The 106,991-nt window shown below is 40.3% G+C and overlaps 3 protein-coding genes and 1 long non-coding RNA gene across 8 annotated transcripts in view; 2 read left to right on the top strand and 2 right to left on the bottom strand.

Annotated features, from left to right (window-relative positions):
• Window positions 1-1,667: 1,667 nt before the first annotated feature.
• Window positions 1,668-41,059, bottom strand: NUP58 (nucleoporin 58). Of its 3 annotated transcripts, none has more exons than XM_042023992.1 (16): window positions 40,950-41,059; window positions 36,999-37,138; window positions 35,642-35,680; window positions 34,057-34,209; window positions 32,911-33,045; window positions 32,316-32,426; window positions 29,578-29,602; window positions 29,069-29,134; window positions 28,122-28,296; window positions 26,765-26,844; window positions 26,004-26,122; window positions 23,812-23,894; window positions 20,643-20,844; window positions 14,688-14,786; window positions 11,790-11,885; window positions 1,668-1,772 (listed from the first exon to the last, which is right to left on the bottom strand). In XM_042023992.1, the coding sequence occupies exons 1-16, from the start codon at window positions 41,057-41,059 to the stop codon at window positions 1,687-1,689; spliced, it is 1,719 nt and encodes a 572-aa protein (XP_041879926.1). In that variant the 3' UTR covers window positions 1,668-1,686. The 3 variants fall into 3 exon arrangements, with proteins under 3 accessions (XP_041879926.1, XP_041879923.1, XP_041879925.1); XM_042023989.1 differs by lacking the exon at window positions 1,668-1,772 and adding an exon at window positions 5,316-7,290; XM_042023991.1 differs by lacking the exon at window positions 1,668-1,772 and adding an exon at window positions 5,316-7,290 and having other exon boundaries at window positions 35,642-35,677.
• A 107-nt stretch (window positions 41,060-41,166) lies between these two features.
• On the top strand, window positions 41,167-70,925 carry MTMR6 (myotubularin related protein 6). Of its 2 annotated transcripts, XR_006015344.1 has the most exons (15): window positions 41,167-41,385; window positions 47,797-47,913; window positions 49,861-50,023; window positions 50,954-51,111; window positions 51,818-51,946; window positions 53,001-53,135; window positions 54,208-54,340; window positions 58,978-59,087; window positions 60,141-60,266; window positions 61,481-61,530; window positions 62,326-62,526; window positions 63,093-63,227; window positions 63,307-63,433; window positions 64,257-64,569; window positions 65,257-70,925. XR_006015344.1 is itself a non-coding variant. In XM_042023988.1 (14 exons), exons 1-14 carry the CDS (start codon window positions 43,869-43,871, stop codon window positions 65,515-65,517), a joined length of 1,869 nt encoding a protein of 622 aa, XP_041879922.1. In that variant the 5' UTR covers window positions 43,779-43,868; the 3' UTR covers window positions 65,518-70,925. The 2 variants fall into 2 exon arrangements, 1 of the variants encoding a protein (XP_041879922.1); XM_042023988.1 differs by lacking the exons at window positions 41,167-41,385; window positions 64,257-64,569 and adding an exon at window positions 43,779-43,892.
• Window positions 70,926-93,522: 22,597 nt separating this feature from the next.
• On the bottom strand, window positions 93,523-100,087 carry LOC121662619. The gene is made up of 2 exons (XR_006015343.1): window positions 99,765-100,087; window positions 93,523-97,467 (listed from the first exon to the last, which is right to left on the bottom strand). It is a non-coding gene; the product is annotated as an uncharacterized LOC121662619 (long non-coding RNA).
• A 150-nt stretch (window positions 100,088-100,237) lies between these two features.
• AMER2 (APC membrane recruitment protein 2) overlaps window positions 100,238-106,991 on the top strand; it is a 17,062-nt gene continuing 10,308 nt past the window's right edge. The window contains exons 1-2 of one of the 2 annotated variants that reach the window (XM_042023987.1): window positions 100,238-101,132; window positions 101,307-106,136. In XM_042023987.1, the coding sequence (XP_041879921.1) occupies window positions 100,328-101,132; window positions 101,307-102,184 (1,683 nt within the window). In that variant the 5' untranslated portion in view covers window positions 100,238-100,327 and the 3' untranslated portion in view covers window positions 102,185-106,136. Of the gene's footprint in view, window positions 106,137-106,991 lie in introns of those variants that run through there. The other variant, XR_006015342.1, reaches the window with a different exon arrangement.

Genomic DNA, 106,991 nt, shown 5'->3' with positions numbered 1-106,991 from the left:
TATCTCTTCTGTCCCTGTATTTCCCAGCAGCTCCAAAGCTTGGCAAGCTCTGATGCCACCCCAATACGGATATCACTGTGACACAGCAACAAGCACCAGGTACTGCAGCATTAGAAACAAGTCATTGGGAGAGGTGATGATGAAGGTGGTAATTCTCAAGTGTAAAATGGCAAATTATTCAGAGTATTTCTAGCTAAATATTGTTACTAAAAAAGTATAAATTTAAGCTAAATATACCTTTGTATTTGACCTGCCTCTCCACTACAGAAATTAAATTTGTACAAGCTGCCACAGTTCCAGCCTCTTTTTCACTTGCCCGATAGAAACAGGAGGTTGCTATTGGCACTGACAGCATCATCATGCCAGAAGCCAATACAAGCAATGTTAAAAGCCTTCCCTCTTTGGTCTCAGAGCAGTGCTCAGCATCAACTTCTCCTTGCCACCACAGGATCAGGTAGGAGCTTTGCCCTGTGGGCTGTACCACATAAGCTTAGTTAGCAGCCAAAGGTCTCCCCCTCCCCGGGAATAAGACTTGTTCTGGTTTGGCTGCTGGAGGTATGTGAACCTCTGCCTGCTCCTTGAAAGTTGTTCCTGTAGTTTAAGCATGAAATTGCTACTGTGGGGGCAAGCAATGGCCATGTCAGGTGCAGGGAGTTCCTTCAGACAGCCACCAGTTCCCTTAGTCAGCAACTAAATAAAATAAGATAGAAGACAATTCCTATTTGAAACAGATGTAATGTGCATTACAAAGACTCATTTCCATGGCATTAAGGCTGACACCTTAATGATATGATTCCTTCATATCACTTCTGTCCATTCACTTTGTCTGACCCGACGTTAAATTGGAAGCCCCATAGTTGTTAAAGGAGGCAACACCCTGGAGAGCTGTGCCACGCACAGGTGCACCAAACAAAGGCAGCACAGTGGTAAGATACAGGTATGCTCACCATCACTCCTCCACGCATTGTCACAAAAGGAGTGGTCTCTGGCAGAGACGGAGAGATGTCCCCACACTACTGAGGACTAACTGCTCACTGACATTGCTTCCATTAAGCATTTGGGCCCACTCATTCCAAACTTTGTTTTGAAAGATGGACTTTTTTTTTTCAGTAAGGACACCTTTATCACATCTATCTTACCTTACCCCTGGATAGAACCACAGCGAAAGTGTTTATGCTCAAAGGTTACATTCCTATATGTGTATGTTAATAAAGAAATAAAGGTGGCCCAAACAGCCAAGGTATGCTAACACTGTCAACAGAACAAGAAGGTTAGGGTGTTTTTCCACTTCAGGGTAGCTTCTACTTAGGTACTTAACCACGGAGTTAATAGACTACCCAACTGTACACAGCTTGTGCATACATTTTTCCCCAAGGTTTCACTCCACTGAAAGTCTACTCAAGCTGCCCATCACTTTTTTCCCCACATGAGAACTTATCCCTTTCTCCTCTTAATAAGTATTTTTCAAATAAAATTTGATTTTGAATTCTTGACTTTGCATATTCATCGAGTCCGTGTTTCTTTCCCTTTTTACTACAGCACAGTGACTGATCAAAACCTCATCCTCCTAGCTTGCTTTTGTGACCAGCATCATCATTTCCCCAGAAGCATATCCTGTTGCCACAAAGTGCCACATTAAATGCACAGAGGGACTTTTTTTCCCAGGAGCTATATACCAGCCTCTAATCAGAACTTTATTTTGGAAGCAATTACCCGACATTCTAATAAACTGCTGTCCTGCTGGTACCCAAGCACATGCCGTAGAGTGATCCCTGCATTAAAGAGAAAAGAAAAAAAGAGAAATCCATCAGTCTGTGAAACATTACTTGAACAAACAAGTATCTTTTCCCTCTTCAGCTATTGACCTATTTAGGACAGAAGTATGTATTTCAAGTTTTCCATACAACTGTGCAACAGAAATGACCTGATATCCTGGTGGGGCCTGATCTGTACTCAAACAAATGTAAGCTCAAACTTGTAGTTTGTAGAAGGTTCTAAACTTAATCATAACCTGTTGATAATAAGCTAGAATTGCCTTATCCCTAAAAGGTGAGAAAACAGAAAACAAAGCTAATGAAACATGTAGCCTACTCACCTCCTCACTGTGGCATTTAACTGCAGCCATGGGTTATAAAGATTAAATTCCTGAGGTGGAGTGAAAAAAGCATTAAGTAATAAACCTCTTAGCAACAGGATTCAAATGGCTCAAAAGGATTGTTCAAATGTTGAGTTCACCAAAATTCTACCACCTTAAAAAAAAGAACATGTTTATGACATGGAGACAAAAGGTGACATACCTTGTCATAGAATTGTTTAGATTGAAAGATCAAGTCCAACCATTAACCTAGCATGGCCATGTTCACCACTAACCCACGTCCCTAAACACCAAGTCCTCATTGTTTTTGAACACTTCCAGGGACAGTGGCTCAACTACTTTTCTGGACAGGCTGTTCCAGTGAAGAATTTTTCCCTAACATCCAAACTAAACCTCCCCTGGCACAACCTGAGGACATTTCCTCTTGTCATGTCACTTGTTACCTGGGAGACTGACACACACCTGGCTACACCCTCCTTTCAGGCAGTTGTAGACAACGATAAGAGCTCAGGGCTCCCCCCCGAGCCTCCTTTTCTCCAGGCTAACACCCCCAGCCGCTCCTCACAGGACTTGTGCTCTGGACCCTTCCCCTCTTCCGCTGACCTTCTCTGGACACACTCCAGCCCCTCAATGTCCTTGTAGTGAGGGGCCCAAAACTGAACACATGACTGGAGGAGTGGCCTCACCAGTGCCAACTACAGGGGGATGATCACTGCCCTGGTCTTGCTGGCCACACCATTGCTGACAGAAGTGCACCTGTCCAAGCCATGAATAGCCAGTTTATCCAGGAGAACTCTGTGGGAGAACGTGTCAAAGGCTTTACAACAGTCCAGGTAGAAAACATACACAACCTTTCCCTCATCCACTGAGCTTGTCACCTTGTCACAGAAGGAGATCAGGTTGCTCAAGCAGGACCTGCCCTTCACAACCCCCCCTGCTGGCTGGGCTTGATCCCTTGGTTCTCCTGCACGTGCCACATGATGGCTCCATGACCTTCCCCAACACTGAGGTCAAGCTGACAGAGCTGTAGTTCCTTGGGTCTTCCTTTTGACCCTTCTTGCAGACAGGTGTCACATTTGCTGACCTCCAGTCAACCAGGACCTCTCTGGTTAGCCAGGACTGCTGGTAAATGATTCAAAGTAGCTCGGCCAGTTCTTCCACCAGCTCCTTCAGCATCCTTGGGTGGATCCCATCCAGCCCCACAGACTTGGGGCTAGGGGGCATGGCAGGTCACTGACCATTTCCCTGTATTTGCTGCATGTCAGCTACTCCTGCAAGGGCCCTGTGATGGCAGTATGTAACTGGCAGCCTCCTGCCACCTGGTGAACATTCAACACTGAGCTCAGAAGAAATGATCCTGAACTGAATTAAAACGAGTTGTCCCATTCACAGCAGAAAGCCTTGTGCCTTACATCCCCTCACCTCTCCCCACACTTTATCCCCATCACACCTCCATTCTCCTTTTAAGGAACCCATGAGCCTGGTTGAGTGGAGATGGCACATCACAGCTGTGCTGGAGCTCCATGGACACTTGCAGTGGGTACATAGTCTTCCAAAGATGCTGCAGGCATCAACTCCATGTCACGCCCCTCCCCAAACCCAGGTGCCCATTTCCAATAGAATCCATACCAGTCAATGACTGTGATACTTTAACTGTCCATCGGTGTCTGGAGACAGCAGCCACAGTGCTGAAAGGTACTTCATGAGAGGGATGAGAGGAACAGCCTGACAGCACAAGCCCAGCAGTTAGTTCCAAAACTACATAATTTGTTGCTGGAAATTTTTGCACATAGACAGTTCTTTGCTCTTAGAAACTTGCAAAAGAGTTTTAGGGGAACAAACTTTTTACAGAGCATAAGGCATTTATGCTCTAGGGTACTGATAGATACTCTTAATTTCTCATCAAGAATCTACAAGGCATTTCTTCTGCTGAGACATTCCAAGTATAACCAGTAACATAACTGAGCTGACATCATTTCTGGATTATTTCTACTGTTCTCATGAGTAGCAGAGTGGAAATAACTAAAGAATTGCCACTGACATTAAAGAGGGAGGAAAAGGCCACTAAAGCTGTATTCCCGAACCTTAATTTTAAAAAATGATGCTATAAATACAATCAAGATGCAAAATGCAGTTATGTTAGGAATATGTAGATGGAGTGTAGCTGAATTTGGATTTTTTGTGGTGAGGAAGATGCATAAACTCTGTCCCACTCCACCTCATTTCAATCTCCTCCCTCACAATTCACAAGAAAGAAGCAGGTGTATCTACCAAACTGATCTGACAGGAACAAAGACAAATGTGAGTGCAAAGAAGTTCTGGATCAGAAAGAGGTTCCTGAACCAACCAATCTAAGGCATACCTCTTTCCCTTCTCCTGCTGTCTTCATCGTAGTGAAAACGCTGAAGGAAAAACAAGTTAATTCTACTAAAAGAAAGAGGTCACACATCTAAGTTTATCCCACAGCTGTACAACAAAGTACAAACTAATAGAAAACCTTGTCTTACATGTCCCTTGAACCTTCTTCCAGTACAGACTTTTCTTTCTTCACAGAACAAGTAATCCAGACTTGATTTAATTTCATGGTGTTTAAATATAGGTCAGCTTCTTAACCGGCTTTGTAGAAAACCAAGCCACACCTTGAATACATTTGTATTTTACACTCTAATCATATTAAAATGTCCTTAAATTGGGGGAGGGGGAATAATTTGAAACAGTGTCTACAGTGCTGATCCCTGAAAACCATGGCTAAATTCAACCACCCATAGTAATATTCAGGGAATATAATCATTTAAAATCCCGTTTTGACTTTAGTTTGTACTACAATATGTGATTATTCTATTATATAATCACTTTTTCACTTGGGCCAAATTAAGGACATAACTGGTTTTTAATGTGAAAAGAAACAGAGCACAGGTACCCAGGAGGCTCAGACTGTTTCCCAGTTTACAAAGCCATTCCTAGTGCTGTGTTATATTACACCATGATCCAGGTTTATATCATGCACTGTGAAGAAATTCTAGACAACCCCACACAATACAGTACCTCCCTTTACCCCCCTCCCTCTGCACTTTCAATCCAGGATCAAGGCCCTAATTTCAGCAAGAACAATTCTGTACTATATGAATTCTAGGAAAAACAGTTCTACATATTAGCCAATGAGGTTTTTGTTTCTCCTATAAAGTAGGAGAACATCAGAAAATGATCTCTCAGGCAAATATGTATTACAAGGATCACAGCATTATTGTTTTATTGTTTGCACAATGGTAAGTTGCACATATGGACAAACAGTACACATTTAGAATTAGTTTCACAAATTAATACATTATAAGAGTCCAGTGGTTTAACATATTAACTATTAAAAAAAGCAGTAACAAAGGAATACAAACATTACAGTTTTGACTGCAGCCCAATAAAAGTTTAAAAACAGATTGAAATCAAAATAAACCGTAAGCTTTATTTTTCTGTGACATTAAAAAAACACATATCCCTTCCTCAGAGACTGCTCACAAAGATGCAATAACATACAAGTACAAAAGTGAAGAATTCTGTGCTCAGTTTCCCTTAATTTTATCAGATTAAGTGACATACCAAACATTTGTCAAAGAGCAATCACTGCTGTAGGCAGACACTTCCAAACCATACAAAATGGTAGTAACACTTTAACAATAGAAAGCAAAAGACAAAACCTATACATAAAATCAACTTGGCTCCAAAGTTTCATGCTCACACATCAACTGGTATCATTATTTGCAAAGAATCGATCTATTATTTCCTTCTTAAGATATTTTCCCAGATATTCTTTGTGCACACCCAATTGGAGATGCAGAACAACAAGCTATGATGTTGCGGTATGTAAGATTCATAAACTACTGCTGCAATAGCTTTAACCTTCAAATTACATAATTTTCCTCCTCTGTTCTTGAGCAGCAAGCTACTGTACTACACCTTGTTTGAAAGCAGATGCCCAACTGCTTTTAAGGCAGTGCTGACAAGAAGCTCATGAATCAACTTGGGTTTGTAACACCTAACTCGGGTTTTCAGTAGGACAGCACATCCTCTCTCCCTCAACTGCAGGGGAAAGCTTATCCAGCCTGACAACTCCTGCTTGCAACGCAGACCTTGTGGCATCCTCAGCTTTCAGCTGAAATCCTGCAGAGCCCTACTCTTCAGCTCAGGAGAATAAAAACCAAAATCAAACAGTTTGGGAACATCATCTATGAAATGTCTCTGTTGAAATCTCAGATTCTTCTTCAGAGTTGGCTGCTAAATGGGTCAAGAAAAAGGTTAAAAAAAACCAAACCAAAAACAAAACAGCTGCTAACCACTATCTACCAAACTCTATGAAACAGTAAACATTGTATTTCAGCTGGTTTTAAACAACAAAACACAGAAGCAATGATGACATAACCTGGGACCCACTACTTGAAATTCCTAGGAACATCAAGATATGGGACCACAGGGCAACATGGAGAAACAGAACACACAAAGAAAAGGAGATCTGTCTACGGGGTAAGGTATGCACATCTGTGTTTTATACATATATATATACACATACATACACACAGACGTGTGCACTGTACTGTATATATTTACATCCATATAAACAAAAACACCCTGAAGTAGATTTAAAGGCCATATCCAGGAACAGAAGATATGAACTCTAGTATTTGTACTAGAATATATTTTATCTGTACAAAAAAAACAAATATGCATATATTCATATGGTATAAAGCTTATTAACAAAAAATATTCTGCTACTAACATTAGGTTAAATAGATGATTTTACAAGAATCTTTAATAATAATGCAGTATAGAACATTTCTAAAACTAGGGCCCAAAATAAGAATACATAAACGAGTTTCTATTCACAAGAAAATAGCTGTTCATTATGATTTCACTAGGGAAAAGTAGCAAAATTTTTATAAATCTCCTGGGATGCAATTTAATTAACATATCAATCTAGAAAAATAGACTTTTCAGATGAACAAAGTTGATGCACTTCCCCCTCCCTAAAAGGGGGGCCTATCTTTTCCCTCGCTTGTTTCCAGCTGGAGGTTTCTTCAGCTGAAGAAGTTGCCCTCCTGTCCCAAAGCCTGCAGATGCAGGATTAGACACCCCGAATGTCAGGCCAGCTGATGCTGTGATGCCAGGATTGCTGAAGTTAAACCCAGATGTAGTCGAGCTCCCAAAGCCTTATGGGGGAGGGAAAAATATTTTAAAAATATAAGTTATATCAGGATTGTAAATTTTTTCTCCTTGAAGTTTTGAACACCAGCCACTTTATTACCAGCAGTTGAAACACCTTCTACCAACATGGATCAACAATGGTAAATCACTCTGCTAGAGCACTTGGACTTGCCATGACAACTTGGATATTGCAGCACTAACACAGACTACCTCAGTGAGTGCAATTACATCCTAAATCACAAGTCTGTTATACCATTATCCATACAAGAGTAGCACACTGAAGTCTCACTGAAACTGTACAACAGAAGAACCATAATTCCTCAGGTTCTCAGCATAAACATGCAATGCACTCCCTAAGGTGGGAGGGAAGGCAGAAGATACAGGTGGACCATGGACCACTCACTTCACTCACAGCAGAGAAATGGCAAAGCTGGAGTTGGAGTGCTCAGCCTTCTTCCTACTGACTTGGCTACCTCTGCCAGCCTTTGTAACATACGTGGCACAGACAACACCTTAAATGTGAGGCAGAAAAGGTTCAAAATCCTTGCCAAATTGCTTATATTTAAAAACACCCTTTTATGACAGACCAAAAAACAGCACTAGAAACAAAGCTTTGGAAAAACTGAGCGACTAGCTGAGCAAATTGTGCTGTTTTAACTCCTCCACCCCCTTCTATCAAGGTAAACAAACTGAACATGTGGTTCACCTATGAAACAACATCTGTTTAAGAAAGTCTTCCTACAGTTTCCAGCAACACTAACTTATTTGACTTTCTTTTATAAATTTATATCAGTTATGCACAACCAACTTGGATAATAATTGGATAGTATTAGAGAATGCTAGAAATTTCTCAAAGATTACTTAAAAAGAAGCAGAACTTCGTAACTTCACTTTTTGTTGTCTCAAGAGACCACAAACTAATAAGTATGACATGAGCCAAGTTCAGATTTTAATAAAGAGCTTTATACAAGCTGTACCTGAAAACCTGCAAACAATTAAGATAACAAAAAAAATAGGACTGGTTCACAATCAAGAAAGAGTATATTCTCAATATGCATTACTTTATATTGCTTCATTAACTGTCTCTAGGAGACACTTAAAGCAATTCTTTGGTCACATCAGTATCTTCAACTCAATGCTTAAAATATTTTTGGCGGACAGAAATAAAAGCCCAAGTGGTTGTCTCATCAGAATCCTAAAGTAGCCCTTACAAGCCTGATGTTTTCTATTCTCTCATTTGCTACTGACACTCTGCATTAAGAACTACCTCAAAACATAACACGAAACTCTTCTTCCTGCAATGTCTGGACTTGGGTTACACACATCATATTGTTAAAAAAATTCATCATTAACATTCCAGTAACTCTCAGTCCTCTGGCATGCAGTGGCCTGCATGGAACTCATTGTCAGTGTAATGGCTGTGCACATCTAGAGTGTGACTGATGATAGTGACTGATAGTGTTCATTTGGGTCTTGTCTAAATTTTGTGGGTTAATTTGTCTCTCATCCTAGGATGTAAGGGGTGAAACACATGCAGGTGTTCTTCCATTTCCCTGACAACTCTGAATCCCAGCCAAGATGTATCAGGGAGTCTCAGGAATGACAAAAAGTTATCTTTTTACTTCAGGTATGCGAGGTAACAGGCAAGCATTGCTTCCCATAGAAAACATCATGAATGCCATTCATAATAAAGCCATGTCAGGGGCACAGCAGGCAAGAGCACAGTGCTCATAAATTACCTCCACCTTGCTGCTTCCAGATGCAGGGATTATTTTCAAGTATGCAGAGAAGGCAGTCTATGCTTTATTTGAGTAATATTACAGTAAGAGATGCATAAACTATGTGATAGAAGACTGAGAATTGTTAATTTAGATACAGCTTGGAAAGTAATAGCTGTTAGAAGTGACATTAAGGGCAGCCATAAAAGTATAAAAAGGCAGATGTGAAATTCATCTAAATGATTTTCTCCTGTCATGGCAGCATAACAAGGCCAAGGTACCAAGTTTTGTTAGAAGTAAACCAAACACTAAAGCTGAACATTCAAATGAAAAATTTTCAAGATAAAAAACTTGAACAAAGTATATATTGAGTCTTATTCCTGTTGCAAGAAAAGATAATCAGTCAAAGAATAGCTCAGTTTAGAGGGAAGACTCACAAAGTCTCAAACCATAGGTACAATGTGATCAACAATGTCCTTGCTGAAATTAGAATTATTTAATGTGCAAACAGTGATTTTTCAGGAAGTAAACGACAACCTGCCCTTCGAGGACACAGCCTTCACATCTCCCTGAAGGGTGTTATGATCACACTTTATTCACTGGGCTTGTGCATCTCTGCTTCTGTCAGTAAGCCAAAGATGAGTACACAACTCCCCATAACAGTATATTTTTGGTAGTTTTAATACTACAGGGAAAAACAGCAGTTGATCACATGGCAACCTATTCCTGCTTTCATCTTACATACCACAATGGGTGCTCTAGGTCAAAAAGTATTTCAAGAACAGCTTTGACTGATTTGTTAGCCTCTCTATCTAAAAGTTGCTCATGGATTATATTAAGGTCTGTTTTTCAGCAGTATGAGTGCATCCAGTCATGATCCCACTTGATTATCTCTTATGTCATTTACCGAGGCTGCAATTCTTCAATAAAAATAAGTCTCCAACAAGAATTTTCAACTCAGATCTTCAAAGTATATTCAGCATGTTTGCACAAAAATTGCATTTATACACTCCCCCTCCTCTTAACGTTTTATGAAATTGTTAGGGAAATTCAATGGTGATTTTTCCCTTTTCCTGTTACTTTAAGAGTCTTAATGCCCTTTACAACAGCCCACTCACATTAGCCTTTCTGGTTGCCATTAAATGAATAAGAGTAGGAATTAAATGGGACTTCTTTTGGAGTCAGCTTTCCACAATGTCTCTGTGTTTCAGAGGGAAGCCTGACACACTTCCATCTCACATCTGTGTGCACTAAAGGAACTCAAGGACTATCAGAGGACTCAATTTTCTCCTCAAACACACAACTTGAAACTGAGAAGAGCAGTAATACCACTAGAAACATTTTCACATCTTTTAAAGCAATTAAATCTAACTCAAAAAAAATAAACATCTGACAGAACCAATTTGGGGATCTTTAATTTTAATTGTAAGATAAGGTCAAACCAATGGAAAACCTGTGGAGGAGACCTGGGGCAGCCTAACAGCCTGGAACAGTGTGTGTTGGAACACACACTTAACTAGTATTCCCATACACATTAGTCTGGGAAAATACTTGAGTGCTCATATCTAAACCCAAGCAGCAACAGTGAATTCCAGAACCCAGATTCAGAAATAAGATGCAACCATTACACAGTAATATAAACCAGTATACGCTTTCAGAATCCTGTAAATGATATCTAAGAAAGAGGACACAATAGATTAAAAAAAAGTATATATAACCTGGCTAGCCTCAGATATCATTCAAACCCATTTATACACCCTCAATAAAATTAAAAATCCTATGCAATCCAGATGCTATGTGACAATGTTTTGGATATAAAACGTAAAAGTTAGTGTGCTTCTGGGCTACCAAATTTTTAATAGTGGTTTCTATTCCATAATCCCAGTCTAGATAAGGATTTCATGACCACTTGATTTTCTAAGCACAAAATGACAGAAATTACATTTCAACTGTTTTTATTCCTGGTTACCACTTTCTGTAGCTGAGACTCTTGAGATAGTTGAAAATCTTTATTTTATTTGATGCAACCTTCTCACTTGCAAAAGAGACACTGACAGCACTGGCTCCATGACAAAGCCTGGTCTGAGGGAAATGGTATTTAAATTGCCTCTGCACACCACCACCACCACAGCTAAGACAGACTTGCTATTTACTTTGGCTTGATACTCCTGTAGTGACGGACAACTGAGCCATACAAGTAGTTTTCTAATTCTATTTAATATATTAAAACTAAATTTTTAACTTTGTAATTCAGCAGCTTGAAACGCTGCAATGTTATTTATATACAATGGCTAATTTAATATAGGATTAGGAACAATAAGCTGCAGGGGAAAACCTTAAGCAGTGTAAGTCTTCCAGTTGTTTCTCATATTAAGAGCTAAGTAAAAGAAGGTTGATGCTTGGACACCAGATACTGTAAAGAGAGTTCCATCAAGAACTTACTAGGCTGTTAACATTCGTGAATGTTACACAGCCAGCTTAGTGAGTGATTTCTACCTTATAATACAAAGCTTAAAGTATTTTACAGGCCTAACAACTCATCACTAACCAAGGAGAATCCAGAACAAAAATCAGTGCTTCCTAGTAAACACCAGCAAAATTCTCTTTTCTTTTAATAGCAGTTGAACAAACATTTTTCTTTAGACATGATCCTCCTTCAATGTGCCACTGAAAAAAGATTGTAAAACAGACTATAGAAGCTATTTGATTGGTAATAGCTTAGCAAACTATTATTCCGATTTAAAAGGTAAATAGAGATGCCATGAATTCAAAAGAAACAAACCAACCTGCACTTAGACTTCCTGATGGTTTACTTGTAGTTCCAAACCCAAATGATGATGCTCCTGTGGCACTACTTCCAAAGGCAGAGCTACTTCCAAATCCTAGTAGGATAATAGTAAAGACATACAACAAAAAAAATTACAGACACAGCAATTAAAGACACATAGGTTTTAGCTGAGTATTCTAAACCCAAACATAATTCTAAGCATTATTTGGTAAACAAATATTCCTAAGATTATTGCCTGAAGAGTATTTTATTCTCGACACAGCAGTGTTAAGAAAACAGTGCAAACTGGAAAGCATTGAGAAAAATACTACCTTCAAAATCCAAAACTGAGTAAAGGAAAAGTTATAAAAACAGGCATTGTAAACTACCAGAGTTTAAGAAACTTCAATTGAATTGCTGTTAAATTGGCAGGAAATGGTAACAAAATGAGCTAAAACTAAGAAATTTCAGATACAAGTTGCATGACTTTTATTACAGAAAGACACAGTCTTCATCTATAACTCTAGAGAAAAAAAATATGCTTAAAACAGAGTAAGCATTTTCTTCAGTTTACACTTAGCTCATTTTAGAGCCGCTCCCCTTCCAGTTTATTTGGGATCAGCTTTATCTAGGAAACTACAGAATAGGGTAAACAGAGAATAGAAACAAATTTCACAATATTTAATGTGAAAAATCATCATAAAAGGGCAGCCATAGACATATAGCTGTCATAAAATTTAATGCTGTTGATTTTGTAATTGACATTCATAATTCTATAATATAAATTTGTTAAGGTTTCAAATTGTGTTATTAATAGGAGGTCACTTAGAAGGAAAAGTAAGTTGATATTTGCAGCTTGAAATAGAGGCCAGACAATAGGAACTGTAAGAAAACTGTATATTCTGCTATCGGCTATCTTAGATTTTCAAAGAGAACAGTATTTGTATTTGAGGAAATCATGCTCCCATCTTACGTTTCAAGTATCAGGAAAAATCCTTTTATTTACTGCAAACTGAGCCGTTAGCATTCCTTTACAGAAATATTTTTGAGATTTTAAAACCAGTAAGGACTGAACACACTATCTGAAGCAGTGTTCTCCAGTTTCCTGAAAATTTCAAATCAAAGGGGTATTAAGGGTAGATAATGGCAAGTATCATTTCAGTGTAGGACAGTTTGTTTAAATGATACAATCTTTTGCCCTATCCAGGCTGAAATTCATAACCAACGATCAGGCAAGGCTTCTGTAAATATTTAACAAAGCATAGGATCTATGCTAATAATATATACACTTACATGCAAAAGCCTCTGTTTATCACTGACAAAGTATGCAGACCATTAATCAAGGAAAGAGCAAATTTCCCCAATTAAAATGGCACTTCCAGAGCATACACTAGAATTTGTCCTGTTCAAAAACCTAAATCCCTAAGATTAAAAAAACCCAAACAAACTTAAGTAATCAATCTGCTAATTTGTTTCCAAGAACACACCTACAGGCTATTTTGCAGGTATTTATTCTTCTACACTTGCTTCCATCTGATACTCTTACGGATTTTTTAAAAGACATTTTGCAAATTAATAATGCAAGCAAATACCTTCCTAAGTAGACAGCTAGGAAAAAAAAAGAGAATACAGGTAAGAGAAGTCAGGTTTTTTTGCCAAAACTAGAAGCAGTTTACTTAGCATTTATTTACTTGGTAAGACTGGTGAACAATCTTTAGTCTACAACCTTTTCAGCAGAAATGGAAGAATTTTATGGGGTTTTTTTTAAGGCATTTAAAACATGGTGAGGAAAAAGTGGTAATTCCAAAGTAATTTCCTTTTCGCCCATTATTTTCACTTTTTTTCTTGTTTAGATATACAGATTTTCTTTCACCTGAAACAGCTTAAAAATCTGATGAGAAGGGACATTGGTAGATTTAAAGATAATTTCAAGATGATTATTTAAGGTAAAACTCATGTAATATTCAAGTTACATCACCTTCCCAATACTGAGGGACATTTAATTATTTTAAATGCATTACAACACTGACTCATATGTTCAGCTCATAGGTAAAATGTAGGAATGTGGACTGAGGCTGCAGAGAAGGGAGGATGTAACAAGAAAAACCACATTATGTTTGTGGTCAGCAGAGGTAACAATTTTCTTTGCAGATCTTCTAAAAGCTTCAGAAGACATTAGTGTCTGCAGGAACGCCAACCTATATAGACAGGAAATTTATATGCCGATTAGATTCTACTAACCACTTAAATGCTATCTGTAGTTCTAGTACTGAGAACACACTACACTTAAAAGAAAAGGTCTACTCTTTCACAGTCATGTGTCCTCCTGGAACATATTCCCCACCAGCACTATTAACATTTTCGTAAGTATTTTTCCCCTCACTTTCACATGTTGCTTTTTCAGCCTGGAGAAAGATTTTTTTTTTTTTTCCACCTCACCACTGAGGCACAGAGTGACTGCTAAAGCAAACAAATTTGAGCAAACAGGATTCCAGAACAGCAGTAACTTTTTTAACATTTATTCTTAATACAAGCAGAAATGGGTCCCTACAGTTAAAAGGTGAAAAACTTCTGAGGATTACCTAGAGCGTGATCTAATGTCTCAGGTGCCCAACTTTCATATACGTAAAATTCAGTCAAATTTAGTTCCAAATGGAAGTACTTGATGTCTTTCCCTAGCTTTTAGAGCACAACTTCTATGTTATTACCTCATCCTGTTCATCTTGGGGTTTCACTACAATGGCTTAGTCCTAGCAATTCCTTCTGCAAGGCAGGAAGAAGCCTGGAAAGCACAGACCTGCCAAATTGTAAGGTTTTCCCTGAAACAGATCATCCTCTTAGTGGAGTTAAAGGTTTGCAAGAGATTCAGTTGTGCGGTATAATAATTCAATGAAAGATTAGAAAAGTTAAAGTGTACCTCCAAGGCTTGAAGAACCTAAGCCACTTGATTGCAAGCCAGTGCCAATACCTGAACCGAATGGCGTTCCAAAACTAACTCCCAGAGATGGCTGTGGCCCTGGTACAAAAAAAATGAGAACAAACTTGCCTTACTCTTTTCATAGTAACGAGGTCCTTTATTTACTTATTCAAGTATCTGATAATGTGAACATCATTGCTTTCAACAAATCCCATTAAGACCCCAGATTTTACCTCAAAATTTCTCACTTAACTGTCTGCCTCTACATTGGCAAAAATCTAAGAAAATACTGATTGTAATAAGGTGAAACTAACCAAAACTAATAACATAAAACCATAATTTAGTATTTTTAAAAGTTAACCAGTCTCACCTTAAACTGTAAAACGTTAATGAAAACCTTGAGAGAACTCATAGATAACAACATTTTGCCACCTGTATATTAATGGAATCAGAGTAAGGGAACACTTTCAAATTAAAAACTAAGAACTGACACTAATGTACCTAAAACTGTATTACCTGAAGTTAATTTAATAAATATGTTTCTTCAAAACTACTCAAGTATTCCATCCAAATTTAAACAGAACATTAAGATAAAAAACAAGACAATGACTTTATTTTATTAAATTTATTGTTCATTTTTAAGCAAGTCAATTACACAGTAACATGACAATTCATTTTTTTCCACACAAGTGATAACTGAGTTCTGTTAAGCTCTGCTACATAACACCATTCAATAAGGTAAACTAGTCAAACCACCTGTTTAAATAACCATTTACAGAAGGCACAGTTCCGTGTACCTTAATGAATTAGATACATTCAAAATTTCAGAGTCAGAGTTTGTTCCATAATTTAAAAAAGCTAACAGTACTCTCCCTGCATATTCACATTAAGATGCAGGACTGCCAAAAAACAATTTCAGTCTGCAAGATGAAATTTACAGTCTCAGTTCCTTTTTTTTTTTTACCTTAACCATGGGGAATAAAGAATCAACTTGCTAGCCCATTACTAACACATTTTAAAATAATTAATTCTGATAAATAATTAATATATTTTGACAGTTTTCACAGTACCATACTCTATTCCTGTCTTTTTCCAACAGTTTTCAGTGCACTATTATAGAAGTGTAACCATTAAAGATAAAATACAGTGCCAAACTCTTAATCCACAGACATCTGCACCTCTGCTCAAGATGGCCTTCTCCATCTTTGAACATACTTGACATCCTAATATCTGTGAAAGTGATTATTTATTCAAATATTACGATAAAGCTCAGATGATTTTGGCCTTTTTCCTAAACCATTATCACATCTGGGCTATTTTCATTCAAAATTTCCCATTATTAATATTTATATAGAGTTTTAAAATGTATTTGAAGCTCTTAAAATCATTTCAGTATTTGAAGATTTAAATGGAAAATCATTTTGAATCAAGTGAAAGGCACTGTATATTGAAAATTAACATCTTTCACTAGGAACACAAAATTCTTGTGATCCAAGCTGAATGACATCTGTATACTCCAAGTAGTGTTAAAACTAAATTTTAAGGGCAACTAAAGTTGTTAGCCTTCAGTCTCTGCTTAGCAGGGAATAGTTGGGAAACCCAAGCTATTTCTTCCACTTAAAAAAAAAGTATATCAGATGTCACAATTACAAATTTCAACAGATTTCAAACTAAAGTTGTTTACATCCAGTTTAAATACTGATACATCTACCTAGCAGCTCTTAAAAAATAAGAAAAAAGATTGACAATAAAAAAAACCAAAACCCCCTACAAGTCAGTAAGCTAATAAACTAAAAGAACCCAAAACCACATATCCAGTTCCTTCTCAAGTACACAGGTTTCTATCTCAGTAGGAGGCACTGTTAGTGGAAGACCTTATAAACAAAACACTACAGTCCTCCAGGCCAAGCTTTTTACCAAATGCAATATGCTTTTTTTAGCGCCAGTATAAAACATGATACTAAAACACCTCAGATAATATAAAACAGGATCTTATGCCTTAGACTAACAAGCTTTTTATTGAGCAACAGCATATGGTATTTGTTGATTTTGTATCATAATGTTCTGAAGGTATCATCACTGCTTATATTCTTGTAAGTAAACATCATCTTCAATAGCAAAAAACTAGTAAGACTCTTTGATGCCTAGAGTATTAGCAAGAAAAAAATGGCACTTCTGGCTATTACAGGTATGAGACAAATTCTTTGTAACAAGTACTTTAACATTTTAAAACTTGATGTATTTGCCCTGTAGAGCTCTTCAGTTTAATGAACAGGACCCATTACAGAGAGCCCAGACAGGTCAGACAGATTTCCTATTGATGTTCTACAATTTTTTAAATCACAGCTGCTCCAACAGTGAGCAAATTTAGCGTCACAATTTAGATCTGATTCTGACAAAGTAATACACCAGTTAATTTTAACCAAGGTCAATATCAAACCACACAATAAAAATTTTAAGTGCTATAAAGATTTCAGTATCCTTTCCCATTACAACTTCAATCTCATACTGAGTCAAGTCATAATGCTTTGACTAACTTTGTACTTCACCAGTTAAGGAGAGAGTGAGTTGGTGGGGGGTTCTTTATAGAGGAGAAAAGGTGAGCTCAAAGAAAAGCATTTTTTTAGGAATTTAGTCTTACCCGAAAAAGATCAGTTGCAGCCTCATGCATTTACAGGTCTCACTGCACTAGGCTTTCACTTCCTTTGAAATATTTTACTGTAATCCCATTAATCATAATAGATTAGTCACCACCACTTTAACTTCCATGCTGCTCAAGATTGCTCAGGGAGGGTGCAGGTGAGGCAGTGTTTAAAACTCCAGCTGCTACTACAGGAAGGCATGATCAGCCTCGCTGCTACCAATAAAGCTGTGCTCAGAATCAAAGTGCCAAACTAGAGAGAAAAGTTGTGTACAGACAAAATTTAAGCATAATTTCAATAATTCTAGCTCCAAAAAACTGCACAAAAATTGTGCTTTAATGTGCACACCACAGTCCCGATTATCCATCCCAGGCAAGCAGTGGAGTGCATTTTTGCTCCCTTTCCTCCATACGGCCACGACTCACTGGCTTTATTTCAGTAGCCAGAAATGTCTTGGCATACAGAGAGAACACAGGGTGCATATCTACACCCAGGAACTGGGGAAACATTCCCTGATCCCACATCTTAGATGTAGCTACTAAACTTTTGGCTTCTAAAAATAAATGTAAAATAAATTATTATCTTTTTCAGAGAAAGAACAGTAACTAACTCTAAGTTAATCTTATGAAATACTTAACCCTGTAAACATTGAACACTTTTAAAAAGAGACTAAGCATCCTGATCCAATACTAGAGTATTATATATTACATTTTTCATCAAAAACTTTGAAGGCCAGATTGATTCTCTTGTTTTATTCTCATCTTCAAAAACAGCAACAGCATATCAGGTAGTACACAGACATTCCTTGCCCCTCCCTTTACATGTACCTCTTTTCATAGCCTTTTTTCTCAGAACCTTTTACCAACCCTCATCTAGCCCACCCTTCAGGATCTAGATCTTGCGAAGAAATATGTGCGCTTTTAACTTCTAGCAGATAGTATTTCCAATTCATAACAACATAATACAAAGCTAGAACATGCAGCATTTGCAGTTCTACTACAGCAAATGGCCATCAGAAAACTCAAATAACGAAATGAAGAGGAGGCAGTCCTTAAAGATTCCTGCAAAGTTGAAAAAACAGATTCTTCTCCTTTTCCAAAACAAAAAGTGGCAGCCTTAATCTGAAACTAGGAAAAAGTCAAGCACTGAAATCAGTAATTTAGGAAAGCTACAAAATGTTCCCATCTAACAAGCCTTTAGGACCTCAAGATATCTTTGAAATAGTTTAGGCCTGACTAACTGTAGTTTTGATCTAGAGGGAACTCAAAGTACCTTTTTTTGTTCATCTAACCCTAAAGAGTTTTAAGTATTCTTGAAGTGCCACTCAGAACATCGATCTATTTCTCTTTCTTCAGCTCCTCAAGTGAGTTGCACAGAGGGCAAAAGTATTACAACTGAATAAGCAGTAAAAAGATTGATGCCTATTTCTGTTGGCATGTTTGATACAAATTAATGGCTTTGTTCTATCTGCATCACTCTTGTAGCTGACATATTGTTGGGGTTTAAAATACTCTGTCAAAACAACCACGAAAAAAGAGACAAACCCCAAACCAACCTTCACAAATTCCAATTTGTTCCTTTCACTATAAAATGTTACAAAGTATCTCACAGTATAGAGTCACATTACCTCAGTTGTGTTGGTACAGGCCAATTCTGCCATTTGTTTTGGGTTTTTTTTTCCCCCCTCCTCTCTTCATTCCTATTACTAAGAGTATTCACAAAGTCATGCCATAAGTGGCATAAGTTTACTGAAGTCATTAGCAGTTCCCTTGAATCTGGACTAAGAAGTTCAGGAACTTCAAATCCCTCACCTCGATTCATGAAAATGCAGGAATGACTAAGTGTGACTACCCAGCAGTATGACTTCCATAAACAACTAATCCTGTAATGACCACTGAGAGTCTTTAAAAAAAACAAATGTAAGAAAAGGAAAAAAATGAAGAGTAAATTACTTTGGCAACATTAGGCTGCACAAGCAGTGTGCAACAATACTACTATCTGTATTAAAACCACTAAAGCATGACATTACATTAACTCATGTTTTCTGTTTAAAACCAAACTCTTTTCAAGATGCCACTTCAACAAAATTTCCATGGATTAACATAGCAGCAACAGAAAGACTGTGGTCTATGACTGAAATTCCAAAAAGAAGTATTTCATAAAGATTTTGGGTTTTGTTCTGTTCAAAGTAGTTTGGCATACTTGTAATTTAAACCCATCTCCCTGCTGTTCAGAAGGGCAAGGGCTGGAAGCACATTGTATTTCTCTTATGAAAAGGCAACGACAGTCTAATAATGTGTCAAACTTCAGGTGGTTGCTGCATATGTCTCTAATTACATCATTCAAAATATCACTGCTGTTACAACACCAGAGAAAGCACTATGATTTTCAGTACACCTACGTAAATAACATTTTAGAAAATTAAAGGTAGAATGAAGCTACCTATACTTTTCATAATTTGCTGACATAGATATATATCCATGAACAGGGGTTCAAGTAAAATTAAATGGAATTGACCTTATTTCTGTTCAATGATGACATATAAATTCAGTTGTCCGTATTCTGAAATCCCTCTCAGAGAGGGTTGCTTAGTATAACAATGTCAATTAAGGTGCCTTAAGTTATTTCCTTTGCCGTATGCATCCATTCTTTATTAGGAGTGGGTCATGCATTTCCTCTATTTTGGCCTTCCTCTTACTCACACGCCTAGGCAGAACCACTGACCCACTCTACTTTCTCTATTAATTATGCACAATAGCAGAATGGCTAGCAAAAACTGCTCCAACATCATACTGACAAAGCAGTTGGCTACAAAATAAGCCAGGCATCTGACTTCCTATTCTACAGAGGTTTGCTTCACTATCTTTCCTGTTCTACAGCCTTTTTCATTTTACAGTTCCAAAGTGCTATATAAAAATGAATTACTAATTTTACATAAGGAAAAGATACTATGCATTTAGGTATTCTCTCCTCTCCAATTTAAAATAATTTACTGCAATGATACAATTTCTGGAAAGAGACTATACTACATGTATTCAGAGATGTTACTTAAGAGTGAAGACTCACATTCTGAGGGCTAAGTCAGAACAATACAGTAAATATCACTAATACAAGTAAATTCACAAGATTAAGTATCTGTTGTATAATTATTGCTAAGTCTACCCTGCATTTTTCTATTGGCTATGTATCAGTAACTTCGCTCATCACAACGTTCAGATTTTTAGTCTAACACAAAGGAAGACTTCATAGAAAATATTACACGAATTTACTATTGTTGTAACACTAATAATCTATAACTTGAATGCACTCAGACCTGTAGCAGGCTGTTGCTGCTGAGTAAGTGTTGCAGCCATTGCAACGGCTGCTGCATTTGGTATGTTGCTGAAAGGGGTCGGTCCAGTGGTAACACGTGGCGCGCTTTGCCACTTCTTAGCTTCTGTTCGTCTTGCCTCAAACACATCCATGGCATCTCCCAGAAAGCTTTTCCTGTAGCCAAGGTATTGGTCTTTGAGCATCTGAAGGGGATGTGAGGAAGCCATTTTAGTTCCATGTATTGGACATGAACCCTTAACTTAATAAGGAAAGAGAAATTGTAAATAACATTTCCTAAAAGGACAAAAAATCCCACAAAAAACCAAACCAACAAACACCACCACCAAAACAAACTAGAAGCTCCCTCCAAAACCCAAAAAACCTTGTCAGGCTATGAGCTAGAAAGAACTGGTTTGCAACAGCTACAGCCAGAACAGGTTCCATACTTTAATTCTGCAAAGCTGTTAGCGTAACTGATACCATTCAGTATGTTAACCTAAGTCTTTCAATGTTGGTGCAAATCACCACAATTCAGTTTGTATCACTGTACTTAGCTGATCCAAGAGGCAAAATAAAGCCACATTACTAGCTTATAAAATAACACACTTTTCTTAAGTGTTACCCTTTCTCCATGGAGTCTCCTTTTGCTCCCCCATCACCTTCACCTGTGTTTCTTTCCTTCCTTTCACTCTTGCATTTCTTCTAACCACAAAGAAGCTACCAGAATTTTAGAACTCACTCTTGTTTCTGATGCATTTCATTAGCAGTGTAACACAGTCCAAATGCAACACATCATTCTGCCTTAGGGTAACAAATCTGCTGTGCCATGTCCCACCTTCCCTTGCCCCTGTCCTTTCCACCCTCAAAACTCCACCACCTTCTGTGGCAACAGCCCAGCTTGGCTTGTTCATCATGAGCAATTTCTGTCACAGATGAGGAAACTACAGATATCCTGCGTAACAAAAAAAGAATAAATAGCTTTAACTAGATAACTGATAGAATTATTTCCATCTTATAACAGAAAATCTTTAAATGCAATAGATTTATTAAAGGACAACAGTTTCCAGTTTATGGAAGGCATACTATGTCCTGTGTTCCTGGCTAAATATATGCTTGTTTCCTCAAAGAGGAGTTTACAGTCCAAAAATTCTGACTTGGGATTTGAACAGCTATAATCCCAAATCTATCAGCAACAGAAAGAAACACACAAAGAATGACCTCATTATCACATCAGAAGTGCTGTCTTTGGAGAGAAAAGACATTTGTAGAATTCTGATGGGATTTAACACAGTGCCACACTGACTGCCCTAAGAGTTGACAAATGGCATTCGATATCATGGAGCAATTCTTAAGGCTAAACTACACTGAATGATTTAATGACATTACCTACTCCAACTGCACCCAAGCGAATTCTCACTTTTCACTGACCTGAGGTACAGAATGCAGCTCTATGTTCATACAAGATAGGGATATATTCAGCAACTAACCCCAATTACAGTACAAAGATCTTTAAGGCCAAAATTTTTCTTTTTTACAACTTCAAACCACTGAATCAAAGTGTATGTGCAAACCAGAAAGCCTACTTCAGGAAAAGAAATTAACTGTGATCACGGCTCTGCCTTTCACAAACTGTATCACATCCATCTGATAAGGCAGAGACCACGGTTCCAAAAGTGCTCTCCTCTTCTAGCGTCTTGTAGCTGATAAACTAAAACAGATGGTTATAATGACAGATTCACTTGAGCAGTACATTCATCTGTTTTTTGAAGCTTTATTTATAAAATGCCTTCCAAAAATATCAGCATCCATGTGCACCCACTAGATTAAATATCAAAAAATTTCCCAGAAGAAAAATCCTCAAACCACCCCCTTAATTTCAGGCAATAAAATTCTACGCTAAACTGAAGAAAGTCTTTCCTATTCAGTCATGCTGACAAGGTACTGAAGATACCATTGCTTATACCTGCATACTAATCCAGCTGTTCATACTTAAGAACAACAAAAACATCATCATCACAAAGACCACTGCACAAATTTAGGCTACACTCAGATCTCAGAAGCCACAAGGCCTGAAGACATTTGGGATACTTTTTGGGTAATTCTGCTGAAAATATGGAGGAGCTGATATATTCCATACCTGGCAGCAAAACTGATTTAATTAAGAGCAGCACAAATATCTGATGGCAGGTATTTGTAAACCAGTGAGTATCTATGCTGACAGAAGCAACGCAATGCAAGGAATCAAGATCATACAAGATCCTCAGTATTCCTGAGCTCTATTCAGAAAAAGTAAAAAGTTTCAGGAGTTTAGAGAACTAGTAATGCTGTGCAGAAGAAGCTTAGAGAAGGAAGCAGAAGATTTAAGAGCTATTTCCATTAAGTAAGTCACTCAGCAGAAACAATTTCAAACACTTGTACTCTTCATGTTGGTTTGTTTTGGTTTGGTTTTTTGTAGCCAAGAAGGATTCTGATGTTTTCAAGAAAAATCATGTATTGCAGGACAGTGACATTTTGTCAACATATCCAGAACTGTATGGAAATGGAATGAGCCATAGTCTGTGATGGAAAAAACAGACCTAATTAGGACCTTGGATACATAAGCTTTGATACATAATCTTTTCTTTTTCCTTCTACAAATACGACTTACCATGAAAACCAGATTTAAAAACAATAAAATAGACGGAACAACTTTAACCAACATTCCTTGATACGCTGAAAAATCTTACATATGGAAACTCACTTTTTTTTTCTCCTGTTACCTATTTGAGCAAGAGCAGATTTAAATCATCTTTGCTTGAGATCAAAAGGTCATTGGGCAAAAATCAAAATATACAAGCATGAGCTCAAAAACAGACATTTTAAAAACTGATCAACAATTAGAAGGAAAAGAGTTAGATGAAAAACATTTTGTAACTCAAATGACTGGTCAGTTGCTGTCATCCCTATTAGTAAATACTTTAAATGCAACTTCAGTTGAACAAAAGCTACTTTTTTAATCAAAGCACTTCTCCAGGACAGTTTGAAAATTTTTAAAAGCAGTCAATTTAATTAGAAGGATAAAAAAAAAAAAAAACCAAACCAACAAAAAGACAATCTGAAGACATAGTTTCAAAAAAATGACTCTTTACAGTCATACAGGAAATACACAGGAACACATCAAAGCAACATACCTTTACATTTTCATGTATTGACTGAAGTTGTGCAGCTAAAGCTACAAATGTTTGATAGATTTTCTGCATAGCCATAGACAAATCTGTAAGAGGCACATAAAACACTGGTAAGTGACAATCTCATCATCAGAAGATTTAGTGTTTATACCAAAGTAGGAAGTTCACCCAAAGCCCATACAGCACACAAAACACAAAAACCCCCAAAAATCATCCAAGGACTACTTTTTAACTTCTTAAGGGCTTCAAACTATTTCATAAGGTACTGTTTTCTCAGATTTATTTTTATATATGTGGTAAAGAAAGTTTCCTATGATTCTATTATTTAGCAAAGGCAAAAAGTAATATTTAAACTAATTTTACCTAGTTACATAGGAACATTTTTTACCTCATTGGCTTTTACCTAGATACAGTTAAATCAGATTTGCTTGCATTTGTGTGTATTTTCCACTCTTTCTGACTTAAAGCACAGTTAAGTGTTCAGTTGATTTTTGGTCAAAGATAGCAGTAGAATGGAAGCTTTATTTACATTTTAAAGACATAATTAACAAGCATCACAGGATCTCTGTATCTGGCTCTACCCACAAGCATATCATAATCAGAGAAACACAACAGGGAGCTTCTTGCCTACAAATCTTGTATTTAGGATATCCTATTTCCCACACAGATATAAAAGTATTTTCAGGGCATTGACCCAACACTAAGGCAAAACCTTAGTACCAAAGGGAAAATTTCAAAGGTTTTGGCAGAATGAGGCATCTGCTCAAAAAAAATGCTCTTCTCATAGAAGCACTGAAACAATGTATCAAAGTGGAGGACAGAAAAGTGCTGAAGTGGGTCTTTCATTGTGACAAGATCAGCTTCTGTATTTCCTCTGAACGATGCACACAGTCTGAATGCAAATATATGTATCTATATATCTATATACACACACACACGCTGAAATGCATATAGTAGCTATCAAGTTCTTGAAGATGCATAGGTCTAGCAATGATTCTCAAACTGAAAACGTTTGCATTTCCATAGGGGAATTTCACCCTTGTAAAACAGAAAAGCTGTAGAATCAATCTCATGCCAACCCGCAGGGTTGCAGAGGCAGTAGTATCTAGGAAGACTGGACACAAGTATCCAAATAGTTTGGAGGCAATTTATTGATACTGACTACTAGGTATTTCAAAATTTTCAGGACATTCTGAGTCATGGAAACCTGCATGGCAAAGGAAGCTTTTCTGAATGATAAAGGCTACACATGCAATGGAGTGTTAACTACATCATTAGATCATTGCTGACAATATGCTCATATTGGCACAACAGATTGAGCCTTGCTTACACAAGCAAGGAATCTTTCCATTATAGCAGAAACTGCTGAAAATCTTACAAAAAAATCTGTGAAGGCATCCTTCTCATACTCTTGATGGACAAGAAGGTCACACAAAGATAGAGGACCCTCAAGATTCAGCAGATCTTTCATTATGGCAGCTAGGTCTAGACAGTCCTCTTGCTTTTTGACATACAACGTCCAAAGTCTGTGCACCATCCTCTGATGGCAAGATGTTTGAGTACGATTTAGCAGAAAAAGACAAGGACTTGAAATCACTGCTTATTGCAGGACCCGTACCTAAAATGGCCCAAAAGATAAAACTCTCTATAACCACAGGAATGAGAACCAACCAGAAGACTATTGTCCAGAGGTCAGCATTCTTTGACCAGAGAGATTTTCTCAAGATTGAATGATGTGGCAGCAAACAAGACTAAATTTTCTCAGTTGGTCAGAGCTGAAGGCAACACTAACAGGCTCCAAACTACAGACGAGTTCTCATTTTGATCTGGTGCTGACAGAGCAGGCACCATATTTGCCTGGCCAGAAAGCCCAGCGCAAGACAGAAGGTGCCAGACATCAGCTAGAGGCGGAAGGGAAGGAGATGTGGATGTCAAAAGCAAACCAGGCTTAAAAATCACAACTCGGAAAATTGATCCATCTTAAATAGCTCAAGAACCCTTATGAATAGAACCTTTAATTGCAAATCTTTGCACCGAACAACTGCAGAATTTATCTGAACACTAATTTGTTCAGTACATTAAATGAGAAAACCCAACAATAACAAAAGAGAAGAGAGATTAATGACTCAGTTTTCATTATAGGTATAAGTTTACTAAATTCTTCATGTACAAAAGATTAGAACTGAAACATTTACCTTGCGGAGTTATGTGTGAATTATTTGCTTGAGTAGCAAGATGGTTTTCCAGTTCTTCTATTTGTTGCCTGTACTGCTGCAGCTGTACTTCGAACTGTTCAACCAGGATTCTGAAGTAGCTAGATGAGTAATACAGTGAAATTGTATAATTAAACTTTACTAATTTGTCAGAACTTTTTTACCTGATCTCTATTAGCTGCCAATTTTCATTCAGTTAATGGCACGGTTAGGTTGTATGACATTCCTGATGTCACTCTACCACCGGAACAAGTGTGAAGACTATTTCTGATGTCTAAGACATAAAGATAATTTAAGTAAAGAAATAAAATACTGATTCTATGAAGCACTCCATATAAATGTTACAAGAAGCAGGGGGAAAAAACCTGTATTATGAAGTTAATAGAATCTTTAAACAGTTGGATTGGACTAGATTACCTTGAAAGGTCCATTCCAAATCCTCTGCCATAAGCAGGGACATCCTGGCCTTGAATATTTACAGACATGGGGCATCCAACATGTCACTGGGCAACTTCTTCCACTTTCACCATGCTCACTGAAAAAGTTTTTTCCTTGTATCTACTTTGAATCTGCCCTCTTCAGTTTAAAATCATCTCCCCTGTCATAACAGGCCCTACTGAAAACTCTGTCCCTGCCTTTTTTACAAGCCCCTGTTAAGTACTGAAAGGCTGCAATGAGGTCTCCTCAGTTTCTCTTCTCCAAGTCATATTATTGACTATTTTTTATGACTAACAGCAACTTACTCTGCTGGGGCTGTATTTTCATGCTGAAGACCAGGAGGAGTTTTCTGTGTTCGCAATGCTATTTCTGCATTCTTTAGCTCCTAAATAAACAGAGAAAATTAATAAAATATAAGGTTCTGCATGAACTGTTCAAAAATAAAAATGCTAGGACTCTACTCTTCATTCACATAAAATATTTTCTCTGTGTATTTAACACTGTGATAGAATTTGATCAGAATTGCTCCAAAGAATACACTACCAGAAAGTTGGAGAACTGCAAATACCAACAGAAGTCTGGGGACAGAACGAAAGATAGCACATACTGAAAGCACATTAAGTGCTCAGAAGTTGAGAAAATACTGCACCTAACCCTCAGAGACAAAATTTTTCTATTGTACTTCAGAAATATAATAATTATTGAGAACTAGAGGGAAAAAAAGCAGCCAAGTACAAGGAAGTAACACACCTAAAAGAGAAAAAATAGGACAAAAAAGATTATTTTGACTTTTAAAAAAAATATAAACTAGTTTAGAAAAATGCCTCTATAGAAATGATCAAGCTGTACATGATAATTACAGCATAAGCTTCTGCTTAATACTTCCTAACGACTTAACCATTAAGAATTTCTCAGTGCCTGGGTCTGTGATTACACTCAACCCATGTACAGAAATGAGAATATCATTAACAAGCTTTTGTTTTCACAGAAAACTGCTGGCAAGGTGCAACTATAGAGTAAAATAAAGAAAACCATTGAATTTTTGACTTGAGAATAAATTATCACTTATTTATATAGCAAGCAGCCTTGACATGCTAGATGAAATAAAAGGTGCTACAGAACTTAACTTGAAAAGCATCTGCATCAAAACTTGAGCTCAAACTGTCTGCACAGTTAAGACATACACTGGTGGAGGGAGATGTGACTCAGGTTCCCTAAATGAATACTAGAGTGCTAATCAAGAAATTTTGGTCTTGAAACATTATGGGATTTTTTTTCCTCCAAAGTTACCAGAAGAACATGTATTTGTATTTTTGCTGCTCCAGAGTCCATCATGCTGTTACAAATGTGTTCACTAGCAGCTGAATATATTACTGAAACTGAACTAAAGTGGACATACATTCCCTTCCACTGCCTTTGATATGTAGGAATGGTTTCCTGAATAGAAGTCTTTTTACTGCTGTTGTATTTATCTGAAAATACTGACATCACAGATTTCATTTTCCCCCAGAAACTTCAAATAGATCAGAAGCGATTAAATTTTTCATCCTGTTTACAACTGCTTAGCTGGGACACGTGTTAACTTGACTAATAAAGAAGGCTAGCTATCCTATATGAAATAATCAACATACAAACTCTACATAAAAGTTATATTCACTATACCTGTGCAGTTTCAACTTTCAGCTTGTCAATATTAAGAATGTTTCTCTGTAATCCACTGGCAACTACAGAGAGAAGTTGTTTCAAAGCTTTAATGTCTTCTTGTACTTTAAGCATTGCTTTAGAGGACATTCTACTAATTTCTTCCTGAACTTGTTTTTGTTCTTTCACAAATTTCCTGGGGAACGTAAAAAAAAAAATGGGGGTGGGGAGGAAAGAAACATAACAAAATGAACCTGAAGTACCCAAGTGTTTAGCTCTTGGTCACATTATTTTAAGAGCTATTACATTTATTTTTCCAAAACAAAGTACTGAACAGTAAAATTACAGTATGGCATAGTACGATCTTAACTCCTAGCATGTTAATACTGTAAAAAACCAAACCAAAATAAAAACAATCCCCCTCCCCCAAATTCCTCAACTTTAAATAGCAAGTGTTTAAAAATGTTATGCTGACCCCTGACAAACTAAGATATATAGAACATTTTATATATATATACATCTATGTAAAAGCAATTACCACTTTGAACTCACAAATACAATGCATGCAGCCTAGCCTACAAACCATTTCCCTCCTGCCCGAGGGAAAACTCTTTTACAATTCTCTATTCCATAGAAGATCCACGATGCACATGCAATACAGACATAAGGTTCGATACTTACTATACACGTGCAACAGGCTTAATACTCCGAGAGAGATGGTTAAGAGTGTATTGTTGGGCAGGCCCATTTGCATAAATGCATGTAAAAGTGAGACTGAAAAAAACCAGACTAAGATTTCAGCTACTGGAATTATCCATCCATTCTGTTCCCAAGGCTGACCTGCTGAAGGGCCTCTGGCTAATAACTTATCCTTCATGCAGCCTGCAGGAACGTGTTCTTGTCACAGAGCATCAACAGTATACAATACTTCAGCTAAACAACTATCATAAATAAAAACCACTACTTACTGTAGATTTTCTACATCTTGACATATTACAGGAGGTAGATTTTCATCCTTCAGTGCTTTGCTATCTCTACAGGAGACAATGAATGTTTAGATGGTCCTTCAATACCGCCAAACGTTTTTGCAGACTAGTAAATACCACTAAAACATTCAAGCAAGTGATTACAGAGTTTTGCACCCATTGCATGAATGTTGCAACTAGGAATGATTTGTATTAATGCACACAGATCCTATCCAGGGTCCAAGCCTGTGGTGTAAGCACGGTACACATTTGCAGAAACCACTTTTCAGACCAGATGATCAGTCTATAGCAGGTGCCAGATAAGCTGTAGGCATTGCATTTGAAGGAAGAATTGCAATGCTTAAAATCATGATCAAACATTACTAAATTGCCCATATTGCAAATATTAGTTATGCATATCTTTTTTCAGTAACAAATCAGCACAAAAGCTAAAGTATTCGTTTAGGTGTTTCCTATTAAAACATGGAATGCGAAGAAAATCTGACACTTACTCTGGTCTTGTTCCCGTTTTGTCACCTAGAAAATAAAAACTGTAGGTCATAAATGAAGCTCTGAAGAACAAAAAAACCCCCAATCTTAATGAGATTTTAAGAAAGAACTAATAACTACAATCTGCTTGATTTCTCATGATAAGCAGAACAGAAAAAAAGGTTTTAATTTACACCCCCTTCAGAGATAACTATCTAGTCAGGAACAATGGTTCAACAGCTGAGGTGCTAATTTCTTGGCACTCAGAGTAACAACCTCTTGTGTCACTATACAAGTCACTACAAATGCATAAACAACTGCAGTTGCATAAGAAATGTTTCTGCTTATGCAGCCTCAACTCACTTCAACCTGCAGCCACAAAACATTCGAGTGCTCAAATTCAGCAATGGCAGTCTCCTCTCAGATATGGAAGCAATGAACATTTGCCCACTGAGCTTCCTAAGAATTGTGCTATTGTATTAACTCCAGAAATGAGTGAGATTTTACAGAACTGAAAATGTTACTGCTTACCTGCCACCTATACTCTCTAAACTACACACCTGTGGATCAAGATACCAAATGCCTCTGAGTGACAGAACAGAGCTGCAAACAGCATCATGCATAACACAGGGCATGACTATTTCTATTCATGGCTGTGGCAGTAATTGCATTCCATACCACAGCAGTCTGCTAGGAAGAGCACGCACTCAGCCCAAGAAAAAGGCTTCGTCTTCTTCAGCTGAATCCAATTCACATCCTGTCAGCGCCACCAAGACAGAAAGCAGCTACATTGCTAATGCTAGTACCACAGACATTTGAAGCTGCACAAGTCAGTGCTCCTGCCAGGAGAAGCTACTACTTTTAGAAGCAACATCTATTTAAACCGTTGGCAGACTCCGTCACACCCAGTACTTTAGACAGACTGCACTCACAACCATTCCCTATGCCTTCTGCTAAAGGGGAAAAAAACCACACAAAATTAGGGGGAAAAAAAGCATGAGGGACAAACATCAGAATTTAGGACTTCTTTGTCTGCTGATAATCTAAAAGGCAGAAAACTAAGCACACTTTGCTTTTGTGCTTCAGCCACCTTGTTGTTGCTGTACATCACCATACTTACAAGATACAAATTTCACATCAGATTTTGCTACTTTCTGGGCAACTGAGTGCTTCAAATTTTGTATTTTTTAACATTCTCTTTAGCAAAAAAAAAGAGGAAAATATGTATTAGAACAGGTTTTTTCCCCCCTGCAGCCATATTTTAAAGAAATACCAGATGGTCAGTCTTCAGAAGCAAAAACTCTTATAACCAATTCCAGAAGAGATCACAGAGGTGCTAGTCCCTATCTGTCCTGGGACTCCTGGGGCACTTTTCTTTCATAGCCATATCACCCCCTTCCTTTTCTTCATAAGGAAAAGAGAAATAAAAACCTCAAAACCATGGAACCACCACATTCAAACCTTAATGCAGTTCCCCATATAGTAGTATAAGCAACCGTACTGACAGAACTAAATAGCAGCACATGGGTAGGGATATTTACAAAGGCTGCTTAAGCCAGCACTAGCCATTAAGGGAAACACTTCTGAATTAAAACCTCAAAAAACAGTCTCCTTTGACATTTCCCACTGCTTAGCTAAGGGATCTCTGCTCATCCTGACAGCAATAGTCCAACTCACCCAGTTCCACTATACAACATATGGGGGAATTCAGGATACGCTATAAGTTTCCACCCTAAAAGGTGAACATAACACTACTACCGAAGTCGATTTTGACTCTGTGGTTCTCTGGTCCTTATTTTATGATACCTGTATGTTATGGAAGTGTTATGATATCCTAATATTGCACTAATGGAAATCCCTAAGTATCAGAGCCTTTTCGTTACTCCAAGTTTCAGTAATAAATTCCAAAAGCAATCAACATCATGCAAAGCACTCCAGTTTTGACAGTCAATATGTCCTCTCTTTTACAAGTAACTCTCCACAAATGATGCTACTCTGTAAAGCTGGTTTCATAGAGCTTATATATATTCTTCTCTTTTAGCTATTGGCATACCTAAATCAAAATTTCAGTCCCAAATGAAATCAAGAGACTAAATTAACAGTACTGATTCCCCAGTAAAAGCAAGGCAAGCATCCATATGTCCATGCTCAGTATTCCCTTAAGTACTTTAAAGCTACTGCAGAAGTAAAGTTTTTGTAACTGGTTTTAACAACCTGACAGAACACATAATATAGAACTACATACCACCAGAAGCAGTTTTGAAGAGTAACATCTAAAATTAAGACACTTTAGTCGTGCAGGTTTTCAAAAAAACCCCAAGTTTAAGATCTGTTACAGCTAGACAACGCTAGTTCCAAACCAGTGCTTTTCATACTTGCAACACGCTACTTAAACATTGCTCTGCTCCTCCCTCTAGTGACAATCTGACACAAAGCTCTGCAGAAACCTGTGACAGCATCTCAGCAAGCAGCCCTGAGTCTTCACTCCCAAAAAGCTAAAGGATTTAGGTCCTGGTTCTCAAGTCTATATTTATTTTTAAAATAATTAATACTGCATTGCATTTGCAAGCATGATCTTGTTCTTCTGTACAAGCACAATATCTAAGAATGAAATCAACAGAAATGCCTTTGTTAAGAGGGAAGTAGTTATCAACTTCAATACCACATTCCTAACCAATTAAATGGTTTGCTGTAGTGTTCTGATCATTCTCTCAATTAAAAAAAAAAAAAAAAAAAAAGGAGTGTTTTAAAACAAACTTACTCTTTTTGTCTGAAGAACTACTAAAATCAATGCCACCAAGACCTTCATTGGCAGTAGCTGAAGGAGCTGCAGTTGTGCCCAGAGTCAAACCCAAAGCATTCTGCCCAAGTCCTACAAGAAATCCAAACAGCATTTTTGCATTTTGCAGTGTTATCAAGACTACAACATAGCACAAATTCTTCCTCTGGAGCTGTGAAATGACAACACTGATAGTGAGATACTTTATTCAGACCAAAACTCACCAAAAATAAGGAGCTTTCCATTTCTCCACAGATAGAATCAGTCCTGTATCATTGCCCTCTCCCCATACATGATCAACTTCCTTGAGCCAATTATGGGAGTGACAAAGATTTCCTTGCATTTTCATTTTTTAAGAAGTGTTAAGTACAAATGAATTTAAGAATAAGAAAGGAGCCAATTATTTCAGTTTCATTTTTATTGTCCATGGATAGCAAGACTGTTCTTAACCGTAACACTTAAAAACTACATTTCCACAGTGTTAACACTTTGTATAAACTAAATCTTACATTATACAATCTGTGACATTAAATGTCACTGCTTTGAGACAAGAGGAAAAAACTAAAATAATGTTCACCTGTTGCTGCTGTGCTTGTATTCTGGAAGAGTGAACCTCCTAAGCCTGCTAAGGCTCCTCCTAAGGAAAGGCCTGTGGAAGCAGTTGTAGTTGGAGCAGTTGCACCACCCAAATTTAAAGTAAAGCCAGTAGTTCCTGCAGAGAAAGGAAACCAGCTTCATGTAGACACTGCCTTCAAATACATCCACAGACAATCTGAAATAACTGAAAGGTCTGAATAGCATCTTTATCATAATTGGATAATAAGCGTTTTTACTTCCTGCAGAGTTTTCACACACAGCCATAGCCTTTTGAATTATGTTATTTTGCTTTATAACCGCATAACCCTAATTAGTCTGTATTTACCTGCAACCATATAAAAATTTTGGCAGTCTGCCAGAACACTACAGAATCTAGAACCTAACACAAAATTTATTTTACAGCATAATGGAACTCATGATAATGATTTTTATATTAAAATACTGAAATTTTAGTGTTTAATGTTCAACATTAAAATGTTTATACAAGACATGATACAACAACATTTCCATAGTAGCTTGAGGTGCCTTTTGGAATTAAGCATCCCAACTTTCAGTAGAATAGGGAAGAATTGAGTAGAGAAAGACCACAAGCATAAAGGGACAGCTAACAGAGGGCACAGAGAGCTGAACTCAAATGCAGAACTTGTAAGGTTAAGAAAAATTAACTCCAGTCTCAATTACCATCATGCTTGGTGCAGTTCAGCCGAGTTAAATATGGTGGCAGGTGTACGACAGTATGAGAAGTGATTAGGAAAAACATTATTTCCACTGCTAGTTAACCATTTCAGGCCACCTGCAATAGGTAGGCATCTTACAAACTTTGCAGATGCACAAGTAGGAAGCTTTCAATCTTCAGCAGAGTTAACAATAAGAGAAATAATTTTACATGGTGAATCAGCTCTTGCTACACTTCTAATGACTTGGACTCTGTGTTGTCTATATTGCTAGGTACACTAACCATAATTCTATCTGTATTAGGGTACCCAAATGTAGAACTCAAGCAGTCCAATGAACCCCTTTATTTAAGTACAAGATTATGTAAATAATAGAAAAATAAATGTAGAACTGTTATACAATAAAATTTTATTGTTAAACAAACAAAAAATAGCCCCAAACATTTTCCTACCTGCTGCAGGAGTTGATGTAAGAGCAGATGATAATGACAGGCCACCCGCTGAGGTAGAAGTAACAGGTAAAGCAAATGGTGTGGCTGAACCTGCAGGTTTGTTGAAACCTAAACTAAAACCTGTGGTAGCTGCTGATGTGGTGGCAGGTGTGCCTAAAAGAAACCCAAAACCAGTTATCACTCTTGGAACACTCTGAGAATAAAAGCTAAATTCACCACCTCTTCTGCATCTCATTTAACCAGCATGAGTGACATAGCACAAAACATCACTTGCATCAAGTAAAATACTCCCAGAGAACTTTAAAATAAATTTCAGTGGTTTACATCAACTGCACAGACATTTTACTCCAGAATTCCTAGGGATCCAGTGGGCTTCAATTCTGGACTGGCAATTATATCTAGTAGCAATCTTTAAACTGTGTAAGAAGAATAAAAAAAAAAGCTTCCATCAAAAGCATCTAGTAGGTGACACAAACAGTAAATGAAGCTATAAACAACACCACTCAAAATACAGACTACAAATTCTCAGTTAGATGTGCATGCCAAAATGAATGCATATATCCTTCCAATTTGTTTACAAGAAAAATACATTGAGATGTTACTTCCTCAAAGTTCACTTTTGAATATTTTTAAGTAAAGCAATAAACTTCCACTTCCTGTTGTTTTCATGGTAAGAACACACTTCACATTCTAGAATACCTATTCCAAAATAAAGGAGCGTGCAAATACATACACAAACCACTACAGCAAACACATATTTTGTATTCTCAGTAACTGCTGTCTGTTTTGGATGACATAATTTCATCCAGCTAGCGAACAGAATTAATGTTCATCTGCACAGTAGCGACTTCCACATACGATTACATATCACACAGTCTCTTCTGGGTTAGTTGCTGCTCCTCCCTTCTTCTGCCCACTTGATTTGCTTCTTTATTCAACACTATTTTTTCCTATTTATTCATAGTATGGCTTCCTAAGTTCTTTGACTGAAGTGTGTCTTGTAGCAACTCCACCCCTAACAGTCATGATACGCAAGCTCAGTTATTCCTCAGATCTCAGCTGCTGTTTAAAAAAATCAAAACCAAGCCAACAACAACTCATTTACTCCTCTATTTCTAATGACAGCTGCAAAATAGTCACCACAGATGGATCAGAGAAACAAAAAATATCCTCAAAGTCTGTTCCCAGTTCAACCTTCTTTATTCTTCCAGAAGAGGTAATTACCAAATAGATGTGTTCACACAGGGTTCACTAGATCAAGAAATTCCATATAAATATTTCTTTGATAACATATCTCCCTCCCCTCTGCTGAAGGATGAAACTCATTAGGGGAGCATAAATACACAGTTCAACTTTTGATTGTCACTGTTGTACAAGAATTGAATAATCCTTTAACACGTAACAGTGCCCAGAACTGCAGGGCTCCATTCTGATTTATGGCCTTAACATGTGGGCTGCAAAGCAAACTGCAATTAGTAATGGGGAAAAAGCTCACATATGATCACTAACTCTATACATTTCAAGAAAGATCTGTCTCTTGGGTTTTTTTATCTGCATAACATTAAAATCCAAATTAGGTCCTTACCTAACGTCAGTCCTGTAGCAATAGTTGTTGCTGTTCCTGCTTTAAGAATGAGAACAAATAAACAGGGTAAGAACAGTAGTAGAAGGCTACGGAGAAGTTATGACAATAAAAAAACATGAAATAAAATCCTGAAACAATGCAACATTATGAGACAACTACTATACCAGTTTTTTTCTGTAGTGTATTGAAAATAAGACAAACACAGAAAATAGTACTGGTAAGCACCAGCAGCACAAATGAAAGCACAACTGACTTCAAAAAACATAACTTTTCTTTGTAAGAGGCTGCTAACAAAGAAGCTAATGTTAACACATTAACATGTAAATTATCTGAAATTTCAAATAAATTAAGGTAAAAAGATGAAAACTAGTAATTCTATCAAGTATTTTTTTCAGCCACGTGGTAGTACATAACACCAGCATGTAAACCATCAGATTTACAGTATAATGAAGAGGATTACAGAGTCTGAAGTCCTTGTAAAATCCTGTGTCTTGGTTTAGGGTTTCTGCCCCACTGATAATTTAAAGAGATTATTCTGGACACAGTGTTAGGCCATTTCATATTTTAAAAGCCGTCTGATTAGATTATCAAGAGAACCACTGAAAGAAAATTACCCCAATGTAGCCAACCACAGTAATACAAGCTTTCAGTCTATTGCTGAATTTACTTTTAACAGATTGGTTCTTAGAATTTTCCCCATCTACTCATATAAGCATACAAGAAAAAGACTATTTTATCCAGCAATATTGCAGCAATTATTAAGTTATGTCTGCTTGATGGCTGAAAAAAAAATACCCCCAGTCAGAAAAGTTTTATTCTTTTGTAGTCCATTACTCCTGTAAGAAACTATGTTCATAGGCTGAATTAGAGACCTAAGAAAATATTCAATTCCTTCAGGCATGTAGCACTCAAAATCCTCAAACAACAAATTGAGAAAGGTTCACTACTGTAGAATCACAAGTACTGCATCACAAATGCAAACAACCCCACGAAATTTTAAAATACTTTTAAAATCTAAATATATCTCAATCTTAATTCAATTTGGAGTATCCTGGATGAAGAGTTAAGATTTCTAAAATACACCAGGATTCAAACTACAGAACAATTTACACACAGCCCAGGAAGTTTTCTAGCAATTGCATTTGTGTTTCTGCTGCACTGGTACCACTTAATTCTCAATGAATAATCTTTTAAACTGCTTAATGAAGCCATTTTATAAAACTGTATAAGTAATATTCTGAGCTACAGAACTACCATAAAATAGTAAACACTTTAGGATGACCCAGTTGTTTGAATATATATAATTTATTTCTTCACTGCTGAATCCAAAATCTGCAGTATAAGATTTCTTTTCTACCTGTACTGGTGCTTCCTAGTGTAAAGCCAGTGGTTGATTTTGATCCAAAAAGTCCACTCCCAAAGCCCAATGAAGGAGCTGATGTAGTTGCTGTAGCAGTGGAAGAGCCCAGAGTTCCAAAATTAAGTCCTCCTGTTGAGCTATTACAAAATAAGACTATTAGCAGTAATTCTATTTCAAAATGAAAACAAACCCCCCCCCCCCCCCCCCATTTCAATTTCTTTCTGATTTCATTCACTTTCCCAAACACACCATTCATCACGAACAACCCAGCTGGGCAAGACAGTCCAACCTCACTGACACTGAGCAGAAAGAAGGAGCCCATTTCCCTCCTTCCTTCCACAGCTCCATAACTCTCATTGCTTCCCTGACACTAACTCCAGCATTTGTTCAACTGCTGTTGAGCTGACAGATCTTACTAGACGTCTTGGATATTTAAACTTTCCTGTGTTAGAATATCTCATTCATTCTGCCTAATTGTTCTCCCTGTGCTACTGAAATGAGAGAACAAATGCTAGAGGAAGCACAGAGATGATAACAAATCTGTATGAAGATCTTTTCAAAGCAGGTTACAAGTCCAGTTAGTTATCTCTGACCAGAAACTTCAACCAGTGTTGCTTTCTTTCATTCTTAAGTGAGAAGCAGAGATACAGAACCATTCACATCACCAGCACAACTTCACTATCTTGCTATCAAAACACACTGAAGCATGAATTAATTTTCTAACCAAAATGCTATCCTTTTGCACAGGTGCCAACCATATTCCTACTGTACTTTTTCAGACTGTCTACCTGTCAGAAGGTTACAGAAAAAAAACTTCCAGATCTAATTTTACAGGTGAAGAGAAAGAACAAGAGAGAATCAGATCAGTCATCCCTAGGAAAATGAAGGCTTTAATATTTCTTTTGGATAACTACACATTTTAGAGATTTCATGCCAAATAGAGAACAAGCTTTACAGTTAGCACAGAACACAAGAGAATACAATAATCATGGTTATCTCCAGCCAATGAAATTACAGGTACTAGCACCCAGATGAGTCTATGGTTTTAAAAATTTTGTTCTTAATTGAGGAAAGAACAGATGAATAATTTATCAGATGAGTAACAGTAACTTCCCGGTCCCATTTGTGAGCCTTTTTAGAAACAGGGTTTGTTTTCACAAACACTTCTGTTTAAGTACAACAGCAGCACTGAAACAAAACGCAATTTAGACTTCAGGCTAGTAGGTGCCAAGGAGTTCTTTCTTTCAGATGTTTTAGTGTTCTCTCATTGCTCCCTAATCTCCTCTCTCTTTTTGTATGAGGGCAGTTCCTAAAATAACAAGTCAAACACAAAAGTAAATCCTTAAAAAAAGGTACAATTAGCTCTTGAATTAGAACTCTTCAAACTATCTATAAAACTGATCATGGCAAGCCCAGTTGGTTGCAAGTTCAGAACTAGGTGTGAGTTATTTTTTAGGCAGTAATTTGGGAAGCAGAGTGGCCAAGAAGTTTAGAAGGACAAAGACTCACTAACTGTCCCATAAATCCAGAGCATTTCAGCCATCCTTACTTCCAAAATTTCAACATACCAAAATGCAGCACCATGACCTAAGTGCTTGTAAACTTAAACACACAAAATGGTGCTTCTCTCGCTAGTCAAGAGCTTATGTGTCTCATCTTTTTTCCAGTAGATGATGCTTCTGTTAAAGTTTTTTGTGTTACAGCATTCCCATAGAAGAAAGCTAAGTTACAAACTATGATACCCAGCACTATAGGAGGACAAAAAAAAACCCCAAACCAACACAAATAAAATGAAGTGGCCTTTTTTCCAAGGTAGAAAGAATCCAAAAATGTAGGAACAAAGTAATGGCAGCATTCTCACCAGCAGGAGAAAGCATGGGCCAGAAGGACACAGATGGAAGGAAGAAGAGCTCAGGTCACTGAAGTCAGGCCTGAACTCTTAATTCTAGAGCTAGATTGAAGCACTGCACCTGGCTAAAGCATGAGATGCAGAACACCAACTAAAAAGAGTGCAAGTACCTGAAAGGCTACTGGTGCAAAGCAGGAATTAGATAGGCTGGCAGGTCACAAAGGCTTTTGGCTACCAGAATATAGTCTTTGGTCATATATTATTTATGCTTGGACCAGACAACCAAATTCTTTTTCTCCCAACACCTGGCAATATCATCTTAGACCCAGATCAGAAGAACAGCTGCTTCTTACAGTCTCCAACATGTTCTCAAGCAAACTATCTCATAGGGATGCTCAAGAAGCAGATAGAAGGCCCCTTCCTCTATGATATTTCTTGACCAACAGCTCTGAAGACTGGTCCTGCTTGTAAAAATAAATAAATGAACAAAAATGCAGAGCACCGTACTGCTATTACTTAGCACCTATTAAACTTTTTTTAAGGGATAGGAAAGCCAGACAGAACACAAAAAAACCCCACCAAACAGAAATATTTAAGTTCAACAGGCAGTTTTTTAAGGTGCATATCAACAAGATAAAAGAGTTTCCCTTATTTCACTACGTTTAGAAGAATAGTTTTGAATTAAAAAATATTATTTTAACTTGTTCATTTTAATCACAGGAAACCTACATTAAGAAGGCATAAAGCAAAAGAGCAAAAACTCTTTACCTAAAGTCCACATCAGTTTCACTACAGGAGTTAAAATAAACAAAACCCCAAAAAACAAACAAACAAACCCCCCCAAAACTAACCAAACAAAAAAACCCCAAAAACAAAACAAAAAACACCCCCCCCAAAAAAACCTCAAAACCCCCAAATCCCCAAACAATCCCTCCCCCCAAAGCAAGCAGCAATAACACAAGAAAGTCATCAATCTGTCACAACCACAACATCTACATTATTACAAGAAACTCAGAAATCTTGTTCCCTCTCATATGGGTTTCCAAAGAAGCAATACTGCCATTTAATCCAAGGATTAAATGGATGTCCTTCAGATCCAGATGTTCTGTTCTCTCCATCTCACAATCCTATTTCCTGACGTTTCTAACAGGTATTTCCAAATGTATCACCTTAAGCGAATCTCCCTTGAGTAATCGCCCCTGTCCATTTAGTTTACACTACAGTGATCAATTCTGATCACGTTTGGGAAAATCTCTGACACAAAGTCCCATAAAAGCCTTATTCTTCAACAGAAGTACAACAGCAAGCAGGTCAGAATAAACAGGCTCTGCTAGTCCAGTTGTGTGCAAAGAAACAGAAAACAGAAAAACCCCCACCAACAAGAAAGACTTACCTGTTATTCTGAGAAGCCTAAACCATAACGCTTTGAGTACAGAGCCTGCTGTATATCATATGCACAAAGATCTCCTTTTCCTCTAAGATACTGTACGCCAAACACAAGGTTATTTTTGTCCGAAAGTGTAAGATCGAACCTAACTTTGAAAACACGTACGGAACATCACTTTTGGACACTGAACACGTGGGCTCTGGCATCAAAGTGCTCCACGCCGCGGACACAAACTCAGGCTGACTCTGAGAGAAACCTGGATACACAACTGATTCACATCCTGCGTTCAGAGCGGCAGGGTGAACCGTGGAGGGAGGAATCCAAAGCCAAACCAAAGCACAATAAGAACAACTCTCTTAATTATTAGCTGCTGAACAGGTCGCTCCCTACGTTTCTGCTGAAGGCGCACGCCGGGAAGGAGACAAGGCAAGGAGGCCGGAGCAGACACGGTGCAGCCGTTTCGCCCGCGCACCAAGGGCCCTGCGGCCGGGACTGCCGGAGCCCCGGGCCCCTCCAGGAGTGGGCGAAGCGCCGAGCCACGAGCCCGGGGCAGGGACTCGCTCGTTCACTCACACACATACGCACGGGCCACCCCGACCCTCCGCACCACGGGGGGCCCTGGTTCGGGCTGGGCCCGGACCCGCACGGCAGCCTCAGGCCGCGGGGGGCTGCCGGCACGGCCGAACCGAGAGGGGTGGGGGCGCCGCGTTACCTCGGCGTGGCGGTTCCGAAGGAAAAGCCCCCGACTGCTCCTCCTCCTCCTGCCCCGGCGGCCGCCGTGGAGCCCAGGGTGCCCGCGCCGAAGGAGAAGCCCGCAGACATGGCGGCGGCGGGAAGAGCCGGAGAGCGGGGCCGGGAGCCGGAGGCGAGGGCCGGGTCGGTGGGTGAGTAGGTCGGGCGGTCGTGGGGTGGCGGCCCCTCAGCCCCGCATGGCGCCCGCCACCAACTGCAGAGCGAGCGGCGGCGGCACCGAGCGCGCGGACGGACACCGGCCACGCTCCCCTCCGCGCGCCCGCCGCAGTGCACCACGGGACGGCCTGACGGCCCTTAAAGAGACAGTAACCCCCGGAAGTTGGGTTGGAAAAGACCTCTGGGATTGGTGCGTCCACCTTATGCCCCAGCACCACCAAGTCGACTGGACCATGGCAGTGAGTGCCATATCGTCGCTTAAACACCTCAAGGGACGGTGGCTTCTCCACGGTTCTGATGTTTAATCTTTTTTCTTTTAATCATCCTTTCTGTGAAGAAATTCCTACTGTTGCATGGTTCTGGAATCTGGGTTCCAGGTCTTTCCAACCTAAACCTCCCCTGACGCCGCTTAAGACTGTGTCCTTTGATCCTGTCACTTGTTACCTGGGAGAGGAGGCTGACCACCACCTGGCTACAGCCTCCTTTCAGGCAGTAGTAGACAGCGATAAGAACTCAGGGCTCCCCCCTGAGCCTCCTTTTCTCCAGGCTAACACCCCCAGCTCCCTCAGCTGCTCCTCACAGGACTTGTGTTCCAGACCCTTCCCCAGCTCTGTTGCCCTTCTCTGGACACGCTCCAGCCCCTCAATGTCCTTCTTGTAGTTAGGGGCCCAGAACTGAACACAGGATTGGAGGTGCACGCTTCTGGCTCATGTTCTGCCACTGTCGACCAGCAAAGCATTGCCAGCAGGTCAGGGAAAGGATCCTGGTGAGTCCATATTTTTGTGTGCATGACTGGAATGCCATTCATATGAGGAAAGGCTGAGAGAGCTGGGAGTCTGCAGCTTAGAAAGGCTCAGGGGGCACTTACATAATGTACATAAATTCCTGAAGGGAGGGGTTCAAAGAGCACAAAGCCAGGCTCTTCCCAGCGGTGCCCAGTGACAGGACCAGAGGCAGTGGGCACAGACTGAAATATGAGAGGTTCCATCTTAACATCAGGAAACACTGCTAGAGGGACTGAGAACTTACCAAGTTGCCCAAATAAGTGGTGGTGGAGTCTGAATCTCTAACAATACTTAAAAACTGCCTGGACATGGTCTTGGGCAACTGGCTCAGAGGGGCCCTGTTTAGGCACGTGTCTCTGGAGGCACATCCAGAGACAACAAAAAGAACCATCTTTGAGGAATATCCTCATGTGCAAGACTCACAGACTGAAACAGAGGCCTGGGTAACCAGGGAATGGCTCATTTCCCACACACCTACTGTCACCCCGTTATTAGGAAAATTAATCCAAGATGCCACTGGTTTATGTCCAAAAAGGAGACAGAGGAGTCCTGTAATTTATTCAAGTAAAGGGAGAGGCCATGGAGCATTTCCCATGGGGTCTCTTAAATTGTTGGGGGACGCAGCCCCCTTTTTGTCCTAAGTTCCCCAGGTGCATCACCCTCTTCCCCCTGGCTGAGGTACTCAGAAGGTACAGACTTCCCAAATCGCCTACTCTATGCCCCCCTTTAATATGCACCTCCCCTTCTGTTATATAAAGAAAGAAAAAGAAACAATTAATAATTCTATTAAGTCTTTGTTCTTTTTCTCTAGGTTCAGGAATTTAACATTGCCTTGGCTGAGCAAGGGTCTGTGTTGATTAGTAACCTTTTGCAGAACTAATAGTTTCTTCTGTTGCTTCCCTATCTGTAAGTTCCTAGCCCTATCCACAAGTGGATTCACACGGTCTGTTTGTAAAGACACATTCGTCTTATTCCTTCCACCTGGGATAGTATCTGACTGCAAAAATGTATTCAAAGCAATGTATTAATTCAAAGCAATATATTAACAAACTGTAATCCCTAACAAAAGCTAGGAGGAGATAATCATTCAGCACGCACGGGTACAATTCTTAGACATCTCCATGGGGTAGAAGACAGGTTTGGCCCATTGACTGATCCCAGAAGTTATGATGGAGTCTTCCCTAATTTCTCACTCTTAACTCACTTTTATATTATTCCTTTATGTCTAGGTGGAGACTGAGTGACTTTAGTAATGTATCTTACTCAGTGAGGGGTGGTCGTACCTTGGCAGGGGGGTATCTCAGGATAGTACTTGAAATAACTTGGTGATGGGAACATGTATCAGCCCAAGGAGAGAGATTTCACCATGGCTGCTGATTCAACAGCAGGACCTCTTTCTTTATCTCCCTTGGTTTTCAGCTGCTGTGCGGCTTATCAGCTGGAAAGCACCACCAAGTCCCCACATCTGCAAGGATTTCGACTGAGCCTGGCTGCGGGGTCTCTCTCCCCTCTGCTCCGCCCTCCGTTTAGTCCCCCTTGGGTTATACTGTGTGTGGGAGGTCGGGTGCGCCGACCGCGTTCCACCCGGGAGTAACAACCGTGTTTCCCTTGTACCTTCCTTACCGGTACCGTTTTACCCTCAGTCATTTTCCCACCCGGGAGTAACAACCGTGTTTCCCTTGTACCTTCCTTACCGGTACCGTTTTACCCTCAGTCATTTTCCCACCCGGGAGTAACAACCGTGTTTCCCTTGTACCTTCCTCACCGGTACCGTTTTACCCCCAGTCATTTGCCCACGCTCCCGCCGCCCGCCGCGCGGGGGCGCTGAAGGGCGCGCGCCGCGCTGGCCCCGCCCCGGAAGCGCAGCCGGAGCGGCTGCCGGCCCGGCTCTGTGGCGGCGGCGGGCGGGAGGCGGCTGTGGTCGGGGGGGCACCGCCATGGAGCACATCCGCACCACCAAGGTACTCCCGGTGCTGCTGCACGGGCGGGGGGCGGCAGGAGAGCCGCGGTAGCTGTGGGGCCGGGACGGCCTGCCCAGCCCATCGCGGCCGCTGCGGGCGAGGGCGTTGTTGTTTTCCCTCCCTCCTGCTGTTTTGTGGCTCGTGCCTCCCCGCGCGGGGCTCTGGAGCGGCCCGTGGCGCTCGAAGGGGTGGAGGGCTCGGGGCATGCTGCTCCAGTGGGGCCCCATGTCTGTAATAAGAGGAAGACGCTAAAAATCCTGGTTTAGGGGGTTTTGTGGTGGAGTGGGGAGCAGGAGAAGCGAGCTGGGAGAGGACTGCAGTTGTTTTGTGTGCTCTGGATATGGTTCTGTGCAGCTTTTTCTAGTTTTGCAGGCAAATCGGTTGTGAAAACAACTGATCTGGTTTTTTTGTTTTTGAAGACTCTAGTGTGTGTTGTTAAATACGCAGGCCGTCAGTGCATGTGTAATGTGTTAGGCTATTAAAAAAATGCCAGCCAAGCTGTAGTTGACATTTTGGACTTCTCTGACTTTTATTTCCTATTATTAGTATGTTAGTATTCTTTGTATAATGAAGATGCAAAAGGAAGGTTTTCTTGTTGTGACTAATTTTTAAGAAAGTTTTTAAGTCACAGCTTTTATGGAATTAAATTTCTAACAGTATTTTTCTCACCTTGCTCATCATCCCTGACTGCAAAGGTTGCTGAAAAGACTCCCTCTGTCTCTTGGGTCCTGGAAATTGTCAAGTGATTACTTCCTGAACGTGGTAGTCTGATTTTAAAGTGGATTTATAGATATGTTTAGAGAAGGAGTGTTCATATTATTGTCCAAATAGTGGATTTATAACCAATAATTACATAAAGGAACAGACTTTTAAATTTTTTGAGTAACAGCTTACGTAACTTTTATATAAATGTGTATAGCTACTTTTATTTTTCATATACACGTGTATATGTGAAACAGAAGGAAGGTCTCTGATGAAATTACTGTTAGTGGCACTTTATTAATCTTGCACCATGCTGACAGATTGGAGATAAAGTTTCTTTATCAGCCTGTTTATTTATAAACATGTAAGTCCTTGTTTGGAATCTTAATATTGTATTGCTAGAGTCAGTAGCTGATTTTGAAATTAAAGCTAGACTAAGGCCAACGAGACTTGATGATCAGAGTAGCTGTTTAAGTTTCAGACCTGAAATTGAGACTAGAAAGGCTGCAGGTTGCTGACTTCCTTGCATCAGATTGTGTTTCTGCATGTTTTTGGAGCACTGCTAAGGAAAAAAATACTTCATATAACAATATAACTGAAGAGAGAAATGAGCTCTGAACACAGTTTGTAAGATGCAAGACTTACTACTTGAAGGAATTATTTTTATAATTCATACCAAAAAAAAATTATACATTCTAAAAAATCAGTGTCATGGTGAGAAATAGTGTGGTATTTCTTTTGTTACAACTGTGTTTCTTGCTTAGCTTTTTGTAAGCTGTTGGTTTATCGAATACCTAGATGGATTAAAATGCATATAAGAGAGCATTGCAGGTATAGGAAGCAAGAAAAGTAAAGTACAACCTGCACTGTGGGTCTTTAAAGTTCAATTTGTGTGTAGGTTCAAGTTGGATCTCATGCCAACTGTTCTGAGACATCCCTGCTTTGTCTATTCTGATGGCATTCCTGTTTTTTCAGTTTAGTTTAGTTAAGTCATAGTGAAATAAACTTGAAATAACAGTGCTGTCTTGTGTAAATTAACTGCTGTACAGGGCAGCTGTTATCCCCAGGAGAAGGTGATGGAATAGGTTTTATACCTCCTCCAACTTCAGTTTGCTGGGAATGGTGAAGTTAAAATTTTCTTAAAACTGTCAACACAGCTACCTGAAGTTAAGTTAAGGTTTTTGTGAAATTAAACTGTCCAACAGATTTATGTTGAATATGGAAGTGAGGTCAATTTAAAAATAACTTCTGAGAGTTTTATATTTATATTTATGTAGTAACAAATGATCAAACTCAATTTATTAAGTGTGGTGGTGAAATTAAGAATATGTGGTTTTACCGTGAATCTTTAGTATCCTTAAGGATATTTTAAAGCAAAATGTAGTAGAAAAGACTGAAAATTCTTCAGTCAAATCTGTTTGTATATTTGACATCAAATCTGTTTTAGTGAAAATACTGCTGGATTTCTATTGGAGATGGAAAATTTTGCTTAGTTTGCTAAATGAAATTAAACAACAAAAAAATAAGCTGTATAATAACCTGAATCAGGTTTAAATGAATGTGTCATCTATGGAGGCTGAATCTAAATAGCACTTCAGTTGTCTTTAAGAAAAGTTTATCTATGACTTAGCTTACAGAATTCTTGAAGACTTTACCTATTTAGGTGGAAGTTGGAGCACTAATGGCTGTCCTCATCTAACGTAGAAATACAGCTTTGAGAAAAGCTGCCTTGTTACACAGAGGTGAAGGAAACCTTGCATGCCAGGATTTTGTGGGTTGTGTTACTGGAGCAAAGCTGGAGCAGTTTCTGTGCACTTCTCAGTTTGCTGGGGAGGTGCAGTGCCAGGTACCGGAGCAATTATTGCTGCAGACCTGCCCAGTATGAATTCTGTGTTTTGGCTGTGGTGTATTCACTTATGCCACTCTATACCGGAGGACTGATACCTTGGGGGTTTCAACATAAATGTATTTTAAGGTACTGAGGCATGTAGTTTCCAATTTTTTAGCTTTCTAAACTGAAATCTAGAATATTATCGTAGTGTTGATTTCTAGTATACATTTGTATTTCCTTCATTCTATTTTGTGTTTGTTAAGTTGGTTTTTTAGCTTTCAAAAGCAAAATTAGGCCTTTCTCGATCATAAGAAATACCTGGGTTTTTTCTGTTTTGTATGTACCTTTAGTAGGTAAATGCTAGATAGATTTGTACATAGGAATTAAAAATTGCTTTAACATCAGCACAGTAGATTTGGGCTCTTCCTTGTTGCCTCCTCTGGGTGCTGGTCTTGCTGGTGTGGAAGTTTTTGGCGTTCTGCCATGCATTTAATGGTAGCACATAGTTTTAACTTGGCATTAACGAGATAGTGCTGCCAAGAAATAGAGGAATGTGTGGAGATAAGCCATTCGCTGCACTCCTTTCCTGTTCTTGCACACAAAGAATCGGGTAATGCTTGGTTCAAATAAAGCACTCTGTGGAGCCCGTGAAGTTAGGAGGAGCAGATAAAATGCAGGCTATCTAGAAATAATTTTTCTTTTGAAATATTTTCCACAGGGTTGAGATAACAATGGTGATGGAATACCAGGAGTCCTTGGCCCTTGTGAGGCTCAGGCCTGAATTATCTGCTTCAAATGCCAGCACAGTCCTTGAATTTCTAGGGGGTTTTTGTAATTATTAGTATAATGTTTGCATTTTGTTAAGAATGTGTTTTGACTATGAGGCAAGGTTATAATAATATAGATTTTTGAAGTTGGAGAATTTATAAAAGACAGTACATAGCTAAAATTGAAATCAGGAGAGCATAATCTATATGTCTTGGAGCCTGCAGACAGCCAATAAAGCATGTTGCTGAGATCAGCTGTTAATTCAGTGCTGGCACCTCGATAACAGGAAATTTTTAGTGTATGTTTGCTGTCTTTTGGGGAAGCAGCCTAAAAGCTTAGTAATTAATAATTCTTCCTTGTAAAAAAGCCTGAAACTAAAAAAAGCTTAATACTTCTGTAATGAAACAGGATATTTGAACTAGTTGGTCTCAAAGCTTGTGACCACTGTAGTTTGGCCCGAATAGCCTTGTGTGTGCTGTGTTACGTTTCCTACCATTTTCAAAATTATTGCACAAACTGACAAAGCCTTTGCTAAGTTAGGATTTACATCTCTGCAAAAATTAAAAATTAAGTTTTATTCCCCACTCCCCTTTTTTGTTACAGGTAGAGCAAGTGAAATTACTGGATAGGTTCAGCACAAGCAATAAGTCATTGACGGGAACTCTGTACCTTACAGCAACTCATCTGTTATTCATAGATTCAAGCCAGAGAGAGACGTGGGTAAGGATAATGAATGCTTGCAGCTTAAAGGCATGGGCTCTCCAGATGCATTTGTTCTTCCTGATCTAAGGTTGAATTTGTTTACTAAAATGTTCTTTGTTGTTACCTCTACTCTCCTCCTTCATGGTATCATAATAAGTTAATGGTTCACAGATTATACTCTTGCGTGACACTGCTGCAGTTGAAATCAGGTCATGTTGAAAATTTTGACTTTTCCTCAAGCTGCTGTAATTTCTTCTGTAGCCTTAACTGGTATTTCTGAATGCATGTGTAGTGGTTTTCTTTAAATAACTGACTGGCACCATAATTCTGAGGCAGGAGTGGGAGACCTGATACATAGGTTAAGCATCAGGTTTAAAATTTCAGAGTTAACTTACATTGTAATTAGATTGTATTTAGGTTAAATGAGATAGCAAAAATCCTAAGATCTCGGGTTTGGTGGAATATCAAAGATAACATGCACTTTTTTAGAGCAGTAAGCAGCTGTTTCTTCACAAGTGTTCATCTCTGGAATAAAAGGTTTCAGATGGGGCCACAGCTTTTTGTTGACCATTACCAGTGTTGTGCAGTCAAAGCTGGCTAGTACAGTAATTCCCATTAGTTTTTATGCTCAGTGCCCTGATGGCATACATGTGGAGATCAAGTTGTGGCTCCCACTGGAGCCCAGCCACTTGGCTTGAGTTAGTGCCTTAAGTCTTTCATCCTCCAGGATGAAATATCATCTCCCTGGCTGTGGTTATAATTTTTTTTTTTCTGTAGGTGTATTTTCCTGGATTACCCTTAATCCTGTATCTTGGTTATCTGACTAAATGCCTTGTGGTGCTTTCAAGAAAATTTATTTTTCTGTTATTTTTTCTTGGATACAACGTACAACTTTGTACAAACCAAACTGTTATCTTTTCCTACAGAATGGGTTTTTGGGGACAACATGGTTCAGAAGCATTGCTTGCTTGCAGTTCCCTATGCACTACATTAAAAGGTTTCATTTTGGGGAAATTGAACCTATACTCCAAGTACTGCATTTTTGATGATAATGCAAATACCAAATATAATTATCATAATGTCTCCATGATAGTCTCTTTGTAAATGCATATTTGGCAGCATAGTTTTCATATGCCTGTCAAATTCTGATCAATGTTTAAGAGGATTTGATTGCTTCAGTGAAGTAATTGAAATTCTATCGAGAACATCTTGTTCAGTTGAGGTAATGTATCTGGCCCTTTCTTCCCACAGTTGAACAGATGTTACTTTCCATGTGTTTACCTAAATCTTGTGTAGATTTGCCACACAGATAAATCTACGGAAGGCTTTTGTATGTCCATTGCTGTGGCAGTTCTGTTAAAGTGGTCATAAACATTTAGCTGAGAAACTGTCATGTTTATCTAATACAGCAAGTAATATAGGAGATGTTTTTCTTACGTCCTGTTTCTTCTGTAGATGTTAAATACTGGAGTTCTGACATCTTCAGGATCTTCTTTATCTTTCAAACATTGAATTCTTTTCCCTTACTTGCTTTATTTTGTCTGAAAATTCTGAAGTATGTTCCTGTAGATCCTTTAATAAAATAGATATCTTGTCTGGACACTGCCTAATGAGATATAAGCCTGTCAGTTAACAAAGTTAAAAGAAGACTGAACAACCACATTGGAGTTTTACATTTCACTTTTGCATTTAGAAGGATATTTAGTGTTTCTTACAAACACTAGGTAACACTTCAAAATGACAGAAGAGAATAATTAAATTTTTATAAATTTTAGTATCCTGATCAAAATGGCATTCTTGGATTTCTGCCTCTAAATGTATTTCTTTTTATAACTGACCGACAAAATTAGTCAAAATCCATATTCAGCATTGCTTAGTGTGTTGTCTTACATCTGCTGATCTAAACAGTATGCTGTTCTTATTTTTCATCAGCATGCTTACTCTGTGAGTTTTTGTATGTCACAGATACTACATCATCACATTGCTGCAGTGGAAAAACTTCCCTTGACTACTTCTGGCTGCCCCCTTGTCATCCAGTGCAAGAACTTCAGGATAGTTCACTTTGTTGTACCCAGAGAGAGAGATTGCCATGACATTTATAACTCTTTGCTTCAGCTATCAAGAACAGGTAATACTTGTAGCTAAAAAAGCCTTTGCAGTATATGCATGGATAACAAGTTGGGGGGTGTGTGTGTAAACCATGTCTCTTTCATTTATTTTTTTTAAACACGTGTAATGTAAAGTCTTACATGGATTTGGTATATAAATAGTTTTTTTGATTAAATATTAATCTGCATAAAAATTTAGAGGCTTTGTTGTCTGGCTTTTGTATGTCATTAATGTTTCTTAACAGCATGAGAGATCCCTTTAGTTTTTTTTTTGCATTTCTAGTGTTCTTCCTGAAATTGTGATTATAAATTTGTGTAGTCTCTCTTAATTGTGTTTCATAGATAAAAAACCCACTAAGCAAATCAGTTGTTACTAATTTCATGCAGTTTCAAAAATAAAGCTGAAATTTTGATGCTAGAATAACATTACCAATTCAGCTTTGCAAGAGACTTCTGTCACTTAGTATGGTCTTTTGCATTTTCTGCTTTGTGTTTAGAACAGTGCAAAGTGTCATCTGTGATAAGTAAATAGCATACTAGGAAAAACAAAATGTTGGAAAGCTTTTATTTTTTCAGGGAAACTTTAAAATTTAGTGTTTTAAAGGTCAGTAGGTATAAATTTCAGTTCTTGCCTCCCAAAATAATTTGTTCTTTAAGTTCCTGTGAAGTCTTCTAATAATTTTGCCTTTTGCCTTAAGTTTGTCAGTCTTCATTTTGTGACCTGTGCTTTGCCCTTACGGCTTTAGAAATGTCTCTTCTGAAATAGGTCAAGCACACTCAGGAAAATTTTCATAACCTACCTCTGACTAAGTATCTGTAATTGTGTCAGTTAACTGTAGGATAGTTGCAAATAGATATTTCAAACGTGTCAAGTATCTGTTATTTAGTCTTGCTTCTGTGAATCTTGAAGCCTGAGACTTTCTCTCCATTACATATTCTTTACCTTTCAGCAAAATATGAAGAACTCTATGCCTTTTCTTATAATCCAAAACAAAATGAATCTGAGCAAGTCAAAGGTTGGCAACTTATTGATCTAGCAGAAGAATATAAGAGAATGGGAGTGCCAAATGCTTACTGGCAGTTGTCTGATGCAAATCGTGATTACAAGGTAAGTGTTGTAATGGAAACACATTCTGCTCTGCATCTGTTTCTGATGAGACCTACAGAAAACAGCCTAATACTATGAAATCACTTGGCTTGCAATACAAGCAAAAACTTGCAGGGAGAGAGAGTTAACTCCTTAATCAGTGTGCAATCTTACAACTTCCTGATTGAAGTTTTTCCTGAGGCCTCATTGAGAGAGCATGTGTGCATGGATGCATGGGTTCTTTGGGATTGTTTGGAGAGTATACTTTACTGTTGGAAGCTCAGCCCCAGTGATTCTGGAGCTCTGCAGCTTTGTGATCTCTCTCTTAACTGAGCAGGATTCTACTTCAGCATTTGCAGTGCTGGCTGTGGTGGTGTGGCTGATTCTGAGATTAGATTTCATCTTACTTTGTGGTCTGCAAATACTAAAAAAGAGGGAAATAATTGCAGTATTTTATCTGAAACACATTCTTAGCATTTCTACTGCAGAGTTGCCTGTTTGAGAATGAATGCTGGTATGGTGATGCTTGGCTGTGTAACTTGGATAGCAGTTTGTTCTACTTTATCCATGGCTTGTCTCCTTTGAGTTACTTACATGTGTGTAAAGAAACATGGTAGTGTTTATCCTTTGTGTCTTGATTCACCTTACATCTTTCAAATTGAATACAATAAAACTAGGGCAGACTTTGTACCTTCCCCATAAAATCGTTTTTGTCTGTGTCTTTCAGATTTGTGAAACCTATCCTAGAGAACTTTATGTTCCCAGAACTGCAAGCAAGCCCATAATTGTTGGTAGCTCCAAGTTCAGAAGCAAAGGAAGATTCCCAGTGCTGTCATATTATCACAAAAATAAAGAGGTATAGCGTGACTTCCTTTTGCTGCAAATGTGCTGAAAAGTGTTTCTCAACACTTGGCAGTAGTTCAAGGGCTGGTAAGGAGGTTCAAGTACAGTGGCTTGTGTGGCAAGGGTGTGACTCAGGATAACCCTGAATACAGCTGACAGGAGTGATGCCTAGCAGGATGCTGAGTAAGCCTAGGCAGTTTAAAAGAAATCCTTAAGTAATCAGTTGATAATCAGTCGAATCTCCTAAAGTTTTCAGGAACTAACATTAAGGTAACTGAAGATAGCTTTCTGTTAAGGGATCTGTCTTCCTTGGTGTATCAGGAATAAAATCTGTTAGGTCAAGATAGTGGGAAAAAAACCTAAACAAAACCAATGATGGACCAACAAAATAACAGAATTGGTTCCTTAAGGAGTTATTTGCAAGGTAAAAAACCCTACAGAGTAGGAAATAAGATTTTGCAGAGAGGGATGTAAAGCAGCATGTATGAGTCTCAGCTGTGGAAGGAGAGGACTGTCACCTTGGTGAGTTAAAGATCTTGACTGATGAATGTGAAGCTACTAGATGGATTTAAACATAATTATGTTATTATTTAAACATTGGAAGAGGTAGCTGATGCCTTCTGAAATACAACATATCATTGAAAATTACATTACAAAAATTACATTAGGTGATAACAAATTGCACTTGCAATAATAAAATAATGTCTGCATTAATAAAACCACACTTAATTCATTCCATATTAAGGGAGTAGCTTGCTTTCCTAAAGTGTAGTTTTTCCAGCCTGTACTTTTGTGAGTTTTTATGTCCATTATGTAAACTGATACCTTGCCCGTGTAGATGAACCTGAAAAACTGTTTTGATGAACCTGTAGGTTTAAGATGTAGGTACTGTGTTGTAAGGTTTCCAAGAGATGCGCTTAAAAAGTTGGAACACCTGAACTTTATTCAGTTTCCTGGTGCTATCGGCTGAATGAAACAATTCATTTCAGTGTTTTTTGAGATTCTGCAAAGCACTTCAAGTACAGGTGTTAAACTGATGCTAATTTGTTCTTTGTTGTCTCTGATAGGCTGCAATTTGCAGATGCAGTCAACCTCTCTCAGGTTTCAGTGCCAGGTGCCTGGAAGATGAGCACATGTTGCAAGCCATCAGTAAAGCAAATCCTTCAAATCGCTACATGTACGTGATGGATACCAGGCCGAAGGTAGGTACTCTGGGTGCTACAGACAAGCCTCTCCTCCTGAACATTAGAGTACAGGGATAGAGTGTAATTCTGAAAAATTTGGAGTTAAGTATAAGCAAAAATGGTTTAAAGATAAGGTTAGGCCTCTCTTCAGGTGTTTAATTACTTGCTTTCTTAAAGAAGTTGAACCTGTCCCAGTAGTCAGCTAGAATCCACTGAATTTTGAGAGGTGCATATAAAATATACTTAAATCGTAGTTAAGAAGTAATAGTTGAGTGGGATCCAAGTACTTTAACTGTTTGAAATGAAATTCATGAAATGGTGAGCTGTGATGGGGTTTCTTTTTGGAATGGGAGAGAATACTATGTTCTGTGTCTCAGAAAGGAGGAAGTGGGGGAAATTCTGTTGTAACATTCTGAGGTCATCATAGAATGGCTTGAGTTAGGAGGGGTCTTAAACATCATCTCCAACCCCTCTGACCAGGTTGTTCAGAGCTCTGTCCAATCTGGCTTTGAACGCTTCCAGGATCCACAACTTCTCTGGGCACTTTTCCAGTGCCTCACCATCATACTTCATCACTGTTTAATTAAATTAAATTCTGTTAATAAATTAAGTTGAATTATGTTACGACCTGTGTTACAATCTGTGGGTAACTTTCACTCTTTATACCCATCAGCATTTCAGTTAGTATTAATTTCACTCAAGTGTCTGAACACAGGAGCTGAAAATGTCTGGGTCTTACTCTTTCCTTTGTAGATGAGTTGTTTTGTAGTGTCTTTGCTCAGAAATGTTTGGACACAAGTAAAGCTTTATTAGTTAGGAATCTGGAGAAGAGGATAGAAATTACTAAATGCATTATTCAGATGTATCAGTTCTAAATATAGACTATTTCTTTTTTTTATATTGATACTGTCCCTTTCTTCAGTGCTTTCAAGCTGGTTTGCCACAAATTGTGCATTAGAATCTGTTTATACTATGTGCTCTTGTGTTTTTTTCCCCAATGTATTCAATTGAAATTGCTTGAATTTTGTTTCTTAATTTAATATTTTTATCCCAATAATGTTTTTCAGTATTTTTATTTTCCTCTTTTAAGCTTAATGCAATGGCTAACAGAGCTGCTGGGAAAGGCTATGAGAACGAAGACAACTACTCAAACATCAGGTTCCAGTTTGTTGGCATTGAAAATATTCATGTAATGAGATCTAGCCTGCAAAAACTGCTGGAAGGTATGTTTTAACTGTACTAAAACAGTGTATTTGAAAACAGGATAAGTGTTTTTCTGAAGCCTTTAGTAGTAGCTTTCACAAACTGCGTTGACATTTCTATGTTTTATTCCAGCTGTGTGTTTAGAACCAGTTTGCTGCGCTCTGTGGTAATGAATTACCTTAAACCTCGACCTTCAAACTGTAAACCCAACTGAATGGGGTTATTTTGAAGAAAATTGAATGGCACATACATCTTTAGTGAACTTTATTAGTATGTCAGTGAGAAAGACTGCTGTGTTTTCCAAGTGTGTTTCTGTAGATACATTTTCATTTACAGAATATCATTTCTTCAAGGAGTACTTTGTTCCACAGCATTCACAATAAGCATATGTACAACATTTGAGCTCCTTGACCTGGTGAGCCGCTTGAGTGCTTGTAGGTGTTTGTAGAGAAGGGGCAGGAGGAAACAAGAGCCACTTCACCATACCACTGCCTGCCTCCTGGTGGTGAAAATGGGGAGGCAGAAATGTGTTCATAATTGTGTTAATATTTTATTTAGGTAGACAGCTGAAAGAAAATTTAAGACATTTTGTGGAGTACCAATACTGAGATTAGAATACAGTAGCAGAAGTGAGGTTTCCACACCTGACAGACAATACTTGTGTAAGTGCTTGGCTTCTAGAATTATGCAAGTATTTCCAGTCGTGGAGAACGTTTATGCTTGTATGGAAGCCTATTTTGATGAAGGGATCCTGGCTACATTAATCAAGATATCTTACAGACTAGTGGTGTAGTCTTCACTTTCATTGATTGGATGTGCTGCTAACCTATTCTTCAGGCCCTCTGCACGGAATCCTACTGAGCTTTGATAATACATATCTTTCTGGTTATTCCTGCATGTGTTTTTTTCCTAAAGGAAAGATGAGAAGCATGATCCTGAGCTTGAGTTTTTAGATTTGACATAATCCCCCTTTCTCTTACTAATACGTTCAATTCTAGAAAACTAGCTAATAAATCTTAATTGTTATTTTTATTTTTATTGGGAGGCCTGCTACTGTGTAATAATGTCTGATGCAGAAGTGTGTGCATCACACAGTTAAGCTTCGCAGACTTCATATTCCTTTCATTTGAATTGGCATCCCACCAGCAAAACTTAGTAAATATGTTTCTGTAACTTTCCTTAAAGATGGAATATGTTTTAGTTTTTCCTTGTGTGGAGAATTGGTTTGTTTAAACACTATTGAACAATGTAATGAGTGATCTCTATTGCTTGTTTTCCACATAAGTTTTTTTAGTAAATGAACTCAGTTGTTCTACCTCTGTTCAGTCTGTACTGAGATTCACTAGAGTTTTGCTGAATTCCACTGTAGAGGTAGGAGCCTCTTCAGGGGTAGGAAGGACCCTTAAAATTTAGGGATGTATGCAATAATTTACTCTTCATCCCCCTCTAGAAATGTGCCATTGGTGGGATGATCAGGGAGAAAATGCCATGAAAATGGCTCATAGCTTGAAATGAGGAAAATGCCATTTAGCTTCTGTGTACTCATTTCCCCTGAATGTGCTGAACTGAACGTTCTCAAATCAGAGCGTGATACCAGTGATGCTGTTTGTTCAAGCACCACTGTAACTGGGACTGCCCTCAGTTGTTTGGGCTTTTTATACCAAACAACTGTTATTCATTGTTTGGTGTGTGTCCTGCTCCTCGGCTCTGTGTCTGTCTGCCTGATTTCCTTCAGAACCTAATGATTCCAGTGGCAAGCCGAATGTGAGACGTAATCCTTCCCAACATCCTCTTGTAATGGGACAACACCATGGAGCATGCTAGGGGGATTTACAGTCTATTCTTCATTTTGGATTCAGCTGTTACTCAAATATCTTGCATGCAGTGGTTCAAAACTTTTCTAAAATAGTTTTCTTCAGCATGAACATAATGACTCTGGCCCCCAATGAGCAGACTACAACACTCATGGGCGAAACTTCACATAGGCTAAATTTGTAGCTGTGATATTAAATACAAAGTTCAGTTTTTATATATTTAAATTACAAAGTTGCATAACAGAAGAGATTGAACTCTGATAAGCAAAAGGATTTTGTGTATATCAAGAGGGAGCATTTCTGCAGATGTTTGGGGGAAAAGCCCAACAGATGCTGCGATCTGTTGCATATGTTTTTATGGTGGAAGCGGGTTAACTGAGGCCACTTTGTGAGTTATGTGGAGTTTTCTGTATAGGGAAAGGGATTAGCTAGGTTTTTTTATTTGTTAAAAAACAACCTCTGTCTACAACCTGCTGTGCTTCACTCTGCAGGTCTAGTCACCTCCTGAACTGCTGCCTGAGGCTTTGCTAGTAGTGTGAATAATGACAATCGGACAAGGGAACATTGAGGTTTTGGGGCTTACATCCATGCAGGGCTTGTGTTTTTTGTGATGGGATCCATATAGGCAGAACTATCTTGAATCTCATTTATTGTGAAGTAGCTGAATTAACTTAGTGGTACTAAAATGGTACCATAAATCATCTTTGACCTTTTAGAAGACCATAAGGAACTGGAAAATAACTTTTTTCAGCATTTAAGAATTGGAACAGTATCAATGCAGTTGATTGAATCACCAACCAGTATAAAAATGCCTGTGTTAATTAACAGAAATGGAAAGTAACTCTTGGGGCTCAACATATGTGTTCCCATCTCTGCCTTCATTTATAAAAATATAGAAATCTAGCTAGAAAGGGGAAATACTAGTGGTGAAATATTTCTGCCACGCTGAAAATTGTGATCAGAAGCAGATTTTGACAGCAGTATCTGGGTGAAAACAAACTGAGGGCTGGAAGCCTGTTTATTTTCTAGCTGGAAAGCTTGTGCTTTATACTCTTTAAGTTACAGAATGTGTGGGTGTGCTGCCATGAAGAATATCTCTAGACATGGCTTCGTCTGTCCAGTTCCTTCCCTGCAGATGTTTGAATTTCCAGATACTTGACTATTTTCAGTTTCTTTCCTTTACCAAAGAGTGGTGGACCTGTTTGTGTACTGTTGTGACTGATGAGGTGTATGGAACCACTGGTATAGAGAATGACTTGATCCATTCAGCTAGCTCACATTCTCATCTGATTTCCTTCACGTGCTAGATCTTTTGGAAGCAGAACTCTTGCCTAATGATGCCTTTCAAGGACAAAGGAAAGCTGGCTTGCTTTTAGTTCTTTTACTGATATTTACAGACTAACCTTTAAAAGTAGGTCTTCTGTCCTGGGATTTCTTGGTGTTTTGTTACCTCATTGTGCTGTGGTTTGCTAGATAGTTTTGTAGATGATGAAGATCTGTGGGTTTTAGAAAAGGTGCTGCAATACTTATTTGGAAGCCTGTCATTCTTCTAGTATTTAGCAGCACCTGGCACTATGAATCTTCCTGAGCAGTGGGAAGTGTACCAAAACTTGTTTGGCTGAAAGCTGAGAAACATCTAGTGCAGATACAGGAAAGCTCTTTGATGCAGTGATTTGAGTTTATAGCCCTCATTACATCAGGGGACTTGATTGAATATGAAGCTGCATCACAGAATGATTTGATGAATTTTGTTCTCTACTTTTGCTGCTGACTCACTTCCTTCCATGGTCAGATATAAAGATGATTTTGCAGCTGTTGTATCCCTACTGCTGACTTTCATCTACAGAACCTTTTTATTTTCATCTGGGGCCCAATGCTTTAGAATCGTAAAATCATTTAGGTTGAAAAAGACTTGTAAGATCATCAAGTCCAGCTGTTAAGCTTAGTGGAAAGTAGGCTTCCACTGTGGAAGAGGCAGGTATTTTTGTAGCTGCCAGCCTTGGGTATCTTCTCTTAGAATTATATAGCTGAAGTTATGTTAGCCAGCAAATTTTTGTTTTAATGGTCAGAAGTTTGTCATGTTTGGACAGTAATGTAACTGTGTGAGTTACTATTCAAAATTGTACAAGAACCAGGTTACCTGTCTCACATGTGAATTGGTGTCTGTGTGCGAATCTTTTGGTCTACCTCTGCATCTCTTGCTGCTACACTGCAAAGCATTTTTCCTTTAATTTAAGTTCTTCCTTGCCCTCTGAATTGACATTATTGTTACAGGATCCAAGTATATTAGGGAAGAATGGTAGAGATCAGTCAGAAATGTAGCGTGTCAAGTCCGAAGGTAGACAAAATCTCAAATGGATTTGATTTCGTCCCTGTGTTCTTGTACTGCACTTACTTTATTCTCCTAAGCAGGGTGGAAGTGATGAAACTCTGGCAGTGTCACTGCTCTGAACTGTGTATATTGTCTGGATGCAGTTACTTCCCTCCTACTAGTAGTAATTAAGTTTCCAGTAAGTCTTTGGCATTTGCATTGCCTTCCTTGGTAAGACAAGAGTAAGGCTTCCTAGTGGGGATAACCACTGTATTTACTTGGAATGTCATTTTGTTAAAAAGACACAAAGATCATACTCTTGTCACTCGTGGTTATGTAGTTCTGCAGAGTTGAATTCTGACTGGACAACATTTTGTAGTACCCCTCCCTTAACCATTTGATTCGAAATGAAACCACCACTCAACTTAGAATATAGTGGATTAGAAACAACATGCATTTATTCTTCTTTCCACATTGCAGGGTGTAGGTATCTGCAACTGCTTAAGGCTTTTTAACTCTTGGTTTCTTTCAGTCAGTGGCACAAGGGGTTTGTCTGTCAATGACTTTTTGTCTGGTCTGGAGAATTCTGGATGGCTGCGTCACATCAAAGCTGTGTTGGATGCTGCTGTCTTTCTAGCCAAGGTAACTTGCATGAAAAGCTGAAACCTACCAGAAAAAAATATGTTTAATATTATGTAATGGTAATGTATAAAATTCTGCAACTGACCTTTTTGGAGGTAGGTGCTTAGTATATAGACCAGTACATCTAATATGCTGGTTAAAGTATTATGTGTTTCTTTATGTTTAGAGATATTAAATATTCCAGCTAATGTTCTGGGATTTTTTGAATGCTATTTGGTCAAGTTGTTGGGAGACAAAGGGATTCTTATGCTTCCTGCTTCTGTAGGTATTTTTGAAAGGTGTAACCAGTTTAGTGGTGGATGGAACAAACTATTATTCAGCGTATCCTGAAAAATAGAACTGGGGCAGTAATTGTAGAGCAGCCAAGGTGGCTATGCTGACTTCATTTGGCAAGGAAATAGGATTCTGTGAATAACTCAGAGGAACAATTGCCTTTGCCAAGCACTTATGAAGGCAAGGGCTTGATCTCATGGGAGTGGGTAAAGAAAAAACCTGGATCTTTGTTTTTGCTAGGTCAAATAATAAGGAGTTATCTCAGTTAAAAGTGGGTGATGGTCCCAAAGATGACCGTCAAAAATGTCTGAGCCAACAGGAGTTGATTTCTCAGCAGAAGCTAATAAGCATTTCCTAGGCCTTTAGTTTTATGTAGCATAATGATGAACAAGTGGTATCCTTAATGATGTGTTGATGTCGTTTGGTTTTTTTTAATCTGTACTCTGTAATGTGCAATCTAATTATTGTTAGGTTTTCTTGTCAATTTAGTTTTACGAGGGAGAGAGAGAGAGAAGGGGGAACCCCTGAAGAGGTTGGGGTATGTAAAGGTGGTAGTTGAATTCCTTTTCTCTTCAAGGAGTTTTCTATACTTCCATGAAGAGAAGTTCCTACTTTCTGATAATGTTAATTCTTTTCCTCATAGTAAACATTTTCCTGGCTTTGTTAAATAAGATGGCCTATGCTATGAGTTGGAAATAAACGTAGTGTTTTTATTTATTTACTAGTTTTTCACTTCTGTCTATAAAAGATCATTGATTAAGAAACAACTGTGTTTTGCAGGCAATAGCGGTTGAGAGTGCAAGTGTACTGGTGCACTGTTCAGATGGCTGGGATAGGACTTCCCAAGTTTGTTCTCTTGGAGCTCTCTTGCTAGATTCCTATTACAGAACAATCAAAGGATTCATGGTAAGTAGATGTTGAGTTGCAATGTTGAGTTTTTCCTTGGTAAAGAAAGGGTGTAAAATGTTTGAGTGTGAAAGGGAGCAGAGTAAACATGCTGTTTGGGATTTTTTTTGTAGTTACAAGTGTAAAATGAGATCTGCAGCATATTGATAAATATTTCATATAGAAATAGTTTGCTACTTGAAAAAAACATTCATTTAAAATCTAAAAAACTGAAATACAAATAGCAGATTGCTTTAGTCACCCTGCAGAAATGTTGCAATGATTGCCTTTTGCATCCAAACAAGTCCCTTATCTATGACATAGAAGGATTCCAAAGTGCTTAATGTGAGGTAGCCCATGTACTAAATTACAGCAGCTCTGTGTTTTATCATTTGTCTCCAAACCAACATTTTTAAAATCTAAAAATGACAATTCCCCCCGTGATAGAGACTTAAAGATGTCTAAGCAGTCTAAATGTCTTCATTTTGTAGAGAGAGAAGAATTTCAATACAATTATTCCAAATTTTAGACTAGGAAAATCAACAGTGTCCTTCAGTGACAAGGCAAGGTGTTATGGGAACTCCTCAAAAATAATACATAAAACTAGTTCAATGTATTGGCTAGACCTAACTGCCACAAATATTACAAACATTGAAAGTGAAGTTGAGGAAGAATTAGAAGAGGATTAATTTATTGTAAATAGTGAGAATGTGTGCAATCTTTAGGGAAGTAATTTAATCTTTTTGGGTTTTGATTAATCCTTGCTTTCACATGAATTTCTGTGAAGGTCCTGTGTTGTTTTTGGTGCTTGATAGTGAACAAAGTGATAAAACAAGCTGGTGTGGATATTAACAAACTTACTGCTATAAATGTTAGAAAGAATATATTATATGATTTTATGTAAACTCTGATAGCAGGCATGCAATTTTTCCTATTCTTTGCCACAGAAAGTTAATAAACTACTAGTGAAATCATGCAACGTTTTTCTTAAAATTATCAGGTACCTGATTAGCAAGTTGCTTAACTTTTTTTACTAGTTTTAGAAATGTACTTTGAGAATCGTGTGAAAAACTTCCAAGAAAATCAAGAAGCTACAAAGTGATAAATAGTTCTTTCTACTGTAGCTTATTGGACTCAGATTTAAAGTACAATATATTGATATCCTGTGGGGTTAATACTGTAGGTGTAAGATTGAGTAATATTTTACATGACATTTTGGTTTTTTTACCCTCCAGGTCTTGATAGAGAAAGACTGGATCTCTTTTGGGCACAAATTCTCTGACAGGTAGTTCACTCCTCCGATACAGGAACGTGTATACAGTGAACCGAACTAAGTATTTTTAAACAAAAGACAGCTTATATTTCTAGACACACTGCACCAGTTCAGCAATGAGTAAGCTGTTTTCAGGAGACAAGGCACTCGTCTTGCTGTCTACAATGTATTGCAATTTATTCGAATACCTGTTGGATAATTGATCTTTATTGCAGACATAAATTTTTAGTGCTCCTGGTGCCTTGTTCTCAGAAGCTGATGACTGCAGCAAGGTCTGCACCTATGTATAGACAGTGCAAAACCAATCTAAAGCTACATCCCAGCTATTTAGGCAATATGAAACACATAGTTTTGATATCTTTAAAGATAAGTTTGCATTTACGTTTACTTTGATGATGAAGTCACGCCTACCTTTAGAAGTCCTCTATGTTAAGAGTTCTGTTTTTTCCCTTGATCTGCCTGTCATCACGTATGACAATAGCCTTGCTGCTATTTACTGCTTATTCATTTGCTTTTAGCTGGTATACTCCACATGTTGACTGTGACTGTTAGACACAAAGGAACTTAACTGTCTTATGTTGCTATTTTGTACTTAATATAGATGTGATTACTTACAAGTCAGAAAAACAGGTTAAATATAGACTTATTTCTATTCAAAAATTGTCCCAGTTCTTGAAGTTAGGTGCTCAATTTCCAAATCAAAGCTAGTGTCAAATTAAGGTGCTGTCGTTTAAAAACAATTGCAGCTAAGACTTTCTTGATTTCTAACTTAAACCAGTTTCAATCTGTTTATGGAATCTTTTTCAGGTGTTGTCAGTTGGATGGTGATCCGAAAGAGATCTCACCAGTGTTCACCCAGTTTTTAGAAAGTGTGTGGAATCTGACTGAGCAGTTTCCACAAGCCTTTGAGTACAATGAAGCTTTCCTCCTTCAAATCCATGAACACGTCCATTCGTGCCAGTTTGGTAACTTCCTTGGAAACTGTCAAAAAGAACGAGAAGAGCTAAAGTAAGCAGGCACATTGTAATGTGTCTTTTGTTTATTCTGGAAGACTAAGAACTTCCATGAATCTTCTTCATTTTAGGCTCTGAATAGGGGAAGGATTGGTAGTACTGAAAACTATGTTGAACTGCATCAGGGAACAGCAGTGCTTCTTGTGCTTTTACGTGCTGAAGACAGTCTTTCTAATACTGGGAGAAAATCACGTGCTTCGTTTTCATAGGGAAAATTAAAGTATCTTTCCTCCTCATCTAGTTTTTGGTGGGTTTTTTTCACTCTAAAAGTAGGTAAGCTTAAGTTTGGAAGCATCATGGCATGTCCTCTCCCAATCTCTTTTTAGGTAACCTTAAAATTTTAGGTAACCTTAAAATTCAAGACTACTCAGTTAGAACTATTAGTAGGATATCTTCCAATGCATTTAGTTGGAAAACTTCTGTGAAGTTTTTATCAGTTCATCTCACACTGTATTTTAAAAGCATTTATTTCAAATAGGCAAAACTTGCACACCATAAGCAGTATCTTCTGGTTTTCTGCTTGCAGTCAGTGTGTTGACCTCTATCTCATTTTGCTTTAAGACTAAAAGAGAAGACCTATTCCTTGTGGCCGTTCCTTTTGGCTGAACAGAAGAAATACCAGAATCCTCTGTATAATCCAGACTTTTCTCCAGAACTAACTCTTTTGGAGCCTAATACAGTATCATTCAATTTTAAGTAAGTCTAAATAAGATACAGTATTTTTTCTTCAGCTCTGTCATTATCTTGCATAGTTAAACCTGTCTGTTTTGTGCAGGTTTTGGAGAAATATGTACCATCAGTTTGATCGAAGTATGCATCCCAGGCAGTCTGTGTTCAATCTTATCATGAATACAAGTGAGCAAAATAAACAACTGGAGGAAGACATTAAAGAACTGGAAGCTGTAAGTATTACAAAATAAATGTGTACTTGTGACCTGTTCTGTTCTTCAGATTACAGTTGTAATAGTGCTGCTGGCTTTCACATGAATGTCACTGCTGTATGGCCTAGCACTTTCACTGTGTAATGGTGACTTGGACTTTCACTGTTTGCTTCTATGATCAGTGCTCTAAGGCACTATTTATTCTGCTTTATTAATGAACTGTATTATGTGAAAGTGCTACTATCAAAGCTTTACTGATGGTAAGTTTCACAGAAGCTTAACCTACATTAAGCTATCTTTGGTAATGAGGTATCCATGTAGCTGCGGCTGTGTTGCTAAACTAAGGAGACTGAAAATGTTTTATTTTCATTATAGCTACTAAAATGGAAACAGTAAGTATTGTCCTTCTTTTAACTTCATATGCAGGTGCATGCTGTTGTAAGTCACCATAATGATGGGTCATGGACATTGTAATGCTTTTATGAAGACAGGGCTAAATCCAGCGATCAGATGTCTATAATTGACTTCTAGGTGCTACAGTAAACAGCCAGGAAAGGCTGATGGATACTTCTGTTACAGTCAGTTAAGGTGCTGAAACTTCAGAATAATACCTTTTAAAGAATGCAAAAGTCTTTTGACTATAAGTTTTAATACTTGTGTGTGGATAGAAATGGTTACACAACTCCTGTATATTATGTTGGGAGGGAAAGGGAGGAAGTACAGCTTTTCTAGGAGGAGAGATTTTATTAGACTGATCCTCCTGTAATGTAATGAATGAATGTCACTTAATCTAATACTGTTTCAAATCTTAATTTTATATTTTAAAATTTTTATACAATTGAAGCAGTAAGGTGAAGAAAACTCAAGATGAAGCCATCCAAAGAATAAGCAAGATGGAAAGTGGAGCCTCAGCTTTGAATTTTCTAGAACCTCATTCCAAGATGTTAACTTCACCTGAGCCTACATTTCTCACTTGAGTGAAGAAGAGATGTAGTTGTTTGAAATCCTGATGTAGACTTTGCTATTGCTGTTGTCATCTATAAAAAGTTGATGTCAAGAGACACCAGTCTTCTGGTTCTAGTCTCAGTTCTAAAAAAACACAAGCACATCAACAAAGAAATCTGTTCACGTAACTAGTGCGAGCTCCCAGTTACTGGGTGAGTGAGTTTGAATTAAAAACAAAAACAAAACAAGCAAACAACCTGAACCATGGAACTGAAAAATCCCTCAATCCAAATCTTTCCTATTCTCTTGCTCATGCTGGCAGGATACATTCTTTTCCCCTTTCCTGTTTTTCAGTTGACTTTTTTAGCATATTCATGCATTTGAACAAACTGTATTGGCATTTCTTGGATCTAAAGGAAAGATGTTTTTGAAGGTTTTTATGAAGGATAGAAGGGCTTTAGGTATCAAACTGCTTTGTCATTAAGAGACTCGTGGTCTTTAAGAGACTGCAAGATCCCTGTTTGCTACAGTACCAAGGCCTGTCTTCCTCTGCCTGTACTCCAGAAAGTATTCCCATCTTGACAGCAACCAAACAAGGGGCAACCCTGGAGGAACCTCTCCTTCTCTTGAGATATTGATAGGCGTTCTTTGTTTTCTGCTTATCTGCAAATTGTAAGCAAACAGTGCTTGTAGCATCTGCTGTAAACTGTGGGGAATAAAATCATAAGGAATGGCCTAACATTCAACAATACTGTTACCTGTCTAACCTAGGGTATGTAACACAGAGTTCTGCAGACACTGAGTTAGCCAGCAAAAGAAGGGGATACGTTTCCTTTAAAAGCACAATATTATCAGTAAAGAGTCATGCACGCTGTTAGTAACTGTTCTTTGTATTTCAGAAAATAAAGCAGAGAAACGGCCAGTCAGATGTGGTCCTTGTGAAGGAGCAGGAACAGACGGCTCGTCTCTCCCCCGTGGCACAGAAGACCCCTCCGTGCTTCCAGAAGGAGCAGCCGCCGATGCCAGTGAATGACGCCGTGCGAACCATAGAGGGCAGCAACACAGCAGACAACCGCTACAGCGAACTTGTGTCCGAGTTCTCCAAAGCTGAGCCTGCCGTTGTCAGCTTGGAGTACGGAGTGGCCAGGATGACCTGCTAATTGAAATCTGGCCCTGTGTTCTTCTAGACTGATCAAATGGAGAGATGGGTCATTTTCAGGACTGCATGACCAAAGCACGATTTGTATATCTGCAAGTTTTGTCAATGTAGACTAGAACAGCATGCTAGTTGTCAAGTGTTTGCTGTTCTTTTAAGGGGGGGGAAAAAAAGATGTAGTTGTCTTTTTGAAAGGAATAGGGCATTTGGTAAGTAGTGGCTAAAAAATCAAGGAGTGGTATGTCTTTGGACTTAGGTCAGTTTGCACTAAATTGATTTAAATAGTAATATTTCTTTATTCAGTATAGGAAACCACAGGTGGTCTTTCACAAGTTGATTTTATTTGGACAAGAAAACTTGAACTTTCTATTTTAGGAACTGAAGCTACTTGTATATATCTCATATGAATATGTATTCCCTTGCTTAGTGTCACCGAGTACTAACTTTCAGTGTGTTAAGTGCCATGGAAAAGTATGACATATTTCAAATCGTAAATAGTTGGCCTTAAACCTGTCAGATCAATGATTTTGTCCTTTACTACTGCAGTCTACCTGGCTCTGTTTACATTGTATTTGCTCAAATTTTTATATCCTTAAAACAGGACTGAATATAGCGAATGAAGCATGCCTAAGCTGGCACAGCCTTTCAGCAAATAGCTATATGAATGTTAACTTATCACTTAAGACTTTTTTCTTCCATTTCCTCTGTTGTTTAAAATATTATAGATTGACCTGATTTTCCTCTCTGGCAGCTCAGTAGATTGATCATCATTAAAGCTGCAGGTTGTCTGACCTTAAGTGTTTTGATTTGTGGCAAGGTATTTAAATGTGAAATAAGACATGTTACGTAAGAAAACAAAACCTAGCCAATAACTGAATAGTCAGGTTCATTCAGATTGCTTGCATTCTTGCACAGTAAACAGAACTTTTAGAAATGTAGTCTACTGACGTTGTTCCCAAGTTAGAAAAAAAAAAATCACGTGTCTGAAGCTCATGAGAAATGGAGTGCCTCCTAAATGTTTCAGTAGAAGAAAATTTTGATTATTCGTGAAAACCCTTCTCACCTTGTAAAAACGTGTCCAACCTGTGCATATTTTAAGTAATTTTAGTATCTGGAGATTTTTATGTATTTGGAGAGAGGACAAAAACTTCTAGCAGCATGCAGTAGAGATCATGGAACACAAGAAAAAAGGGGGAAATTTACAGTTTGTGTGCTTAACTATGTATCTGTAATCTTCTAGTAAGTGTGAAGGATTTTCTGAAGTTTGTCTCATGATAGATTTTCTGATCATGTAACAGAATAAGGGAGAAAAATGTTGGTCCATTTTTAAATAGAGGTATGAATGATAACTTTGGGTATTAAGATCCCTAATTATGTTAGATTAATGCTACTGACCTTTTACATCTTGATTAAAATAATTTTTGGTTTCAAATGAAAATAATTTAATTCTCATCCTAATCCCTGAAGTGTATTTTGTCACAATTACTGGTGTGCACAATTTGACAGAATTTGGCAGCATTTCCCTCTGCACCATATTGGATCCAGGGCTCTTAGCAAGGCCAGTATAGGTCAAGATCAAGGTGCACTTGTGGAGCTGTCTGGGAGAAACTAGCTGTGACTCTTGTATTGGGCTATTAATTCACCCATTTCACTTATTTAATTTTTAAAACATAAGCATTTCTATTTCCAAAGATACAAGCATGGTGTCATATTTAAAATACATTGTCCAGTTATTTAAACACATTTAGAATGTCTCCACTACAGGTTTTGATAGTTTCATGTGTGCACAAGTGGTGCCTTACAGGGTTGCAGCATGAGAGGGTTTTTGTGCCTTGTTATTTATTGTCTCCTCCCTCACCTTCTGTATTAACTTTGTTCCATGGTTTTCCTTTGTAAAAACATCTTGTATATTAAGCTTGTATTGTATCACAGTAGTGAAACAAACTTATTGCTGACAATGTAGGTAGGTGTTACCAATTTGTACTTGTATTAATATTTAGCTGCTCTGGTGTGCCATGTACACTTTTCCTATTTATTGTTTAGAGTTTATAGACTCAAAAGATTATATTAAGCTTTTTTGCAAATATCGTCGTATGTTGTTTTTACTGTAACAGCCATCTGAGTGCCCCTGTATACAAGGCTTTTGGAGAGAAATCTGTTCCCTTCCAGTACGGTTACAGTGAGTTTATTTCAGTCTTCAGGTCCTTTTTATTGGCAGAGTTCACTTCTTAGGGAAAGAAATTGGAATGTGTTTATATTTTAAATCAAGGTACGCACGTCAGATCACCTTTAAAGGGCCATAAAACTCTCTGAGCTTGCTTCCCCATCAAAAAATACAATACTTCCTGATGTGAAGTAAATATTTTACTCCAGTTAATATGTGAATAGAGTTTTATAAGGCTGTTTTGTAGAGCAACCACCTTGTAAGGTTCAGGTAGCTCTGCCAACTCAACCCCTAGGGTCACCAGTGAGGAAAGTTCCTGCAGAGAGGCATCTGTCCCTTCTCATTTGCTGTTTAGGTCTAAGCCAAAACTACCTAAAGCACATGGGACCTGTGGTGAAGTGAATAGATGGTAGTCAAGTGAGCTCCAACAGAAAGCTTGGCAGGATGGCCAGGACTCAGCATAGTGGGGCTGTTCTGTGTCCTTCGAGAAGGATTTTAAAAAAAATCAAGCAAATGAACTAAAATATTGTGGCAGAAGCCTAGGAAAAGAACTAATTTTAATTCTAATTTCAGTGGATGAGCTTTTCTTCATCCTGAATATGCTACTCCAAGAGCAGTTACATACGGAAAGGCACCTCATACAGATCAAAACAATGTGCAGAATCCTCTCAGGCTGTGACATTAGTTTGTGGGTGGTATGCTCACCAGTTGCTTGGGAATATAATGTCCTAGACAGAAAGTTGGTACATTTGATTCTGCTCCATAGGTTGCAAGATTTTGACACCTGACAATTCTGTGCTTCATCTTAAGGAGGTCTCCTTAGGTGAAGCTTTTGAGTTTCTATATTCTGTGCTGTGCTTGATCTTTATTCTTTTAATGAACCAAGCTGATAGTCTCACCTGAAAAAACTGATTTCACTTTGGTACTCCAGGCAATTTAAAATATTTATTTCATTAGTATGGAAAGAGTTGGGCTTATTTTTTTGGGAGGCTTGCTAGTGTCATAAAGTATTCTTCAATACAAGTTGAAGTATCCAACTGTTCTGTTTTGTGGGGCGACTGCCAAATCAACAGACTAAGAAATTAATTAGGCAGCACTGAACTGAGCCTGTGCGTTTTCTACCCATGTCCAATTACTAGTGACCTAAATCTAGGGCAGAAGCCTGAAGTCTGGAGTGTCCGTTTAGAGAACTGGAGCAGCAGTCCTTCCATAAAACCGCACATCCCTATGTGGAACAAATGCCCTAATATAATGGTTTTGTAGAGGGAAAGCTAGCACAAATCAAACTGTGACAGTTTGATGTGTCTCCTCAGGATAAGCTCAGTGGAGAATGCCTTGCTGGGAAAGCTGATGTGTTCTTCCTCTCTAGTCGCTGTTTTCCTGAGGCCTTTTGCTAAAGTAACACATCAGCAAGTCTCTGAGAACTTGCTCCTCCCATTCCGGTAAACTGAGCACAAAACTGGATGCACGGTTGGGCTGAAGTGAGGCTGGTGTAGCTTGGCTTAAGTACTGTTCTCTTAAGGCAGTGATATAAATAATACAGGGAAACTGGATGTTAAAATAGCACAGGGCACATGTTGTCAACTTCAGTTCTGTAGAGTGCTGCCCTGCTCCGGAGCAAGTGTGACTGGCATGAGGGCCTCACGTAAGCACAATTGCTTTCTAGTTAGTTTAAAGATAATCTGATTTCAAACTAGATCATCCCCCCAGTGGTATTTATAGATCTTTAGGTCATAACCTAAAGGTTGCTCTTAGAACTCCTGTTTATTTGCTAATAGTTTCAAACCTGTGGCTGATCATAGGCTAAGTGTACTGGTTGTGAAACCTATATTAACATTTAGAATTAGGTCTTTAGATTGAGGTCTGCTTGGACTTGCTTTCACCATTTACGCCACACTTTCCTCCTAGTGTTGCTTATTGTGGTGCTTGACAACCATCAGATGTAATGGGCTTCTTAATGCTTAGGATGTTTCAATAACCTGAGGGTTCTGTGGCTTTCTTCCACTACTCTGAAGGCGCACATCAGCCTTAGTGAACAGTGTGAGTGAATTCATGCTTGATCTAGCTAGCTTGACCTGCCTCCATGTTAAATAACACTGAAATTCAGCACAGCATCATCATTCAGTGGTGCAACTTCTGTACGCACAATAGGCTTAAGGAAAGGGATGGAGTCGGGGACCCTTGTCACAGCATGTAGCAAGGAACAGGACACTGCAGGGGTATGACTCATAAAGTAGAAGCAGTAGAGCTATTTTGATGTCCAGCAGCAACTCCGGGACTTGAGGTGGAAGGTCAGAGGCATACTGCTTCTGAGATCAGTTTCCAGGTCCCCTGGTCTGTTAAACACTTGTTGCTGAGCAGTTCTGTGCTGGCCTCGAGGAGCAGAAAATATATATGGGTGTGTGTTTCTTAATTTACTGGCTTCATGTAATAAATGTCCTGAGGTGACGTTGAAATTGGAGCACAATATCTTGTTTATTCTTGTTTATATTTTAACTCTTGAGGTCAGTTGCATACTGTTTGTAACTAGGTGGGATTATAGTTTTGGCACGCACTGTAAGTGTTTTCCATCTTAATGACAAGGTTAGCACATACATATCTTGTGCTTTGTATCTCTGCATATATTTCTGCTGAGTGCTTTTCTTGCAAGCAGGCAGCCTTGGTCCCATGATGCTGCTCCACCAAGCATTCCTCGTTACCTAACATTACAGATTGGTTTCCTTGCTTTGTTTTACTATTGCTCTTCAGCCTTACAGTTTATCTTTATGGCTGTCTGTTGGCAATGTCCCTTGACAAGTGTCTTTCCATCGAAGAAAATGGGTTTAGTGTTTTTCTGTCTCTCAGGGATTTTTACCCCTGAACTAGTGAACTTGAAAAGTAGCGCTGACTCTCCCCTTTGGGGCTTTGCAGTGCCTGTTGACTTCCACAGTCAGTTTGGTTACACGTTTTAAATTCAGACATGGCTATTTAAAATAAATAAATATAAAACTTAGTCCAATATTAGATATGGCAAAGGGAAAGAGAACTTTTCATTGTAAAGTATCTGGAAAGACTGGCTGTTTCACTAGCATTTATTGCTCTATGTAATGTTTTCTGTAAAAGTCATTTATCTGTGTGCTGGGATCATGCTTGATGTATATTCCTGAAGGAACTTTAGCAAATGGAATTTTGTAGCAAGTATTTTATTTGTATGTGTTTTCAAAATCCATATGGCTTAAAATAAAGTGATCTTAATATTGCCAATCTAACTGGACATTAAATATTTATAATAACATATATAAGCATTTATAAAAACTGTGTGAACACTGACATTTTTATTTTATGGATGAATCATACCTGATACAGAGTATAGAATACAGAAATGAGTTGACCTATTTATTAGTTTCTTGAATGCCTCTGTAACTTTTAGATATGGGAGACTGGCTCAGCTTTGTGTTACTGACTCGACTGCTGGCTTGTTAATTACAGGCACAATTCTGAGCTTAATTTAGGACTTAAGTGTCAGGAGAAGAGAGTACTGTATTTACTTATTGTTACCATTACTGCATACTCGGTTATCCAGACAAGTGTTTTCAACAGCAACACTACATTTGGTTAGGAAATTGGAGTGATTTTCTGAAAACACCAGCTTCTGTTCTCAGTGCCTTTTCCATTAACTATTAAAAACAGTTTTCTTCTTAATTCTGAGGCCTCTTAGGGTCTATACAGCTGATTCCTCATTTAGCAAAGATAGTACCATGGCAAAAATGGTTGCTAAAGCTCTCCCTAATTAGTGCTTGCTACACAGTGCTCAGGCTCTTCCAACAGCTCATATTTATTTAAGCCACATCCAGCTTCATCGTGATCTGTGCTGAGAATATGGTTTCTGTGCATAGTACAGGTGGAAACTCATGCACTGGAGCATTGGACTGTGCAGTTTCTAGTCAATGTGATGTCTATTACAGAATGGGACCCTCCTGCCGTAGGTAGATGCAACTTAGAGGGCTCTCCTCGATCCATTTTACTCAATGGCTTCCTTTCAGGTAAGGCAGGCTGGGTGGTTGGAATACACGATGGGAGAATCTGGCTAGTGCCATTAGGGGAAAATGTCAAAACTCAGAAGTCAGAGCAGTATGATTTAAGCATATGCCACAACGATGGTGGCCTCTGTTGGTTCTGTGTCCAGTGGCACAGAACACGAAGGGCATGAGCGTGTTCATCCACATCTCCTGTGTGTGGATGCTGCTGGCTGTGGTGGAAGCACTGGTTCCATATGTGCATACACAAGTGGGGGGAAAAGCTAAGCTTAACTTGCTCTGAGTATAACCAGGCTGGCTGATTTATTTCACTGCCTTAGTCCAGGGTGCAGTCATTGCCTCTCTTGTCTACAACTACAGCCTGCCCGAGTTCATGCAGTACTTGTAGAGTGCGTGTTCAGACAAGAGGACAGACAGCACGTGTGAGAAATAGCTGCCTACTGTGCAGAATGATTGAAGTGAAGCAAGTGGAACTTAAAAACTATATAAAAGCCAAATGGACATGGATATGCCATTCTTCATCTTTGTGGTGGCCACACTGGGCTGTGGGAAGAGGAAAGGCTGATATAGCAGTGGCTTGAGGGCTTTAATGCTGGCTGTGAGTTAGTTCCAGAATCTGACAAAAGATTGAGTGATCCTAAAAACGCTGTCTGCTTTGTGTTTATTTTTCCATCCCCTGAAGGTGCCCTGGGTAACACACTTAAGATGGTTGCTTTCTTGCAAGAGAATGGCTTGGCAGAGGACAGGGCTGTTCTCTGAATATTCAGCAGTGTGAATGTTGTTAGATGTGTTCCTCGGCTCCGACACTGCTCAAGCTGAGTCCCTCTAGGAAAGTACAAGACTGCTGCAGCTTAGTGCTCTAAGATTCATGTGAGAATGCTTTAGAGGAAAATGCTGTCAGTGATTGGATCCCTCTTTATCTTTTAATCCCACTTCAAGCTTTTAGTAAACTTGTTCTCTGTCATATATTGGCGGAGGAAATGATTCTTGATAAACCAAATGATTTTTGCTTGGTCGCTGGACTTTGCATGTGCACTGGCTTTCTGGTTAATCTGGTGATGTGTCCCATTAGTCCACAATATATTCAAGAGATTAAAGTGTGTCTGACAAGATAGAATAATAACTTTGAGTACTTTTTTCCTTGATTGTGATAAAGACAGCACGCTAGCAGGAAAAATTGTTCTAATTGGTATTATGTCATTTATATGAATGGCTTTTAAATGCTCATTGTGGGTCCAGGAAATGTCAGAGGAGACTTACCTATAGCTATTATGACACATACTGAAAGGAATGATAAGTGGATGAAAAAGGATTAATGTTTATGCATATGTTGATTCTACATTTAAGGAGGGGTTTGTTTTGAAAATGCTACTTCATAAGTGATTTAAATTCCAGTGTGAATGCATCAAGAGATGCATGGTTAGTAGTCTCAAAAGAGATGCCTAAGCACTTTTAGCCTGGTGCTTTATCAAGATGGCTTTGTAAATATTAATCTAATGGTTCTTTTTAACATTATGGTGAGTTGACTTTGGATGGAATGCATTTTGAGGCAGGAGAATGTAAAGGGGGGACATGGAGCACAGTTGAATGTAAGCATCACTATGAGTTTTGGGAAATGCGGTGCAGAGGAGAGCACTGAGGTTTTGGTAGCTGTAAAAACATTTGAGGCTGAACTGCCCTCTAATTCCTTTGCTGCTGCTTGTATCCCACAGCACACAGGTCCATCCATGCTGCCAAAAGACAGCCTGGGAGAAGAGAGATAACTGATATCTGGTAATTTCCTGATACCAGCCAAGAAAAGGAAAGGAGAGCTGCTTCCCAAGCAGAGATCATGTGGAGAAGATTGCATACCAAGAGTGATTATCAGAGGATGAATTTCTCCTTGGACTGTTGCAGGAAAGGCTGGTCAGCTGAAGTTGGGCAGTAGGGAAAGGATTAGGGTTGGCAATAAGAACTACTTTAACTGAGTTCAAGTAGTTGATATTTGAAGTATCATAATGTATAGAGCAGTTGATCTATTTATATTACCCTAAAGCTGGGTTATATATAGTCCTAAAAGTTCAAATTCCTGGGTCTCTATTTGGCTTGTTCTATTTTAGGAAGAGCATCCATATGTAAAATTCTGCTTTGCTGTCCTAAAGTCTTGCCAAAAGTTTATTTAAAGAGCAAAACCTGGTAGAGACCCCTCTCTTATCTGCAGATTTGTATTGAGTCCCCTATGCTCTCTTGTGGTTAAGTGCTCTAATGGCTATTCAGTTTCTGGTGATTTCTGCTATTCTCTTGCTTTTCCTTTCTCCATCCGTATTCAGTCCGACTCCAAGGCAAGTGAGGCTGAGGGGAGCTGTTCACATGTAGCTGCAGAGGTCAGCCAAGGGACAATGGTTTACTACTGAGCTGCTCCTCTTGGTAGCAGCTATCCAAGTCAGCAAGGTGGAAAACCACCACTGGGGATTTTTAGCAACCATGCACCACTCTGGGTCTGAGCTGCAGCACAGTGCAGTAATTTAGTATTGGTATCTGCAGGTCTGCAGATTTTCTAATGGCCTGGCCCCATTCTGAAAAGGACCATTAGGCAAGTGCTGCAAGAACAGCACTTCTGAGCAGCACTTGAGGATCTGAAGAGTGTGGTGCTCTTTCATTGTGAGGATTAGAGAGAGCTGCTCTGATTTCCTGCAATTAAAAGGGATTCTGAAATTGTGCTGCTCATGCTCAGTCTGTGGCTTTGTAGGCTTATTAATGTAAGAGATAATGGGGTTGCCTTTAATGTTGGTTAAGCAGGCAGTGTGTGCACCGAGGATGTGCTCTTTCCCTGGGAAGGTGGTTAGAATTGGAAATCACAGCCTGGGAGGAGCTAAGGAGTCTCAGGTCTTACCAGGTCAAGGGAACTTGATTTTCTAGCAGCATTTGGTCCATTAAACAGAACTACAAGTACACCACTAAGTGAGTGTCTACTGCTTCTAAATTAAGGAAAAGCTGCCCTCACAGCTCTCTGGTAGAGCTTGGACTAAACTGAGTTCTTCACTTTAGATAACAAATTTTATTTGTGTTTGGCCACAAATTACAGTATGCTTTATAGGAGGAAAAAATTATCCAGCATGTTCCTGTGTCTGTTTAATAGTTTTTCAATTAAATGTAGCAATTTAAAACTGGTGAGATTTTGTGTAAAACATCTTTTTAATCCATATAGTTTTAAGAAAGGAAAAAACAAAACAATGAAGATATCTTTTGGCTTAATTCTGAAAATAATACTGAGTATTTGGTGTAATTTTTTCATACTTTTCTTTGTAATGGATTCACACTCTCTGAAGTGGGTAAGTAAAGTTTCTCTGAAGACAATATCATGAGCACTGTGGCCTCAACATTTGCTAACCACAACATTTCCTCAATATTTTCCTAACTTTGTTAGGAATAGGATGAAACACACATGCAAGGTGTGTTTCAAAGTGATCCATTGTCTTGAAGATGTTCCTAGTCAGATACTCTGCAGAGGCAGAGACTTGTTTTGGGTGAAGGAAATGCTGTGTCCACAGTCTCTATATTTTTTCCAAATTTTTTTTACTCTGTGGCATATTTTATTAATATCCATCAAATTATGATGACATTTACTCTACAATGCTTTAATTGCGCATTCTGGAGTGTTACAAATACGCTGATGTTTAGGAGAGGGAACTGTCAAGCCTGTGTACTCCAGTTCATATTGACAAGCTAAGTAAAGCCTCATTTTTAAACCCTCATGGAGGATGAAGAGCTCAGCACAGAATTGCATTCATGACATCCTCATTCAGCTGCTTGCTCTGCTTTAGGGACCTTGACTCTCTGGACATAAAGCTAAACAGAACCAGGGCAGGGGAGTGGGGGAGAAAAGCAGCTTCTTCAGAAAAAATCTGTCAAAGCTAAGTATACCTTGTTATTAGAACATAAAATAACTGGAACTGGTCTTTATGGTGACTTGAAAATTGAAATATTAGCTACTGTCAGTCTGGGTTTGAGAGGCAGCTCTCCACACTGTTTAGTTCCTTGTTTTTCCTGCCATTCTAATGACAGTGTGGCTGGAGCCACACACCCACTGCCAATCCTTGTCTGATGAGCTTTTATGTGCCACCTAGGCTGAGTCAGAACTATGGAAAGAGCCTGAGGCTACTTACGTAATGTAGTTATGTTGCTGTGACAGTATCATTTTCAGCTAGAACTTGATTTATTGTTCCTTTAAGCATTACTCTTTTCCTTTCTGTACTACAAAGATAATAGCAACTGCCCTCTTTCTTTCTGCCATTTTTGTAGACTTTAATATGTGGTGGATTATGTTTTATCAGACTATTTAGTTGGAAAAGTTTGATTTTTGAAAAAGAGATTTTATTTAAAACTGAAAGCCACAAATACGGTGGGGAAAGACATTTGTATATCTTCCTAGGGAAAGATACAAAACATTACTTTTATCAAGTCCTCTAAGACTGCAAATAGGAATGTAAACCTGCAGAATAATGATGAGGTTGCTGAACAATTCATCAATCCTGAAATTCTCAGTTGTTTCCGGAGTAATACATTTAACTGGCTGGAAGACTTGGGTTGAATGCAAGTAAATTTCATATGAGACCTTGAGCAAGCAAGTAATGTTAGGTAAGCTGTGCAAATTATTTAAAAGTATCCTCAAGAGATCCTAACACTAATTTAATAAAACAGGAGCAGTGCAGAAATACACGTCAAAGCTGTAAATCATACACAAGCAATGGAGAGATGAAATTACTCTGCCCACTTCAGCCGGTATCCATGTAAATTATCAAAATCCTTGGGCACTGTTCCCAGCAAACCTGAAGGAGGAATCACAAGTTGCTGGCATGTACCCAGGTCCCAGTGGCACCATGTGGGATTCATCCCCAGCTTTATGTGCCCACTTCTGTGCAGCTGTAACCTCTGAGCTGGTCACCCCTGGCTTCCTGCACAGAGCAACAGCTGCTTCTGGTGCACAGCTGCCCTGGGGATGGTGCACGTCTGAAATGGGTCACAGGAACCACATGGTGCAGATGCCTGTTTCTGTCATTTGACTGCAGGGAGCCTCAGGTGACCCCCTCAGTCGTGCCACACAAGGCACTGTGAGTCACATCCCAGCTGCCTTTACAGGTTAAAGGGCTGGAATTTGGAGTAGCTCAGAAGCATGCCCGGGAAAGTAAGGGCTGATGGAGGAGCGAAGTGCCTAGAGGTTCAACACTGCAGTGGTTACTGGATGGAGCACTTACTGGCAGTGGCCTCCAGAGCAGCACTGGGGAGCACTGCAAGGCATCTTGTGTTGTTTGTGGAGAGTTGGGGGACTCACAGGATGCTATTTATAGATACCAGAGACTGAAGTCTCATCCTGCTGGTAGTAAAGCTTGGGCTGCAGCCCAGAGATGGGTTTGCCTGGCTGGCAAGAGACATGGAAGAATAGGATTCAAAACACTGATGTGAAGAGCAGGGAGCTGGTTAAGATACTGCCAGCAAGGGATACTGGTGCTTGGTGAAAGAGGCAAGGAGGTCAGGTCCCAAATCCTCCTCCTGCTCTGCTGCCTTTTAGCTATTAATGTACTGGTTAAGAGTTGCACCTGAAAGGAGAGGCTCTAGTTCATTTTTCTAACAAACCTGGGTGGGTTCAGGCAGACACCTCTCAGGCACAGCTGTCCTGGCACTTGGGCTGCATGTTGGGCTGAGCAGGGTTGCAGTGCAGCAGAAACCCTGAGAGAGCATCCCCCTCTTACCTTTGGTCTCTCCTTGGGCCTCTCTGTGATGACTAAAGCTTGCCATGGAGCACCAGAGGGCTTCCTAGCCCTCCAGGGAAGCAAGGCTGGCCTCCAGATAACTAATCAAGATACATTAATTAAAGAGAAGAAAAGGGGCATAAAAGGGAGTACCACTCTGTGTGTACTCATCTAAGAACAGCACTGTAACCCTCGTCTTCATGTTCCTGGCCAAGTGCTCTGGGACTCCTTGGGGCTCAGAGCTCGCTGTGAGATCACCTTGCATAAGGAGAAGGCTTTGAACCAGTCCCTGTCCCAGGTAGGGAGATTTGAGCCTAATGGGCCAGAGACTTTTAAACAGATGAGTTATCTCTGAAAGGGCGAACGTCTGAAGTAGTCTGGGTTGTAAGTAGGGTGCTGAGAAAACCAGCCTAGAACTAAAAAGAAATTTTCTGCAGAGCTTTGTGATGCTGAAAGGAGATGTACTTTGTGTGATTAAACTGTGACGTCCCCAAGGGATATTGCTCTCCTCCTACATACGTACTTCCCACAGGGCTCACTGGTACTAGTGCTGGATCCTCATTATTTCCAAGGCATGTTCTGGATGTGTCCCGATGCCACAGGTGTACCAAACTCTGAGGATGAGAAGTGATGCCAACATTTGAATACATTTAACTGGGAAGTGGAAGAGCTGGATCTGTATTGCTGAATAGAGTGCAGTGCTCCTCACTGGGGATGAAGCCCCAGGTGTTGTGTAGAGGCGAAGCTTTTATTGCCTTGGACATGTAGGAAATTCCTCTCTCTCTTCTCTCTGAAAATGCAGAGTTTGAAACACAAGATAAAAATTGCCATTCATGTGGTGGTCAGCAATTGTGCTGTACAGTGAAGACGTTAATTTCTTATCTCTTATTTTACTCTCTCTGAAGGAGATTCACTTCAAGGTAAGTGGGGAATAATGTAGCAATTGCTACAGAAGGCAATATTTCCTTTCCATGTGGCAAGTCTAACAAAATCCATGATGTGAATTATGCAACTTGCTTTCACCAAGGCATCTTAGATACTTTGTAAATATTCCCATATGCCAGATTCTTTAGGTGGAACAAGAACTTTGATTGTACCTTTGCTCTCTGGAAAAACAGCTAAATTACTAACAGATACATGATGCAAAGAAAGAGATTTTATTTCTCCTTGAGACATTGTAATAATTTCCAGACAGCAATAAACCAAGATTTAATCATCCAGCTTTTAAAATTACCTTGTATGAGTGTATGAGAGTAGGAAGATGGATTCACAGTTAAATGTGGAACTCTGAGAGATGTGAATTGAACAGCAGGGTCTGCTGCAGGCTATCTCTGACCTCAGATAAGTATTTTAATCTCAGTGTTACTCCTGTTTGCCTGTGGAAAACTACGATAATATCCTCTTTTCATCAGTTCTCTCTTTGGTTTGCTTAGATTGCAATCTATTCAGGTCAAAGATTTAGCATTATATTATTTATATGGACCAATTTCACTGAGGGCCCTGAAGCTGGATCTACAGATAATTCTATTTTCTAATAGTATTATCTAGAAAATATCTACAATTAATCTATTAATCCAGTAAAATCACAATGAATAACAATTCCTCCCCAACTGCTTAAAACTTCTATCAAATTGCAGAAACGCAATATTGTATCTAGGTGACTGGAACAACAGCATAAAGCTGCTGCATGAAGGTCCCCAGTGTTGGTACAGTCTGAATATTTTATGCTAAAATGCTGTTCTTAATCTCAGATGGCTGGTATTTCCATAATGTCATAAAAGCTTGTAAAGGAGAGAAAGTAAGTTCTGTGGAAGTCAGACAGTAGCAATTCCCCTTATTACCAGTTGCAACAGATCTATTGGGCAAGAAAAAGTGCTGAAGATAAGTACCAGTGAAAATGAAGACAGTAAATCTTTCTTTTCCATTAGCTTGTGAGGCAAAACTGAGGAAGAATAAGGACAACTTAAGAACAACATGCAAAATGAAAGTCTGAAGTGACTTGTTTTAATGCATTAGCTTTCCTCTGTAAAGAGAAGAATTAAAATTGTTACATCTGGAGGCCTTGAGAAACTGGGAAGCACAGAATTAAGCAATAGTTAATGAAGATGTGAACAACAAAATTCTTTCCATAAAGCTGTTCAGAATCAGATAAATAACATCAAGGATCCAGATTTCTTTGCCTTTGGTGAAGCAGGTCCAAACATCTGAATTGATTGCTCTGCTCATGGGAGCTGCCAGCTCCTCCTGGTGGGCTGAGTCTTTCCCTCACCTGTCAGCATGGCTTGAGTTGTCCCTCCTGGGGGGCACGGAGGAGCTGGGACAAGGGTGCAGAGTATATGTCTGAGTGCTTACGTCCGAGTGTCAGGTGACAGCACTTGAAACTCCTCTGGACTCCCCTGTAGACAATCAAGAAAAATTTTTCTAGGTAGCCATCCATGTATCCTGTTTTAGACCTCTAACTCTGGGTTTCTCTTGCCTGACTGAGAAGGATGAATCATGTCTGAAATAACTTTCCCTCCCTTCTGTGGGATAAGCGTGTCACCAGTGGATCCCCAGGGGCTAGACCAGCTCCAGGCTCTTCTGCTGTGACATAGAGGGCAGCACAAAGCCCATGTCCAGGCTGTGGCTTGGGCTGATGCCTGCCTTTACTGACTGCCTCAGTAATTCTGCCTTTGCTTTTCCTGCTGGGGCATCCCCAACCTGCCCCTACTGCCACGATCTGGGACTCCCTGTCTGTGGGAAAGGCAAGGGTCTCTCAGCTTTCAGGACCTGGGCTGAGTCCTGGACACTGTGAAAGCCCTGGTTTGGGTTTATATGGCAAATAAACCTTTATCTGTACTGGAAGGGTTTAGGCAGAAACATAAACGAGGATCCAGGCTGAGACTTCATTGCTAGCTTTTTCCAGGAGCTCTTCCTCATATAGTGAAAGAAAGGGGATTTAGAAATAAGTTAATTATTTAATTAAAAGGGGAAAAAGAAAAAAGGAAGAAACCACAGAATATTCTGAGCTGGAAGGGACCCACAAGGATCATCAAGACCAGCTCCCAGGTGAATGGCCCACACAGGGATCAAACCCACACCCTTGCTCATTATTAGCACCATGCTCTAAACAACTGAGCTAATCTCATATAATGACTTATGGATAAATCTGCCCTGTCTCTGCTCTTCCTTCCTTTCAGATGTTGTCTGTTTCCAAGGCAATATACATTATAATAATGTCTAACCTTAAACTTCCTGCTTTATCACAGATAGAAGTGAGTCTTGCAGTCTTGATGCCTTTCGACCACTTGCAAAAACTTCAGTTCTTCTGTGACATGCTTGCTCAGGAGAGATCGCATTAGTGACATGCTGGGGTGAAGGGGCTGATTCTGAAAACCTTCACTGCTTTTAACAAGGGCGACTGCCTCCTTGCTTGTGCAAGGACACATCTGTGTGGGCAGAGTCGCAAGAGAGGGGTCTAAGGCAGAGAGAACTTTGAAGATTCAAATTGCACGCTCCACTGAAATGTACAATACTTACGAGAATTGTGCACAAATTCTTGTTGCATTGTGTAATTTCTGCAGATGATCTCCTGTAGTTCTCCACTGAATGTCTTCATTCTTTTTCTTAATTAAAAAAAAACCAACCCAACATTTTTTGTTCTCTCACTTTCCTTGAATTTACCAATTGTTTGTAATTGGACTTGTCTTACATATCATGTTCCCTGTTTCTTCCTGGATAGAACATGCCTGAGTTGAGAGCGTGAACAATTATCATCTCAGGGTGTAAGATTTAATGGAAAACCACTCAAATTCTTCATGTGACAATGCTTGTTGTGCCTAATGGCTATGTGGTCCTACAGCTGATGTCCTGCTGCTCCCAGCACTGGTTTAATCATCTTAAACACTGTTGGTTACCCACAGTGGTTTGGAGAGGCTTTAAAACACAGCACACCTACAAAAACTGAGCCTTCTTAAGGAAAATAAACAGGTACTTGACTAGCACTCTCCTATTCATGTGACAGCTAGTATTTTTTTCTACTTTGTCTCCTGTTTTTTTCAAGAGCCAGAAACCTTACATTTTTGCCTTAATAGCCTCTAATTAATGCACCTTACATCTCTTCTTTATGTAGTATCTACACATGATCTCTGTTTTTCATGTCAACAACTGAGTTTCTCATTCATGTCATGTATAAACACATGCAGCTTGAGTCTCTGGTGTTTTCATCAGCAGCTTACACTATACTGTGCCCTTTCCTAATATCCTTAATCTCGGCTTCTGGAAAACAAAATAGTGACCTACTTTATTTTGTGCCTTCAGAGGAAAAACAAAGTGCACGTGGTGGAGCAGCAGCTGCTGTTTCCTGACAGTGAGTGAAGAGCTGTAAAGCCCCTGATTCAGAGCTTTGCTAAACCCATTCCTGTGTTCACATCCTCCTCTCCCTGCTCCTGTGTGTGGGCACTTGCTGCAGTCCTACCTCTGGTGCTCGGATGCCATCACACAGGTCTGGATAAAACAGAAGGGATTGCCTCCACATGAGGGTGGGTTAATTACAGGGAAAGTGGACTCATGGGCTGCCCTCTGTCAGTGCTCCCTGATGCAGGGATGACTCCTGCTCACAAAGCTGGAAACGTGCCCACAGCTCATGAATGTGTGTTCTATATCGTGCTCCTGCTCTCTGACCTCTGCCTGTTCCACCAGCTATTTGGAACACACTGGGAATCAGGACCATTGCACTGCTTTCACTTGGCGGTGTGGGGGGAGGGGGCCTCTTTCACGTGGTTTCCTCCCTCCCTTTCTGCAGTGGGTGATGGTGTCAGTGTTGACTCATCACCTGCTTGCTTCACAGACCTCTTCCAGTGTCTCCAGAAGCTCCAGTGCTTCACAAGGCTGTCATACAGTGATGAGAGCTAGGCACCAAAATAGAAAATCAATAGTATGCAAGCACTCTCCTCCCACATGTGCTTTTGAAAATCTCCCCCACAACCTTTTGCATCAACACTAACCAGATTTCACCTATAAATCTGCTGCACTTAATCTCCCTAAGTACCTCTCCAGCACTCGTCTCTCATCCCTAACTTAAGCTCCCTTATTGACAGATGCACACACACACACAAACAACTTATTTTTCCCCTCTCAATCCTCCATTGTTAGAAAACAACACAGGACAACAGCTCTGGCAAGGCTGTATCCGTCCTGTTTGCACTCAAAGTAGCGACCGGTTCAAAATGGGAGGATGGAGCTTTTGGCCTGGCTTTTGTGGAGCTCCTTGTGAGAGGCAGCCAGTCAACCCCTGGTCTCAAATTCGGGGACTTCTATGGCCATCTCCAGGTTCCCAGCAAAGCCATGGCATATTATCTGCACAGTTGCACAGTAGTGGCTGGATGTTTTCCCCTTGGCTGGCTTTAATGCTGTCTTCAAATTATTGTTCCAAAACTGCCTGATGCAACATCAAAGCACCAGCCCAGACAAAGAACATTCAGGCTGGGAGCTGGGGTGGAAAGAGGGAAACTTTGCAGCAGAGCAGTCATGCAGGCTGGTTTTACTTTTGCTTCAGTAGGAGTGAATGGCAGGCCGGAGACCTGCTGGTGAAAATTTTATAGGTGGGAGCCTGGCTAGAGGGAAAATCCAACCCATCTCAGAATGCTGTTAGCTGCTTGCATCTTTTTGTCCGTATTGATTGGAAGGGTTGGAATATTTGGACTAGGGCAACAGCATGAAGAGTTAACATAATGTTTGAGATAAATGCATCGGCTTTTTCATGTAGTAAAAAGAGATGACTAAGCTGAGAATTTTAACAAGAGCTAATCTCCATTTCAGATCTTGTTTAAGAGATTAATTATGGAATATTGTAGATTTAATTAAACATAAAATCAAGGGCAAATAGGCACAGCCTTATACCAACTAACAGAAATATCAAAATTCTGCTGGAACAGACTGAATTTCTATACTTGGAAAGCAAGAAACTGCCACAGTTTCTTACAGCTCTCACAGAGATAAAAACAGCAAGAAAAAAGGTCTTGATTAATTGACAAATTTTATGTTGAAGAAAGACTAATGACCTTCTACAAGCACAATTGCAGTAAGTTTTGTAGATACTCGGAGGTCCCATGCTAATTATTTTCCACTTGCACAGCATCATAAATTTAAGTAACCTAAACTAACATTAAAACATTATTTCACCATATTACTAATTTGTTGAATAGCTGGAGAAACAGAAACTTGATTACTAAAATAATGTGCCTGTGTTCTTCCACAACATTGGTGAAAGGATAGGTAATGTAAATTGAGAGTCTTGACATTCAGCTTGTTGTGTCAAGATTTAAGGATTTAAGGAATTTATTTGTAAACATACAAAAAAAACCCACCCTGGAGGAAGTGAAATCACAGGTTTAGCCAATTGAGACAAATAATGCCAGGCTGTTCTTGTCAGCTGGCAGGTCTCGTGTTTGAGGGTTCATTTTCCACTGAACTCTTGGGAATACCTTGTTGTCTCTCCAAGTCTTTGCCACTTAAAAACTGGCAATTCTGGTTTTTGGGGTTTTTTAATGAAATTGTTTGTCACAGACACATCAGTTTGACTCTCTAAATTCTACAGTTACTCAAACCACACATGTCCATTGAATCAATGATCCCCTTAAACAGGGGAGGGACACACATCTGGGAATGCCCCTCTGTGTGTCACACATTAGCTATTTCTTTTCAGAGGGGCTTTGATGCCCTTTTCAGCTCCAGAGAGAACTGTTATGGCTGCCTTTGCAGTGTGGGCATGGCGGTGGTGGTGACTTTTCCATGAGTGTGTGTGCTGGCTTTGGTTGCAGACATCCTGGCTCCTCTCCTTGGAGTCGCCCGAGGCACTGGGGCATGTCTCAGGATACAGCACTGCAGAGTGGACGTTTTGGCCTCTCATTTGGCTTTCCAGTCTCTCTGTTTTGTGTGCCTTTCATCAGGCCCAGCAAGAAGTCTAGTCAGTCTTCTGTTGCACATCAACTTGTTCTCCCCTGCCCTTCGTTTGTTACTCCTGTTTTTTCATTTCTCGTGTTTCTTTTTTTCTAACTGGCCCATTTTGGGCACTGTATTTTATCCTCTGCTCCTGGAGGTGGTCCTCAAAAAACCTTGTCCTTTACTGTTTTTTCTCTACTGCCTCAAAGCAATAAAGAACTGAATGTGTGTGCTACTTTTGAGGGCAAGAATATGAAGCGTCTTTTTGAAAGTACTGTTGAACACAATGTCTCTCATCTGCATGCACGGGAAGAAAAGAAGAGAACAAATCACCTGTGTAACATTCAGCCTTTGAAGGGTATCAAGGATAACTCAAATTCCATGGGGTATATGTTTCCCTCAAGGAATTTTTAGAGGACACAGCTGAGAAATGGCCGGAAATAAGTGATCAGAAACAGAAATCAGATCTTGTCTGGGACTTCTTGTGAAGCTCAGCCACTTCCCACACTGCCACATTCCTCTCTTGAGGATGTTGCCCTTTAACAGTGAGAGGAAACTATGAGATGAAAATCTGGAAGGGCCAGAAGATCAGTGATTCGTGAGCTGAACTCGCTCACACCAGTAATGATGCCTTTGTGGTCTGACATGGCAATAAGGACACCAGCTGGCTGGAATTTGGCTCATGGCAGGCAAACCCAGCAATCTTTCAGGTGTTAGAGAGCTCAAGTAGTCTTAGTTCGTGCAAAAGTAGGCACATTTTTCAAGTTTAATTCAGTTATAAAACTACTATCTTGGCCAGATTTGTTTGCCCTTGCCTGGAAAGGGCAAAAAAGAAAGGCATGTGTGGTTTTTATCTTCCTCTTATCTCTGTGCAACACTGCCTGCAAGTTCAGAGACATTTCATTTCCTTGGTTTTCAGTCACGTATGGAAATGGGTGTGGAGCAAGGGTCTCAGTCACTTCCCACAGGACAAAGTAGCCTGAAGGATCCTCTCCTCCAGCCATGTAGCAGGTGCTTTCTCTGTCTGGAAAGCAGCAGAGGATGGGCAGTATCTGCAGCCAGGAGTTTCCTGTGTGACCATCAGTGGGTGTTCACTCCTTGACTGCCCCACCAGGTCCTACCTGTGTCAGTTCTGGTGACAGCTCCGGAGCTGCCAGTTTTGGGGCTTTCTGTTTCAGCATTCATTGCTGTTCCTGCCCTCAAAACAAGGTGTTGGACTGCTGGCTGCTCTGCCAGCCAGTATTGCCTGCACTCCAGCCATGTCTCCAGCTTTGCTTTTCACCGGATTGCTTTCCAGTGCAACTGATACTCTGAGACCATCACAGAAATGCCAGCGCTGGGCTCTGCTGGTGCCTGAGAACTGCTCCTGGGCATCACTTCCACACATGTTAGCCTCTGTGTCAGCTTGTGCTGCAGCAGCCCAGGGTATTTCCCAGTTGAACTGGAGTCTGTGTGATATGTGGGAGACAGAAGACAAGGTCTGCATGCTGTATTTTCTATATGGCATGGCCTTAAAATTTTTCTGTCCTCATCCCTTGCTGCTTTTTAAACAATTCTCCATTCCTTAGCCCAGCTGCTCTCTGGAGTGTGGGGCTGTATCCACTCATACAGACCAACCCCAGCATGTACAAGCTGCTTTTGCCTGAGAGATTACTGTCTAACCCAGTTTTCAATAAAGTTATTTCCATATTTACGGAAAAAGAAAAAAAATCACAGAATCACAGAGTCAAAGAATAAGCTGAGTTGGAAGGGACCCGCAAGGATCATCAAATCAAACTCCTGGCCCTGCATAGCCATTTCTATTTTGATAACAGTGATCCACGACATACTTTGTGTTCCAGAGGAGCCACAGAAAGAGCTTCAAAAGTCTGCAGTTCCCTGGTGCAAAAACTCAATAAATCTGCCCAAAACCAGAACTGTTTCACAAACATATGAGCTCCCATTTGTCCAGCTGGATGGCTGGGGACTGGGCCAGAGTGATGGACATTTGCAAATTTTTTTTATTAAATCCTGCTAAAAATATTTTTGTCTTGAAAGGACTGTAATGCACATATGCTGTAATGCTGGTTACTAATTAAATCATTCTAAGACTTGGAAATGCAGATAAAGCAAGCAGGGATTAAACTGGTCTAGTAGTTTTAGTATCTTTAGGAAATTCCCAGTTGAATTTTACAGAAAACTGCTTAAATGAGCACAGGGACAGGAAAAAAAAACCTTTTTGACAATTACTGCCTACTGTATGGAGCCTGTATATCTCTAATAGTGATGCCATCTCACACATTAAGAGAAAAAATTTTGTGATACATATGAGGTCAGTACTTTCTACAGTTCAGTAATATTAATTCTTTTTTTATGTGTTAGACAAACCTACTCTTCATCTTGTTACTGACAGACAGTATGAGTGTGGGGTGAAGATCCAAAACTGTTGAATGTGAGGTGTATCAAACGTGGCCCAGGAGGCTCCTGGGGGCATTGAGTGTAACTTGGGCACACTGTGCCTTACTAGGAAGGAGGCACTTGGCATTGCCCTCCATGCTGTCCACAGTTCTCCTCTTCCCATGACTGCTTCCCCTTGGAGAGGTCTGAGGAGCTGGAATTAGAAGCGTTCAGCTCTTCTTCAGTCCTCACGAGACCTACGGGAAAGGGAAATCCTCTTCTGTCTCTGTGTGGCACCTCCAACCCCGTACTTCCTTGACTCTGTGCAAGAGAAATCTCCTTGCTGTTCCTCAGGTGTCTCCAGACCCAGGAAATGGGAGAGCAGGGAACCAGGACTTTGGGAACCAAATCCTTACCAGCCCCAGGGCTGGCCCCGGTGCATCCAGCTGCCCTCTCCAGTATCCTCACGACTCTGCTTGGTCTTTGGCTCCGGTTTTGCAGGGCCTGGCTGAGCTCTGAGTTAAGTCAGCTGCTATTCTTGCATTACAACTTTGATTTTTGGTACTTTCATTTAGCTGTGCATTAAGATGCTTAAATGCAAATGTAGGCACTCAGGTTGTGGTTTATACAATGTCTAGATCTGTACTTCTCACTTGGAAATGTGTTAATGTAAATTACTGTCAAGTGCAGCTTTCTACATCTCTGATAGTGCTACCTTACACAACCAGGGCCCCGGGGTTCTGCTTGATCCTGGTGTTACAGATGTAGTATAAAAATAACTACACTTTGGAGCCCTGCCTTTGTAATTTAGCCCAGTAGTCTGATTGTCCAGCCATGGCTTATAGCAGGAAACCCCCAGTAAAGAGCAACACGCTGGACAGCGATTTGTAGTGGCATGTTGTAGTACTCTCTCTTTCAAAGAAAGACAAACATGCTCCCAGTGTGAAATGAAGGTGGATAAAAGTGTTTGATTATTGTTTCCTGCCTTTTTAGGAGTATCCTGTGTCATTCTTGTTCTTTTCAAATCTTACTAAGTATTAAAGAAACACAACAAACTATGCACAAACACTGTATTATAAGATAATAATTTACCATCTGATGCTACTTAAATTTTTCAGGAACCTTTTGAGAATACTGTACTCTCTTCACTGGTAGCAGGTTAATGTACTTCCTTTACGGAAATGACTTTTTGTTTTTGATGTTAAGAGAAACTCCTCTGAAAATCTTTCTCCTTAGCTAGAAGCAAATTGTTTGCAACACTTTATTATAATTGAACATCAATAATATCCAGTGTAGGAAAAAAAGTACTCTTAAAAGAAGTTATTGATATTATAAATGATTAATAGAAAAGCATCATTCCCTTTAAATGCTTCACCATATTTGAAGTGCAAAAGGCAAGTCAGATGCTGGAGTCACACCAAATTTCTATTAGGGCTCTGTGCTACTGTGTTCTGTTCATTATTATTATTATTTTATATGCCTTCTTATCACTAAGTGCTTTCCAATTGTTTAGTAAGGGAGCTAGTCAGTGTTATTTGGTCTTTTTGTTACCCTTTCCCTTTTATTGGTGCAACTGAATATTTTGGTAAGGTTGGTTTTCTTTAGGATACAAACCTATTCATATTGGAGAAAACAGAAAGTGTACCTTGTATTTGGGACTGAGAGGTGAAAGGCTGAATGTCTCCAGTCCCTGTGAGACTCCATTCCCAGAGCAACTGGACTCACTGATTTCCAAGAACACTGAGCTGAGCCCTTTCTGAGAGCTGCATTTGGGTCAGCACATTTAGGTTTTCACACGCCTCTAATAATTAACCAGCTCAAACCCTCCTGCCTCTGGGAGATAGCATCCCACCTCTGCAGCTAAAATCTTCCCAGAGAACTGAAGGAGCACAGATTTAAGCCGATCCACAACAGCTTTAATTAAACCTCAGTTAAACTGGTTCACATTTAAATATCCTGGAGATACATGAACGATCCACACTTAATTACCGCAGCACAGCCTAATGCCCTCTTCTGTGCCCAAGGGCGGTGGGCTCATGCTCAGGGGCTGCCTGGAAGGGCTGTGGGGTGCAGAGCTCTGCTGGGCTCTTCCAGCCCCCCACTCCCTGCTTCACTTACTCACAATTCCTGAGCCCTCTCTACCCTCTCTCCACATCCTGGTGAGCCTGGTGGCCCTGGACTAGCAGCTGCAGAGCGTAGGGAAGGCAGGCAAGGAGCCCAGGGCCACCCCAGCACGCCACTGCTCTGCTGCTGAGAAGAAGCTGATTGTATGGTCACAGGAGTGATGGAGCCTGGTGGTGCCCGGCACTGCCTGCAGCCATATGGCTGCTCCAGGGGCTCCCTGGCACAGCCCCCAGCAAATCCTCTTAGTTCAGCTTCACCCTCTTTCTTGCCTCTTTGATGTTGGCCTTGCCTTGGTCCCTGCTGCAGTCCCAATTCCCACTGCAAACTCTCGCTGTCAGACTGTGGTTGTGCCCCTGGCGCTCTCATGGCGCCCGACCACAGCTCGAGGATGGAACATTGAGGTTATATCTGGTCTCTGCACGGGGTTCTGTCTGGTAGTGAGACACCAAGCACAAAATAGTCTGCATTCATACCATTAAACCATTTTGACCCTCAGACCCAGTGGCTGTATACAAACTACCTTGCCTGCTGCTCTAGTAGCTGTCATAGGCACCTAACAGAGATGCACAAGCCCAAGGAGAGCAAAAAGTGTATTTTGTGATGAGGGGCACTGCCTGGCAGCAAAGACCAGGAATGAAGAACTTAAATTTGCTGCTGATGCTCTGCTTTGATACCTTGCTAAGGTGTCTGTTTGTCTCCCTGTGTCACAGGCAGGCACTAAACACAAACCTACTTTCTTAAGGCTGTTACAAGGATTTTTGTTGAAAATTAGATCAAGAAAGTGAAAAGCAGTAATTAAAATGTTCTTATATAGAATGGAAGTAGGTACAGAGCCTTATGTATCAGGAAGGGTGCATTCACATTAGCAACAGGCCATTGCAATTTATTCTTGTTCCTCAAAATCTAGGTAAGAAAAAAATGCCTGCTGATCTCTTTTTCAGTTTTGAAACAGCATAATAAAAAAACATCTGCTAAAGCTAATGACTGCGTTTGCATAGATTACATGTGACAATCCAGCACACAACAGGGTGTCCTGCCATGCAGACAACAAGCCACAAGGGTGATGCACTTCTTTGGCATTTGTTGCCATAAGTCATCTACACTTCTACAATAATAGCATCAGCTACTTTCCAGGAGGGCTCTGGCTAACAGTGCTAGAGAAAATTACTGGCTCCCTCTTGTTTTCCAAGATGAAAGGTGTAGGGCTCTCTCCTGCCAAGTGTGGAGGAGCAGTGGAGGAGGGGAAGCAGCTTTCATGGAGGCACCCAGCAAAACCCCTTGGCTCTGGAGTGGTGGGGGCAAGTCCAGCTCTGCTGGGCTCAGGCTGAGGGAGGCTGAGCCCTGGTGCCCAGCAGCAGGGGCACGGGGCTGGCCACAGACAGCACAGGGTGTCTGTGCACAGCCCTGCCATCAGCAAGGCTGAGGGAGGGCTGGCGCCTGCCATGGGGCAGCATGGCTGGATGCCATCAAGAGTTGGAGGACAAAAAACGGCTCCTTTGTGTTTTCAGCGCAGTGGTTGAGTTTTATGGCATTGCTTTGTTATTCTTGCAGCATTGGCTATGAACAAATAAAAGACGACAATTTATATCCTAAGGCAAACTGGCTCTGATATGGTGCTCTTCCTTTTTGCTTTGCTTAATTGGGCTAACAGAAAAAGACAACAGCTGCAATGGTGGGAATGAAAAATGCCTTTGCTTGTCCTGGTTTTGACAGCAATCAGCCTGACAAGGGATTATCAATTGATCTGAGATAAGTGTTAGTGAAGGATGCAGATTGTAGTCTGTTTATCCCCTTTACTATTTCATAGATACAATTACAGATAAGAAAACTAATACTGAGAGTTACTTTGAGAGAGAAAAAACTGTTAGGCATGTTTAAGACCAGTGTGAAAAAGAATCTCTCTGAAAAAAATGCTCTGGGACTTCTGTGTGTTTAGATATGCACATGTATGTGTGCACGTGCATCATGAAGCAAGAAAGTCCAAAAAGAGACAGGCCATAGTCATGTGTTTTCAAAAAAATCAGGTCATTTTCTCCAGCTTGTTTCTTCCAAGTCTGCAGATCTAACAGCCACAGGATGCTTCCTTCTGTCCTGGTAATCCACGAGTTCAGGCAAAGCTCTGTGACCACCTGTCAGCCTATTTTTGTGAAGCTCCATGGAAAAACTCCACAAAAATGAGTGGATGATCTTGACTGTCCCATTTGATAGATACAACGTCTTTTGTATTGGTACATAATTTTCCCATTGGGTTTTGCTGGAAGCAGGAGATGATACGCCCTGGCCAGAAATCAAAAGAAATGGGCTTTTCCCAATCAGCCAGAGACACTGGGAAAACTGGTACTACTGGTTTCCAGTTTGCTTGTCCCTGGCCCTGATCCAGGACTGTGGAGTTGGGTGGGAGTTTTGCAGTTATCCTTGGTAGATGCTGAATCCAGCTATTGTGTGTGGAAACACCACTGAGGAGAGCCTTCCAGGTTCCAAGAGGCTGGGGGATGCTTGCTCTGCCTACCAGGTACCCTACCAGCCAACTCAGAGGGCCTAATCCTATGTTTCTTACATGGTTCTTGTTCAAATGGTGCTTCTCTGGAAGCCTATTTTGTCCGAGCAAGAAAAAGAGCAGGAGTGGAAGCCCCAGTGATTATTCCCCTTGGTACTAAACTATTCTTAAACTGCACTGTACTCTTTAGATATTTCAGTAAAACTGTCATAAATCAACACCCACTGCTTCGTTTTTCTTAGTGGTGAAAAAAAAAAGGAAAAAGAGACAACTGAAAAGCCGTCCTTTAGCTGACATTCAGTTAGAATTGATCGAGTGATCTGCTGTCAAAGCACCAGCACTTGTCAAAAATAGCCCTATGGAAAAAAACCTCTGGTGTTATTTGTATTGCGTGTCCCACACAATGCTCCTTGGTGAGAGCCGGGCGTCAGGGACCAGCATCGAAATGGGATCAGTGGAAGTGCTGTGTGCAAAATTAATCGTGTGCTTCCCCACAAGCCACCAGCACCCCCGCCACTGCCTCCAACTAACGAGCTCACCGATGTGCATCGAGGCAGAGTTTCTAGAAAGAACAAGTGGGGTCGGATTGCTTTAGAAACCCTCACAGCTCTGAGGGACCAACACAACCAAAATTCAGGTTGCATCAAGCCTTTCCCATGGTGTGACCTTGGCCAGAGTCCCAGTCCTGCAAACTCATGACCACCTTAGTAGCTCCTCCAGTGCAAGAAAAAGGCACTGCCATGTGCACATACATTGAGCAACGCACATGCTTGCTTTAGAGATGATGGAAAATGTCTTACTTCTGCATAACAATGTTTTTCCCAAATGGAAAATCTGAAAACTGAAAAATGTTAGTTGATATGTTTGGGAAAGTGAGGAAATAAATACCATGAGTATCAAAACATTTAGAGAGGGGCTGATTTGAGCAAACTTAGGTGTTTTTCTCTGAACATTTAACTCGAGCTCAGAGCTTTTAGGATAAGATTCACTTCATCCACCCATAAAAAAACAGGTGAAACAGGTCACATAAACTGCACCCTAATACCTACCTTTTGGTACATTAAAGAAAGGGGATTTAGGCTAACTATGTGAGATGCAGCTGTTTACTCTGCAGCTGGTTAAAGCATGGGGAGACAAAACCTACGTTTTGGTTTGAGACAGATGGAAGCCACTGGTTCCTAAAGGTTTGCAAGGCATGGCCTGGTTTTGTGTGGCATCTTATAGCCAACCCTTTTGTAAGTTGCTGAGACATACCCTATTTCAAACACAAAATATATAGTGTGTATCTGCATACAGGAGTAGTTGCAGTTTTGGGGCTCCTAAAATAATCCTGTGAGTGAATTTTATCATTAGCTTTGAGAATCTGCCATAATAAAAATCACAATTCTTTCTCTCTTTTCCCACCACGTTCCAAGACACAGATTTGGTCCCAAAGCATTTCAGTAATTCCCTTGCAGCCTGTGTATTTCACACATGCTCAGGTGTCTTTTTTCTTTCACACTTGGCCTCTGAGTCCTTTCATCTGAGCCCAAAGACTTCCACATGTTACCACGGTGCTGGCACCCAACTGCCCTGACCCATGTTCTGCTCAGGGCCTGGCTGCTTTATACAAAGTGAAATGAGGGGAGAGGAGGGAAGTGAGACAGAACACTCCTTAAATCAAATAATGTATCTATCCATAATTGTAATGAAAGGACTTTAAAAAAAATTATCTGTCAGCTGAATCTCACAAAATCTCACCTTGTTAGCAAATTGGATAAGTAATTCTTACTTTAAAAAAAAGATCACATCTATCTAGGTATCCTATTTAGGGAAGCTGAATGTTTAATTAAGGTCCCAATTCTGACTTTTTCACCTACTGACACTAATCAGAGGTATTTCTGCTGAAGTAAATGGAAAGATCAGAGATAGTACAAAGGTGAGGAAAAAACTCAGGCATCCCCAACGTGATTAAAGTTTTCTAAATGCTTACCTCTCAATAAAAGTGTCTCAGCAGAATTTTTCTCCAAAAATCATGCTCAACTGCATCTCAGCTGTTTGAAAAACATATTCTGACCCAGTATTCCCCATGGTCCCCCTTAATCTGCTTATACTCCTGTTTGGGCTTTTAATTAAAGATAGTGGGGAAGACCCATCCCTCCTGTGGTACCATTGTCTGTCAGGTCTGCTGAGTCTGCACAGCCAAGATTTTATTTTCATTTATTTTTGAAGTAGAAAAACTTAACTAGTACAATTAGAAATAAAATTTGAGTTTTTATTATGCCTCAGATACTGCAAATATCCAAAGAAAAATGATTGTATGTCCATCTATCCTGTTTATGGGATATTTTTTTTTTTACCTTCCTCTTCAGTTCAGTATATGGTAGAAAATAAACTCTAAACATTTCCAGTAATTACAGTGCAAGTAAAGCTGGGATTGGACTGGGTTAATTCTTAGAGGTTCTAGCTATACTGTTCCAGCAGGATTAAAAGGTTTTGGGTTTTAAATGCAGAGGGCTAGGGCACTAACATATTATTAATTAGAAGTAAATCTGTCCCTTGGGGGACTACATGCAGTGCTTTTATTTTTAATTTGTATTTAGCTTTAAGACAAATGATGGATATTTCCCCTCTTTCAGTTTCTCAGTTGTTTCCTTATTTCGCTGTAATCCTTTTGTTTTGCATTGGGAAGAACAGTTGGATAACACAGAGAAAGTGTGCAGAGAATTGATTTTTTTCAATCTGTTGACTGAACTGGAAAACGTTCAATAATTTTCTTTGGGGTGTAGATCATGTTCTGCTTCATTTTGGGAGGGTTACTGTTATTTTTCCTATTTTGCTCTTTAAAACAGCAAAATATAAGCCATTTATACAGAAATGTTGTTTTGACAACAAAAAACTCTACAAAAATCTTGCAGGAGCTACTCTATCCTCATCCTTTCTGAGTTCAGATGGTTTATTTGATTTCAGAAACCCCATGATTGTTTTGCCCAACCCGAACATCCATTTCTTGCTGAATTTCTTTTTTTTCCTCTCTGAAGTTGCACCCAGAAGGGATGCTGGGGCTGAGGGACAGTGATAAAAGCAAACCTCACAGTGGCCACAGGATTCCTTTCACATGCAGAGAAGTTGTCGGCCTTTGCTGCAAGGATGTTACCAGTGAGGACAAGTATTCCTCCCCATGAAGTCCTCACTTAGGAGGTCTCAGGTCTAACACACGGTCTTCCAGGCTCTTGAAATGACACTTCTTCCTGTTTTGGCTAGACTGAGCCAGTGTTTAAACATATGAAAAGTTAGTGGCTGTTTTCTTCTTTCCTCCACTTCTGTGCCATGGAAGGGCATGATTGTTACCTATTCAAGATTCTGTACCTCAGCTCGTTTGATGCAGTTTCTTGGAGATTTAGAGGACATTCTGGTTACTTAAATTATACAGCTTTGCAGCGGGCACTTTCAAATTCTATAAGTTTGGGGAGTTTAGACATAATTTTCTGAAAATAGAGTCCAGGTCTCTATTTTGGGAAACAGGTCTTGTTCTGCTCACTGAACACTTCCCAGTACTGCAGCTCTTCATCCAATAAAACACAGTAATGACAGTTTATTATCTCCCAGGAGGCTGGAGATATACATTACAGGGACATGCCCATCTCCTAGTCATGATGAACTTTGCTGTCTGTACATTTCACTGATACCAGATTTTGCTGGTGACAGTTTTGCATGTGTTAATTGGGCAGTTTCTGGAGAGCATGAAGCCTGTGTGGAGATGACAGTCTGATAGAGTTTCTTCACTTTATCCCTCATCTTCTACTTGCTGCTCTTTACTCTTCCTTTCATATATTGCATTTTTTTGATACCTTTAAGAACTTTTTTCCCTGAGATATCCCCAAATTTGGGCTGTCTTGAGTGAGGGCTGGCCAGACTCTGGTCATGCTGAACTGCACATCTCTGGTCTTTATGCCTCAGTAGCTGGGGAAAGTTTGGTTTGAGGAAAGGATATGGAAAATGGTCTGACCCGGAAAAACAGAGGTAGAAGTAACAAAGCAAATGGTTCCAAAGAGGTCTTAGCTGCTGCTGCTGCATGAGCTGGAGAGGGAGGAAGGAAATATGTGGTATTAGAGGACATGGATCTGTTGGGAGACAAATACAAACAAGTGGCAAATGTTAGAGATCCAGACACTTTTCCCCTTTACCTGTACAAGCCACTGATACGTGTTACAGCAAGAATGCTCACATGGAAAATAAAGAGAGATTCTTTAATTCCCCATTTCTTTTTCTGAATTTTTTTACTGGTTTTCATTCTTCTCTTTTTCCAGTCCCAGTGGCTCCCTAAGCAGATTTTAAGGTATCAGTGGAGATCTGACACTACTTACGTCTCTCTTAATGAGCCCATTGATTTAGTAATCCAGAAAACAGCACTCCTCCATTTTCTGGCACTGTAATGCATTGAAGAGTTTAACTGTGCAGTAGCACACCTAATCATGTAAAAAGTAACTGCTGTGTTCAAAGTAACTTTTCAGGTAGTGGGCCTGTTTTCCCCATGGACATGTTATTGCTCCGGGCCTCCCTGCACTCATCCTTAAATTCTAGATCCTGGCAAGGTAATTATTTATTGCTTTCTAAAAGCCTGCTGACTTCCTCCCATTACCAGCTGGGGCCTAGATGCAGGCACTGTGCCAGCCAAAGTCTTGCAATTCACATTCTGTGATTTAAATTCACTGCTTATCATTAAGAAGACCTACAAGTTTTAAATTGATGTAGCATCTTTGAGCCCCATGAATTATATATGCATATGTACAATTAACAGTGGTACTCAATGGTTTTAAAGGTCTTTTCTGACTGGAACAATTCTATGATCCTATAGTATATGTGGTGGGTGAAATACAACCACAGAGAATGCTAACTAAAAAAAATATGTAAAGCACTTCAGCAAAAAAACAGGTAAACGCTGGCTTAAAACTGAGCTTATGTTGAGAGGGCTGCTCCTGACTCTCTGGAGTCACTGAAGCTTCACAGGAATGAAGCGTGAAGTGAAAAACTCCTGCAGAGGCGTTCTAATACCTCTGTCCTGTCACCCTGTGCCCAGTGCTCCCATTCAGCATGTGAGGCAGCTTTGAAATACCAAAAAACTGGGGCTTCTGTCAAAATGAGGTACAAGATGGTTTGCTACCTGTCACTCCCATCACTAATTCATACATGATGAATCCTAGGATGTTATTCAGTATTCATTCTGTGCCACAGACTGCAGTCTTTGGGGCAACTGAGAGCATCTGTGTGGTATAATGACTGGGGAGAAAGCAGGGTGAGGCTCTGCTGCAGACGTGCCCCTGCAGCTTCACCACTCCATAGGGATTGAGGCTGGGACAGGACTGTGGCACCCGTGAGTCACTGGAGAAGGTACCGTCGTGAGAAATGAGTAAAGCCATAGCTTCCTGAGGATCACGGCACAGGTCAGTGATGGAGCCAGGAAGGAGAGCTGGACCAGCACTCTGTGACAGTAACCTTCAATCAGCAGCCCAAAATAGCTGTAGGGTATGTCCAGGAAACAAGGAGAGGCTAGCCTTCATGACAAAGTCCTTAATCTCTGTAAAGAAATGTATACCTATAAATGCTACATTTTTTGTATTACGCTTTTTTGCATAGTTTTTTATATAGTGTTTCTTATCTGGTTTTCTTCATTCATACTCAATCTAAACATGAAAAAAATCCACCTTGGAGAACAGACCCTTTTGGTATCCCCTTCAGCTAGAACAAAACCTGCTGGTGTGGCTGTGCCATGCAGCTCAGCATGGGAGCTCTTCCACCATAGCTGATGGCCCTCAGGCTAAGACAGGGGAATGCAGTAGAAACAGCTCTTCCATCCACAGCGGCTCAGCTGCCCCTCTTCTGCATGTCATCAGGAGCTCCCTGCTGGCTCCGAGTCTCTCTGTGCTTTTAAATTAGAGCTCCTCGTTTGTTTTCACTTTGCAAGGTGTCTGTCAGTTGTTCTTCCCCCTTGCCAGGCATGCAGAGTTATGACATTTTTCACTGTCAGAAGCACACTTCCATTTCAGACTTACAGAGATGAAGGGAAGCCATAAAGAAATCCCTGCCGTAATTCAGGGGACTGAAAAGGATGTCATAAGTTCATGATGAATCCATGGATGTCTTCAGGCTAAAACAAAATGTTAAAAGATAAAAAATGGGAATATTTAATTTGTCACTTTCAAAATTCAGTGCTTTACCATTTCATTTTAGAATGACTATCCATTTCCAGAGGTACTTCAAGGTTATTTAAATAATATTTTTTAAAGTGCAAAAAGTATTGAAACCAAATGTGTAGAAAAAAAATCAATTTGTCAAAACATTTCCCAAGTTGTAATTTCAGGTTGACTTCAAGTCATTTTCCTCCCTTAACAGCTGGATTTTAAGCTGGCTGAAAACAAGCTGAAAGTCTGCCCTTTCTGTCACAGCCACAAATATTGACACAAAAAGAAAGAAGGCACAATAAGTTGTCTGTTCCATACAGCTGTGATGCATTAAGTCATCTCTCCTCTGCCTTTTGTATCTCTGAGTCTCCTTCCATTGGACCCAATGCTTGTAAGAAGAACTGGCCACATATAAAGGGTTGGTGAAATCTGGCAAAGCACCAGGATGAAAGTGCAAAAACTGAGAATTTCAGTCATGTGGCCAAGTCTTACTTGTTAGTATTTTCACCCATTTTTTCCCAAGATACATGATCAGGGTTTGTTCTTTCAAATTTCAAAAGTACGCCTGGCTCTTTGTATTAGCATTTTCTCAAGAGCATTTAGTATTCTCTCTTTTTTATCAAGTTTCCTTCATCTGTGTAAAGAGCAGAAATATGACCACGTAATGGGGAAACTCATGACTTGGTACAATTGATGGAGGCACAGTCAAGGTGAGGAGCTTGCACCTCTGGCTCAAAGTTCTGGTCTGTCTCCTGTCTCTGTGGCTTCTGGGTGCTGGGCACGTTTACAAACTGTACTCTGCAAAATGTAACTCACTCCTCCTCCTCCAGCCAATATTTTGGCTTCTGCCTCATCTGTCCTTTCCTCTGTCTCTTGCAGAAGACAGAAGAGACCTGTAAGTTGAATGCTGTGCTCGCTCATATTGCTCTTACTGAACACTTCTAATTCTGTATGCAAATGGCACTTTTAATACATGAACAGGACTAAATTCACTGGATAAATTATTCACAACAGATAATTCAACCTGCTCTCATGGGAGAGTGCAGTGAATGTCTGATGATGTTTAAAAAACACCCAAACCCACAACTAATTCTTCCAGCCAGTGAAGTCAATGGCAAAGCCTTTTACTGATTTCAAAGGGAGCCCAATGCCAGTGGGCCCACACATGACTTCTCTTTAGTGGTTCTCACTTGCATTTAGAGCTTAAACCCAGACAAGTGGTTCTGCATTGAGGAGCCCATACTAGTGCTGTATGGCACAGCTGGGCTGCCAGGGCACGGGCACTATTAGAGCTCGGGTGAAAGCAGGTCTTCTCTGCAGCTCTAGTGCAGAGAACTGCCCCAAGCTAAAATAACCCAGCTGAGAGACAGCTGGGTGTTCAGCGAGTCTGGAGCCCAGGATGAGTTGTTTTGGCCAGGTTTGTCTAGTTTGGAGAAAATGAGACTAAGAGGCCACCTCTCTGCTCTCCACTGCTCCCTAAGAAGGGAAAGCAGAGAGGGAGGTGTTGAGCTCTTTTCCCTGGTATCCAGTGACAGGATGCATGGGAATGATTCAAAGCTGCACCAAGGGAGGTTCAGACTGGACATTAGGAAGCCTTTCTTTAGTGAGAGGGTGGTAAACACTGAAACAGACTTTCTAAAGGGGTGGTTGATGCCCCAAGCCTGCCAGTGTTTCATAGGTATTTGGACAATACCCCTAATAATGTGCTTTCAGCCATTAGGTCAGGCACTTGGTCTGGATGATCGCTATAGGTTCCTTCCATCTGAACTGCTCTATTCTATTCTGTTCTGTTCCGTTCCGTTCCATTCCATTCTTACTTGGGATAGATTTGCAGCCAGTTAGGAGTTTTGTGCTCAGGGTGACACCAGCCACCCTGATGTGACTGGACGGCTGGCCATCATCCCTGGTAGCAATTCGACATGGGCATGATTTGGGTGCCATGACTGTGTGCAGTGGATGCAGGGGCCGGGAAAAGGTTTGTGTGGGGGCTGCCACCGTCCTCCCCCTCCATGGCAGGGGAGGCGACTGGGGTGAGTGAGGGCTGGGCTGTGCCCCAGCTTGTACCACTGCTCCCCTCTGGTCGTCGGCAGTGGGCACATGTGGCCCCGGGCACTGAGGAGAAAGAGGGACACGGGGACGGTGCGAGTCGTCCTGGTGAGGTGGGAGATGGGAAAGCAGGGGGAGAAGGGAGAACTTAGCATCCTTTACTTCTGCCCCCGGGAGTATTTACGTACCGGGTTCGGTCTGTGTCCCATCTACCCACCCGCCTGTCCCTGCCGTGTGGTGCACTGGCACCTGCAGACCGCCACCAGCCCCCAGCGCCCCCGTCCCCCGCTTTCTGTCAGCGCTGCGAGCTCTTCGCTGCATCCCCCAGCCCATGGCTTCAGTCACGCAATGCCCGCGGTCCAGAGCGCGGTGCGACCGTGCCGGCAGGACACAGCGGCGATGCAGAACGCTCTCATAAATAAAAGCCGAGCTCTGCCCGCCCGGGCGGGGCACTCTCCCGGGGCACCCGAGAGCCCGGCTGTACGTAGGAGAGGCGGCGGGCGGTGGGCAGGGGCCGCGTTATGTAAGGGCCGCGGGGCGGGGGCGCTGCGGCGGCGCGGGGCGGCTCGGAACGAGCGGCGGCGGCCGCCTGGCGCGGGCCCGCGGCGGCGGGGGCAAAGCGGCTTATCCCGCTCCCTCCCTCCCTCCCTCCCTCCGCCGGGTTGCCATGGAGACGGGCGGGCGGCGGCGGCGGGGCTGTCACTGAGGGATCGCACCGCGCTCCGCGGCGGAGGGGAAGCCGCGGCGGCGGCGGCAGCGGCAGCAGCGGCAGAGGCAGAAATGGACTCGCACTGCGACTGTGCCGAGCCCCCGGCCGCCGAGCAGCCGTCGGGGAGGATTAACAAAACCGCCTTCAAGCTTTTCAGGAGGAGGAAGTCCGGGGGCACCATGCCGAGCATCTTCGGGGTGCGGAGCAGAGGCGGGGAGGGGAAGGGCGCCGGCAAGCCGGGAATGGTGCGGAGCCGGACGCACGACGGCTTGGCCGACGCCGTGCTGGAGAGCAGCAAGAAGGAGGAACCGGGCGGCGGCGACCCGCAGAGCCGCGAGGCGCAGGAGCGGCCGGCCGGCAGCCTCGGCGGCCCCGCCGGCAGCGCGGTGGCCAAGTCGCACAGCTTCTTCTCGCTGCTGAGGAAGAACGGCAGGCAGGCGGAGGGCGCGGAGCCGCGGGCCGGCGGCAGACAAAAGAAGGGGCTGAAGGGGATCTTCAGCAGCATGCGGTGGCACAGAAAGGACAAAATCGGCAAGGAGGAGAGGGGGGAAACCTCGGACATCCCGTCCGGCCTTATCATGCCGGGGTCCCTGACCGCCAGCCTGGAGTGCATCAAGGAGGAGACGCCGAAACCTTTGTCTGAGAGCCCGAGCGGCGCGGGAGACGCCGGGCCGGAGCCGCCGCGGGAGAAGCGCAGCGGCGAGGCGCCCGCCGCGGCCCAGGAGCCCGAGGCGGGCGGCGCGGAGCCGCGGGCCAGCAGCCCCTCGCCTCGGGAGGAGCCGCCCGCCGCCGTGCGGCCACCCGAGGAGCTCAGCCGGGAGCGACCGGAGCCGGCCGCCGGAGAGGTTGGGACTGCCAAGGATGCGGCGATAACAGGTGACATTCCAATAACGACTATCCCCCCTGTTGAACCTCACTGTGATAGCGGTCAAGAGACGGCAGCCGCCCCTGACCCTTCCTCTGTTGATCCACCCTCAGAGCAATCGATTGATCGTATTTGTTTGATGTTTGCTGACGTGACTTCACTGAAAAGCTTTGACTCTCTTACAGGCTGCGGAGATATTATTGCGGACCATGAGGAGGATGTGGGCGGCGGGAGTGGCGTCTGCGAGAAGAGCACCCCCGGGCCCAGCAAGCTGGGTGCCACCAAGAAGCACCCCACCATGGTGGCCTACCAGGGAGGAGGGGAGGAGATGGCCAGCCCCGACCAGGTGGATGATACCTGCCTGCAGGAGTTCTGGGATATGCTGTCGCAGGCAGACGAGACTCAGACACAAGGAGGAGGAAGTGGAGGAGGGACAAAGAAGCCCGAGGGGTTGAAGGAAACCCGAGGTACTGACGGGGCCCAGAATAGGGTCGTGGTGAAACGTGGTGGCCTCCACCAGATAACCATTCACCTGAACCACAAAGAGGAGCAGAAGGGCAGGGAAAAGGAGCAGCACGAGGGCATCCCAAACAGTGATGAGGGCTACTGGGATTCCACCACCCCTGGTCCTGAGGAAGATAGTTCTACAAGCATCCAGAAGGAGACCATTCCCAGGGATATCTACAGTGGGGATGCTCTTTACGACCTCTATGCTGAGCCGGATGAGAACCCACCAGCGGGGCCTACGAATGAAGAAGTCCCCAGTGTGCCACGCTCCAAGCCCGTGTCTCCAATAACGACTGTGAGCTCACTGAAAACACCCTCAAGCACAGCCAAGGACTCCAAGATACCCATCAGCATTAAACACCTTTCGTCGCATCCCGCCAGCCATGGAGCAGATGCCAGTAACAGCCATCACGTCGCACACCATCACCTGGCCAAAAGTGAGATGCACAGAACAAAAATCCCCGTCTCCAAAGTACTAGTACGCCGGGTCAGTAACAGGGGCGTAGCAGGGACAACGGTGAAAACTGCCACGTACCAGGACAGTGCCAAAAAGTAGTTGGGTAAGAGGTGGAGACAAAGACAGAGAACAAAGTCATTGTGGGAAAGTCTGCATAGGAGACCACAGAAAATGAATTAATTTTGCATCACCTGAAGAAAGTCACCTAAAAGGCTTCCTTCGCTGTACTCCATGGGCCTGCACTTCTGAGTCTCTTCTTACTAGACTGTATGGCTAAATATAAAAAGTCAACTTCTTTTTGAGCACTTTTTTTTACATTTGTATCTTTTTTCTGCAACACTAAACACTGGGGAGGTTCATTTTTACATGCCTTTCTGGAAGCAGGACTTGGATTATGACGATTCTTCCTCTTGCAAAGCAGCGTCATGAGTTCTTCAAGGGAACAGAGTTACAAGAGGAGCGACATGAGAGGTTCTCCAATACACTTATCTTTTAATCATTTCTCGGGGAGGAGTAGAGGGTGGGTGCCTGGCTGGCTCTGGAAATGATGTTTGCTCTACAAGATATTGGAAAAAATGCCAAGCAGAAAACAACCCACCTAACAGGTATTTTACCTGCTGTAGGAACGAGAACACTGCTCAGCAGCAGACTTGATTGACTTGTGTGCAGGAGATAAAACTAAGGAATTAGGTGGACTTGTCTAACAGGAAAACATATTTTTGTTTGTCTGTCTGTCTGGTTGGTTTTGATCTGGTCTGATGTAAATGGATAACAGAGACACCTGACATAGGTTCAGATGTTTACATCACTACTCGTCCGATAATGCATACAATCAGGTTCAGGGAAACATTTTACTAAATGCCAATATATACACACTGTCCAAATTTATACAATAACTTGCTCGCCGTGTGTAAATATATATGTGTTTTAGCAGATTTTTTATATATAAAAAAAAAATCACCTGTCCTTATTACCTAGAGTTTAAGCAAGAGTTAGTTTTTATAGGTAGATAATTTTACAATTCTAAAAGGATAGAACTTTGTGTAAGTACCTTAAATTAGAGAAAAACTCTGGTTTGTATGGGCTCATGCATCCCCAGATAAGTAAGTCTGAAGTGCTGATCTTATTCCAGTGGCACATTCCATGGCTCAGAGCTGATGTTCTGACAGCACTGCCACTGCAAACCTCTATTTTCAGGGGTTTAGACAAAGTTGCTCTGGGCTTAAACCTTACCGAGAAGGAACCCAGCAAAGAAATGTGTTTTTTAAGTATTATTTTTTAAAATATATAAAATTAGTTTTTGACTATTTAAAGAAAGTTTGGGTTCTTGTTGCTTTTTATTTTCATTCTCAATAATGTCAGAATAATTTTACTTTAAGAGAGAAAAAATATGGTAAGCTAGTGGTACATAAAAAGATCTGATGAGCTTGGATCTTAGGAGAAATGTATTAATGGCCATGACATTTTTGAATGGTGGCTACTGTACATGGGCATTGGCAACATTTCAAAGAAATATAATAGGGTTTTAATGTGCCTGAGGACATATTTTTATGATACACTGAAAAAGCTCTAAAAATCACTGAAATCTAAAGGTAAATGTTATGTATTTACAAAATATTTTGATATAAGTATTTAATCATCAGACCACAGTTAATATAAAATATATGCTCCAGTGTATCCAAAAAATAATATACATTTTAAAAATATACATGTCTATATTATGCAGAGAATCCTAAATTCACATCATTGAAGCTAATGGGTCTGATCTTACATAGCAGTTGGTTTTATTGTCTCTTAAATTTAAAGGAAAAAAAAGGAAAATAAATATACAGAATATACATTTGAAGGATATTAAGGTTATAGGCAAACCATAAAAAGCTAAGAAATACCATAATACAAATTGTATATATGTATATGCATGATTCATGGTTCACTGGGGAAATGACCTTAAAGTCATGAAGGTGAAATTGGCATCCAGTTTTGAAATTGCTGCAGAATTTAATACCGAGTTGCAGCACCCCAGTGAAAGTGTTAGTTTCCCTGACCATCCCCTGTTTTCATGGTTTAAGAACCTTAATACACTTCAAAGAGGAGAATTTTGTGTTTTCTTTCTGACGTGTCCGTGTGTGGTTCCCTGTGTGCCCACTCACACAGACGTGTTGTACATATGCATGTGCGGCGAGCACACAGCTCCTGGCAGGGTCTGTACGCCCGCGAAGGCGCTCCCTGAGCACACTCACACTCGTGTGAGCACTCCCACGCACAGGCTGGGGGCTGTGCTCGAGATCTGCCTCCAAACATGCTGGCAATGGTTTTCTTTGCCTGAGAAAGGGATTTGCATTTGGTCTGACTCCACTTGTGCATTTTAGAAAGTCAAAGCTGAAACACCCTCAAAAGGATGTATGTACAGAACACGGAATATTGTCCTGCTCCTCAGCCCTAAACATGACATTCCTTTTCCCGCCCTTTTGTTTTTGTTTGACTGTAAGGGATGCATCTTTCCTTGCACAACAGCTCTGCAGAAAAATCATAATTCCCCATTTTGTTCTAAGGACAAATTGTGCTGAGAAATTCTATAGGGTACTGGAAGTTGAGAGGGAGGGAGGATGTGGTGGTAGTACCATAAAAATTGGAAACACTGAGTACAGGTAATAGGAGTGGTGGGTCTTTAAACCCACTAGGAGATACCAGCTGCCATCTCTACAGGACTTGTGTGTGTCAAATTATTCATCATATGTGTTTTGTTTGCATTGTGGCATGTCTGTATTGAGAAATCAATAGTGTGACACTAAGCTTAACTCCCTCTCACTTAACCACTAACACGAATCATCATTAAAATGCTTTGGCTTCCCTTCATTCTTCTCTCTCTCCTTTGTTTTCTGCCACATATTTCCTCCATCCTCTGCATGGTGGCGGGTGGCCTCCTCCTCAGTGCTAGCCCCTGGAGTGAGGAGCCCTGGGCTGGCAGCGGAGCGTGGGTGGGAGGGCAGCTGCTCAGCCCAGGTGCTCCCCAGCCGCTCCCTCAAGCTTTCTGTCACATACCCAGTGAAAGTACATTTTGCAAATCTCTTGGCGGTTTGTTTGGCTGCTTGCTATGTACATATTTTAAGGACAATCATATCCTTAAAAGGAAAATGGGAAAGTAGCTGGTAGTAGGGTGTCAGTGTTTTGAATCATTGCGACATACTGACGTCGATTCAGGGTAATGGTTGTGTGAGAGTAAAGATACAATTTAATGTTCAAATTAACTTTGTATTTCTGAAAATCACTTTTGTCTTCAAGCCATCTATGTTTTTTATTTTGAAAGGTAATAGAAGATCCAATATTTACTAAGGCTTTCAATTTTCATACAAATATATCTGTGTAACTCCACACAATGCCTAAAACAATCATTGAAAGGAGGTTCAAAGGCTTTCTTTAGACCTATATATAATTCCTGAAAGATCCCTGTAAAATACTGTGAGATGCCTAAGAACAAACAGTTAATGGCTTGCTGGGTTTAAAGGCTGAGACATAAAGAGGTAATGGTCCTGAGGCATTTTGTGGTAGCTTGCATTCTTATTTATGTTACTCTGTTCAAGCATATATTTTCCTTGGCTTTGGTAGGTATTGAGGTAGAAATGGTGTTCTGAGCCCCAAAGATAACATTCCCAACGCTGTCATTGTTTTGATTTTCTTAAAGAATATTGTTTTTTATTTGTTTCATTTGTTATTTGGTTGTCTGAATGATGCTTTGTAATTATCAGCTGTATGTCGTTCACAAAGGATTTTATAGATCAGGACTTGGTATTTAGTTATGTGTATTCTTTGCACTTTCAGGTCCCTACTGGTAAATTTTGTATGTTCTTAGGATTTTTCTATATATTGCGTAGTGTTTTATAGCTATCTACAGTGATTTCAGTGGTATACACTCCTGTATATCAGCACAAAAGATTTCTTTCAGTAGCATGAAGTTATGTTTTTGTGGACTTGTTTTGTCATGATAGGAGCTAAGTTTCTTGTACTAAATGTGTGGCCTGCAACAGACATAAAAGGTCTCATTTTCCATGTAGCGTGTATGCATTTTGCTCTTGCCAGTAATAGGACTCAAACGCTTGTAGTATATTTCAGACGAAATTTCATGACTAGAATAAGAAAAAACTATGTTCAGTCTTATTCCATCAATAACCAGCATTTTCTTCCTCCACTGTGAATATCCTCACTGCCACTCAGGGTAGTAGAGGACTGAATTTCAAAAATTACGTGCATAGATGTACACTATGAAAATTAATTCACTGATTATTTTTTAATGACTCTTACTAAATTATTTATCTAAGCTAAGCGAATATTGCACCAAAGTCTTAAAACATCTGATACAGATGGCATTTTCAGTAAGATGCTATGAGTGCAGATGAGCCAAATTAACAGGCTTTGCTTAGCAAAGCAAAACCTTGTTGTTTCTTAAATTTGTAGTACTGACTGAGCTTGCAGATCAAAGGGAGCCATTGATTCTGCTATGTGGCCATGCACCGAGGTTTTTCTTTCCCTGCGCTAATGGACTACGTTCAGCAAAGGCTTTTCAGGAAGATAATGGTATGAAAGGGACAGATCACAGTAACAATAGCCACTTACAAGACAGATGGTTACCCAACAGCCGCAACGGGGAATTCTAGGCAAGGTGGCCTGAAAATGTATTTTCATAGTTACTGATATGAAAGGCTGGGGCTTCTGTCTTGGAAAAACAAATTGACACCAACTCAAAGACACTGCAGAAATTAGTCTTGGCAGAGTTTACACATGACAGCTTCTGCAGGGTTTCTTTTTCGTTTTTATTTTGGCTTTTCTTCACCCGGGCCGGGGGGGGGCGTAGGAGGGGGGGGGGGGGGGCGTGTTCAGGCGAGGGGGGGGGGGGGGGGGGGGGGGGGGG

Source organism: Corvus kubaryi, unplaced genomic scaffold (assembly GCF_017639235.1).
Source record: "Corvus kubaryi isolate FWS band 111438036 unplaced genomic scaffold, C.kubaryi_AGA036_p1.0 37256, whole genome shotgun sequence".
NCBI classification, from domain to species: Eukaryota; Metazoa; Chordata; class Aves; order Passeriformes; family Corvidae; genus Corvus; species Corvus kubaryi.
The sequence above is the reverse complement of the archived record's forward strand: the minus strand, read 5'-3'. Positions and strand labels throughout refer to the sequence as shown.

Bases quoted from the DNA above. Each gene is read 5' to 3' on its own strand.
- NUP58 (XM_042023989.1), bottom strand. From the start codon at position 41,059: ATGTCTGCGGGCTTCTCCTTCGGCGCGGGCACCCTGGGCTCCACGGCG. The intron at 29,135-29,577 runs GTAAGTGTCAGA...TGTCTCCTGTAG, and splicing joins AAAACGGGAACAAGACCAGA to AGATAGCAAAGCACTGAAGG. The intron at 7,291-11,789 runs GTTGGTTTGTTT...CTCCCCCATAAG, and splicing joins ATCAGGAAGTCTAAGTGCAG to GCTTTGGGAGCTCGACTACA.
- MTMR6 (XM_042023988.1), top strand. From the start codon at position 43,869: ATGGAGCACATCCGCACCACCAAG. The intron at 43,893-47,796 runs GTACTCCCGGTG...TTTTTGTTACAG, and splicing joins AGCACATCCGCACCACCAAG to GTAGAGCAAGTGAAATTACT. The intron at 62,527-63,092 runs GTAAGCAGGCAC...TTTTGCTTTAAG, and splicing joins AAAGAACGAGAAGAGCTAAA to ACTAAAAGAGAAGACCTATT.